The sequence below is a fragment of the Amphibalanus amphitrite genome, unplaced genomic scaffold, assembly GCF_019059575.1.
Source record: "Amphibalanus amphitrite isolate SeventyFive unplaced genomic scaffold, NRLGWU_Aamphi_draft 000239F_arrow, whole genome shotgun sequence".
In the NCBI taxonomy this organism is placed as follows: Eukaryota; Metazoa; Arthropoda; class Thecostraca; order Balanomorpha; family Balanidae; genus Amphibalanus; species Amphibalanus amphitrite.
Window position 1 is genome coordinate 660,831 of NW_024881734.1, and position 117,842 is coordinate 778,672.

A 117,842-nucleotide genomic window follows, 5' to 3' on the forward strand; every position below is an offset into this window, starting at 1 on the left:
TATCGTGCATTATACATTAATACAAAGATTAACAAAACAAACAATTAACGCTAACAACAAATACAGCGGATATAAAATATTGAGATATGTTCATCCAACAGGTGGATGAAGAGGCGTCAAAGTCCAAGGGACCATAGGTAGTTAATTCGGAATGGACTGGATGGTGCGGCAACTGCAGCTTCCACTCAATCGAAGGTCTCCAGCTTGGTACATCTGCCGCAGTGCAGGCGGTGATCTATATACTCTGGTGCAGGCCTTGCAGTACAGGTCTCGTGCCTGAGTGACGCCATTTTGTAATCCTGAAACGGTAGGAGCACAATTAGGCACATACGAGTATACGGCGATCAAGATTTGAACTGCACGTCTTACTTTACGGTCGCATAGGAAGTGGCTATGAACGAAAGTCCTTTTATTATGTGATTAATGTTTACCGAATAAGAGAGTTCACTGAACTATAATTATATGTATATAGAGTAACGAAACAAGACTTAGCAAAGTCAGTGTTACGTCTAATATAATACATTTGTTATAGGAGTTAAAATCACTAGAGAAACTACAAAAAGAACTTTAATAGGATGACAAAATAAAGCAATGATCATGACCTGACCGAAAGAACTTTAGGTATACTGATGATAACCTCCTTTGTAGGTAATTATGCCTATTAGTGCTGTAACTTTGTTTTTTCCCAACGAGGGACATAGAGCGGGCTATTAAAACTTCACTGAATGCCCTTTTAGCAAAGAGAGCAAGCAACTTGTGCACAAACTTGCCGTTATTGGCTCATGACGATAGCATCCCGAGCAGCAGGGGGCGCACTGTTGAACGGACGTACCTATCAGTCGAAGCCCATGGAGTCCTGCAGTTCCGAGAGCAGCTCGTCGAGCGAGACGCTGCCGGAGACGGTCGTCTCCCGCGGCGAGCCTCCCCCAGTAGAGGTCGAGATGGTCTCCAGCCATTCGATCACAGGAGACGACGAGCTGGTGACCGGCGCACTCTGTGAGCCTGCGGACACGTCCAGGACATCCAACAAGTCCGAGAGCGAATCAGAAGAGAGCGATTTTGCAGAGGATCGGGAATTTTCAAAGTCTTTTAGCCAGGTGCTGAGAGGAGATGAAGATGAGTATGAGGTTGTTGATGAGGATCTGGGAGTGTAAAGGTCCGTCAGAAGGGAAGCAAGTGAAGTGGGTAGAGAGGAAGAGGTACTGACCGAAACACCAGGCCTGTTCAGGCTGGACAGCAGCGTGTTTATGACATCACTGGAAGGAGAGGATGATCTTGATGAGGATCGAGATGCCATCCTGGACAGGAGGTTCATGATGATCGAGGAGAAGCGTCCTGGCGAGTGTTTCGACGGCTGCAACCTGTTCAGCTTGGAGATCCACCTGATGAGAGCTCGGAGGGCGGCGCGGGTCGACATCGGCGCAGGGATGTCGGTCACTGTGCTGTCAGAGGACTGCAGGGGCGCTAAGGGACGCTCTCCGCTCCTGGCCAGCGCACGGATAAGGGCGGCAATGTCAAGAGGGCGCCTCGAGTCGTCGTCCACCGCTGTGCCGTCCTCGTCCGTCTCTGAGCTCTGTGGATCTCTCAGGAGCCGGCGGATGGCCGAAATCAGCTCGGATACCGTCCGGTCCGAGGAACTGCCAGACTGAGTTCCACCTGTCGTCGCAACCACGATCTCCGCCTCCGAGGACTGCCTCCCCAGCAGCTGCTTGATGATCTCTCCGATACGAGACTCTGTCGTGTCGCCGATCGACACTGAATACACGTCTCCGGAACCCGATGCTGAAGTCGTTTCTGGTTTCCTCATGACATCCAGTACCTTGCGAATGAGCGACAGGAGCGAGCCTGTGGATGACACGTTATCGATTGTCTGCGCTGACTCCTGTACAGGATACGTAGCCTCGTTGCCCGTCAGCGAACCCAGACCGTTCCCTGAGAGCCAGCTGAGGAACGGGGAGGTCTCGGTAGACCTCGCAGACTCCTCCACCTTCACTGAGGACCGGCCGCTGACGCCTTTCAGCAGTCTGTCGAGCAGTGACGTGACCGGGGCAGACGACGCGTCTCTGGCGGTGGATATTGTGTCGTCTTCGTAGTTGTACGTCGCTATCGGAACACGCCGAGACGCTGGGGAAGGGGACGACGTGTCACTTAGTAGCATAAACATTTCTGGCATAGGTATGCATGTATCCTCTTATATATTTCAATTTATCTGAAACGCGCTTTTCATGGCCCTTATATTTGTATATATACCTACGTAGGTACAGTGATTTTTCCTTCCACCTCAACCACGTGTTTCGAAAAGATTGCATGGCATTGGTGGCATCCTCACTTTGTTAAGAGTTAATACGCATAAACGTATTTACCTTTAGAATCTATTTATTTTTATTATACGTCTTTAAGCTGAACAGCCATGGAAGTTAACCCGCGCCCTGCTGGGGGGGTGTTTGAACACCCTTGTGGTTTTTCGCGAATATCTCAAAAACGGCGGCGCGGAGCGCCGCCGTTTTAAGTACACCTTATCATACATCAATTCTACACATGTTGTGAAAATTTCAGACCAAGGTCATTCAAGGTCAGGTCACCAGGTCACTTGAAGTGACCTCACCTCATAAAAAGTTTCAATGTCTGTCATAGCTACACCGAGTGACCGATCGCTTTGAAACTTTCAGCGATTGCTAAGAGCAATAGCATGTACAAAACTTATATCTCAGAATTTTGATATCGATGACCTAAGGTCAGGTCAATTTTGCGACCTCTCCATTATAAGTCAATGGGAGAAAATTGAAATGCGCCTCTTTTGGACGAAAGACATTATAAACACTCCCAAACACCGAATTACAAGTGGTTTAGACACACTGAACATGAAAATGGTGTCCGTGACCCTTGTTTATGCCCTGAGATCATCTTAGGTCACGAATGGTATCTAACAGTTTTTCGCAAATAACTTTTGATAGAGGCATGCTAGAGTTTCAGCAGGGCCTCGGCTAACATGATAACTTCTGGGGCAAATGCCCCAGTAGAGTCGAGGAATGCCCCAGTAGTGGTCAGGCTTTGCCCAACCTCCACAAAATGAGAATATATCCGTATTAACGTATATTCTTTCATTCAGGAGCGGTTGAATACGTTTGTGGCAAGAAATCAGGGGCGGTGGAAGAGGGAGTGCACAGTGTGCAGCTGCACCCTCAATTTCCATCCAAATACATAGGCGTGCATTGGCAAACATATCTTTTTGCACCCCATAATCCATCTTCGTTCGAAAGAGCGTCAAAAATAATGACGAAATTACTTCGGCAACTTTTTTGGTCAGGTTGAAGGTCAGGTCATGGTGATGGCCAAATTTCGCCGATTTTCAGGTTGAATATCGACAGTTTACAAGATGCCGACGCATAACTCGGGAACCAATTAGAGCTACAGCGCCGCGAAAAAGCGCGTTTGATAGCCATATTAGCATGCTTTCTGGTTATTTCTCTTGGATTTGACCTAACGTCAACGGTTTTGACTGCAAGGGGCAAAAACTACCAAAATAGACGATTTTTTTTTCGGGAACAGTTCTTCTGCAATAACTTTTGACTCATGCCTTGCATGAGCTTTCTTTTACCGACATCGTGTTCCTCTCGTCAAGACGCATCAAATTAACTACAATTTGACCTTGAAGGTCAACTTGAAAATTCGACCTCAGGTCAAGGTCATGATCTGACCGGAAATTGTCATGTTGCATATCAGTCGATCTGCATCGTCGAGCCAAACAACAACTAAGGCATTTTCATCGCTCTAGCATGCCTCTTTCAAAAGTTATTCGCGAAAAACTGTTAGATACCATTCGTGACCTAAGATGACCTCAGGGCATAAACAAGGGTCACGGGTGCTATTTTCATGTTCAGTGTCTCAAAGTCACGTACAGTGTTTTATAATCTTTAGAATGACTTTCGTCCAAAAGAGGTGGTTTTGAATTTTCTCCCATTGACTTATAATAGAGGTCGCAAAATTGAGCTGACCTTAGGTCACCGATATGAAAATTCCGAGATAAAAATTGTGTACATGCTGTTGCCCTTATCTTATCAATCGCTGAAAGTTTCAAAGCGATCGGTCACTCGGTGTAGCTACGGCATACATTGAAACATTTTATGAGGTGAGGTCACTTGAAGTGACCTGGTGACCTGATCTTGAATGACCTTGGTCTGAAATTATTGCAACACGTGTAGAATTGATGGATGATGAAGCGCCGCCGTTTTTTGAGATATCCGCGAAAAACCGCAGGAAAAACCGCTGGTGTTCACCCCCCCCCCCCCCCCAGCAGGGCGCTAACACACTCTGACGATTTGCCCCAGTAGTCAAAATTCCTTAGCCGAGGCCCTGCGATGAAAACGCCTTAGATGTGTTCAGCTCGACGATACGGATCGACTGATATGCAACATGACCCTTTCCGGTCAGGTCATGACCTTGACCTGGGGTCAAATTTTCAAGTTGACCTTTCGAGGTCAAGTTATAGTTCATTCGATGCGCCTTGACGAGAGGAACACGATGCCGGTGAAAGTAAGCTCGTACAAGGCTTGGGTCAAAAGTTATTGCAGAAAAACTGTTTCCGAAAAAATCGGTTATTTTTGCAGTTTTTGCCCCCTGCAGGCAAAACCGTTGACGTTAGGCCAAATCTGAGGGAATTACTCAGAAAGGGCGTTAATAGGGCTATCGAATGCGCTTTTCCGCGGCACTGTAGCTCTATTGGTTCCCGAGTTATGCGTTGGCTTCTTGGAAACTTTCGACATTCGACCTGGAAATCGGCGAAATTTTGCCTTCAATGACCTCTGGTGACCTGACCTTTGACCTGACCAAAAAATTGACCGAAGTAATTTCGTCATTATTTTTGACGCTCTTTCGAACGCCGCCTTCCGCGTATCGCTACGTGGCCCAGGAGCCGAGTTAGAAGGGGGGGGTGTTTGAACACCCCCCCCCCCCCAGCAAGGCGTGGAAATCCAGGACCCCCAGCCGGGCGCGGGTTAACTTGACAGTAACTCGCACTTTGCAATGCACTTACAGTGGAGCGTTTTGCCAAACGCGCTGTAGTCCTGTGAGTCGATAGCTTCTTTAGTCCTCTTGTATAACGATTTGCCCAGCAAGGAGCCTTCTACAGTTGCAGACAGCAGAGGCAGCAGTGCCAGCATGGCAGCCAGACGGCCAAACGGAACCTCAGTACGACTGAAACGAAATTATCATCACAGTCAAGGGAAACTTTGAATTATGCGCGTTTTGCAATGCATTTAGGTACATCGTTATGGCGCGGTGCATATGCATTCACATTCCACATCACAGGTCTCACAAATGTATAAATTATTGCAGCAAAGTTTGCTCGATGTAATTATCAAATGAATGATGTACCTACGTACGACGAATAAAGCAGCAGAGCAGGGATAATCACAGAAGCCCATATGATATCGCCTCAAAGTTGGTAGGTATATGGCGCATTGCTCAACACCAGCCCTCCCAAAGCTGAGCTGCCGGCCCCTCTCACCGCAGTTACTCACCCCATGTCGGAGGTGGGAGGCGACCTTGCAGTTCTGTGACGGTGCTGGTGGCTCACTAGTACGGTGGTGTGGTGATGGGCCAGCTATATACCGGCTGAAGGGCCGTCTCAGCAGGGCCACGGCAGTACCGTGACCCGGGCACGAACGGCGCACCGGCCGGACCACACGTGCGGGGGTCCGCCGAGCACGCACCCCGTCAGCATGGGGAGGAATGGGGCCGCACTGCGGACGGAGCAAAATGCATCGATTCGCATATTTAAAGGTAGTGTGCCAGCTTTCTTGGACCGTATGGAGTTAATGGCCCAGATAAGGAGAACCGGATTTTTAGAACTTATCCATACCTTCAAAACTCATGGAAACGTCTTAAATTCTTCAAATTTTGAGTACCCCAGTGCGAAATTCGCCCCGACGGGTTGTCGGTCGTACCCCAACCACATTTCACACCACTATGAACAATAAATGCACACACTGAAATCGCTATTACCGATATGCTCATCCAATCAAGTTTCGATAAACCCGTTCATCATCAGCTCCTGCGGTTTCGAACACGCCTGTTAGTTGGCTTCTGATGCTCGTCGAGGTCGGAATTTCCAAATACGCGTGGTGCGTCGGGCCGCGCGCTCTGACTTCGGCCAAGAAAAATGCGTCAGCTGATCATTGTCATTTCTGCCACTTGCGTGTGGTGAAATGGGGTCATAACTTATAAGACGGCTTTTTCATATCAATTATTTTACATAAAATCATATTTCAAACCATAAATAATGTTCGACAGCCAAATAAAAGAAACAATACCAATACGGGCTTACAGTTTAAGGCTCGACATTGTGTTGTCTACGATTAGACAGCTGATAACTCATTCCCGTACGTCGTATGGTCGTAACACTATAATGACCTTTGCTTATTGTCACAAGTGCGCCGCATTCGCGATTGTTGCCCGACGCCTGTTTGCAGGTGAGCCCACTACAGTTGTTATACATATCTAAAAACCGATAAACTTTTAGGCGAAAAAGGCACTATTCCAGGCCCATTTTTGATTTTTTTGCGATATTAGGTAAAAACAGAAGCTTCTAATCCTAGGAAAAATAAAATGGGAAATCTTTCAAAGGTGGCACACTACCTTTAAGATACATGTGCTTTTTAATAACTGAGGCTGCTTTGGATATGGACATAGGTATAAGTTATGTGTATGTTCACGAATGTGTATGTTCACGTTAAGATTTAATTGGCTGCTTTGCAATAAGCACACATATTAGACGACCCAATACAGCACAAAATAGAAGGTACCCGACGCTGGACTAATTACACACTATGCTCCATGCTTCAATTTCTAGTCTTACACATGATTCGTGCGGTGCCGCCGGTTTGCTAACGTAATACGTCAGCCGAAGGTAATGGATGCCGTTTGAGTACCGCTTTTGCGCCAAGGACAAATACCTACAATAATACAAAATAAGTAATACAGTGTTTGCTTAGGCACAGTGTGCAACTTTGTCCAATGGAGATAGCGTAGACCCGTAGCATCTTAGAACAGCATTTTTCTATTCAATTAAGCTCTGTTACGTACGTCTTATTTAGTACAGACCTGAGGGCTGAGACGATGCTCGTGTTGTCTTCTGCTCTGTTCAATTTTACACAATGTGTTTGCCACGTTTCTCTGAAAGGAGCGGTAAAATATTGCTGGCTGTTGTCCCCCGGTTTGGAAGAACCGTCCTCCCTCATTCCCCCACGCCCCCCCCCCCTCATCTTTGTAAAAGCGTACTACGCTACCCACTGTGACTAGCCTCCGTCCTCTGAAGCACCATTCCTCCAGTATAGCGTGCATTGCGGAACAGCATCACTCAGCTCGTGATACTGTTCCGCAATGCACGCAGCGCGCTGTAATGTGTAACAACCGCTGGCCGTATTACGAGTTCGTTTATTGTTCATCGTACCTCTTGAAAGGTCAGTGTCTCCTGAGTTATAAGATATGTCCTTTGAGACAGCTGACATTCCTGTGGTTGGATGATCTCGGTGTAACAATTATTGTAGGCATACAGTTAGGGGAAGGTGGGGTAAGACGGCCCAGCGGGGCAAGAAGACGGACCACCAGCCCTCCCGGCTAAACCGCTGCTGGTATTTACTGCTTTATGCACTCACTATGTTTGTTTTCCTTCGTAACAATGGCCACCTTGAGCACATGCTGCTAGGATGCATAGCTTTTGAGTTATTGAGAAAAATGTTGTTTTTCGTCAAACCGATCTAATATAAGAGGTCTACGGGTGATTCAATTATGGCGCCTTTCTTGCATGATTAGTTTCTATTTTGCACTTAACTGTGAAGAACAAAGTTATAAACTTAGTTATAGTCACACTTTAAGAAAGGCAAGGTTTTGCAATGTTGGGCCATTTGACATATACGTCATGATAATGACAGAATTTAGATTTGGGGCAAGACGGACCACTGTGGTCCATCTTACCCTGTGGTGGTCCATTGAACCCTGCATGTGGAAAGTTCTTTTCCAAAACATTGACACAAGTTTAAGTAAGCTAATTTTTCAGGAAAGAGTCTTTTTTGCATGTGAGCCATGCATGCAAGTGCTCAGTTAGCATGCATTCATGCCAAACGACAATCAACACACATGTTCCCAGCTTTTAGCTGCACTTCCATCACACATGAGTAAAGAATAAAGGCTCATTTTGTTATTTTACCAGTCTGGTTACTTTTTCTTACAAGAGTACAGAGCAGAAGTGTAACACACATGAACGGATAGCAGGCACTGCTGGGTGGTCCGTCTTACCCCACGTTTTTTCTTGTCTGAGTTTTTGACATGTCCCTCTTTAAGAGCATCCACCACCTAGATGTCTTTAATTTGAAATTTATTCTTTACACATATCAACAGAGGAAGGATTGAGCATTCCGAAGACTATAAATAATATGAATTACGAGAGCAGTGTAGCAAGATATGCGGCCTCAAACCTTGGCTGGTCCGTCTTACCCCACCTTCCCCTACGTCTTATACTGAACGAGCGGGTAGGTAAGAAGGTAGGTATATAATGCACACAAACCCTTTTAAAAGTATTTTTGTCTTAATTGTTGAACTTTCTCAAGTTTGTTGTAATAAATCGTTGGCTGTAGCTTCAAGAGACCGTTTAACACATCAGTTATACACTATATGATATTTTTCGCCCATCAAATGTGAGTCAATTATCAATTCTGTGAACGGTGCGGGACAACTCATCCTTTTCCACCGACTGTTACGATACTTTTCCTAAAAAGCATAATGATCAAATGGCTTTTACTCGACGTTAAAGAAATCTGACCATTATCTTTAATATCATATACATGATTTGGAAGTTTGTTGTTAAATGAACGTTTATTCTTATGTTAATTGCCTATTTACGTGGAGTCAGTTTTTTTAGAACTTTAAGACTACAGCCATTAAGTGAATCTGCTTGTGCTTGGCTGATTAAATGCGTAACTATCAGGGATTCAATTCGGTGAATTTTCATTTGAGAAAATTTTATCCGCGAAAGCAACCCGAAATCCCCCCAACGGGTAAATGAAAGCTCGTCTATTTTTTTGTAAGCACATGTGCACGTTACCCATGACTCGTGTTCGTTTTTTATCGCTGTCGTTTCAGGAAGTACCTACTTGCAAAGTGTTCACTCTGTCCAATTCTGCCCGTAATGCTTCGTTGCGCTGTTTTCATGACCTGAATTCTGAAGAAATTTCGCTGATCCTGAATTCTGAAGGAATTTTGCTGATCGGGTTTGTGGCGTCAGAAATTAACGCTAAATTGGCAGCAAGGCGGCATTGCCGAGATGAAGTTACCAATGAGGCATATAGGGGAGCGAAAGGAGCACTCCTGGTCGTAAGGACACGCGTGTTAGCTGTCGACTCCTGTCCCCGTCATGATTGGATTGGTGATGTTTCTATCATTATGTTTCGAGTTTCGACCAGCCGAAGTGGCAATTGACCAGTGGCAATAGCTATACGTATCAGTCTATTGAGAAAGAAGGCGGAAGATAGGTACATAAAAAAGGAAACCCTCTGACCCACCACGTGCAGTTCCGATAACGGATATTACTTTGGTCAAGCAGTGGTCACTTTCTCCCACTTTTTGTATTCGTCTTAGTCTGCAATCTGCTCTCTGCTCTGCTCTCTCTAGTCTCTACTCGGCTCTCTGCTCCGCACTTTGCTCTCTGCACTCTGCTAGCTTTCCCAACAGGGAAAGCTAGCGGCACCTGGTCAAAGTCACTACAAGTCACAACGCCGTTTACCGATGTTTAAAAGTTTATTATTCGCCGTGTATAGCATGAGGTACAGTTTACAAACTAATAGTAATACCAACATGGAGATCCTCGGGTGCATTAGTGACAGTTAAAGCGCGCTGTTTTCTTGCTGACCACCTTCTCTGCTCTTTCCTTTGCACATTTATCCAGCATTTATCAGTCCAAAGGACTGGTCAGTGGTCAGTGAGGCGATATCAATGCTCCCATGGAGAGACTCGTTAAGTAGGTACAGTTTTGACGTTCGGCTACAACACTAATGCCCAGGATGCATACAGTAATAATAAATACTAACGGCACCAACCAAGGCATCGTGAGGGAAAATCGGCGCGCGGTATAGCAAATATCTAACCCATTTCTCCCAGCATCACTTTTTTTACCTTCCCTCCGACAAACACATACAGCATGCTTACATACATGCATCCAAATTCAGGCATACATACTTACATACATTACATACACATTACACACGTAGACATACAGCATACACTTTACTTGTAGAGTTGACATTTGTCCCTGTCTTATCTCCATTAGCAACCAGAAAGCAGGATATGTCGCATCTGTTGTTGTTCAAGCAGTACCAGATCCTCGCTTTGAAAACGTTTTTTTAAGTGGCGGTTCGTCCTCAACCGAGGCAAAAATAGCTCCACTGTATTTTCATGTCAGCGTTCCTGTTTATAAAACACCCTTTTCAATAATGAGATCGCATTTGTGCATAACGGATGCCCAGATGAATCACATAAATAAGGGTAGTAGGTGAACATTTAAGTGCTCGGGATGACGGACAAAAAAAAAAATCGTCCTTATGCCAGACGAGTCAGTTAATGAAAGCCTTCATCGCTCAAAAGAAGCGTCATTTACTTCGCTAGTCGCAGCCTCAAACTGTAAAGGCCTGGCTACACTACGCGTTTTCTCAGTGCGTTTTTTGCGAGTTTGCGTGATTTGCGTAATATCCTTCTATAGAAAGAAACGACATTACGTTTTTGTTATAAGTTTTTCACATAAACTTTTTATTAATATTAAAGTTTTATTAATTTTTAGATAATTATTTAAGAAGTTATATTACTAATAACTTTTTTCTAGAACGATATTACGCAAATCACGCAAACTCGCAAAAAACGCACGCAGAAAACGCATAGTGTAGCCAGGCCTTAACAATTCGAAGAAAAGATGTAGGACGGGAAGTATTTGAATTCCGTCAGTTTTCCACAGTTCTCCGTTCCTTGTTGACGCTTCAACGTAAAAACCGGCAAAAAGGGAGAAGACCTCTCCATTCGCCCTCTTCACCTTCTCCTTCGGTCATCGTTAGGGTAAAACATCGTTCCTTTCACATCAGTTCCGTCGTCCGTCTCGTCCGTCTCGCTGAGCTTTCGGTCGTTGTCCGTCTCGTGCGGTCACCGTCGATGTGCAGCCACGGTGCGCACGGCCGTGGTGGCCGCAGAGGACTCCTCAGTGCCAGGCCGGTCCCTCAGCTCGATGTAGCGCTGCAGACTGGGCGGCAGCAGGGAGACGGACGGAGGGTGCGGGCCACGCCGCTCCGCCAGCACGCTCCGGCGGCAGAGGGCGCTGAGAGGTGGCGGCTGGCGGGCCGCCTCGGCCAGTCTCCGCCAGAGGTCGGAGGGGCTGCGCGCCGGCGGACGCTGCAGCAGTACCGGGGCTGGACGCAGACCGAAGTCCAGCAGCAGCTCCAGCAGCTGCTCGCGGCCCCGGGTGCCGAAAGCGGCGGACAGCGGGCTGCGGCCGAGCACGTCAGAGACGGTCGGGTCGGCGCCGCGCCGCAGCAGCGTGCGGACCAGCTCTGCGCGGCCGCCCTGCGCCGCCAGCAGCACGGCGCTCTGCCCGATGTCGGTAACGGCCGACGGATCGGCGCCGAGCTCGAGCAGCGCCTCCACGGCGGCCACGTTACCGGCCATCACCGCCAGGTGAAGGGGCGTGCAGAGGCGCGCCGTGCGGCTCTCCAGACGTCCGCCGGCGCGCACCAACTCCGTGAGCAGCAGCGAGTCCAGGTAGGCGAAGCCGGCCCGCGGCGGGCTCGAGCACAGCAGGTGCAGCGCCGAGTCGTGCGAGTTGGCGCACGGGGCGGCAGAGGCGCCGCGGCGAACCAGTAGCAGCGCCAGGTCGTGGTTGGCGCGCGCACAGGCGTTCATCAGCGGTGTGCGTCCACTGGCGTCCGAGACGTTCGGGTCGGCGCCGGCGTCCAGCAGCAGGCGGGTGATGTCTGCCGGCGGTCAGTGGGAGAGGGCGTTAGTGAAAACAAAGAGAGGGAAGAGAATTAGAGACCGAATATAGGTACAGGAGGCTGATACCATGGCGGCAATCTCCTCTGGATGGATATGATACGAGACATCACACGGTGACGCTTAGCTGAAGCTTCGTTATAGAGGTCAAGAATTCGTCCCAATTTGGTATCGTTGAAAATAACCACGCCTCCATACTCAAGCACACCGCAATCTGACCGATAATCTTCTTACTTTGTAATCCTCTTCGGATAGTCATGGTATTTATGTCTGATCGATAATTGACTTTCTGTTCCTAATTCCTAATTGACTTTCTGTTTGATCCGAGCGCCCCGGTTCATCTGAACGTATTAGTCAAATATGAAGCTTAAGCACAAGTGGCACAAAACCAGAAGGTTCGTGTCAACGAATTTAGCAAACGCATCTCATCTCACGCAAAGTACCTTTGCGAGTATTTATAAGTACTTATGCTCAGGAAACGTGTCATCGATCCTGTTGCCATTTGCGGTATCCACGGAAGTACTACCGTACTTTGAGTACTATGTCACCGATACACCTACCTCAAGAATGTAAGCAAATACTTCTTATCTACCGCACTCCTCCGTTTCTACTTCCCATGTCAACGTCTCTCTGTCTGTATCCATGCTCACCAGTCACCATCCTCCGCTGCCCAGTGGACTGCGCTACGCCCCAATCATCTGTCCATCTGCTGTAACCGTCCTTTTCTGAGACGATTCCCGGCCCCTCGTTAACCCGCGCCCGGCTGGGGGTCCTGGATTTCCACGCCCTGCTGGGGGGGTGTTTGAACACCCCCCTTGTAACTCGGCTCCTGGGCCACGTAGCGATACGCGGAAAACGGCGTTCGAAAGAACGTCAAAAATAATGACGAAATCACTTCGGTCAATTTTTTGGTCAGGTCAAAGGTCAGGTCACCAGAGGTCATTGAAGGCAAAATTTCGCCGATTTCCAGGTCGAATGTCGAAAATTTCCAAGAAGCCAATGCATAACTCGAGAACCAATAGAGCTACAGCGCCGCGGAAAAGCGCATTCGATAGTCCTATTAAAGCCCTTTCTGACTAATGTTCTCAGATTTGACCTAACGTCAACGGTTTTGCCTGCAGGGGGCAAAAATTGCAAAAATAGCCGATTTTTTCGGAAACAGTTTTTCTGCAATAACTTTTGACCCAAGCCTTGTACGAGCTTACTTTTACCGGCATTGTGTTCCTCTCGTCAAGACGCATCGAATGAACTATAAGTTGACCTTGAAAGGTCAACTTGAAAATTTGACCTCAGGTCAAGGTCATGACCTGACCGGAAAGGGTCATGTTGCATATCAGTCGATCCGTATCGTCGAGCTGAACACATCTAAGGCGTTTTCATCGCTCTAGCATGCCTCTATCAAAAGTTATTTGCGAAAAACTGTTAGATACCATTCGTGACCTAAGATGACCTCAGGGCATAAACAAGGGTCACGGACACCATTTTCATGCTCAGTGTGTCTGAACCACTTGTAATTCGGTGTTTGGGAGTGTTTATAATGTCTTTTGTCCAAAAGAGGCGCATTTCAATTTTCTCCCATTGACTTATAATGGGGAGGTCGCAAAATTGACCTGACCTTAGGTCATCGATATCAAAATTCTGAGATATACATTTTGTACATGCTATTGCTCTTAGCAATCGCTGAAAGTTTCAAAGCGATCGGTCACTCGGTGTAGCTATGACAGACATTGAAACTTTTTATGAGGTGAGGTCACTTCAAGTGACCTGGTGACCTGACCTTGAATGACCTTGGTCTGAAATTTTCACAACATATGTAGAATTGATGTACGATAAGGTGTACCAAAAACGGCGGCGCTCCGCGCCGCCGTTTTTGAGATATATGCGAAAAACCACAAGGGGGGGGGGTGTTCAAACACCCCCCCCCCAGCAGGGCGCGGGTTAAAAGTATGCTTTCTTATCTCCTCTCCTCCTAAGTCCTAACCGTCCCTCTCGGCTCTCTGTCCTCTCACCAAGCCGTATTCCCATACCTGCGGGCGGCGACCGTCAGAACAAACCCACCTCCCCGTATTCGTACTCCGGCGACCCTCAAACTGAGCCAGTCTGATCTCTGCCCTGACGATCCTCAAGCAGAGTCCCGTCCTCCGTCTTTCTTTAGCTCCGGCGACCCACATGCCGAGCCGCCTTCATCTGCTCTCCAATGAGCCGTCTCCCTCAGTGACCCTCAGGCCGAACAGTCCTCTCAGTCCCTGCCCCGGTAACCCCCAGGTCAAGCTCCAGCTCCTTGGTCTACCCTGCCCCGGTGACTCCAAGGTAGAGCACTTTGACCCTCAGTGAGCCGTCTCTCCTGCTCCTGACACTCAGGTGAAGCTCCGTTCTCCCTCCAATCTCCCTCTGTTCTCACCGAGCCGGTTGCCGTCGGCTGCGGCGTGCAGCGGCGTCTGCCGGTGTGCGTTCCGCGTGTTGGGCGCGGCGCGGTGCTTCAACAGCAGCCGTACGGCAGCCGTGTGACCAAGCAGTGCGGCGCTGTGGAGCGGGCTGTGGCCCGTCGAGTCCAGCTGATTCACCGAGCAGCCGCGAGCAATCAGCAGCTTCACTGTTGAGCAAACAGAGCGAGATCGGTTAACAGCAGCTCCACTGTCAAGTGTCAGGGTACACAGAGCGAGTACGGACGGTTAACAGCAGCTTCACTGTCGGAGCGTCACAGAGTGAATTTGGTGAACAGCAGCTTCACTGTCGGCTCGGCGCGCACACGTAGAAAATACGGCTATCAGCAGCTCCACTATCAGAGCCGTCAGCCGGGAGCAGTGTGCACCGCAGCATACATAACAAAAAGGACGGCACAAAGAAGAAGCAGCTTCAGCTTAACTATGTAGAGTGCGAGCGGAGCATAGCAGAAACGATGCGTAGCTATTAAGTTAGTTACTGCGCAATGGTCGGAGAGAACCTAAAAATGTGTTACAGTTTGTATACGCCCTACGCTACGCTACCCCTAGTTGTCTGTAAAGATCGCAGCAGCAGCAAACGTCAGTTGCTCCCGTGTGCACTCAGACTAAAGAGAAGTACCTATACAGATGAACGCGGTCTGCTGGTGGGAGACGATTACCTACTTACCGCTTACGTCTTACTCCCTCGGAGAAGCTTCACTACACTAAGATCCCTTGCATAAATAGGCATAGCAATAAGCAAATGCAATGCAACGTCCAACGATGGAAGTTTATAAGCACCTGTGCTTCACAGAATTTTGTTGGCAATTTTATTATAACGAATTAGCAGCTTATTGAGTGACCATGCAAGTCGCGAAGATAAACACAAACATCATTCACTGGAAAACGGCACCGCACCTGACTAGACCATGCAAACTGCAAGTACATGCTGGCTCATCACATTACAGCGCTGAGGCTCATGAATATTCGCGGCAAGGCTGTCATGACGTAGTCAGTCGGTTGAGGATGTCACACTGACCTTGCTTTACCTCCACTGTGCAGCTGGCTCGAATATGACCGGACGGATATGGTATAGGTATGACACTAGGTCGTCCTTCAAGTGTCAAGGATATAACGTTTACAGTATATAACGAATGTACTTGGAACGTACTGCCGTACGTATAACGTATTATATAACGAGCGTACTTATTGCTCCTGCCACCATACACACTCAGTGAACTTATGCCCCATCGGGATGTCGCCGATCAATGATCAACTTCTTATTATTAACGTGGCTCCTTGCCACGTATTCGCTGAAGCGTAGGGAATTTCCCGTGACGTCCTAGAACTCGGCACCGTAAGCACAAGAGATGGGAGCCGACGGGTAGAATAACACTGTGCCGAGCAAATAGCAGGTGGAAGGGAATAGGCGGGGAAGTTCCCGATGAGTCACGCGGATTGCGCAAATGGAGTCTCTGACTCTGACTCTCTCGATTTAATGCGAATAGGCTCCTGCTCTGCTCTACGTTGACGTCAGTTGGTATAATGGTGTTGGCAGGTATGGCGGTTATTAAATGTCAAAGTACTTTGGTATCGGCAGATAAAGCTGCCCTTAGATACCGGCGTCACTGTTGGCTGCTGGAAGCGGAGTCGGCCAGTGCTTATCAGTCGCTCCCACCGGGCCCACCTGCCAGTGTCGCCCAGTAGGTAGGTACCGGGTGGTCACCATGGGGTGCAGCCACCCGGTACAGGGAGCCCGCCGGCTCCAGACGCCGGCTCTGGCCTTGTGCACTGTGCAGTGTGCACTGTGCAGCTGCTCGATTCATGGCCGGCGGCCCGTGCGAGCGCATCAGCATACCGGTGCGTACAGAATTCAGCGGTGCCGCCGGCGGACGGAGGGTGCGAGGGACTGCGGGCTTCCTCGAAACGCGTCTGCGCGGGGACCACTGGCAGCCGCAGCCTGCTCGGGGTCCACCATTGGAGTCCGGCCCCGTTAGAGATAAGGAGGGTTTGAAGGGTTCGTGTTACTGGATATGCTGGGATACTGGATATGCTGGGATATATCGGCGATTCACTCTGATGAGTTGACATTTGATACAAAGGTATTTATGCGTACCGCTCAGTGCTCGTGTCTCCGGGCTAAACATAACTAGACCACGTCTACCACGTGGGTCTAGTAGGCTAGTGAGCTGGCTGTAGTGCAACCGCACTGCCGTATTCTCACCGATGTCGGTGCGTCCCTCCTAGCTACCTTTCAGGTTGTACCCGCGCTGTACTCACATGATGTCTGTGTGTCCTTTCTAAGCTGCCCCCTCCCTCTCCCAGCTGCCTCCCCGACTGTACTCACTGATGTCAGTGTGTCCTCCCACGTCCCCAGCTGCCTCCCCGACTGTACTCACTGATGTCGGTGTGCCCCTTCTAAGCTGCCTCCCCTCCCAGCTGCCTCCCCAAATGATACTCACTGATGTCAGTGTGTCCCTCCCAGGTCCCCAGCGTCTCCCCTACTGAACTCACTGATGTCGGTGTGTCCCTTCTCGGCGCATATGTTGACGGCCGGCCGGATGGCGGCGCCGTAGTTGAAGCGGTGGTCGCAGTCGAGGCCGGACTCGAGCGCCTGCGCCGCCCGCAGCTGGTCGTTGCTGGTGATGGCGTGCAGCAGGTGGACAGGCGCCAGCAGCATGCGGTCCAGCGCGCCGCCGCCGCCCCCGCCGCCGCCCCGGCCGCCGCTCAGCACCTCCGTCATCGCCATACAGACAGCGGGCAGGCCGGCGGGACTGCAGGAGGGACGCTGGCGATGACCGAGCTAAGCTCCACTGAGATGGTGCACCAAGGAGGCCCACACTAACGGAGAAGATCGGCGATGATATCTGGAACAAGAGGACACAAACTGCGTGGTAATTAATGACATCCCACCATCCGAGACCCGAGTGACCTTTGCTTAGACATACAAGGGTGTTGAATTGAGTTTCATGGCGCTGTACCACGGCAGTGACATGAAGTGGTTTTAACAAAAATGTAAAAACAAATAATCCCCGTCTCACTGGGCTGATTACCATTTACCAAAAACCGCACTGGGTCAGGCAAAGCGGCGCGAAGGCCACAGCGCATAAAGCGCCGCGGGTACTGTGCGGCTAGCACAGAACACGATCTAGAAACATCAGATCCTATTATACTGGCCGCACCTCGACACCGCACTGGACCGAGGACACTACCAAACAGCGGGTCTGAGAGCACATGCATCGCAAGCAGTGTGACCAGTTTGGCAGCGTCCGGCAAAGTATTGCATCACCATGTAGGACTCGATATCTGCGCTAGCAACAGCCCTCGGCGGTGTCCTCTGTAGCTATATGCGCATTTCTTTGCTCGCCCAGAGCAGTGAGTCACGACTCTCAAGCACCAAATTGGTCGACGGAACGATATGACTTTGTGTGGTGACTGGTGTGCAAATGAGTCATGCCCTTCGTGCTCCATCCATTTACGCATTTAAAATTTCGCAGGTTCGGAGTAAGCAGTGTCAGACGCTGTATCGGTTGGCCAGTTCAAAATGCAAGGTATAGACTCCCTGTTGTGTTGATGTGTGAGCGTGAGCGTTATTATAAGCGAGCTTCCTCCGTCAGGTAAGTCACCTCGTCAATCTGACACTGACCGAAAACTATGAGATGTTGCGTTAAATTTTCGCTCTGCGTCAACTGCTAGAAACATGCCTATATAATAGGGGGACCCAATCACACTGACCCTTTGTGTAAACGCATACTGGGCTGGGAGACTCGGTTTGACATGGATGGATATGCCTCGAAGTCGATAGTGTCGGTAAATATTTTGATTGCCTCGATTAGTACGTTTCCAGAGGCCTCGATGGCCGATGCACTCCGTGATCGTCATGCGGAAATTAGCTTGAAATGATGATCGCAGCGTCCTGATAATCTTACGTAACTACATAAACATCTCGGCGGTTCTGTCGGGGCACACGATCAGCTGAGGGGCAGACTTAGCGCGCTCGCCGCGGCTCAGGATGTGTTATACCATTGAACGGTGCTGAGAGTGCATCGTCTCCCCGATTTACAAACATCCGGGGCTCTGCGGTATGCCGTAAACCAGTTCACAAATTTCCCAGAGATCAGAACTTCCAGCGTTGTTGATAATAGGGGTAGGTAGCTGTAGCCTGTATATTATCTTATCGTATTGTCCACACAGTCGAACGTTTCAAGTAGCACGTTCTTACGAACATGCACGTTTAATAAAGGTGATTGGTGCACGCTTATTCAATACGATCTTTCTTATGTATAGGGGACCGTGAGTCTCCAAAACAAGCAATAGACGGTTTATTTGTTTTTTTTTTTGCGGATAAGAAAGCCAAGGAATTATCAATAGGCGTTGTCCTGTTCAGCTTCGATAATAAGTTTTGAACTTTCCGGCTTCTTGCTAAGGAAAAAAATGTAAACGATATATACGAAACCGTTTACGTAACGTGTACGACTACGAAACCCGTAACGTATGCGAAAGCAGAACAAGTGTAGGCATTGGGAGACTTCGACTCATTTGGCCTAAAGACTGCTGATAAATGTAAAATGCAAAATGCATAGGTAGATAACAAATCAGTTATTAAAGGGTGGTCGGACCGTGACAAATGCAATGGCACGGGTTTGGCCCGCCACTCGACGTTTGACAAATAATCAACGGACCTCTTCAGAAGTGTGGTAGGTCGCGGACGCTACACAACTTCCGATTAGAAGAAATCAATCACAGATCACTCCAAATATAAAGGCGTCGAGACATCTCACACAGTTGACTATCCTTGTCATTGTCTGTGGCACACCGAAAAACAATGTTGTACTCTTCTAATCAGTCATTTCGTTCAGTGTATCCACGCGACACGCACGCGGTCGCCCCAGACCCACTTATAGCTGAGGAGCGGCGGCGTAGAGTTTCCAACAAGTCACCTTGGACCACTTGGCGGTGCCGCGGTCCTCGACCCCACCGTCCCACCGACATAGCGCTCCCGCGGCACTGACCTGAGCTGACCTTGACGGGGCGGACGCCAAATCGCCGGTCGTCTGAGCCGTTCCGTCCCGGTCACAGCTGGCTCCGATGCCCGTCTATTTCTGTGTTGTGGCGCGACCCACCACTGCTGTCTGGCCCACTCGCGGTGTCGCACAGGCGCGTCGTCCCCCACCGGCGGTCGGAGGATGACTGAAGCGCGAACGGTGGCGACCGGCGCGCTCGCGCTCTCCCGGCTCGCCCGCGGCGTGGCGGTGGCTCACCGCCTGTGTTTACCGTCCGGACGCGACTCGCTCGCAGTCAAAGTCAAGGTCAGAGCCGGCAAAAACGAGTTGCAGAGTCCGCCGGCGCTGGCGCGGGGTTACGTCAGGGCAGTCCACCGATTCGCGAACAGGACAGGGCACCCGGAGGCGACGTGCTGCGAAATCGGACTCGTCATCCATATCTGGCGCCGATAGGGAACAAAGGCAGAGCACCTGGCAGAGCAAAGCCCGCGAAACGGCAGATGGTTAGATCGGGGACGCGGCCCAATCGATAATTACAAAACAAGGCAAACATACCTATTATCTACACAGCAAGTAAACAGTTCACTATTTTGCTCCTTTTTACTTATAAGCTGCATATAAATCGATCTTATTGCCTGCCGTCTCGCCTTCTTGGACTTGCAAGATCCTAAGCAGTGATGAAACAGTGTTAGCTACTTTCGTAACCGTCTGTGCGTGCCTGTGTCGCAGGACAATGACCCCGCGCCCTTACACTGTGTCTGTTCTTCTGCGCTCTGGCTTCTTTTTAATAAACAAGTGCGACTTGTGTAATGTAAACGAGCTGAATGGCACAAAGGTCTGTGGTGAATGTGTATGTCACTGAATGTGCTGCAAAGTGCAAAATGACAAAGATGATATGAAATTTGCTATTTGGGCTTAATTTTCTCTCATCTAAAAGTACTGAAATTATTTATGGGGTCCGAGCCCTATACCTGGCTTATACACAACAACAACCATATTGAATTTGATGCTTGCGCGCTTATTGTTCACAATTAATTTTGCATGTGTTTCAACAGCGTGAGCGCACACGTGAGCTCCAATGGTCAATAGACTCACCTTCAGTCACCAGCGGGATGACCAGTTTTTTTTTCTATGTTATGTGACCCATCGCGTCGGCCTGTGTTCAGCGACGGACCATGAACCAGTCACCTCGTTATGGTGCTGGGAGTGAGGGTCACTGACCTCTCGCCTGTATCCAGGCCGGGCAGACGGACAAAAAATGACGCTACCGGCCGGCCACGGGCGGCTGACGGTCTCCAACGCCGCCGGGCACGTCACGGCGCTGGCTGCTAGCCGATAGCCGCTGTCGTCGCTGAATATAAATATAGGACCATAAGGGACCGGTATATTATGCTATCAGTCAGTCACATATTTTCATCATATTTCATACGCATTTTTACAATGTCGTATTTTCACTAGTCGTTTTGTGTGGATACCAACAAGATCCGTTACCGTCAATTGTGCCTACTTTTTATGTATTTGTCCGTCGATCAATGCTGTAGCAGAGCTATACAGTGTTATACGGGTGTTCCAATTCTACCAATCCCTATTAGGTATAATAAAATCATACTTTCAGCGGAGCAATCAAGCAGGGCAGTGAACCGTCATAAGGAACAGTAGTAATCGGCATAGACCACTTTTAAGTCGTTGGATATGGGCACGCGACCTCTATGTTATGCACGATAACCTACTCAGCTACAAAAAAGCAAAAAACGTTGGACGTGTAGATTACTCCTTTGGCGGGAAACAGAAGGAATTCTGGTCCAAAACATGCTTCGACTGCTTTCAAGCTCTGTAAACACAGTAGAAAGTCGCCCGTTAGGCCGTAGCACTAAAGAGCAGGGGCAGGGCCGATAGCAATTCGCACTTGAGCCAGTTACAGTTTGCTAATACGCTGCAATTCAACTAGAGTCGTTTATTGCCTAATCGCCACATAAACGTCCCTAAATGTTAATTAAAGGGACTATCCCACCTTCTAAAATGTTGTTAAAACCAGTTAAATTGTGCCCGACTTTAAAGATTGGATGACCAGGAACACGGTTCTGGCATTTATTTTTCATTAAAGGGACACTCCCACCTTAACATTAGTTTTGAGTTGAGATAGCCAAATTGGTGGCCATGGCCTGCAAATACCGGTTTGGGCACTCACAACACCGACAAATGCTTTAATTCGGAGATATGGAATTTCAAACTTGCAGCACGGAATATATAGTCTACGACATGGAATGGACAGGAGCTTCGATTAGCATTGCCACGTGTGTAACCAAAAATCAAGGATTTTGCCGGATGAATATCCGGAGATCCGGAGGATGCGGATGAATTTCTTTTCACGTGGGTTTACATTTTCATATATTATTACGGAGCGAGCGAAGCGAGCGGAGTCTTACGTAGAATAACGGAAATTTCTGAGTATGAGCGGCCGGCCGGCCGGCCGGCCGGCCGTGCGGACGCTTTTGCGAGGCTTATATCTCAGCAACCACTTGACCGATTTACATGCGGTAATTTTTGTAGGGTAGCTTCATTCCTTCTACCAAGTATTGGACTATTCCCGATGCATGTGGGTGACCCCTTATGCACGTGCCACGTGCAAAACGAAGAGGTGTCACTTTTGTAATTGTTGCAATATCTCGGTAACTACTTGGCCGATTGCGCTGAAAGTTGGCATGTAGGTAGGCACCCACTAGGCACTGCATATCCATGTGCCAGAGTTGGGGTGCTGCTGCACGTGCGCACGTGCAGGGGTCGTTTCCAGATCTCGAGAACGGCTGGACCGATGGCGCTCAAATTTGGTACACGGTTAGGGACCAGTTAGTAGGGTGCCGTGCACAAGTCAGTTGGGACCCATTTTGCACGTGCGCACGTGCAGAGTGCCGCTTCCAGATCTCGAGAACGGCTGGGCCGATTGTGCTCAAATTTGGCACATCGCTAGAGACCAGTTAGTAGGGTGCCGCGCACAAGTCAGTTGGAGGTACTCCCTCGAAATTTCGCACGTGCAAGGTTCACCCTCTCGCTCGCTCCGTTACTCGCCCCAAAAGGCGTTATACTGGTCTTAACATTTCATACATTTTTTCTTAACAATCGTCGAATGATTCGTCTTCAAGGGCCAAGTTGTGACTGTGACTTTGAAATGGTAACCGTATATTTTATTGGAAACTTTTAGCACACATTGTTACGGCAGCATTTATACATATTCATTGCATTAGAGTTTTAACATTGGTCTAAAATTAAATGAAATTCGATGAAATTCGTCTAAAATTTGATGAAGATGAGGAAGTGCGAGCACTCGCGCTCTACTTTCAGGGTCCCAGGATTATATATGGCCTTGGTCCCAGGGCATATCGGTTCCTACAAGAACGGTACGTCCTTCCCCATCCTCGAACTCTGCGGAGGAAGATGGAAAAAATACAGATGCGACCTGGCTTTCATGACGCTATCTTGGCTCTCATAACTAGAGAAGTTCGTCGGAGCAAGTGCCAAGGACAAGCTGTGCATCATTTCGTTCGACGAAATGCAGCTGAAACCAAGGTTGGCCTACCAGCGGGGTGATGACGTCATCGACGGCTTCATTGATCATGGCTCTCTCTCTCTGCCGCGCCAATGCCTGCGCCGACCACGCCTTGGTCATGATGGTGCAGGGCGTCAGTGTCACCAAACGCTGGAAACAGCCCATCGGTTTCTTTCTGAGTTCCGGAACGACCAAGGCCGTTGTGCAGCAGCAGCTGTTAACACAGTGTGTCCAACGTGTAACAACAATAGCGGGATTCACTGTGCTAGCTACAACTTGTGACATGTCAAAGAACAACCAGGCGACCTACAGACTGCTCGGAGCTGCGGAAACCGGCTTGTTCACCGTGGACGGGCACGAGGTTGCTGCTCTGTATGACGTGCCTCACATCTTCAAATGCATACGAAATGCATTAATGAAATTATACGATATTGAAGTAGACGGTGAAGTAGCCTCTTGGAGTCATTTAGAAACACTCTACGCACTGGAATGCGCTTCTTTCTCACGGGCTGCTCCAAAACTAAGCCAGAAACACATCAGGCCAAACAGCTTTGAAAAATAAAAGTCAGCTATGCCCTACAGGTGATGAGCCGGACAGTAGCAGCAGCAATCACATTGCATGCGAGTCGACCCACGGCAAGCTCCCGCGCACTGCACTCCCGACTGCTACTCTCCTGCTGCGCCTCAACGACCTGCTCGATGTGCTAAACTCTTCCGCCCGGTTCGACCCCTGCTCAAAGCGACGCGCGATATCCAGCCTCCATCCAGCAACGGCGGGAGAACACATGCAGTTTCTTCAGGAGAGCGACGCCTGGCTGCAGTGGTGGACGGTCGGTGGCGGCGCCAGCATCGACTCCATTCGAGGACTGCGACAAACGATAAAAGACGTGGTGAAAATCTGGGACTTGTGTCAGGCTGCTGGGTGCACGTTCCTGTGCACTCGCCGCTTAAACCAAGATCCAAGCTACTGAAAATGAAAGAGTTTATCTCAGCAAAAATATATATTAGGCACATACACGGTGCCTGTGTAATGAAGAAACTTATAATGAAGAAACATTATGACAACGTTTGAAACGTTTAACACAACCCCTCCTCTAAATGCATTTATGAAACGTGAGTGGGCCAATAAAGGCAACTAGTTTTAACTGTAACAAAAAAGCACTTCTGGGCACGTAAATGGGGTAAATGTGGTAAAAAGTGGTAAAATTCACCGCCCCATATCGCCTCTATACCGGAAACCCGTTTTAACCCCCGAAGGACATTGGCAATAGAGCAGGATCGTTCATGTTTATCAAAACAGCCGGCAACTTTCTATCGCAGCGAAAGGTTGGCTAGGACGAGAGTCATTGCTTTCACTGACTATGACAAACCTACTCGAACGGATTTTCACCTAGGAAGTTACCAAACGAATGTTGAAAAATACATCAGCACCATGAAAAAAACCTTACCCACCATGCTCAGCAACGCCGCCTCCCGCCGGCGTCCACCGGAAAAGGGCGGCAAACGAGCGAAGCTTAAATTGTCAGAAGTGATTCCAGACAGCAACACCTGATTAGAATAAAATGCACCTTCTCATATTGCCCCGGTAACCCGTTATGCCCCACCTTCCCATATTAGTTATAGGTCTGGCAACTACATACATATACTTTCATCCTCGTAAAGGAAGTAACCACAGCGAATCCGCACGACTAAATCATCAGGTCGCCAAAAACTCGGCAGTTACAGGAAATCTCGATCTTGTCCATTCCATGTCGTAGACTATATATTCCGTGCTTGCAGTTTTCGGATTCTAAGGGGCTAGTGCATTGGTATGCCCCCTTAGAATTTGTGACGTCAGCGGAGATGTAGCGATTTTTAAATCTTTTACTAAAACGTTTGGTAGCACGCGGTGGTATATGCTGCTTTGCGCGCAACAAATGCCGCGCTTTCAAATAAAGTCGCTAGGAACAGCGGAGATCCCAAAAAGTAAACAAAAGTAAAAGTCTAATATCTTGAAAACCGGTGAATATTTTTCGATGAAATTTGGTAGATATTCGTTTTTGCTCTTTCTGAACCGAGCGACATCACTTTCGTGCCAATTCATTAACTTTTTTGAAGGTGGGAGGGTCCCTTTAAAAACATCTTAGGCTTCCCATATTCCAAACACAAACTTTCAAATATGTGACGTCACAGCCCAAAATTACCTCCTTCCCCAGGCCACATTACTGTCATAAAGCTGATTCTTTTTACTCTGTAGGCACCACAACAAAGTTCAGACCAAGTTTTAAGCGATTTTTCAACGAACAAACCCATTTACCTAAATCAGAATGACTAAACGAGGTGACGTCACACTAACGGTCGCTCCATGTTGAAGATAGGGCCTTGCACAAGGCCCATTTTCAAATGAAGGGAACGAATTTCTTCAACACCAAGAGGCCGCGGGGGTTGCAACCTAGATAGATAGTGGTTTCTGAACCTCGCCGCAAACTTGGCTATCTCAACTCAAACCCCATGTTAAAGGTGGGATAGTCCCTTTAATAGCAGAATGCATTAATATAGATAAAACGTCCTGGAATACAATCTTTTTTCCCAACTAAGTATAATAGCTCACATGGATACCTAAACGTTTAAGTGACCTACTGCTCGTAGGTACGCTCATAGACCTAAATATGACCTAATGTATATTATACTCAATATTAATGTCTATATTGGGTCATTTTTTTGCATTATAAACTGTCATATAACTACCTAACTACCAACCTGTGTACTACGTCCATAGATGCCCTGTTTAATGATTAAGTGTCCTGGTCGTATTACTGTATGTAGGCAAGAAAGGAACGTTTTGAAGAAAAAAACAGGTATCATTGTCGACGTTTTCTAATTATATGGATCCTTAACCGTTTTTCTACCTTCAGTCACAACAGCATGCCTACAGATTAGTCTAAAATCCATGCATCGCAAATGCAATGCTTATTATATTACCTATCCATGCAGGCCTAGTTATCACAATGTATACCTAGGTATACCTATACCAAAAGGACGGACAATGACGTAATCAATTCACAAAAGCCAGGTGCCAGCACGTCGCTGCCATTATCTCACAAAAGAATGATTGGGGACTGCAACGCCAGAATGGCTCATGATCACTGCATTGTTCGACTGTCACATTCACATATATCGAACTGTTCCGCACTACACCGTTGCATTGCGGCACAGTATCGGAGAAAGCGTACACATTACGCAATAGCCGCTATTGCCGGCACTAATTACAGCTTAGCGTTTCATTTAATTGCTGTTTGTCTATGGACGGGACGGAGAGATAGCAGTGCTCATCTTTTTTAACTGCCACAACATATAGATAGTTGTCCATACTCCATAGCATAGGCGGCGGAACCGGGAGGGCACCGGGGCACCGTTCCCCCTTTGATTTTGGCATTTTAACAAATAACATTAGCCCTATGGGCGTTGCATGGAAAGAATGGGACCAAAAGTCGGCAGTGCCCCCCCCCCCTTATGTAATTAAGGTGTTCCACCGCTACTGGTCCATAGCTATCCAAGAGCAAAAGGCTAGCATACATAGGAAGATAAATGGCTGACAGTCAAAGCAGTGATATCAAACAAGTAAGCAGCTACGTTAAAGTGCCTATAATTTCTACTTGTCATATGTGCATGCACTTAAATCAATGAAATAAATACGGTAGGCCAGTCACAGCTTAACAAGCTACCACTTATTGTCACGGATGCACTTATTGATATTACGTGTATGACATGCACATTCGTATATCGCTTCACCAACAATGTGAACAGAACATCGTCCAGCGAACACCGTCCCGCGTTCACGGGAGTCCCTGCCGTCAGTGGGCCGTTGTCGCCGGTCGGAGGGTCCGTCTTGTATGCGATCGGCCCGCGATAGTGCCGGGACCTGGGCCTACTGACCTCCTGAGTGGCGCGCCAGTCAGCGACAAACATCCGGTGAGACACATACGGCCGGCCGCCGAGCGACCCATGTTTGTCAGGGAAGGGAAGAAAGTAATGGGAGATGAATGTCGGGTACATTCTCGACAATATTTTAATTGTTCATTTATTTGTGGCGGCATCATTATCCACATTATTCAATCAAGTCCAATTATTCGGCTGCTGTTTCTTTTTTTTTCTGTAGGTAGTATGACGATAGCAAACGCGGCTAGTCGTGATACCTATTCATATCCGTGTTATATTGCATCACATTAATTTTCCTTCCGTAATCCGTTTATTGCAAGGGTCGTTTAAATGCTCTCCGAGTGACATTCGCAAGGGACATCAGTAGTCAGTACCCTATGTTTTCATATTTCATCCCTCCCAAGTGATGTTCTAGGTTTTTTTTTAAGAACCGCCTGCCGAAACTGGCCATTCATTTCGTTAGTAGACGGTTACGTCGGACTGGGCCATAGTACGTTCCTTTTTTATTCCTACACAACCGAGCATCTCTCATTATTTGCCACTCCTATAGACAGTGGTGAGTGGAAGTCAAATAAGATTTGCTCAGTAGGCAAAGTAAAATACTTCGCTTTCGATGGATATAACATTTTATCGCCTCAGAAAATTACGGGGTCCGGGGATAACTAGATGCTACTAAATAAGTGAGATCACATATAACTGTTAAATCGTCAATTTCAACTGCACGGTATGGTCGGTAGCCGGCGGACCAGTGTATGTAATCCGTCGATCGCCCGCCCCAACTCTATGCTTGGCTGCGATAGGCGCGCCGCACGCCGCGACCGGCTCGGCTGGGTCAATGAACCTCGGAATACAGCCGGCAGCGGACGCAGCCACGGTCAGCACCGGGCTCCAGCGGTGACCGGGACCGGCGCGGCGCCGCCCCAGCCTACTCGCGTCCAGACTCCGAGAGTCCAGATTCCAGACAGGCTGCTCCTCACCGGGCAATAGACGGACGCCGACTTGGGACCCAACGGGCGATAGAAAATACGTAGTTATAAGGCCTTGGAATAGACGGACCCTAATTCCGGACTCACCGGGCGATAGACAGACAGACTCTCGACTCCGGCTCCGGACTCATCGAATGGTAGACGGACTCCGAGCTCATACGGACTCATCGGGTGATATGACGGACTCCAGCTCCAGACTCGCCGGGCGTCAGCGGGCCTCCGCCTCCGGCTCCGGGCACCTCGGATAGACTCCGGAACGTGGCTCCTGTGGCTCCTGATTCTCGACTATGGAACTACATGTCCCAGTCCCTTAACCCAATGCCGAGTGCAGGGATGTGGACCAACTGGGGACCGCGCGGCGGCGAGCTCTCGTCAGTTGTTATTAATCGAAGTGCTGTGATCCGTGAACGGAACTGCCGCCAGACAGGCAAGCTTTCGGATTTCGGAACCTAGGTACAGCTAAAATAGGCAGCACTGGCATCGAATCTCCCCTCCGGTGGTCTGTGCAGGAAGACCGCACACTTACTTTGCTCAGGTCGAATTTAGGTAAGAAATAATGTCTATTTTTGCTAAAAATAGACATTATAAAACTATTCTTGACTTTTAACTATGAACTATTAATTGTTATTATTTTATTATCATTATTAAAAGTTTTTGCTAAAAGATCGATGATAAGCAATTGCTGCTATGATATGATGCCCTGATTTTATTTTTTTATGTGATCTTCTCATAAAAACAAACAACTTTTGTTTATTTTCCTAGTCAAATAAAACAGGGAACCTCACAAAATTCATGATTTCTTCTCACTTTTGCCCATCAAAATTATATAGTGCTATATGCTGTCAAAATAAAGAGAAAAATTCCTAAAATAGTGATTAAACAGCAATTTAGTTAAAGATGACTATTGCCCTCACGCTTTGCATATTTACGTGGACAACGAGTTGCGTTGGAGAGGCCGGAAATAGTGGCGATTTCAGGACCGCAAGAATGGACCGTCATTGGAGTGATTTTTTTAAACCGTGCACTGTTTTCGGCCGGAATTTAATAGTTACTACAAAATATTTTGTAATTACGTTTCCACCAAGAATGAATGCCATCAGGGCTAAATTTTTAATACTATTGCATTTTGTCAAGAAGCATATAGTGCTGTTATATTGCAGTTTTAGCGCGTTTGTTACAAAATATGAAGCGAATAAGCGTCAGTGTAATTCATCAACAGTGCCAGAAGTTAACTGAGGGAAAGCTATGCTAATTGCTCTTGTCCATCCACTAAAATTATTAATTATTTGCTTTGTGTAATCCAAAAGGAGAGGGAACTATTTCATTTGTGCCTTCATGTCAGAATTGAAGGTGGATCATTAAATTTTCAACGCAGTTTACAAACAAGCATTTGGTCTTTCTCGTTTATAAGCAGTGGCTAAGAAAAGGTTGATCAATCCTGAAGTTCAGTCATCGTACCTCAACTTGGCAGCAAGATCCCCCAAGGACAGAGGATATATGTATACATGTCCTGTAAATCAAAACAAACAAGCATTTGGTCTTTCTCGTATATAAGTAGTGGCTAAGAAAAGGTTGATCAATCCTGAAGTTCAGTCATCATAATTCATACCTCAACTTGGCAGCAAGATCCCCAAGGACAGAGGATATTGTAAACCTGTCCTGTTAATCAAAACATTTTGTGCCTGCAAAGGCTTAAGTTATCTGTGGTGTGTCGGAGTTAGGCTATATGGCCGTTTTTGTTGTATGTTTATGTGGAGATTAAAGGAAATAGTTCACTTTCACGAAATTATTTTTTTGCAACGATTATTATTTTTTATGTTCAAAATAATCAGCAAAGAAAATAAAACCTTTTTATAACAAAAGATTTTTTTCTATATTTTGATAGGAAGAACTTTTCAGTTTCTGTAAGGCACACGCGATCCAGTATGAAAGAGCATGGGTCCCGAAAATTCTTCAGAAACAGAGAAATTATCGCAGCCACCGGCATTTGGGCGATCTGCTCGATCTGATAATGTTCCCCTGAATGTCCTAATTGATCAGTACGAGAATTTCTCTAGAGTTCTCGTAGATAATTTCTCTAGTTCTGAAGAATTTTCGGGACCCATGCTCTTTTCATACTGGATGGAAATATATGCAAGGCACACATCCTCAACGCAAGACACCTTTTCGGGACGAGAAATAGAATATCTTTGCCTAGGGTGATCGTTGGGCTGTAAAAGCTCCTGATTTATGCTCGTCTCAGCCCAAGCTACGGAACTGCTATTCCAGTTCAAAACCCATGTTAAAAAGTGAACTATTTCCTTTAAATATAACTGTGACTCTGTGCTTGTTTTTATACTTACAGTCAAACAGGGAACAGCACATTCACATAACATACTCACCTAGCACCTAACTCATAGCTGTACCCTGCAGGATCTGTACTTGTTCATGTCTCGAGCATTAACAAAGCATAAAGTAGCTTAGTAATCATTTCCCACATTTTCTGAGCATCTAACATGACATACAGCAGTGCAGAGCAGCTTCAGAGAAAAAACACTTTAAATGCACAGACTCACACCAGCCACCCAATGAGCCAGTTCCTCAGTTGACTGTTTCCCTGGACACAGCTTGGCAATGTGAGCTAACTTTTGGCAAGTTGAAGGTTAGCAGGTAAGATTGAGTTAGGGTGAGTACCTACCTATAACTGGGTGCTACTGCCATGCAGGTCTTGGTAGGCTGCAAATATGTGTGATGATTGAGGTTAGGTCAGCTGTCAGGTTAGTCAGGTTCAGGTATGCTCATTGCTCAGGTCACATTTTTATGGACATTTGGCAAATTAAAAAACTAACAATCTAATCTAAGCTAACCCGACTAAACATTCACTACTGACTATAGGAACTGAGCACCTACCTACTTGTGCCTACATCTCATACCATGTCAAAGTAGAGTTCCTTGGTGGAAGATTACCCTCAGTACTTTTTATCCCAGCCCTGTGAAGAAAGCTAATACCTACTTCTAAGCTCTGAGTCACTGCCGACCATCCACAGGAAGAAACGCTGAGACTGAGAGCTTTGCCATTGTATATTGGACCAATAATGACTATCACGAATGACTATGAACACATAATATGATCACATCGTTGCATGGATTGTCACATTGACAATTTTACTACAATCCTTTTTTCAAGAAATACAGTGATGATGATTAACATCAAAAATCAAAATAAACATAAAGTGGATTTAGTGATCCAAGCTTTCTACTCCAGTAGCAACGGAATGATCGCATGTTTCATTGCCAGACACTGAGTACCTGATGCACATTACATCGCATAGCATCTAAGCATAGTCAAACTGCCCAAGTCCATTCATTCTAGATTTTAACTTGATAGTTAGCACTAATTTATCTTGCTGTTGTAAGTTATCATTCAATATTCATACCAATACATCAATATGCGCTCATCAGTCAACATTTTCTGGCATGATCCTGCTCAGCGTGCTCTTCAGTATTGCTCCAAGGTCTGCAATATTATAGCTTGTTTTTGGACAATAAGCTTTTTAATTTTACTTTTTCTTGCTGATATATGAGCCCGATCACCTTGCGTTTATCAACCAAAATTTAATAACTTGTTCAACTTGATATTGATATTGCTTAGTAGTCAGGACCTTTGTCAGCCTCCTGGGTACTTCAGATTGTTTTCAGTCAACATGCTTCTTAAATATGATATAAGTCAATCTTAAGGGATTCAAAACATCCAACAAAACGACGTACAAGAGCAAGAAAACCACCAGATAAACTAAAAAATGGCCTTGGAACAGAGCCAAGTGGTGCTCCATTTGTTTGTTTACAATGATTGTAGTGCTGATGTATTTTTAGGACTCTGAACGTCGGCTTATAAAAAAATGAAACGTTTTTACAAAAGTTGTAAGGCAAGTAATATTTATCTGGAAGAACTAAAATATTCAAAAGCCAAACACTATGAAATACATGAATCAGAACGAAAAAGTAACCCAAAAATCCAGCCTAATCACCGGCTCCTAAAACTGCAACACAATCAGCACTTTTCCCCGCAACTCGTTGTCCAGACGTAAATATGCTCACGCTTTTGCGGCATTTGCTACAAACGCTGCGCAAGCGCGCCTATTTTCAGTTTTGTCTTTTGTTTGGAAAGAAGTGTTGTCCTTCATAAATCTTAGGTAGGATTTCCTATTTTTACACGTAGTTTGGTGAATTTTGGTCAATCATATTTTGTATTGATCGGTTTTTCTATTGATATGACCAGTGTAGGTCATTTTTGTGTTCTTTACTGTTCCTTAGGCCGATGTTTGGCCGAGGCGCAACTCGCCACTTTGACTTCTTGTCGCACCACAGCAAGTTAGGTTCTAGTGCCATTTTTTGTTGATGGCTTATAAATTGGACAAAATCAGTATATTTAAAGGTGGTTAAATGCTATAAGCAAACATAACTTGAGCTATGCACTTATTATTCACCTCTGATTTGTGGCCTGCGGGTGTACTCTAAAATATGTTGTAATTTTCTACATAGTTACATATCAGTAGGTGGAACTATGGTCATGAGTACCCAAATATAGGAACGTTCCCATTTTTGGGAACGGAGTTCCCAAATATGGGAACGGGCGTTCCCATTTATGAGAACGGAAGGTAATTTTTCGGCCGTTCTCCCACTAAAACTCATTAGTGCATCACGTCTCAAAAAGTGCACGCTAATTTAAGTATCTACTAAATCTCTATAAAATTATCTTTAATCTGACCGTTGAACAAGGAAATTGACCGTCGAATGATATTTTTAATGATTTTTTTTGAAATGACGGAATGGTGAAAACATGGGTTATACTACATTTAACATGCAATTTAAAGGAAAATGAAGCGTTTTTTTACATTTTGAGGTCAAGTATAATAATTTTCGCCTGGTTATGAAGTTTCATACTAGCGACACCAGATGCTGACATATGCAAGCGAACACGCGGACAGTCCTGAGGTAATATTGTTGACTTTTGGTCTCGGGGCGCACGACCGCGTGGAACGTCAGTGATTTTACCGAACTACTGTTGTAAACTCAGTTTCAGTGGTTTAAAATTATTCAGCTGTATTTTATCAGCCCGGAAAGACATATTTTATTTGGATGCTAGCTGTTTAGCATTGTTTTATAAGGAGCGTCATGAGCGTGGTTTTTGTCTTCCGTGTTTCTAAGCATGATCGTTTTGGGGGAATTTCTCTTATATAGGTCGCTCTGTGTGGCTTATTTATAATTTTTATGCTGATTTCGATCATTCCTCGTGCCCATCCTACCAGGCCTTTTGCCACTTACACTCATTAAGAAAGGAAAAAACTAGATTTTCCATGGGACTAGGTGTTTTGAGGGTGTAACATATTCAGCGTTCCCATTTTTGGATACTTCCTTGTGCTCGTCAACTATCGGTGATAAACAGACAGGTGCTTGACATGTCTCCACCCTCGGCGCGGACGGTGGATATAGGTATGGAAGACCTTGTTGAACATCGCTGAGCGTTGTGAATTACGTAATCCTGCAGAGGGGGGCGTGCCCGCTGCGAGATCGACGGGAATAAAAGCGCAGAAGACCGGGCGAAACATGCGACGGTCTTGCCGGAAAGGTCATCTGATGATTGTTGCTTAACAATAATTTGCGGCGTTGGACATGATGCTTGTTAATGAAAAGAGCCCCTGAAAGGCGTCGGTGAAATCGTTCCCAATTTTGGGTACGCCGTTCCCATAATAAGGAACGCTTGCAGCGCCAGTGTACGAGAGCGTTCCCAAATTTGGGTTCGCGGCCCGGATGATGGACTGCTTTAGAAATAGGGGAACGATTTAAAACTACGATGGGCCTTACAATATCAAACTCTTTCCCAACAATATTGAGACAAATATCAGGCGGTTCACGATCGTTTTATATTTTTTGGACGTCATTTAACGGTTCTTTTTCTTGTTTTAAATAATTCCTACATGGCGTTCCCATATTTGGGTTTATCGTTCCCAAACATGGGAACGAAAATGCGTTCCCGAAAATGGGTACGCTTGACCATAGTTCCGCCTACTGATATGGCATTGTATTATGTTGCGATGGCTATGCTTCAAGAAGTCTGTCATTTTTTAAATATCCATTTTTTAAACATCAACATCCAGTTGATGTTTAATCTTCAGAAGCCGTTGCTGTCATTTTTACCACAGTCTAGTCTTCGTTCATTGATATAAACAAGAGTCTGTGTCCATCTATTTTAAAATGAAAATACCTGTGCCTTTTCTAAAATTATGCTTTAGATGATTAGTGTTTTTTATCTTTAAGCGTATAAACCACTATCCAGAATTCACATCATATTTGTGCATGTTATTTTATGTTGATTTCCTCTAACAGTGGGTACCTACTCTGCTGTCAATTTTACTTAGTAAACTAGGAGACAAATAGATATATAATTGATATCTAATCCTCTTGTCGTTATATTTAGAACCTAAAATATAGATTGATAAGTTTTGATAAAAACATTTAAAGCTGATGAGAAAAGGTTTATTCAAAACCAAAATGTGATATCCTGGAATCTGTATTGGAGCATTTGGTATGAATGCTGATAAAAGCATCCATGTTTGCACTTTGTAACCTAAGGATTCACTAAGTGCTGTCCATTGGACTTGTCACTTTTGGTTACCTTAACCCGCGCCCAGCTGGGGGTCCTGGATTTCCACGCCCTGCTGGGGGGGGGGGGTGTTTGAACACCCCCCCTTGTAACTCGGCTCCTGGGCCACGTAGCGATACGCGGAAGGCGGCGTTCGAAAGAGCGTAAAAAATAATGACGAAATCACTTCGGTCAATTTTTTGGTCAGGTCAAAGGTCAGGTCACCAGAGGTCATTGAAGGCAAAATTTCGCCAATTTCCAGGTCAAATGTCGAAAATTTCCAAGAAGCCAACGCATAACTCGGGAACCAATAGAGCTACAGCGCCGCGGAAAAGCGCATTCGATAGCCCTATTAACGCCCTTTCTGAGTAAATCTCTCAGATTTGACCTAACGTCAACGGTTTTGCCTGCAGGGGGCAAAAACTGCAAAAATAGCCGATTTTTTCGAAAACAGTTTTTCTGCAATAACTTTTGACCCAAGCACTGTACGAGCTTACTTTTACCGGCATCGTGTTCCTCTCGTCAAGACGCATCGAATGAACTATAACTTGACCTTGAAAGGTCAACTTGAAAATTTGACCTCAGGTCAAGGTCATGACCTGACCGGAAAGGGTCATGCTGCATATCAGTCGATCCGTATCGTCGAGCTGAACACATCTAAGGCGTTTTCATCGCTCTAGCATGCCTCTATCAAAAGTTATTTGCGAAAAACTGTTAGATAGGTACTATTTGTGACCTAAGATGACCTCAGGGCATAAACAAGGGTCACGGACACCATTTTCAAGTTCAGTGTGTCTAAACCACTTGTAATTCGGTGTTTGGGAGTGTTTATAATGTCTTTCATCCAAAAGAGGCGCATTTCAATTTTCTCCCATTGACTTATAATGGGGACTGGGGAGGTCGCAAAATTGACCTGACCTTAGGTCATCGATATCAAAATTCTGAGATATACATTTTGTACATGCTATTGCTCTTAGCAATCGCTGAAAGTTTCAAAGCGATCGGTCACTCGGTGTAGCTATGACAGACATTGAAAGTTTTTATGAGGTGAGGTCACTTCAAGTGACTTGGTGACCTGACCTTGAATGACCTTGGTCTGAGATTTTCACAACATGTGTAGAATTGATGTATGATAAGGTGTACCAAAAACGGCGGCGCTCCGCGCCGCCGTTTTTGAGATATTCGCGAAAAACCACAAGGGGGGGTGTTCAAACACCCCCCCCCCCAGCAGGGCGCGGGTTAATATGCATTCATTAGAAATATAATTGTTTAAAGCATGTCTTAACAACACTGATCCAACAGAAAAGTCAATTTTGTCACTGCTTGCACAGGGAAGAGAACAGTTAAAGTAAGGAACTAAAAGATATATAGCTTGTCACTAGAACTTGACATTGAACATAACTGTTTTGCCTTTTTCAGTTTTATATATCTACAATTCATCTAGCATTTTTTCATTTTTGGGTTTAAATGTCAATGTTGCTACTTGCTAGAGTGTGTGTTGTTATATCCAGATCAAAGTCCATTTATTAATGCTAGAAAAACAAGTTCATATTTATAGAAATATTAAACAAAAGCATGTTTCATGTCTGTTAGCTTTAGCTAGCTTGCCTGTTATACATGATCACTTTTATCAATTAATTTAAATCCAAATTTATTGTTTTACCAGGTGAATCTTAAATGTCTCTGCCTGTAAAAGAAACATTTTTATCACTACTCACACACTGCCCAGTGACAGTGGGAAAGGTGCAATGCATTGAGCCTGCAAATCATTGAGCCTGAGTAGGTACTGCAACATTAAGTACAAGTATTGACAGAACTGCAGACACTTATCTAGTTATTGTGTCGTGGGATGTAGTGTTATATAAACGCTTATTTGTATGGCTTCATAGCAGCGACGGCGGTGACGTTATCACTACCACTCTGCCTTCAATGAGTCTTCTCTACTTTGCAGTGTTTGCCCAGCTCTTGGGGCCGTCAGCACCCACCCTGGTAACATGGCTGCCAAGTGTTAGCCGCGATGCGGAAACAGGTGGTGCTGCTGTTTGACCTGCACTGTCTGGGCTGGGACGCGCCCGGCGATGCGGCGTTCGAGTGGCGGCTGCGCTCCCTGCAGCGCGCCACACTCCGTCTGCTGCTCGGACTGGCCAACTGCCTGGAGAAGGACGGCGGCCTGCGCTTCGGCTTCCGACTGTTCGACTCGGCGCGCTACAAGCCGGGCACGGACCGATCCGGGTTTGTCGACTTCACGCTGGATGCGTTCGAGGCGCTGGAAAACTCGCTGGCGGGCGCACTCGAGCGGCGGCGCACCGGCTCGCCGCGCCGGGCTGCCGACCCCGGCGCTGCACCGCCCGGCCAGGCGCTGACGCGCGCCCTGCACGAGGTGCTTAGCGACTTCCAGTGGGAGCGTGCCGACGTCGACTCGCCTGTGAAGCGGCCCCGGCGGCGGCGCGGCGCCGCTGCGGCCCCGGCCGATGACTCTGGTAACGCCGTGTACTTGGTGGCCGCGCTGCCGGCGGCGGAGGAGGCGGCACACCGGTTCGCCGGCGGCGCGGCGCCCGATGAGCTGCCCGCCCGGCTCACGGCTGCCGTGCTCAGCGACTCGTTCCGCCGACTGCTGTGTGAACAGTGCCGCGTGCGGCTGCACGTGCTGGACACGGCGGGCCTTCAAACGGCTGCCGAGCCCGACCCACTCGTACAGCGGGCGTTCTCGGCGCTGGCAGAGGCCACCGGCGGCGTCCTAACGCGGCTGGAGACGCTGCTGGAGCTCTGTGGACCCGAGCCGGCCGCTGAGCCGGCGCCGGAGGTCGGGCCGGGCGACGGGAAGGCGGCGGCGGAGGGAGAGGGCCTCCGGGTCCGGTGGAGGATGGGTCCCACCGAGCACACGGCTCGAGTGACGGTCAAACCCGGGGCCAAGGCGGATGCCTCGTCCTCCGATCGGACACTGCTCAGGTGAGGCGGGACAGGGGTGACTGGTGGACTGGACTTGTCTTCGAACACTTATGTTGCTAAAAGCTATATCTAGTGACTAGATGTCTCTTTATCTGATATTTGTTTGTGGTTCCTTGTTGGAGTAATGCAGTTTTTGACATTTGTTGCACATGCTATGTATAAGACGTGTTTACAAATGTAGCTGTGATTAACGATTGCAACAGACGTTTAGATGAGGAGAAATTCGCGTCATCCCCGAAAGATCAGCGTTCTGAATGCTAAATACAGCCTTCTGTAACCCGTGCCATCTCACTGCTCCACAGGCTACTCTCATCGCCGGACGACGCGTGTATTCTAATGGAGGTGGTTGCCAAGATGACTGACGCCGTCGACAATGCGTCCCACGTGCAGTTGGCGACTTTTGAGGCGGACGATGACACGTTTTCTGCGGGCACCCTGCTGGTGAGATTCGTAGGGCCGGGGGTAATTGTCGATTGTAGCATATGCTCGTGACTTAAAAGTTATAGAATGCCTTGAAGTTTTCGGGAGCTGATAGTGAATAGTCTTCACATAAATCATAATGGTTCATATTTTTGTGGATTTGAGTGTTTCGTCATGCACTCTCGCTGTCCATTGACCCCGAGTCTGACGTGTGACCTCCGTCCGCAGCTGGTGCGTCTGTCGGACCAGCCGTGTCTGCTGCGCACCGACTCCGCCCGCCGCGGAGCTCTGCTCTCACTGGGTGACCCGCCGACCGACGGTGGCGCCGGCGCGCGGAAGGACGCCGAAACAGTGCGCCACCGGCTGCGGTCCGAGCGGCCCCTGGTAGCGGACATGCTGCAGCTGTGGTTCGTAGGGCCACCGTCAGAGTCGCCTCCGAAACACCAGGACGTCTGGCCCACGTAAGCAGGCAGAGAGGTGCAGTGTGGTGGGTGATGAGCTTTGGAAGTGATTAATTTGGTTTTTGTTATCCTTGAAAGCACATTGAGGTGATGTAGGCATTTTTTCACATTCAGTTATCAGTTAGCACTTAGCATAAGTGCTAGATGGTTCCTAGATAGCCAGCTATCCCTGCTAAGATGGTTTGCCACATCTACCTCCCTGTTGTGCTACCTTCACGCGTTTGTTACACTGCACCCCAACTAACGCACTCTGTCGCCGTCGCAGCCCCAGCGAGCAGTGGCCGGAGGGTCTGAACGCCCTGCTGGCCCGCTCTCTGCGCCACCGTCGTGCTCGCGGCAGCAGCAGCTCGGCCGTCCCCGCGGCGGCCGGCTCGGCTCCCCCGTCTGGCCCGGCGCCGGTGGCGGCCGCGGCACCCGGCGGCCTGCAGCGCGGCCACCAGATGATGGCGCGCGCCGCGCAGATGACGGCCGTCCGCCAGCGGCGCGGGCAGCGCCAGCAGGCGGCCGAGCAGCAGCGCCAGACGTGGCGCCGCCAGGAGAAGGAGCGGCGCATGCGCGAACAGCAGCAGCGCGCGCTGCGCGACGTGAGCGGCGTGACCGACACGACCGAGCTGGTGGGCAGACTGCAGGTGAGAGGCGCGCACGGAGCTGCGGGGCGGTCCCGCCGGCTGGCTAGGCTAGGCTGAACTGTGTGGAACTGTGAGGTGGTCAGCTGCTGCAGCCTGCACACCGCACAGTGAACCGGACTGATGCGTCCAGTCCCCAAAATGTCATAAATGGGTGGTGTGTGGCAGACGTGCAATGATCTGATCTGACCACTGCTAGAAGGGCGGTATGTGGCCCGGACATTGGTGTGTGGCGGTCGGAACAGTAGCCCGGACCGACCCCCTCTGTGCCCGGCAGGCAATGAAGGAGCGGTGTATAGCCGGTCGGTGACCCTCGCCCCTCTGTACCCGGCAGGCGATGAAGGAGCGGTGCATAGCCGGCCACGAGCAGGATGTGGTGGCCGCCGTCCAGTCGGTCATCAACCCGCTGCTGCTCCACATCAAAGCCATGGAGGGTGTCGACACCGCGGTCAGTTCTGCGCACTGTCTTAAGCCTGAAACAGACTCTTTCCGCAGTCAGGAAATCGCATGCGAGAGCCTATTCAAATACATGGAAGCACGCTCGCATCAATCGCACGCACCTCCCGCAAGCGATTGATGCGAGAAGAATTATAATGTATTTGAATAGGCTCTCGCATGCGATTTCCTGAACGCGGGGAAAGAGTCTGTTTCAGCCTTTAGGATGATTTGACGGGACAATATCACATTGATTTAGTGTTTTATATATATAATAAAAGTATCTTCATTTAAGATGCAAAACTGGGGCCATTTTAGCCAATATATTTTATTTTGAATGCTAGAACAATTGCCTGATGTGGCAAGAGTCCGAGCATGAAAGCACTAATTTTAAAAATGCTGGCTCAGAATCATGTCGTTTGTCATTTGTTTTCATGCTAGCCAGACACGTCAGCTGCTGATTGTACAATATATGTGCTCACTCGTCGCTCTCCGCCCTGTGGTGTTTCAGTCCCACCTGCGTCTGATGCTGAAGGATCACTTTCTGCCGGACAAGCGGCGCGTGGCGCAGCTGTACGGCGACGACCGGGCGCGCCGCGTGCGGGAGTACCAGTACCAGGTGGTCGTCCTGCTGGAGGCCTGTTGGGTGAGTGCAACCCCGTCTCCATGGTTCATAGTTAATGCCAGGGATCCGACCATTCCGTATTGCTTCACTGTTCCGCTAATTACCGTCAAAGTGGAGAATCAGGCGACCGACTGTGCGTATGGGTGGGAATTGGTGTGTGATCTATATTGTGATTTATAAGATGTCTGTCCAATCTCCATATCCATCCATCCGTCATGCCTAAATTGTCGGCGCGTGGCTACGTGAAATTTGGCATGCGGAATCTGTGGGTTGAAGCGACCTTCGTATTTTGGCAATGAAACAGACATATTCGGAAAGCACATTCTTCTGTGATTAATATCCAATCAAAATGTCATTGAAAAGTCAATGCACTTTCGTGAAAATGACTCAAGCATACGACCGTGTTTTGGTAACGTTACATGTATTTTTAAACGAAATATGATCGATCTGATCAATCATCATCAATCATGTATTCTTATAACACTCCACGTGGTGGCTCTTCCGGTTACGCGTCACATTTTACAATGGTACTCACATTCATGCACATTCACATTCATAATCCCCTGTGGATGAATCGGAGTGCTCTTAGAATGGTGAAGAAAAAACATCACGCTTGGGTTCGTTTTCTGAACACCAAGGACAGTAATGATTACGAAAGTTATGTCAAGGCAAGAAATGAAGCTACCCACGCGACCAGGAAAGCAAGGCGGGAATTCGAGTCGAAGCTGGCTAAAGAAGTCAAAGGAAATCACAAAGTGTTTTGGAACTACGTCAACCGTCGCAGGAAATCAAAATGTGGTATCTCGGACTTGCGTAGTGCTAATGGTGAACTGGCAACTAACGACAAGCACAAGGCTGATATATTGAATCATCAGTACGCAAGCGTTTTCACAAAGGAAGACAAGTCATCGATCCCAACGCTAGCTCCAAAGCCTTTGGAGGCAGAGATGCAAGTTGCGATAACTGTTCAGCGAGTCCATGCCAAGCTGAAAACACTGAAGATTGATAAATCGCCAGGCCCCGACAACATGCACCCTCGTGTTTTGCACGAACTTGCTGACCAACTTGCGACACCCATCACATCTCTGTTCTGTAAAAGTATTGAAACTGGAGAAGTTCCACGGCAGTGGAAGGTGGCCACCGTCACGCCAATCTTTAAAAAAGGCGACAAAAGTGATCCCGCGAACTACCGACCAGTGTCACTGACATCAATGTTATGCAAGATTCTGGAGAGGATCATATGCGAGGACATCATCGCTCATCTGAAGACAAACAATCTTATCGCTCGCCAACAACATGGTTTCATCACAGGGAAATCTACGGTCACCAACCTACTGGAAGCTCTTGATATTTGGACGGAAGCGCTAAGCCACAGCTTACCAGTGGATGTTGTGTTTCTGGACTATGCCAAAGCGTTCGACACTGTGCCCCATGAACGGCTTCTAGCCCAGGTCCAGGCTCTAGGGGTGAATGCAAAGACTCATCAGTGGATAAGGAGTTTTCTAACAGGCAGGCGGCAAAGAGTGAACGTCAATGGATCACTCTCAGACTGGGGGTATGTAACAAGTGGAGTGCCGCAAGGCTCAGTGCTCGGGCCTCTCTTGTTTTCCATGTTTGTCTGTGATGTTCCCGACCTCTTAAATTGTCATATCTCTATGTTTGCGGACGATACCAAGGTCTACCAAGTCATCAACGAGCGCGATGGTGAACTTCACAATCTGCAAGAGGACATCAACTCTTTGCAAGATTGGGCAAAAACAATGCAGATGATCTTTCATCCACTCAAGTGCAAGGTCATGCATCTAGGACCAACAAATCCTGGAAGTGAGTATACCATGACAACTATGGGTGGAGGCAAACATACCCTTGAAGCAGTCTGTGAGGAAAAGGACCTGGGAGTCACTATAGACATGAAGCTATCCTTCTCAAAACATGTCACTAACCAGATTAACAAGGCCAATAGAATTCTTGGTGCAATCAAGCATACCTTTGCAAACATTGACAGCGACATTTTCAAAGCCTTGTACAAAAGCATTGTCAGGCCCCACCTCGAGTATGCAACTGTTATATGGAGTCCCAAGTTCAAAAAGGACAAAGATGCACTCGAACAGGTGCAGCGGCGGGCAACAAGGCTGGTGAACGGACTGTCTCACCTTTCATATTCAGATCGCCTCAGGAGCCTTAATTTACCTACTCTGGAATTCCGACGGAAACGGTCGGACATCATCGAGACTTTCAAAATATTGAAAGGCTTCGACAAGGTGGACTTCCAAAGAGAGTGCCCGTGTTGTCACAACAGCATGTTCAAGAACTCTCTCAGCCGTGTCACCCGAGGTCACGATCAAAAACTTCAAGTTCAGCATCAATTGGGACCCAGAAAAGCCTTCTTTGCGGCACGAGTAACTCAGACATGGAACAAGCTGTCAACCCTTACCATCGATGCTCCAAATGTCAATGTGTTCAAGTACAGACTGGGGAAGGAATGGAAGGACCACCCTGAAAAGTTCAACTACAAGTTCTCATACTAATGATCATCGTGGCCATCAATGTATGGCCTCACCTAGCATGGCAGCCTACTCGTCTTCGTCAGAAGAAGAGGAGGCATCTCTTGAGTAAAGGGTCTGATTACTCGAAAGGGTACCTAATGACCTTTACTTAAGGTAAATACTTAAGGTAAATAATAAAAGGTAGGTATGAAAAATAAAAAGTAGAAATAGGTACAAATAAAATGAGAGACATCAGATATCGGCTGGCTGGTGGTGCGATCATTGCGCCCGCCGAGTACAAGTCCGCGAGCTCGCCGAGTCGCGCGATACCGACTTGCTGCTGTTCCATGCGGAAACAGCACGGAATGCAAAGCAGCGACGAGCAATCTCTGTACGGACCCTTGGCAGCTCCAAGAGTCTGTCGGCTGTGCCTCGAGTGACACGGCTTGACACGGTCTCACAAGTCACACGCTCTCTCAGGCACACAGGCGAACGAGGCGAGTGCAGAATCATGTGCATCGCCGCCAAATCACGCTGTTATAACAGATCGTCAAATCGTTGCCAGCCCAGCTCAGCTGATCGACGACTTAAAGCCGACAGGTCATTCAACTTTTAACAATAGTCATCACAGCATGGGCTGCAACGGCTGTAATGCACCGCCCGCCAAGGGGAATTCGATAACACTGAAATATGCGCTTACCAGTAAACAACACAGATTTGCACTATAATAGCAATAATTATAGCAATAATTCAGTCGCTACCGAGCCGATTGTGCTGAAACTTGAACTGTGGGTGGACAGGGCACTCGCCAGGCGATGCATGGTCATGTCTCACAAGTGGGGTGGACCGACTGTACTTGCACAAGTAGGTAAGGGGTCCGCTTCTTTAGTCTCGGGAAGGGCTGGACCGATTTCGCTCAACTGTTGTGCACTGTTAGGGACAATTTAGGGAGGTGTGTGTTACAAGTCACCTCGAGTCTCAGGTGGGTGTTATTGAAAAAAAATTGATTGCTACCTTTCTATAAAGTCATATCTCACTGATAATAGGGTGAACTGTGTAACTTCCAAAAAGGACAGCACACTGCCGTTTTGGAATCGCTTGCGGATCCGTTTAGGGGGATGTATCATGAAGACTCCTTCTGCCGCAGAGGGGGAAAAGAAACATCATGAACGATATAAGTATGTATTTGTGGAAGGAGTTTTTGTTTGAAGTGCTAATACCAAATAATAACCGTTGTTCATTTCTTTATGTCTGTTCATTGGTATCGGCGCGCAAGTATGACGATATTTTACCTTGCTGTTGTCTCGCTCAAGGTAGTTTTTATGGGTCTGATCTTCATCTCAACTTCTGGAATGTAGTAATTTACGCCTGGCCATTTGTTCCAAGTGGTGCGCCGGTACTTGGTCTGTCTGTTGTAGCGATGCTGTCCGTTTAGATTGGCGCTCTGGCAGGCTCTGTACCACCAGCCTGTCCGGAATTTGCGGCCGCAATGAATCCTCTTGGCCATGTCCTGATCTTTGTCTGGGGTGCTGAACATGCAGTCATTGTGGTACATGAGACTGTCTCCCGCGTCGCCGGTGTAGTTGCCGATGGAGAGCCGGTACCCATTGGCCTCGTTATCCACTCTGAAGTGGCCGTAGATGGCGTGGCGCCGGTTACCCTTGGAGTCTGCCAGGTTCACCCGCAGCTCGTACTGTCGGTCTGTCGGGCCCGTCATCTGGAACATGTTCTCCAGCCCCCACCAGAACTCTCCGTGCGGCTGGCCGAAGCCCGTCTTGTACTCTGCCCAGCCGCGGTTGAACCCCAGCAGCGGCTTGATGAGAGCGCGCCGCTGGATCACCGTCCACCCGCCGCCGTCCCGCTCCAGGTCGCAGAAGGCCTGCACGGCCGGCTGGCTGTGGATGCCGGGCAGGCCCAGCGCCAGGCGGTACACCCCACTTGGTGAGTGGGCCGGCAGGTCGCTACAGTCGCGCGGCAGCGCAGTCTCAGCCGCCGGTCCCGAGCTGTTACCCAGCCCGTCCACTCGCGATGATAACTCGTCCAGACGAGAAAACAACTCGTCCAGACGAGAAGTCAGCTCGTTGAGTGCTGACGCGTTGTCCGGACGGTCGCTCTGCTGATCAACCTGTTTCTCCAGTTCAGATTCCAGCTCATCAATTCTGGAGCTGAGTTTGCGTTCGTGGGCATACAATTGTTTTTGTACCCTCCCAATATAATGCTCAAGTTTTCCTCTAACGGTTTTGACTTGAAATGTTAATTCCTGGATTGATGACTCAAGCATGCTATTTATTGAGGTGATTTGAGCGGACATTTCGTTGTGAGAGGAGTTAATTCTGCTTTCCACGACCTGAAGCTGAGTCTCGAGCATCTGGTTAAGCCTGTCTTCAACTTCACTCTCCTGTTCTTTGACCTGCCCGGCCAGCTCCTTGAATCTCGACTTACATTGCTGCTGTGTGGATTCTATTAGAGACGTCAGCTCGTCACAATTGCAACTATGTTGTTTGGAAATTGTGTCGCTGAGCTGGGATACTTGGTCACCAAGTGTTGCCATTTCCTGATTAACATTGCGCAGTTCTGACACAGCAGATTCAGTGCGAATCTCTGTCTCATGCAATCTTTTGTCAATTTCGATCAAAGGATTAGTTTTCGCTGTTTTCTGGCTTAGCACGTCAAGTGGTGCGGTGATGAGAGCTATCAGACATACCAAGCCTCCACTGTGCCACAAGCCAGCAGACATTGTGGTGGCGAAATACGAATAGTTTTTACGTTACCTTAGTATCCTTCAGTCAACAGTCAGGAACCGCCTTATGTCTTTTCAGCTCGTCCGTTAGATAGATTTCGGATAGTTTGATGTTATTTTTTGTAACGATTGGCAAACCATGCTATTACAAAATAACAAAATGTGTTGAGTTGATTTATAATGTCTGTTGAATGTTTCCGAAATTAGTTGTTAATTAATTTCACCTAGGATTTAATTTCCAAGTCGGTTAACATCAAAATAAAGCAGATGCTAAAAGCGCTAAAGCGCCTGTTATTTTTCTGGTCCCATCACGCATATTCTGTATAAGGGCACTTACAATATCGTAATTTTCTCCAAACTTCCCCTTTTGTTGTAACATCAGTAGGCATCTGCCGCCCCTCCAACTTATGCAAAGCAAGAAAATTGCAGTAATCGCAAAATTATACGATTTTTTCCAAACAATCGATGTTATTTGTCTGATCAGTAACACCGCGGAAGTCACAATTGACATGGGGAGCACGGGAGTAGAAGGGGCACATCGCGAAGAGATGTTGGGCACGCTTCGAAAGGAAGGCGGGCCATGATGTCTTCGCATTTATTACTATTTTGTATTGACAGTGACAGTTATGTGGCTTGCTGACTGGTGAATATTCCGCTATCCGTTTAAACACGTTCCAACTCATGCCATTCCCGAAATTCTATGAATAATCTTCACTGGCATGGCGTTAAGCCTCGCTTATTTGGTTTTTCATCCCTTTTACTGGCTTTGATACCGCACATTGCGCTAGTCTCTGTACTGTCCTCTGCAGTCCGTAATGACCCGTATATGCATTGTTCACCTATCCACTGACGTTTACACTGATGTATGAGCCGACATCTGCGATTAGCTCTATGCTTACCGATGTGTTGATGTGCTCACTATCCAGGTGCTGGGCGGTGAGATGAGTGAGGAGGACAAGGAGCAGCTGTTGGACCTGCTGCGGATGACCTCGCTGCACGGCAGTCCGGCCGCCATGACCGAGTTCATGGAGCTCACTATGGTGGAAAGGTCAGTGCTCACCGCTCACCATGGTGTAAAGGTCAGTGCTCAGAGCGTTCCTAGCCCATAGAGGCTTATAGACTGACTTGGTGTAGTTTGACACTGATATGAACGGCAGCCAGCCGGCAGTCTTTGTCTGACGTGTCTTGTGTCCGACGACTGACTACCGTTTTATATCCTCTGACCGCTGTCCTAGCTATATCCTGTGTTCACCTCCTTTGTCCACCGACTGACGGCTGTCCCGCGTCCACCAGCTACCAGCACACGCAGCCGGACCTGCTGCTGGAGCTGTACGAGGAGCTGTGTCAGCCGCCGCCGGCCGCGCTGCTGCAGCTGCTCTCTCCGAGCCGCGCGCCGCCCGACAGCTGGCGGCCGCCGTCCAGCAGCCGTCCGCCGGGCAGCAGCGGCGGTCCGCCGGGCAGCGTCAGCAGTCTGCTGAGCGGCTCCGGCCCCGGCAGCCAGGCCGTCCTGCTGGCCCGCAGCGCCGCCCTCAGCCGGCAGCCCAGTCTGCTGGACGCCGCCAAAAAGCGCCAGATCATGGTGCCCAAGCCGAAGGAGCTGTCACGCCACGCTAGCCACAGCAGCGGCAGCAGTCGGTCGATGGTCCTGGCGTCGGCGGCGGCGGCGCGGGGAGCGGCAGCGGCGGCCGCCCGGGCTGGTCCCTCCTCCGGCTCCGCACAACGGCCTCCCAGCGGCTCCAAAACTGGTGAGAGCAGATAGGGTGTGCCCTGGAAGCTCGAATGCGGGTAGTGTATTGGCGATCTTGTGTGCAGTGCTAAAGTCAATAACACTTTCTTGCATATTTTGATTTGATGCCTTTTGCGTTGTCATGGTTAAGCTGCATATTACCTACGCCATTTTAGTAATTGCTATATCTAACTCTTGACGTTTTCCTTCCCGTAATTTTGGCTGCCGCTTTTGGCTTTCATATGTCTTGTGTTGCGACTTGCGGTACACCAATCGCCCTCTTTCGCCAAGAGCCCGTTCCGCCCCGCTCTTCCCTCATACCTGACAACCAAATATTAACAGCACTCGTCCCCCACCCTCAGGCGAGAAACGGTCGCTGAGCTCAGGCCGAGTAAAGCGGAACCTGTTCGAGTCTCTGGGCCGCAGTCCACGCCGATCACAGCAGGGTGCTACGCGCACTGCCGTCTCCCCACAGCGGCGCTCTCTAAGTGAGTACAAAGGAGTACTATGAGCGAGGCGCGGTAGTAGTTGTCTCATCGAAGATTGCTTGACTAGCAAGTAGCAACTGCACCGACCTGCGGGGACTAGCAAATTGAAATTACAGACGGCATCCTCCACCTCGTACGGTCATTTACGATCTCTTCGTTACGATCATTTCATGAATTGACAAAATGTGTATTCATAGCAGCTGTATTCTGCACTTCGTGTGCTGAGATGTTACTCCCGTATTATATTCAGCGGCTGACGTCTCTCTTGCGTCACCAGACTCGTCGTTCGTACCGGAGACGCCGGCGCAGAAGAACCGCACCCGGCGACGCACCGACTCCGGAACTGCCGTGGTAAAGGAGAGCCCAGAGGCCAAGGAAGCAGGTAATTGCTTTTGAATTGGGAAACAGTCTCGGAGACGGGGTGGAGGAGTGATGTGATTGGCGTGTGCATTTATTATTTTTGCTTCAGGTGATAGGTTGATCATTTTCCGTCTAGGCACTTATCATGAACACACCAGAATATTCTTTATCTGTGTTAACGTACCGGTACCGTTTTTTATCTTTGTTTGACAAATCTAGAGTTAACATTGTCTAAACGTGCTATTTTCATACTTGTGGGCTTTTCAGACAACCAGTATGTCATCTAATGCGTCTAACTTGATACGGCTACCGTATATGACCTTGTTGCTTGTGTATGGGCGCCGATGACCACTGTAGTCCGGGTGCCCCCCCCCCCCAAAAAAAACAATTCATCATCATCTTGTTACTTGTGTGTCCACAGACGGCGGCGTCGGCCTCACCCCTCGCCGGGCCTCGCAGCGGCTGACGCTCACACGGCGCGCCTCCTTCTACAACTTGGAGGAGGGCTCGCGGCACTTTGCGCGCGCGCGCCATACGGTGCTGGCCGAGCGGCTGCAGCAGTCTGCGCCGGCGCCGACGGCCGCCAGCCGGCTGCCGGCCGACCCGCAGCTCTGCCGGCCACTGATAACGCGGCTGTTCGGCGAGCGCGGCCGCACTGAGAGCGCTGAGTCGGCCTCCTCACTGGCCTGGGGGCTGGACTCGCTCTCACCTCCCGCTGTCACGGCGGACGGCGCGGAGGGAGACGGCCCTGCGTACGGCGGAGACGGAGACGGAGACGGAGACCCGGGCGGCGGGGACATAGACGGCCCTGGAGACCTGGATGGCGGCAACGGGGATGGGCCCGGCAGAGTGCCCGACACACCCAACCGGCGTGTGCAGTTCGATCTGACCCCGGCCAAAGGAGGCGCTCGCAGCGCAGCGCGCAGCAGGACGCCGCGCAGCATCCTGAAGGCGACACCCGGCTGCGTCTCCAGTCCAGACTTGTTCGGCACTCCACGCAAGACGACCCCGCGCGCCAACGCCAAGCGGAAGCGACTGTTCTCCACCACGCCCAGTAAGGCGGAGCGGGCGACGCCGCCGCCTCCGCCCGGCGCTGGCGCGGAGGCGGCCGGTCCGTCGGGGAGCGGACTGCTCTCCAGTCCTGTAGCGGGGGTGGAGCTGGCTGAGGATCCGACGGAGCGCACCCCCGATCGGGCGGCTCGCGCGGCACTTCTGGGAACACCCCTGAAAAAGGCCACAGTGGTGCTCAGCCCTCTCAACTCGCCCCATCGCCGCCTCATGTCGCCCCGACGCAGTGTCTCAGTCGCAATAACTTGTCTCTCTCCACGCTGCACCGCAGCCGCCCCCGGCACGCCGCCTCGGTCGGGGAAGCTCCGTACTCCGAGCAAGTCTCCGGTGGCCCGGTTCCGACCAGATCTGGGTACGCCGTCTAAGAGGACGCTGTCGCTGTCTCCGTCAGTGGTTCGAACACCGCCCCGGGCCGCATTAAAAGCAGTCGAAGTGGCGAAGAGTTCAGTGATGGAGCCGGTAGAGGCCGAAAGCGAGCTGATGACACCTACCAAGCCGGCTCCCGATGGCGAATCGGAGTCCCGACCGGAGCCCCCGCCGGTGGAGGACGAACCCGAGTCGACGCCGAGCAGCCCGGTGATCTCCCGCGGCCGGTCTCGGTCACGCTCCGGATCGGCACCCAGAGGGCTGCGGAGGCACTCGCCGGCACTCGTCACCGCGGCTGGTGATGGGCTGGGCACCCCGGCTCGTGCTCCGCAGCGAACCCCGGCCCGCAGTCCCCCGCGAACTCCGTCCCGCAGTCCGGGTAAAGACGCTCACCAGACGCCGACCAGGACCTCTCCGCGGCGACATCAGACTCACACGCCACCACAGAGTCGAACTGTGAGGTCTCCAGTGACTGAAACTGAGACGTCTCTGCGGTCTGAGGTTCGAACCCCGCCACCGACGGAGCCTCGAACACCGCCCCGGACTCCCCAGCGGACACCGCCTCGTCCCGGCGATGGCTCGCCCCACAAGTCGCCCGTTGTCAAACCCGACCTGCAGACTGGGGCCGAGCTGGTGCTCCGTTCGCCTGCCAAGGATGCGCCGCCGCCGCGACAACGCTCGGTGTCTCCCGACATAGGTCCGGCTGGAGACGGTCTGGGCGCCGCACTGCTCGCTCGGTTCGGGCCCCCGGTGGGCGCCACGTCCACACCCACCATCGCACCAGCACGGGTCGGAGCTGTGGCGGCGCCATGGGAGAACACCTCGCACTTCTCCCCGCCCAGAATGGCCACCGACTCGGGAGAGGAGTCACCGGTCAAGATTGACATCACCGGTATACTCGATCTGCTCGACGAGCCGATAGAATCGCCTACTTCGGCCATGTCTACAGCAGAGTTCGTGTCTGTGATGGAGTCGTACCTGGAGAACACGGCTGAGTCGACCATGCATTCGGTGCCGGATCTCTGTTTGACGGATATTGCTGAACTGGAGGCGGCTGCCGAGGGTATCGATTTCGGAGCGTTGGCGGGACAGCACGGGACGCCGGTATTGATGGCTGAGACGAGCGCAGCGCTGCCGGCGGCTGATTCGTTGGCAGAGGCAGTGGCAGAGACGGCGATGGAGACAGCAGCGGCTGAAGCGGTGGGGTCTGAGGCGGCAGAGACGGTGGTACAGTCGGACCCTCGCGTGCGGCCGTGCTATGTGCTGCTGAGTCCACTGCGGTGGCCGCCGTCTACAGCCGCCCGCCCCGGCCCCCGCCGGACCTCCAGGCCGCCGTCTCGGGCCCTGCGGTACTCTCGGAGTCGGGCGCTGCGACACAGCCTGTCAGAGGTACTGGCCGCCCGTGCGGCGCCGCTGTACGAACACGGTGCTGACGTTCAGGTGCGCCGGTCTGCAAGCGCTGGCGACCAGTGGGTGTTGTCAGAGAGCACAGCAGCCGTTCAGGGAGAGAGCTTTGACAGCTGTCGCCTCGGTGACACGGTAGTAAGTGATGCCACCCGAAACCAGACGAGTCTCGGCGTCAGGGAGTCGGGAGAGTCATTTGTGGCGTCTTCCACGGGCGGAAAGGACAACTCAGGGTCCAGAGGTGGTATCGGGGAAAGTCTGAGCATGATCAGTATCATGACTGACAGCGTATGGAACAGCACAGCTTCTAGTGGAGCCGCCCCGGCGGATTATGATGGCCGCCTGGCGGCCAATCTTAGCTGCCAGTCAAGCGGTGGGTTTGATCAGTCGGAGCGGGTCGACGGTGAGCTGAATCATCTCTCGCTCTCAGGCGCGGAGGACGGCGCGACGGCGGACGCAGCTCTACTGAAAGCTGAGTGTCAGTCAGCAGAGGCACCCGAGCGGTCAGACCGATCTACAGCGTCTAGAACCGCATCTGAGAATGAAACCACGAGCTCTACGTCCTCACCGGAGCGGCCGGGCCGGAGGAAGAAGAGGGCCCGCTCTGAGGTGTCCTCATCGGGTCCTCAGACGGAGGACTCGCAGCGGGAGGACGGGGAGGACACACAGAGGGGCGTCAGGCAGCTGCGGAGTGGCCGGGCTCTGCCAGAGAACGCTACACCGCCAGCGGGAGGTCATGGTGACGGCTCTTTGGTTGGTGGAGACGAGGCTAAGCGAGGTGCCGGTGCTGCCAGGACGTCGGCCGACGTTGCGAGTACGTGCTCACGGCGTAAGGCCGGGCGGAGAAGGAAGCGCGCTCGTCTGAGTGACTCACAACTCACATCCGACGCGGCGCGGTCGGTGGATTCTGAGCGTGCCGGTGAAGAGAGCCGTCAGGAGAAACCCGCAGCGTCTCGGCTAGTCAATGAGCCGAACGAGGACAGCCGCACCTCCTCTGATACCGGCCGACTAGCTGGCACGCCACTCCCTGAGACCCCCATCCCCCGACGTAATGGCTCTCTGATCAATGTCACCCCTTCCAAAGAGCCAACGGATACGTGGCAAGTGACCGCCCTCAGTGCGCGAAAATTGTCCCCCAATTCGAATAGGGACAGTCCTTCGATCAGGATGAGGTTCCGGCTGACAGCCTCATCTGTATCGTCAACAGCGAGCCAGAGCCCGTCCCGCTTCAAATGTCTGGATTCCCCGGATTCAGGCCAAGAAGACAGCGATGCTGTTTTTGTAAACGAACGGGACGGGATTTCTTCGAGTGATGAACGCATGTGGTCCGCAAGTCCCAACGCAAGTCGGTCTACTCCGTCACAGTCCAAACGCACAACAAGACTCTCACAGAGCCCCGTGTCAAGGTCACAACCCCGCAACTGTTCGAAGAAAATCAAGAAGCGTGTTTTGGAGCCACGGCCCGCCGATTCTGGTTCTAGCGTGGAACACAACTCTCGCCTGTCAAACCCAGCCAGTGAGCTGGGCCAAGATGAGGCGGTCACTCGCGTTAAGCCGACCGCAGGAGCATCGTGTCGCCGCGTTAAATCGAAGAAATCGCGATCTACGGCGACCTCGGCCGGAGCAGGATCCGCGTCCCGAACGGGCTCGACTGAGGAGGCGGACGGTGCTACGGAGGGTGGGGGGCGTCGACGGAGCGATGGAGTGTCGAGAGGCGATGCGGCCGCCGAGCTGGCGGCTCGTCTGGAACTGGTGAGGCGGCAGACATTGAGAGATCTCATACGACCGGGTGGTCGAGAGTCCCCTGAAGGCGAGCGGAGGGTGGAGAGCACTCCGGGGTCGAACCGTCAGGGTGGCAGGGAGTCGGGAAGCGCGACTCCGCTAATCAAGGATATTCCCGAGCTGGCAGGAATGGCGGCGTCGCGAGGCTCTGAACCGCTCACGCCGGCGTCGGCAAAACGGAAACGGTTGACGCTGTGCGATTCTGATGACGAATCGAGCGACGGTCCGCCACTGGAATTGAAGATCGAGCGTCATGACTCGCAGACGAGGAAAAGGCCGAATGACGACGAATCGAGCGACGGACCGCCGCTTGAAATGAAGATCGAGCGACACGACTCGCAGACGAGGAAATGGCCGGAAAAGGAGCTGGTAGAATCGTTCCCGGATGGCCTCAAGATCAAGAAAAGGCCGAGATACACAGTCACTTCGGCTCGGCAGAAACTGAGAGACACGCCGACTACCAACGGAGAAGAACGGGCATTGACGGTTCTGGAAAACAAGATGACGGAAAACCATCTTATCGCTGGAGACAGTCGTGACGAAGCAAGGAAGGAAAAGAAGAGTAAGCGGCCGCGACCGGAGCCGCTCGCGCTGCCGGCCGGCGCGGAGACTGTCGGTGCCGACGGGTCCGCGTCGTCGCCGTCGCTGACGCCATCGACGCGCGGCAAGAGGAAGGAGGTGAGCTATGCCGAGTTCTCCGAGGACGACGAGGCCGTGTTCCAGCTGATGGGGGAGGCCAGGACCTCCCCACCGGAGGAGCCGAGTGAGGGACACTCCCGCGGTGGGATACGGTCCCGGCGAGACGGCCAGGCGTCCCATGCCTCCCATACCTCCGCCGCGGCGGCGGGCGCGCCGACAGAACCCCCAGTGGACCTGCCGGCTCCCGTCCAGCCGTCTCGGTGGCAGCCGCACCTGCCGTCCTCACTGCCGCTGCGTACTCCGCCGCGGCAGCGCCTCACACGGAACCGGGTCCAGGACATGGGCCTGGGTCTGGACGAGGTGAACGCCCTGGTGGTGAGCCCGCTGACGCCGCTGGCGGGCCGGGCCGCCGGCTCGAGCAGTAAGAAAACCTTCACGCCGCCGACGGCGCTCAGTCTGATTAACCTGACCTCGTCGCCGATTATGGCGCAGGTGCGGCCGGCGAAACGCGTGCGCCGGGCGCTGCACCACTGACCTGAGGTCACGGGGGAGGGGGCTGATGTGGTCGGATGATGGTTCGTGTAGGACCTGAGGACTCTGGACTTTCAGGTGGGGTGTTCGCGGTGTGTGGGGGTACCATAGAATGCATGTCATGACGTTAGGCGTTGGCTTCCACCCATTCATTTCTTATAATTATAGGGCAATGAAGCGAACTGAATTGGTTTTGGCAGACAGAACGCTTTTTTGTGGACTGATCAAATGGCTATCTTCGGAAATTAGTTGAAAAGTATTATTCTGTTTCAGGCTGTATCTAATGAGTTGCATTGTTATGCATTGCTATTATCCGTCTTCTTTCGTAATAGCCTTGAGATGGTGCGTCGCTGGGTCGCATCAGTACTTTGCACGCCGGCCCTGCCGTCTGCGTGTGTCCGCCTCAAACTGCCAAAGTGAGCTGTTTGCCCCGTTCTAGGCGGTCTGCGCGGCCGTGCAGTGATGATCCAGTGACTTAGCATGTTTATAGAGTGCGTTGACATGTGGTGACGACTGGTAGTTTTCTATGCGTGTGTACTGAGGAAGCCAAATACATTATCAGTTTCAAGTTATCTTTGCGGTACGTTGGGAAATGCTCTCGAGTGGGAATGTGATATACCCAAGATCGTCATTCCCATTTATCAGTCCGTGGACCAACTCCTGAATGAATGATCTCCACTCCTGATCTCGATCTCCAACTCCTGAACTCGGCGGCCAATCATCCAGCTCATATGTATATTCGCTCATGTCTCCACCGCGGCGGCATTCCATATCACACATATCCGGGATGCCCTTCCACATAAATAACAATGTATATCTGAGTATAACAACAGCGGCGCCACCGCTCCTGCCAGCAGCGGCGCCGCACCGCGGGCGAGATCGTCTCAGATGCAGTCCCTAGTCGCTGATAGTCGCGTGCGTCCACTCGCTCCCACACACACACACACACACACATACCAATACACACGGCGCGAGGCAGACGCCATCTCGGCTACACAAGTCATGGCGCACGTGGCAAGACTCGCATTAATCACAGAACGCTTGCCATCACTCGTCTCACGCCGCTACAAGTTACACAGTCGCCTCCGACGGGCGACCGATACGCCAGCCGCCAAGGCACGGGATACAAGGATAACGCGCAGGAACAAAACAACATTGTCTCACTATCACGGTATTTGCTGCCGGTGCGTCACAGTTCGTTATGCCCGCGCCGGCCGGGCGGGCGTTACGCGGCGGAGGAGCACTGTCGTTCGTCGCTGCCGTCAGCGCAGTCCACCACGCCGTCACAGACGCTGTCCCGCTTCAGACAGCGGCCCAGAGGACACCTGGGTGGGAGGAAGGGGCGTCAGTCAGTGCACGAAGCTCGAAACAGTAAGTACCCTTCGAGACGACAGACTGCGTTTCGGGGCGACACAATCGGGAATGCAGGTTGAAGTAATGATTAAGTCCAGTTTTCTGAACTTAGCAGCGCTAGGTGCCGAGCTGTTAACGTGCGAGGGTGAATTCCCATTAGGACTTACGGCCGTTTACATGAAGCGCAAGCAAATGAATTGAGTCACGTTTATCATATTCCATCGTGCAGTTGTGGAAGTCACTTACACCTTACGTGGCGGCGAAAGAGAGCGCAATCCCGACCGGCTAGAACGGGGCGCTTTTCACCACGTGAGGTGGCTGGTTGTAGGTGTCCGTGGGAACCGGACTGACTCGCACCACTACACCAGCCGAGACCGCGCGGACATTCGGCCGCCGTGGCTCATGCAGCTGGTGATGCTGCTGTTGGTGGGGGTGGTGATCCTGTTGGTGCTGCCAGTGGTTCTGCTCTGTCAGTTTCTCTACTGTAGGCAGTGACTCCGCCTCGTGTTCTGCCTGGACGCGCCGCTGGTGCCGCCGAAGTCTCTCTACCGCCGTCCTCAGCAGCGCCGCCGAGCACTCAACCACCATCAGTACCACCTCACCCAAACTGAGCAGACTCATACCGAGACAGAGGCCGGCCACTCCGCCCAGGTCACGAGCCCACTCTAGCACGCCTGGGACCACGGCAATGAAACGCGTGAACGTGATCTGGGTGAAGTACACGTAGACGGTGGTGTAGTTTGTATCGGGCCTCGGCTCCTGGCTGGCGTACACGCGCACATCATCGGCGACACAGGGCTGGGCGCACGGCAGCTGGCCGGAGGAGACGTTTACGACAAGCTCTGCAACCAGCCTGCCGCAGCAGGTCAGGGTCTGCAGTGGAGAGCAGATCGGCAGAGAGCGATCTTCCGGCTCCTCGTTGGACGGTGGAGCCGTGGCTGCTGTACTGGCGGTATCGGCCGTGCTAGACGTACTCGCCGTGGCATGGAACGGATCAGCCAGTCTGCTCGGGTGGGGCGCCGGCGGCCAGTCGAGTCCCAGATGCCGGCAGCCGCAGTGGTGCCGGTACAGCTGCCGGAGCGCATGCACGGTACAACTGTCGGCTCCGGCCACGGGCACGGAGCTACCGCCCGGCGCCTCCCGCGGCACGGCCACGCAGTCAGGCCGGCCGCCCAGCAGCGAGGTGCGCTCGGCGGTGAGGTCGTGCTCCTCCTTCCACACCTCCAGCTGGACGTGCCGTCCGCGCTCGGCACCCACGCCACCCTTGGCCGTCAGCAGGCTCGGCGGAGTGTAGTGGTTGGTGACCACGAGCCGCGCGCCCGGCACGCCGTGGTACCGACTGATCAGACCGCTGCCGGCGATATCCGCCCGCTCCGACTCTGCCAGAGGCGTCAGTTTCAGCGTCAGGCCGAAGTAGACGCCGCCGAAACTCTGACGGATGTCCACGTCGTAGCTGGTCCAGCAGCGGCCCAGCATGGTGTAGACGGGCCTCAGCAGGCGTCTGCAGCACTCGGAGCCGTTCAGGGTGCGCACCGGGCCGTTACCGCACTCCAACACCAGACTCTCGCAGTATGGTGAGAGCGCGTCGAATACGGCCTGAATGCCGAGCCCCGTGCGGTTCAGCAGCTGCTGGTACTGCTCCTCCAGCAGCGGCACCGGTCCGACCGAGTTGCCGTCCCCAATCGTTCCCACCACGCCGCCCACCGTGTTGGCCACATAGCCGGCCAGCTCGGGGCCGACGCCGAGCCGCCGGGCCGCGCTGCCACTGAACACTCCGGCGTCACACACGGTGACGGCGGGCACCGGCAGGCTGCGAGGGCTCACCAGCTGTACTGCCGACGAGGCGCGCCGCTCGACCAGCACAATCGACGTCAGGGACACAGTAGCTCTGATCAGCAGGCCGGCGCAGCAGAGAGTGAGCACCGTCCATAGCAGCCGGTGCCACCGACCGCCGCGGCGCAGCTGCGCCAGACCGTGGATCGTGCTGTGCTCAAGGAACTGGTACAGCGTCTGCCGAGGACCGTCTTGGAAAGGCGGTCGGCGGGCGGGGCCCTCTCGGGCCGCCGCGGCGGGAGTTACAAGCATGACTGGATCAGCGCGACGATCTGTGACACCCACACGGAGTGAGCAGAGGTGCCCTTCGACCACAGAAGGTCGCCCAGGTCGTTCGGGCCTGGCAGACACCACTGGTGCCGAGCGAAGCTAGGAACACCAACTCCCAACTGGATCCAAACGTGCACCGCTCGAGTGTTCAGTGCGACCTTTGGGTATTTGCTTGTGTCTGTGAACTTTTGCGGTGAGCGATGCGTTTTAGTTGCCGCCTTGGCGCTGGACATCGCCTCAATAATGGCGGCATTGGTCCATTGGTGACGCCTGCCCCGTGTGGCGGGGGCGCCGTTACGCCCTACATCGCTAAACAAACCTTCCTTTCATCGGAAACTCCGGGTTGTGACGGGCCGATCAAAGACTGCACCAGCGCGCCCCGCGTGCCGAACGGCAGGGGAGCGTGTGCGGGAAAGAGGGCACCATAGCGGTCCGCACCGTCCTATTGACTGGTATGCTATTGGTGTTCTGTGTTGACCTGACCGAGACAGACATTAGACGGTTACGTGTACCTCGGTGCTGGCGATAATGTTGGCGATAATTTTGCTCATCGGAAAACCAGTGAAACGAAACAACATCTCAATGCACACATAGGCTGCAGTGCAAGAGTTGTTTTCCTTTGTAATTTGCATATTAGGTGATGGTCTGACATTTCGTAAACATTGATCACCTGCTGTTTACAACCATAACTATCGGTTCAATACGGCAAAATGAGATGATCAGTCGTGACCAAACATTGTGGCTAGTGGCTACGGCAGAACAACACAGACAGTAACATACAAACGGCTGAAATAGCTCGGACATTCCTGCAGGACATGCAAATAGACGTCGATGATTACAAATTACGTACAAACACCGAGAAAAACAAACAACTAAGCCTCTTAAATTCATTACGGTCGATGTAATACCGATGGCCCCATAGCAGACAATGCTTTATTGTACCAAGTGTTTGTGTGGACAAAGGTTTGACACTATTATTGAACGTCAGTCAACACGACTTGTCTTGAATGCACGTCTGCGACTAGGTGCCGTTTTCCATCGAACTGCTAAACATTGAACCTGACCTTTAACTTCTCTGAAGTGTTTTGTGGTCGAGGTCGATCCGCCCCGCTGTTAGGGCCACTGACCCGTACACCGGCTATCACTGACCTGTGACCGTCCCTACTGACCTGTGACCCCGGCAGCGGGTGCGTCGGGCGCGCGGCAGCGGTCCCGTGGTGATCCGCTCGATCCAGTCGACGTAGTTAGCCACCTTGGTGTAGACGCCGGGCCGGAGGGCGCGCGCGCAGCCGTACCCGTTACTGGTGATACCGGTCAGCGTCCACTCGCCGGATGGCTCCTGTGACACACAGACGAGGGTCAGATGGCGATCAAGGGTAACACAGGAGGTGACAAAAGTGACACGGGTGACAAAGATGGCATGGGAGACCTCTGGTCGGCTGCTCGGTCAGTAAATGTCACTCGGTACAGCCCACAGGTGGCACATGTGGCATGGGTAACACAGATGGAATATGTGACACAGGTGACACGAGCGGTGACACGAGTGGTTGAATAACAATCCACAAATGAATATGCTAACTGACCCCACACGGGGACAGAAAGCTCTCGCCGAATTGATACACAAATAAACAGCCGTCTAGGCGTCTAGCTTAAGTTCACCGTCACCAACCTGGCACACAAACAGGAAACTGTTTGTGTGCCAGGTCATGGATCTGACACATGAACAGACACACGTATCTCACTGACCTGACACATGAGTGGTCCGCCGCTGTCGCCCAGGCAGGCGTCGCGGCCGCCGCGGTCGTACCCCGCACAGAACATATCGTCGGTAATTTTGTACAGCGGCAGACGGGAGGTGCGCTTCTTGCACTGCTGGGAGGTGATGAGGGCAGCTCCACCTCTTGGAGGGTGTCGGCTGTGGCATGGACATCCAGCGGTCAAATGATGAACCAATGAGCGGCCATTCCACCGTAAATGCACGCTACTCGTGCAAGGACGGTCATAATTTGCCCAACCACAGTTGGATGATTAAATCTCTCGCCCAAATCTTTAACCTTTAATTAAATCTTTTTATATTCAAGTTAGAAAAGTCATCATTCAAAGACATGTTTGAAAACCTCGTTCCTTCCCATAAACTCATTCCCATAAAATACATAGGTTAACGACTTGTTTGCCCACTTGCCTCCGCGATCGTCAGTCCCACAAGCTCCGGTGCCTTCAGTAACTCACGGAATATCCTGCCGGACTCGAACAGCTGTCCCCAGCCGATCACTGAGCAGATGGCGCCCTCAGTGACCTCGTTGCGGCGCGGCGGCAGGCACACGGGGCGCACAAAGTCGCTCATACTGGAACAGGGGCAGACGATGGGGGCGGGACGGAAAGTGTTACCAATGGAGGTGGTTGTGAAGTGGCTAACCATGGGTCACGGGGAAGACTTCATGGAATAGAAGGATGCTTTACTCTATCATTCGATGAAATTAGCAGCCTGCAGCATGATGGCAGAAGCGGCAAATGTTTTCTACACACCAGTAACCAGCACCGCTATCTTCCCTGTACAGAGAAATGAGAACGGGTTCTCTCTACAGAAGTCAACAAACTTCAAACAATATTTAGCAGTTTCTGAACAGCTTCACTATTTGACCCTCTAGCTGTTATCAGCCCGGAGCCGTCTCTACTAACCCCGCTATCACCTCAACTGACGCCGACTATCAGCTCACCTGACCGAGTCGGCCAGCCGGAGCAGCGCGATGTCGTTGACATATCCAACATCCTCATAGTCTGGGTGGACGATGATGTGGGACACCTGGTGAAGTGATTCGAACGGCGATAGTAGGGTGCTGCCGCGCCGGTACGCGCCCAGTCGGGCCACCCAGTGGTTGGTGGCCGACCTGTGGGGAGGGGAGGGAGTCAGGGTTGGTTCGGGTTCACAGGGGTCAACAGAGGTCGGGGTACGCCAGTGGGACCCTGGACCTGAGAAATAGAAAACCTTATTTGACCCCTGAGAAACAGGGATCAAACAAGATATGCTGCGTTTGTGCAAGACACTAGTTGTTAGCTAAGTAAAGACATGCCGTTGACATGTGGACAACAATTACCAAGATTGCTCAATAAATTGTTAACTTAAGCCGCCATCAGACGTGGCCAGAACTGGTAAGATCGATCTCCAGCTCAGCTGCAGAGTTCAATAGAGTTCAGTATCGGCCCGCAGCCGGTCAAGACCAAGGTCAGTGTCCAGTCGGACCGGCGCCAGGTATTCCTTTCCGGTTTCGCTGACCTCCCGGCGACTTTAGAGGGAATGCTGCCGGTCACGGTGCGTTTATACCCTTCCCAAACCGGCCCGACCTGTCCAGCCAGTCACCAGATGACGGATTAATACCAAACAGGGCTGAATATGCAGCGCAAACTGCGTAAACGGTCACTGACTCGACTGGTGAACGATCTTTGTCAATTATCCTGACTTGTATCTAGCTTATCCGGACATAAATCCAGCGATACGTCTTATAGCAGTCGCCTTCGCAGTTCTTTGCGTTGGGTCGCTCGTTCTACCCGATTTGTTTCAGATGTTACGTAATCTGAGTATGTATCTCCAGCCACAACAACTGCAAACCTGTAGCGTACGTTGCTTCATCTAGCTAAGCATCACACCGATGACATTTACACAAATCACTCCTAAAAACAGCCACATCACGTGACCTGAACACCTGCCCATCTCGTCTTCTCGGCCCAATCACGTGACATCCCAGCTTCTCGTGGCTGCTCGCCTGAGATAGCAGTGGCCAGCGGAGAGCAGCCATTGGTCCACCACCACCTGAGAGCAGCCACCTATCTGGGATGATTGTGGTCCCACACAGGCCACAGCATCCCATCTCACAGTCCGTAGCACCCTCTCACCCTCTTTGCACCACTCCTCTTACCTGAGATAACAGTGACCGGCTGAGGGCAGCCACCTATCTGGAATGATTGTGCTCCCACACAGGCCACAGCAACCCTCTCACTCTCCGTAGCGCCCTTCTCACCGTCTGCAGCACCCCTCTCACCCTCTGTACCACACCTCTCACCCTCTCTGCGCCACCCCTCTCACCTGAGATAGCAGTGACCGGCGGAGAGCAGCCACCTGTCTGAGATGAGTGTGGCGCCGCACTGGTACTCCCCGTCCCTATACATTGCCGCCTGCCACGGCCAGGCGCCTGGGCTCGAGTTGGTGCCACCCACGATCCTGTCAACATGGGGTGGCCGGTCATAACTACTGGGAGAAATTTGGGTTAGCACACTACGAGCTGATCAGAATGGCTCGATGGTCGGCGAAGATCACAGACATTTTACGTGGATAAACTATTCAACTATGCATAAGAAGAAAATCATTATTAAGAAAAGCCAACTGCAATAGTCTTATACCAAACATCTGTTTTAGTCCGCCCCAGCAGGTTGGGAAGGCGACACATTGGGCATCGGGTAAAAAAATACGATTAAAATTTAATTGTGGCCTCAAATCTTCATTCATATAGGGTTTATAGCTTTATATCCTGGCGATGTATCAGAGCGTCAAACGTACCGTGCTCGTCGCTGTTTGACGCGCGGTCTCAGGCCGCACTTGAGACTGTCACAACTGATGTGTACTGCCGTCTGACGGGGGCAGGTGGCCTCCTCAAACACCAGGCTCGTGCTGTAACAGACAGACGTGTGACGGTAAATATCTGCAAATAGGCGTGTGTACCGTGACTGCAGCGGTTGGCAGGACCATAATGGTGTTTACTTCCAGGACCTTTTTTATGAAGGTTATCGATTAAACCACAAATACATTGGAAGTTGGTTATTTCACAAGTTTTGAGTTACCTAAATAGATTTTGGAATAGCTATGTCCGTACCTGTCTGAGGTGTTGCGCGGCGCATCCTCTGAGAGCACCAGTCGGTAGAACGGATCGTCCCGTCGCTCTCGCTGCCGGCGGGACCGTCTCCGGGTGGATGATGGAGCCGAGTCCGTACGGAACACGCCCGTGGTCTCACTGCGAAAACAGGCGACGTGGTTATTAAATGGTGATCGAGAATGCATGGGCTATTGATCTCGAGGTAGTTTGATCAAGACAGCTAGTCCTTACGGTGTCGGTAAGCCAGACAATATTCTATTTCAGCGCTCAAAGTTTACGGGAACTGCAAGGCGATGCAGTCCTATACCATCAATCCCTGTGCAAATATTCACAGTTAGCTTTAGTAAACGATTGACATGTCAGTTCCCATCATTAGCCACTTCGCTTTCTTCTAATTAAGGTTTATCACGGTTCATGCTTACACGACCCGGTACCTTGCCGCTAATTGGGTAAGCAGTGGCTCTTCTTCATTATAATTGCTTATACTTTGCAACCTGTTTAACTAGCACGCTAACCCACTGCCCTAATCTTCGGTTACTGACTGTAGTTACATTCAGCTCGCAATAATTTACGACGCATCGTTTTTCGCATGAGGCTTACGTCTAGCTGGAATACATTTACATACGCTTACCTTGTTACCGTACTGAATGTATCTACACCTACCTAGCCTACCACACACCTAACTCACCTACTTACTTGTAGGTGAGAGCGTTGCAGACGGCCTTCCCCAGCTCCTGGACACTCCAGTCCGTGCCGGTGCGACGCACGAGCGCGTCGAAATCGTCGACACAGAGCGGTCCCCACTGGCCGCGGCGGCGCACCATCAGGTATCCGGCGGACTGGTAGCGGCGCTGGTCGGCGGTCGCCCTGCTCGTGGCCAGTGTGACACACTGGTGTTCGTCGGCGCCGTCCGGACAGTCGTACTCGCCGTCACAGACAGTCTCGGCCGGTACACACCGCTTGGCGCCCGGGCAGATGAACTGGCCGGGCTGACACCAGTCTGGGGAGGAGAGGGGTGTCAGTCTCAAGGAGCAAGTGCGACGAAACTGGCCGGGCTGACACCAATCTGTTGGGAGGTGGAGTGTGTCAATGTCTGGAAGAACACAAAACCAAACTAAGTGGGACGGCATCCGTTCCGTGCTTCTATCCTCAGGATACTGAAATCCTTCTCCTCCACGCCGCAACCCCCCTCCGGGCTGGACAGGCAACTTTATCTCATGCGGGCTGCTCCCTTGGAGCGGCACCGCTGCTCCCGAGGGAGCGCACCCCGTAGCCGGGTGCAGTGAGTGCCTTGGGGCTGGGTGGCCTGTCCTCTGGACGGGCTCAGCCCCGGCGACTCACTAGGGTGCCTGCCCAGACCAATGTCTCCCCCTACATCCTATCATCCTCCCGGCTCTGAAATGGTCTCATTGGACCGAAAGGGCCTAACCCAACAAAACAAAACAAACAAACAAACTGGGACGGTACAAGTCTGCAGGCAGGGGGTGTCAGACTTTTAGCGTCCGGACAACACACTTTGGTCCGGTCCACAGACACAAACCTGTGGGGGGGGGGGGGGGGACGACAATCTCTTGGAGTATGTGCAACCAAACTGACCAGATTGGTAAGTACCAGTCTGAAGGGACGGAGAAGAGCGAGGGATTCGTCAGGCGTAATCCGGAGAGTGAGCGATACTTTCTGCCCACCGGAATGACGATTTTGACCTGGCCATGGCCATCAGGTGGGCGCCGCCAAAAAAGGTCCCGCTCGTCAGGGCCGTCCGATTGTACGGAGAGTTTTACTTCGGCGACAGAGACCGATGGTGTCATGTGCCGCTCTGCGCTTCACCGGGCGACCTTATCGGCCAGACACCGCAAGCAATTCCAGGATTTGTCGTCAGCGTCTGCTGTATGACAACGGTGTTATCCGCAGATTCTCCGAGCTATTAAGATAAACGACAAAACAAGATAGAATGGCTGTAAGTGATGAGTTCATGCACCGCTGACACTGTAACTTCATACAGCTCCAATTGTCTTGTGAACACGGTTATTACATCGAAAAGGACGTTATGACGTCAGGCTGTCGATCTGGGGAGATATGAGGGTAATCCGTAACAATGAGCAGACCGCAGCCTTCGGTTCGAATCATACGGGTAGGTAAGCTGGCCCTGGACAAGAGCTGAGCGCTGAGCAGGCATGGACATCTAACCTAACAAAGGCAAAATTAGGAGGGTGGTGTTGAATACTGATCAAGCGGATCCACAGTGTACTGGGGATCGCTGAGGAGTACAGATCAACCAATGGACAATCTACATATCACACAGTTGATAATTTTAGCCTTTAGGTAACCGGTGCCTGTCAAGTGTCTTATTAACTTCTAGAAAATGAGTCGCAAGTGTTAATCAGCGTTACCAGAACATGACAGAACTCCGTTAATTCAGCATTAATCACTCATGACAGACAGCTTTCATCGTGTCAACAAACTTATGACATTTTCGCGAGCTTGCGATTCTCCCAACCACGCCCAAAGTACCGCACCCATTTGTCTGTAATGGCGTTTTCTTACCGCAGAATTGCTCATCTGTACTATCGTGGCAGTCGATGATGCCGTCGCAAATCTTCCTCTCGAGGAACTGAGCGTTGAGCCGGTCGGCGCACGTGCAGACCATTTCGTCACTGCCATCGGCGCAGTCCCGCAGCAGGTCACAGCGGGACAGGCGCGGGATGCACTCGCCGGAGACACAGCGGAACTGGTCCCCGGACAGCCGGCACCCGGCGGCGTCAGCTCCTCCTCTGGAACAAAAAAGGGTTAGTTTCTAAGCGCTCAAGTTTCACCATTGGTTTCTAGACACCCCCTCGTTTCTAGGGGGAGAAAGTCTAGAGGGGTGAAGAGCATTGGGGAAAACAAGAACGTTATACCTCTAGTGCCAGTGTATCATTTTTGTGCCATTACATCTGTGCAATTATGTAACAGGTACGTACTCGGAAGAAGGCTCATAATGAAGTTGACCGATCACTTTTACATTGTCCCCAAACAACAGAGATGACATCAAAAGAATACAGAGCCGTATTTGACGTAAACATGAACTACATCAGAGCAATTAGGGAAACCAAGAAAAATTGAGTAATACTGCCCGTCCAAGAAATATCCCATTACAATGCAATTTTGCATGTAGCTTCAACACCACATAAATCCCTGCGCCGCTGACGCCTTGCGACTCACCGGGGTAGGTGTAGTTGCTGAGCAGGGACGCCAGTGTCGGCCGAGTCGGCACCACGGCAGAGGGGTGCGCCGCAGTGCCCACCTCGTTATCCGTCTCCACCACCAGCTGTGTGCTGGCCGCCGCCGGGGCCGGCCGGGCAGATACACCCACTACCCTCCAGCGGTGGCTCCGGGGTGGTAGTCAAACGACTAAGCTTGTCCGCCAGTCGGGGAGGCTCGGTCACCCTGGGCCAGTCCGAGTCGGTTGGAAGGCGGAACCGGACCGGTCGCCACTTCTGCGTGGGACGGACGGTGGTGGGTGCCGTGGTGGAGGGATGAGTCGGACGGTAGGTCGGGCGGGAGGAGGGGCGTCCCGGGCGAGCGGTTGGACGTGAGGGACGCGAAGGACGGGTGATGAGACGGACTGGCGGACGGACTGTTGGTTCCGAGTGTGCTGGCCTATCGCCTTGCTGCCGCTGTCTCCGGTTTTATCCTCAGAGTGATGACCTACTGTCATTTCGGATGGTGCTTTTAAGTCTGTCTCCTCCAACAAGCCCATCCGATTAACCTGGTCGATAGCACTGTGCTCCTCGCCGGTCCACTGGACGTTCTCCTTTACGGGTGACCAGAGTTCCATCTTCTCGGAGCCCTGCCACTCAGTCCTGTCCGCCTCAGGGTTCTTCCACAGCTCACTGGAACTACTCTCCGTCACAGCCTTCGCCGCCTCGTCCGACGAGCCTACCTCATTCTCCTTCGAGCTCTCAAACTCGCGCCTCGTCTCGAAAATCCTATCAAGAATATCGTCCACCGTCGCTCCCTCGTCGTACTTAATCACTTGAATCGGAGCGCTGTTGGGAAGACGCGTGGTGCCTTCCAGTCTCCAGCGCCGCTCAGGCCGAGCAGTAGTCGCAAAGATCCCCCGTGAACGCACTCCACGGAATCGCATCAGTTTATCGGCGAGTTTCTCTCTTCTGGGTGGTAGGCGGTGTCGGGAACCGCGCCGAGGGCGTTCGGTGGGTGAAGCAGCCAGCCTCAGACGAGCCGCCAGACTGGCCACCGACTGGGAGCTGTGTAAGGGACGTCGGACGCGCCGCGCCGCTACGGGACCGGAGGCGGAGCTGAGGTCGGCGTCAGCGGGCTCAGCAGGGTGGTGAGGTCTCTGTGAAGAGACAGGTGTCTGGGTTGGACTTGGTAATCTCCGAATGGCGTAAAGCCGAGACCGCGGCTGCGACGAGGGCTCCGAGATATCAGGCCGGTCCTCGCGAGGGTAGTTGAGCCGCAGCCACGCCAAACTCCGCTTATGTCTCAGATTTGCACTGGTCACATTTACTTCATTCACAGCCTCGCCGTTCAACACTGGAACACTCTCACCATCTCCCTTTTTCAGCGTGCTTTCCTTGCCGTCTTTCCGCACTCTGCCGCTGTATTTCCTCCGTCCTGGCCCCCTCCTCTGGGCGGCACCCTCCGACAGACCTGACGCCGCCCGTCCCTCCGCCAGCGACCGTTCTCTGACGCTAGTCGAGGTCACGATGTCTGTATCCAGCACCAATGGCTTCCTGGTGGAGAACATGTCGAAAATGCTGTGTACGGGATCGTTGCCGGTGAAGATCTCAGTGTCGTAGTAGAAGTAGTCTTCCTCGCCTTCCTCATTGGTATCATAGTATGAGGACGGAGGGTTGGACTCATCGCCTACAGCAGGGTACTCTGGATGCGGAAGGGACGGTGGTTTCGGCCGGCTCGGCGGATACACCCCTGAGTATGAGGTCACCGGGCGGAAGAAGGGCCTGGTCACGTGCCCGTCGCGCTCCCAGGCCTGTTCAGGTGAGACGGTTACGGCGGCAGAGTCTCCCTCTGCCTCTGCTGGCCAGGTGGTGCCCAGAGGTGACGGGCCCACCGGGGCCGGTACAGCTCCCTCCGCCGTGCCTGGTGGAGTCGGCCAGGCCGCTGGAACGCCTCCCGGACCGGTGTGGAAGTGGAGGTGTGGTGGCACTGTTTGGAACGACACTACGTCAGGTGTGGTGACGAAGTCTCCGTCCTCGGTCAAACCAGCCTGACCGAAGGGGTCACTGGGCGGTGACACGATTGAGCTGACCTCATGAAAGTCGGCATGGTGTTCCTTTTCTATTGGCGAAGCTGTTGTTGGCGACATTGGATCCAGCAGATCAGAGGAACCAAACGGAGACTTGCTGATGATCCCTGAAGGATGAGTTACGTATGGATTGTCTTCTGTGTCATTTTTGGAGACAATGGTTAGAGTCTTGCGCACCAGTTTGTCTGGAAGATATGCGGCAGGTTGTTCAGAAAGCCTCTTGATATGAGAAGGTGTACCATTGACGGCGCTAAACGTAATAATGATATCTGGCACTGCTGATGAGCCATCTTTTCTGTTAGTTGTGTGGTTGATGACTGTTCAGCCACTGTTTTCACGCTCGCACCAGACAGAGTGCCAGCCGATGTCTTATCAGCAGAAGTCTTCTTACTTTGGCGGGAGCAGGCTTCAGCACGACAGTAAGCGGCGGCAACGTCGCTGGTTCTTCTGTATCCATCTGGTCGCTGGTGTCTGATGGCCCCTGCCGCTCCGGCTCCGGCTCCAGCTGCTCCGGCTCCAGCTGCTCCGTCTCCGGATCCGGTAGTTCCGTCTCCGGCTCTGGTTGCTCAGTCACTGGCTGAGACTGTTCAGTCACAGCCTGCGACTGCCCAGTCACCAGCTGCTCATTTGGTTCGGTCCTGGACAGCACTGTGGGTTTCGTCCTCGCCAGTACGAACTCTGAGAGCATCTGCAGGAGTCCTGCTCCCAGTTTGTCGGGGCTTGGGAGGAAGGAGGCCACAGAAGGGATGGCCGGAGGTCGCGATGGTCGCGGAGGGGGACGGTAACTCGCGGAGGAAAATTTGGGCCAGTACGGAGCAGGTAGATCCGTCTCAGGGTTTGACTCAATTGCATCTGGTCTGGGTTGGACAGGATCCATCGGACTAGCTGGTGCTGAAAAATCGTGTTTCACTGGAAACTGGTCTGGGCCGCGTCGATGCTCCTCCGGGTAAGTTTCAGCCTCTTCATCCCAGACACTGCCCTGTCCTGTCTGAGACGGAGGACTGCTCTCGCCGCCTTGAGTCTCACCCAGCCCGGGAGCCAGCGGTAGAGACGGGCCCACAGCCGCCACCCGCTGCCCCGGGGACGATTCATCTCCAGACGGCAACACCGGCCTCCACGGGGTACGATCGTACTCCGGCAACTGCACTGACGGCCTGTCCACGAACGGTACGATCTCGGGCGGCGCCGGGCGCGACCCGGCACCGGCCGCCGGCCGCGCCCGGTCACCACCAGCTGACGGCACGACGCCGGCCCCTGCCGAGTCACCGTGGGGAGGTCGGGGTCGGGGTGGGCGCGCCGGGAGCTGCGAGACGCCGCCGGTGCCCCAGAGGTGCGACTCCACCGAGGCGGCCGTCGCTAGGTCCGACCGGCGGCCGACCAGAGCCGGAGGGAAGTCACCGTACTCTGAGGGCTGATACTCGGTGATGGGTCTGCCGTGAAGTGCGGGAGACGGTTCCTCTCCCAACTCCGTCTCCGCTGCATCTCCGGTAGGTCCCTGTCCTTGCAGCATCACAGAGCCGACGCGGGGCGGTCGGACCCAGTCCTGCAGTTGGTGAACGTCCGAACCCGATCCGCTGGTCGCCACGCCGCCTGGTGCTCGGTGATCCGGACTGGCAGAGGACGACTGAGACGAGCCGCCTGAAGGCTGGCCCGATGTCGAGCTCACGTCCGAGGTCAGCACAGGTGACAATCCAGGTAGATTCTTCTCCCCTGAAAGACAAAAAACATGGTGTCATGCCATACCATCTAAACTGACGACGTATACAGTGAGTCACAGAGGTACCCTCAATGTACATAATGCGAAAGGCCATCAAGACATTTGTCTGCTGTACATTAGGCAAGACGATACAGCTAGACAATACCATTGAAAAGGCAACAGACAATAGCTTTTCATATCAGTCGATGGCGAGACGTGGGAAAGCTGAAATAGGGTAGGTATTCCAGGTTTAAATCTAGAGGACACGATGATCGATGATTATGATTATTGCATCATGCATTTTATGACATGATTGTATGATTACGGTGTCATGCCATATGATAATACAAATATATCACGATATCGTGATTCGTAGCATTATGATAACAGAAAGCAATCTGGAAACTAACTCAACTGGACACCACAGAGGGTGACACACTGATGAGTTTGTCTGTCGGACCACCGTCTATAAGGGGGCGGGGTACCGGGCAGACCACGTTCCTCCACGCTCCGCTGCACATCCGAGCACTGCCGACAGTTAGCCGCCTGTCCCGGCGGCGCATGCGCACAGCACACCTGACCCAGTAGCGGTGCCGGCTCATGACTGGGCACCCAGCTGATCGGACCGGGCGCTAAACAGGCCAGCCTATCGACATGGACAAACCATAGCGGGTGAAGGACGCGTACTCGGCAGCTAAAGGATTCGGCGGCAGTTAAATGGCACCCAAGGACTCCTTCATGGCGGGAGGTCGAATTGAGGAGCATTAGAAATGGATTAAAGAGGTGCTTATTGCAATATTGCAACTACATATCCCCTGCAGGATCCTTGACACGTTCGCCAAAATTACACAACTGGCGCTTGTTTTCGGTGTAGATGGGCGTTAAACAAAAACCAAAAACCGGTTCGCGGCGGTGAGCTACTCCAGTGGTGAGACTCTGCAGACATCAGTCGACCGCACAACCGGGCGTCTTTCTCGGCGAACACAGCTCCCACGAACCGAACGCCGCTCAGTCTCGAGCTCAACTCACGTGAGATGTGAATACTGTTGATGTCGAGTTGGAGCGCTCGGAAGGCCTTCGGCTGGAGGGCCATCACCTCCTGGGTCAGGACGCCCCTCAGCGCCTCCTCCGTGTCCACGACAGACCTATACAAACAAACGTAAATGTTAGGGTTTGGACATCTATGCATGAGCAAAAACATTATTATACACACTTACAGTATGATAACGGTCCAACTCATAACATGTTAGGGGGAGATTCGGGGAGCGCCGCAGGCAACTATAGAAGCGGTAGATATCGGCCGGGCGAGATTTATGCCACTGATGATAAGTGTTCTGTATACTCAGTGTAAAAGCATCTATGGTGCAAGTCCGTAAGCCATCTGCGGGGAGGGGGCCGGCCAGGGGTGTTCTCTGCTGGGTCAGGGGTCGTAAATTCCAGGAGCCATGTCCCTAATCCGTGGCGATCAGCTGCCATGTGCGGATGAGGCGCCGCTGAGCCACCGGTGCCGCCGCGATGGGGCAATGGTGGCCGCGCTACCACCGCAGATTCGGACAGATGATCCAGCTCAATCTCAGCCGCTCGCGACGCCTGCCTGCCGTTGGCGCGGTCATTTTTATCTCGTGAAGTGTTGCAGGGCGGGAAATTCACGGATAAGACGGTGAAGGACATGCTCTGTAAACTGAGTCCCACTTTAAACAAAGGTACAGGTGAGGCCATAAAGCACAGTTCGCAACAGCGAGAAGGCTTTATGATCTAATCCGGTAAACGTCCTTCGGTCTTAGACCAGCGGCAAGGTAGGACTGGCACGCGACTCCCATAAAGGATACTCGGTAAAACGAACCAGCAAGCCGGGAAGGGAAAGATTAGCCCAGGCATTCTGACCATTCCAGTGTTAAAGAAGGCGAGATACGAAATTATTAAGCATATCCTAATGATAGGTATATGCAAATTTTTATGAAAGCGAATGAGGAAGGGTGAGAGATAAAGGGGGACAGAGAGAGCAGGGGAGGGAGGGGGAGCGAGCGAGAGAGAGAGAGGGAGAGAGAGGGAGAGAGAGCGAGAGAGCGAGAGAGCGAGAGAGCGAGAGAGCGAGAGCGAGAGCGAGAGAGAGAGAGAGAGAGAGAGAGAGAGAGAGAGAGAGAGAGAGAGAGAGAGAGAGAGAGAGAGAGAGAGAGAGAGAGAGAGAGAGAGAGAGAGAGAGAGAGAGAGAGAGAGAGAGAGAGAGAGAGAGAGAGAGAGAGAGAGAGAGAGAGAGAATGCCAATGCCCAATGGTATATGACATTGGATAAACCGAATGGTAACCACAACGCAGCACAAGCCAATACCACCAGACGGGAGACTGCATCGCAAGTTAGAACAATAGCACCAGAGCGCGGGGAACTGCAGCTGCGCACAGAAGAGTAGCACCAATTTACCAATTTCTTTTCTCCGATCGATATTAGCAGGTGCCAATGATTATTTCGGAGTCGTCACTTGTCCGAACAATGATTATCAACCGGTGGGTGATGGACGGTTAGAATAATGCCACCCAGAATTACCAGTCAAATACACACCATCAAGAAGGAAACTCATCGATCATGATAGGATAGTCTTTGTCTGTAAATGTACCAAGGATGGAACCACCGACCGAAATGGAAATGTATCGAGCATTGAGTAAGGACTTAAGTCCGTGACCGAATGTAGGTATTGCTTGATGGAGTTCGGGCATATGTGAGCGCATCACGTAAAAAATGGCATAATGGTATAATGTAACTAGATATAGAATAGAATGTAGAAGTTAAACAAGAAATGAAATCGTCGGTTTTCCAGCATCATCTGCACAGTGTGCCATTTAGGTCACGACTTTGCCGCAAAACATAGCTGGCGTCAAATAGTCTCAGGCTTAGAACACATCGCCAGTATGCTCCATTTCCCAAGGGATGCACGCACGTCCAAAATGAGCATCCCGCTAAGGCTATAGTGGTGAAGGGCTTTAATGCATAGCAGCGTCAACATCTGTTGCAGCTTAAGGAATGCAGACAGCGTAGCCATACTGCTCTGCTGCAGTTCAACTACACAGTCGTGCTACTGATAACGGTAAAAGCCTGCACCGAATGTGCATTTGACACTGCTCAGGTAACGCTTTGGAGACCATTGTGAGTGAATCACCGTAACATAGATAGACGCCTCGGTGCAGGGCTGGTAGAACTACTTAGGAAACGGCAATCGTAACAGCGGCGATAATTCACGGAACAACTACTAAGATTGATGACGAACATATAAATGTGGCAGGGGTATGCAAGTGCCGTCACTTACTAGCGTGCGTCACCTCTTTCCTTTTCCGGGCGTGTCTACATATGTATTCCAATAAGCAGCAGTAACCGGCAGCCGATTGACAACCGACCCAGCACAGCCCACTCTCTCGCGGCACGGCAAACTATTCTGAGACGGCGCACCGTGACCCTGACCTTGGGTCACGCGAGCGGGCGGCGCTCTCACGCGGTGACCGCTGGGAGACTGACCAAACCGCAGCGGTCAGCGTGCCGCGACATTGACCGGAATGGACCGCGTACAACCGCGCCACTGACCGCGCCGGTATGGGCCGCTGACCCAGTGCACTTGACCGAGAGAAACCGCTCGTGGGCGCGGCACCATGTCGCAACTCTCGCTCATGTTTGGACCTTACCAGACAGTGAAATATGACTCGCTTGTTAGAGAGTCGATATGCATATTTCTGTTGTCGGTTTGATGCTTAGGAAGGCCAATTTTCACGACCCACTCTTAGCCAGCTGATGACTGCAATGTATGCCATAAATGCGGCGCTACAACAGTAAACCACATTGGTGTTGTCAAATTCAGCTACACACGTCGCTTAGCAAACAAGACATCAAATCTTATGCATCCCGCTAATGTGCATGCAGCAACGTTGCGAAATGCAAATAATTGCATGCGTAATATTGACGCTTAGGTTTGCTTCCTGCAGTTATTCGCTAATGGTTGTAATAACAGGTGGGTGACGCTCCACCGTAATGGGTTTTCGTCACGGTCTGACTGCACTGTGCCACTTTCTTCATTATCACGAAAGTAATTTTCCACCTGAGTCACACGAAGTTGGGCGTGGCTCGACGATAGCAATCCAGTTCCTAAGTCGAATCACTACTCGACAGAGGTTGCATATGTGCAAAGACAGCAAATACTTAGAAGATATCTATCAATTATCAGCCATCAACATCTACCGGAAAATGCCACGAAATGTCATCCAGTAGAAAAGACAAAATGATTGACAGAATTATCATCGCATCGTGAAGGCTTTCGCATTTCCGAAGCAAACCACTATTAAACACAAGCAATATAATGTGATCTGGTTCGAGTGTTGCAATGCTCGAGCTAAAGAGAAAAAATGTACAAGCTACGCTTAATGGAAATAGTTCAATTAATCAGTATGGTTATTGCCAAGGTCAAGAAGACCATCATACTTTGCATCACAGGCGGTTTCTTGAAGGAACGGGAATAAGCGGTTCAGCATGGTTTGGGGATATAAAAGCCCACGTTTAAGCAGTCATAAAAGGTATATTAATTTCGAGAAGCCATGCTATTCGGAACAGTTGACATATTTTCACAGCGATTACCGTACCGTTTAGCATGTCGTGGATCAGTTTCTCATAGAAAAGAGGTCACTAGATGCAGGCGACATGGCTCAGCTGTGCAATGTGCACTACCGTACTTACCTGGGTATTTTCCTTCTGTCGAGATGAAGACGAAAGAAGACCGTCAGCGGCTGTCCGTCGAACGAGTGCACGTCCACATGGCGAAACGCCTCGGAGACGGAGCTGGCTCCGTACAGCGTCTCCAGCTGCAAACATCAGCACAGCAACGTCAGTAACTGCGCAATCAACATTGGCAACTACATCAGAAGCATTAGCAACTGCATCAACAACAACATAAGCAACATCAGCAACGGTATCAGTAGGTACCATGTGAACATTAGCAATTGCATTAGCAACCGCATGCCAGCACCACGCGCTGCAAATCAGACGGCGTGCATCTATCCAGTATCAGCTATGTCGTCATCGGGGTAGGTATATCCAATTTCACACGTCTATCCGCACAAAAGGAGCCTCACGACATATTACCCCGCTCACGACTCCCAGCTGGGCGTCTGGCACCATGCCACGGAGAATCTCGCGCTAGAGGCGATACACCCAGACCCGCCGATAGCCACACATACACACGGTCCATGAAGCAACACCCTCCCGAGGCTGCCGCACGGCTCCACCTGTGGCCACCGCTCGGATCGGTAAGAGTGCATGGGACTACAGAGACGGCTGCTGATCTGATACAAGCAAGACCAACTGACGGCTGCTCGTCAGCCCAACGCAGACCATTGCAAAGGCGGCCGCGCCGGTCCAGCGATAATCGTCCTGACTTTTAAATATGTCACTGCTAAAATGTGGCTCAGGCAGAAGTGCGGATGTGATGTTCGAAATGTAAGGATGAGTCTCTTGTGGACACTGCTTGTCGGAAAAGACAAGGCCAGTCCTTTCGAGGACTAGAATTTGAAAGTTGAAACTTAGGGCTGATCGTCCAGCCAATAACGGGGTTTCGTGACTTCCCGACGGCCGGAGCTAATCGATAAGCTGGTCAGGGTCAGTGGGCCGGTCGAGTTTTCCCGATTTGGCAGTCGGCTCGGCGAGATTAAGATGGGAGCGCCGCGCTGATATCTGACAGATATTGTCTCGCAAGGTTGAGAGGTTCCGATGCTACAGTTCTGCCAGCAAGATGCTGCATCGAAACGCGGAATTTCCGACTAAGAAACATGACCAAAACGTGAGCGATACTTTTTCAGTTTAACTGATCGTTAATCTTTTGTTGGTCGTATCCATTTGTGCATCAATTAATGCATCATTCTTATGCCGTTTAGGCTTAACCCTCGCCGGACCTATTGGTTTTCTACACACGCGCCGGCCGAGGGGGGGGGGGAGCGGGTACGACCCCCCCTCGCCGTTTCGCCCCTGGTGGAGCTAGCGCGTCGCGGAAAAAACGAGCGTGTGCGCCGTTACGAGACGCAGAGATTGGTACCCGATTTTAAGGTCCTAGGTCAACCGGTGACTTCTGAGGTCAGGTCAAGTGCCCCAAGGTACGGTTCAGTTTTTGGTGAATAACTTCGCAAAAAACGGCCGCAGAGCCGCGATTTTGGCAGCATCATGTTTGCCTCGCTCAGGCGCGTCGAATGATATACTTTTTGTTCGGGTCAGGTCAACTTGGGGTGTTGACCTCAGGTCAAGGTCAGGTCAGCACCCCCAGGTCACGAAGTTGGTCGAAAGAGGTCATGTCGCATATCGTTCGATTCGGCAGGTCTTCCTGAGTCCATTGGTGGCTTCCCCGACTCGCTAGCTCAATTTGATCAAGAGTTATTGACGAAAAACTAATATGACCTTGATGACGTCATAAATGACGTCACGCAAGGTCAACATTGCAAAAGTGACGCATCTAACCTTCCAAGGAGTGCATCAAATCACGATTCTGTGTGCTTGAGATAGTTGGAGATCGTTCCCGGAGCCAGAATAGCAGTTTTCATTTTTCCCCATTGACTTATAATGGTGAGGTCACGAAAACGACCTGACCTGATATGACCTTTAGGAAAAATCCGAGATATACAACTTGTGAGACTCATAATGGATACTAGATCCTGCAAGTTTCATTTCCCTGTGACATCTTCTCTGGCAGTGACGGCGTTGCGAAGTTGCGACATCTGAAGACCGTGCAGGGGTTCACTTATGACGTCATAGGTCAGTGATCTGACCTGACCCAAAAATGCGGTTGGTGTCAAAAGATCCGGCTTGAATCAAAGGTCAGGTATGCCAAGTTTCAGCTCTCTATCGCCAGCGTGTTCGGAGCTATCGCGAAAAAAAACCCTAAGGGGGGGGGGGGGGCGGCACCCCCTCGGCCGGCGAGGGTTAAGTTACATTTGAGGTTCATTTTATATACCTACTCGACGCAAAAAAGGCGTAAGTAACTAGCCCATTTCATCATGGTAATTCAGCCTCATTCGGCCATTGTATTGCATTACCGCTAAGAAACTAAATACTTCATTCCACACAGACTTCAAGAGTCCCCGAAATCAGGCAGCATCTCCGCTCCGTAGCACGGATAACAATTAAAACACCACCGATGATGCAGCAGCTGGTCCACCTGACTCCGCGTCCGCCGACCTCTGCCGACCGGCCGTAAACACGTCTGGCCGGCCGCCGCTCCCTGGCTGGAGCCGGTTTCGGGTCAGGGCACCGCTCATCGGGCCGGGTCGGGTATTGACAGCAGCGCCGCGCCGGTCAGACGGGCCGGGCCGGCCAGACGCTGCACTGGACGGACCGGCCCGAGCCGTCACGACGGTCAGCGTATACCTAGAGCTCGGACAGACACCAAGCTCGTTGGACATGGCAAGAAGGCAAGACGAGACAGAGACGGCGCACCGAACCAGTACCGAAACACTGACCGAGATCAAGTCCGGTCGTGTTTTACCGGCTCAGCCTTGTGCCCAAGTGACAAAAACGGCGGCCAGTACTTCTCCGAAATACCTTGTTAGTGGGACACAACAAAATTAGACGAGGAAGAAGAACGTAGAACTACCGGAGGAGCCGGTTGCGAGCTTCAAAACCACGCCGACCAAGTAAGCCCCACACTTCAAACCGGCCCAGACACCTCTTCGTGTGTTCACACATCAACTCCATATACATGTAACTCCACACACAGGACCGATCCCCGTTTGACCCTGAGCGGACCGGCACGCCCTGCAGTCTGCGGTCGGCCCGCCGGCGCTCGGTGGGCCATTGGTGCCGGCCACTGCGCTTTATGCGTCTGCCGCGGCACACGCTACCTCTGCGGTGTGACCGCACGGCGCCCTGCTGTGGTCTGTCACGCCCCAGCCCCGGGGCGTGGCGCGTATCTCAGACTCACCCGTACACGAGTCTCCCACGGACTATCCTGTGTGACAGAGCCGAATATCCCCCGAAATGGAGCCCTATTGTAATTAGGTACCAATGGACGCTGTGATTGATAATTAACCATAACTTTCTAGGAAGAGTCTTGCACTAACGCAGTGCATTCCATCTATGTGACGGATTCTTTATTTGATGATCATTATAACCTCATACTTTTTAAACATGTCTAACAAAGCTCATTAAAACCACTATTCAGCTGTCCCTTAAGCACGAGACGTTCCAACGCCCCCAAACTTCCAGCCCCACGCCAAAGACAGCCATGTAACTCCGCACCGATATTTGAACTTTATCCCGTGCGTCCCCCAACGCGGTACACTGCTCAGACTGAAGGCACGTGCGGCCTCAGTTAGAGCTAAGACGGTCTCTCCCCTAGCTCGGCGGCGGGCGGCTCTACGGGGAACAGCGGCAGCAGGGGGCAGGAGTCGGCTCAAGGACCGACACCTGTGCTGACACCGTGCAGCTGACGGTGTATTGGTAAGCCGGCACGGATCGCCACGAGAGCCATCGGCCTTCGGGGGTGGAAATGAGGGATGGTGGGCTCGGTCCGTCCAACAAGATGGTTCGCCCGACTCACAGTTCTATCTGAAGGATTTGGATCTATCGCATTCGCATACGAACTGACATCAGCGCCTCATAAGCCGAGGATTACTGATGTTGACGCGTGTATATATATATATATGCTTACTTATGTGAAACGTATGCGTCGAGTCAGTACAGAGAAACGCAAGCGTGGCTCGAAATGATGGACATTAATTTTGCTAAAAGCTTTGTGTAATCGTCCGTCTCGACATGTTTTGCATTGTTGCTTGACATAATATATCGCTTATGATCACTTATCACATGAAAGAAAGATCGCTATGAATACCATGTGATGCTGTTAGTGAACCAAGCTTCTCAGGGACAGGCGGTATTAAGCTTTAAAGTGTTTCTGAGCCTCAGCCATCAAGATATCAGGTCTGAGCGTCTGCATTTCCCTTTAACATCCACATGACAAGGTCGTGTACGGCATGAGATTACGGTCAATAGTTTCATGGCTAAGGTCTCAAAACGATACCTATCATTATCCGGGATCGACTTAGAACCAACTTACGATTCCGCGCCATGTTGTTTTATGGCTCTTCCGAGGCTTTAACCATTGCCAATGAAGGTAAGAAAATATTTTAAAATACCATGAACCATTGCAAGGGCGCAGACCATTGCAAGGGCGGCCGCGCCGGTCCGGCGATAATCGTCCTGACTTTTAAATATGTCACTGCTATTTTAAAATACCATGGTAGCATGAACAGTAGCAATCGTCATCTCTGGCATTTCGGGAGCACCCTATCAAAATGATAAATTTGGATCTCAGACCGACAGACGCTGTGCGGCACGGCTCCTCAGTTGCTTCCAATGCCCCATTCGACGCGTAACACGGACACAATGATCCGACCCGGCGCATTAGCTTGTCTCCAATCCCATCGAACCAGCATAGCTCTCGGAGATCCGTCGGTTTGTCCCGGAGATTTGTCTGCGCTCGATCGTTAACGTCGGTCAAGGTTAGGCTGACAAAGCCGGTCAGGGTGGGCATACCGCCGGCCGGTTGTACACAAGAACCGCGCAGAGGGAAGTGAACGGTTCGTGGACACAGCCGAAGGAGTGGCTAACGGCGAATAGCGGGATCGTTAAAATTCCGTTTATGTGCATGGCTGTTTGGTTGATTCTGTTCCGTTTACTTTATCCCCCGAGGTTGGTTCACGAATGCATTTCAGAGCCGGCTCTCTTAGTAAGTTCGCCGTCCAGCTCCAGCTGACCTGACTGTTCCTTCATCCCGTCCATCCACCCTAACTGCTTGTTTCTCCAGCCTAACAAGACCGTCCTCCGTACCGTCTAGCTGCGTCCCTCCAACCCAACCCGTTCGTCCCTCCTTTCAACCGACCATCCCCCGTACCATCTAGCGGCGTCGTGCCGCTGTGGTATGTCTGTGGTCAGCCGGCGGTGATGACAGAGCCGTTTAATCTAGCTCTCGGCTGGCCAGGGCCACTCACGACCTCAAGAAAACCCGCCCTTGAGCGGAGCGATGATCCGCGACCAATGAGTCATCTCGGTGCGCGGGAGGCGGCTCCCAGATGTTCGAACGCCGTCGCTATTTGGGAGGCGCTCGACAATGCACCAAACACGAGGCCGTTAGGGTTTAACTCATGCATAACGCTTTGATATTCTTGCTGTCCTTGTGAGGGAGTAGAGGGACATGCCTCGGATAAATCGAGAGAGAGAGAGAGAGAGAGAGAGAGAGAGAGAGAGAGAGAGAGAGAGAGAGAGAGAGAGAGAGAGAGAGAGAGAGAGAGAGAGAGAGAGAGAGAGAGAGAGAGAGAGAGAGAGAGGGAGGGAGAGGAAACAGAGATGATTTTTATTCCTAACGGGTAAATGAACCCAGGCATTGCAAAAGTAGGTACCTACTCCCACTGAAAAGCTTTGCCCCCAGACAGAGAAAACAAATGAGCAACTGATCTTACTATAGCCTGCATATAAATTGTGCAAATAACCGTACGTTCTACGCAGTCCCGCTTGTTTAAAAAACGACAAACGTGATTCAGAGTTTAATTCATCTGCCTGCATTTTTTATCGCTTTCTAAGTGTCTAGCTGTCACTTTAATCGTATCAGTAGTGCAATGCCAGGGTCATGTGAACACAGACATGACCATGAGGCCTGTTTATCCTCAGAAATCTGGACTCGACGGGACACATCTCATCTTATCTGAGCGAAATGTAGACGGAATTGGGTCGGAAGGTGTGACTCACAATAGAATCGTCTGATCGGTGAGGGACCTCGTGTAACGGACGGTTTATGATCGGAAGGCAGGCCAAAGGGATCAGAAAGACTGGCCGTCACCGGCGCGGCGGTCCGGCCCGTTCGACCCTCCGCAGGCAGAAGTGCCCGCTCCTCCAAACTCTGCACAATCGGCAAACATTCCCACGACGCTATCCGTTAAAACTCTGCATCCGTTAGGTACTGGGAAAATTCAGCCGATAGCTCGAGTCTTTTCACTTTCGCTGGCCATGTGAGATGTATGCTTTGTCTGAATGATGGTTTGGCTGAAAGATATTTTTACCAGATCTCTATCAATGCCTGTGCTGTGCTTATACATTTATAATCTGTTTATCCTTGTAATAAAGTAATTCCGGCGCATCCATACACATTCAGGGCGACAACAATCGTTATTCGAGTGCCAGAATAAAACTATGCCGAATGAATCAATAAATAAACGAATATTGCTTAAGCTCACAAAGACACCACAGCAAACATAACAGTAGAAAAATACATCCTTAAATAAACTAATGTGCACGCACATCCAGAAACAATGGAACAACACACTCGATTCGTTGGGTAAACAAGTGACCGCACATATACAGCGTTCAACCAGCGTGACCTGTCTCCCCAATAACCGGCGGCTTCTGCCCGCAGTTGTATTTACAGTCAGCCGTTTGTCATTCGTGATCGGTTGGTGGTTTCATAGTGACTGATCGCAACAGCACCAGCCGATTCAGAGGTAAGACAGTTCAGTCATGACCCATTTAACTACTTACATGCATACGAGCGAGCTTGCCTGTCATTGATTTATTAGCAACTTCGTAACGGTCTGCTGCCACCGTTAAAATAAAAAGTGAATATTTCACTTCAATTACACAATTAAAGATAAGCGAGAACTTCTGAAGAACTTCAACGTATATACGTTCGCACTTCAGACTCAGCCATAACCATCTCAATCTCTATCAGCTTTTTTTGTTGTAGCCTGTTGATATGTAATTGCGCGCTTTGCCGACCACATCTCCAAAAATCAAATTCGTGATCACAATTCGGTATGTTACCGCTCCACCAACTAACTACGTCTCTCCCTGATGAGGCCACCGCGCGGCGTCACTCTACCTACCACTCCTACTAACGGTAAACTCCTGACCACCAGATCGACCGCTGCTCCGGGCCCGAGCGCGGCAGACGGTCGCTGCTGCTCCGGGCCCGGCCAACGGCAGACGGTCGCTATAGACCTCCGTCACGGATGAACGGAACCTGAACAGCGGTGGCGGCGACGACGACCACGGCGATGGCTACAGTAGCGAAGATTTGTTAGACGGTGAGTTGTTTAGAACACAGACGCAGCAACACGTGAAACCAGCGACGAAGCCGAAGGCGGTATCGGCTACAGTAGCGAATTACTTGCCAGGCGGCGAGCTGTTCAGGACTCAGGGGCGGCACCACTCGAGACCAGCGACAAGGCGACGAAGGTACTAGCAGCTATAAAGTAGCGAATATTTACTAGGCGGCGAGGTGTTTGAACGCCGAGACGGCACCACGGGAGACCAGCGGAAATGGGGGCCACAGAGAAGGTCGCTGATGCGATAGCAACAGCGGCAGTACGGAGCTCTTTGTAAGTCCGGTGGGTTGTGGCATTGGCCCGCTGTATACCCTCGTCTCCTCTCAGTCTCCTCTGTTCTCAGGGCCAGACGAGACGGAGGCGGACCGGTAATCATGTTGGAGAGTGGAGACATAGACCGTGGGGGACGGCGCGGGGGCGGGCAAACCGGACTTTGTGCTGGACAGAACGGCACGGGCTGGATCGTGCTCAGACGGAGATGTACCGTACTTAGACGTTCCTTAAGCGTACCGTGCTAACCTACCGTACTGACACGGGACTGGGGCGTAGAACCGTGAGACGGAGACGGGCCGAACTGAGACGGACCGTACAACTATGGATCCGGGCCGGAACTGGACAATACCGGACTGAACTGGAGGAAAGGGATGCCAACTGGCCGGCCAGGGACGCCCGGACACGACTGGGGGAGTGGGCTGCGGGATGACTATGGAGATGGTGGAATGGAGAGGAGGGCGAGGCAGGCGGGGCGCTACCGCAATGCGGTCACAGCGCTCGCTCGGTAAGACGGACGGCCAGACCGAAGGCCCGTCCGAGGACAGAGCAGAACAATGGCGTCTCGCTGCAGGGGGCTCCGCATTCGCTACTTTTTGTTGGTAAACGGCTGGCGCGGCAGACTGGCTGCCTGCCGCCGCGGCATGCATTCGGAACTCCGTCAGAGGTCCGACAAACATACGGGCTTGGTATCAATCTCTCTCACAGAGGCGGAACCAGGATCGGAATATGGCTACAGTGAACTCCAATACAAATCACAGCCCTTCGCGGCACAGTGATGCACCTAACAAATCTCGTCAAGGTTTCTTGTGGAAAATAAGATAACAAGCAACGATGCATGGCAGTGGTCTACTTCCCGATTCATCTATGTAAATTGACTGTGGCCCGTCTCGTTTGGTCCCGTCAAGCCCAACTGGCCGCCGTTGTTTGCCCTGGCAGCTGATGGCCACTTCCGTCCCTGCCTCCCACGACGGTCCTCTTCCTCAATAAACTCGCCGTTAGTGCCCCGAGCACTCACCATTCTCTGGTAGCGAGCGGCCTTGTGTCTGAAGTCGTCCGACCGCGCGTCTTCCAGCTCCCGGTGGTAAACGTCTCCGTGCAGAACGCGGAACTGTCCCGCGTACTGCATCTCGTCTGTGGACAGATAAAACTCACCGGTCACCGGCTTTGCATGGAATGAGAGACATCATCAACACGCTTAATTCAGATTTCGGAAAATGCATCAAAGCTCACATTCTAGACTAGCGGTGTTTCAGCCTTTACAACTTACAAGATAATTCAATGACCAAGTGAGTCAGACGGAAATGGGAGGCCCGTTAAATGGCTTTATAGAGCTCCAAAGTGAGATGCGACGAGCTCTCAGCATACAACTCCGATAAATGACGGCTACGGCTCTCAGGAAACAAGATGCCATTGCATTACTTTGTTTGGTGCACTGAGACAAAGATGTTTAGGGAATGAGACACAAATTGGGAATGATCGGGAATGGCCTTCTAGCAAGAACATTAGGCAAGTATGCCACCTGTTGTTTCCCGTCCATTGTTTCGTTTTTGTTACTCCTGTCGGCCTGCTAATCGATACTCACATTGTAAAGCTTGTTTATCCTCCTTGGTCGCGACTGAAAACAAACACATTTCAATCAGTTTCACTCAAAGGAAACAAGAAACAGGTCTTATAATAAAGTCGAGCGAACCAGCGAAATTCATCGATAGTCGATACCGTAATCGATACCGTCTAACTATATTTTTAGTGAAACAAAATATTGGAGCTAATTCATGTTAACATATTAAGAATTAACAAGTATATGCAAATCTGCAATGAATAGCGCTTAATACAACGTTATACCAAACAACTCAAATAACGCCTAACTACGTCACAGAAAAACAGCTGCCTACCTCCGAGGTAGGCGGCAACGGACACGATGCCTATAACGGCCACGATGACGGCGACTATGGACATGCTGAGACAGAGGCCTCCATACGAGCGGTGTGTGTACTTCCGGCCCGACTGGAAGTAGAGCTGCAAAACACAGATAGTTGTGTCAACACACAGAGCTTTGGAAGCCCACGGGCTGTGTCAGCCCGCCCCAGCAGAGCTGTGTCAGCCTATCAGATTTGTCAATTGTCAGCCAGTCAAATAGCTGTGTGCATCAGCACTCAGCAGAGCTGTCAGTTGTCCTACAGAGCTGTCGCCTGCCTACGCTGCACTACCGCCGTTCGGCCCGCGGTCGAGACGTCAAGGCTCGACGAGACAATCGCACGGAACATGCGGTTACTCTAGCACGTGATAGTTGGCACTTAGCAGGCCACTGCACTGCTTGACACAGGAAATAATAAAAATGCGGCAGCTTAATTACTGATGCCCTTGAGTAAGTGCGAATACAACGGCGGAAAGGTAATATCGATGGTAATCAACAGAAGCCCACGGGTGACCTTCGGCGGTCGCGGATCAAGGAATGCAACTTCCGCGAAAGGGTGTGTCAGCTTTCTACCCCGCTCTGTCCCACCCTGGTCATTGTGATGAGGAAACATCAGCGGTCCACCCCCGAATGACTCGCAACCAGGAACTAACGATGCATCCCACTGACTCGATGAACGCTTCGGGGAAGAGATGTTGCTTAAACCCTGATAGCTGACAATAAGGGCGCTTTTAATTGGAAACAGCATTAACGACATTCGAGGTGAACTGGGCTAATCGTGATCGTTGAAAAACACGATTGAAAAACAAATATAAAATACTAAGTCATTAAAGGTGACTTGACATTCTCTGGGTCACTGAAAACTTATGAGATGGTCCTCGAATTTCGTTATACACCCCACTACTAGAAGCGTGACCTTCATGACCTGGCGATCTTGGTGACCGGGTTGTTACCCGGTGACCCTTGTAACATTCATGATCCATCTGACCTTAGTGACCTCCGCGATCTGTGACTTCTGCGACCATGTGGTCTGTGACCCATGTGACCCCTGTGACTTCAGTAATCTTTGTGACCTTAGTGACCTCTGTACCTCTGACCACCCCTCCTCACCTCGGGCGACTCGCTGGAGAAGGAGACCTCCCTGGATCGACGCCGGTGGCTGCTGCGGGCCCGCGCTGGCCTCGGGTGCACATGTCGCCGCATGTACTCGTCCGGCGTGACATAGGTCAGGCTGCCGCCACTCGCCTGCAACGCAAAACAGCAGAAAACAGTCAATGACCCAGCCAGAACGGAGCTTAACTAAGCGATGTTAGATGCATCGCGCATCGTTCAATTTGCCAAACAAACAACGTAGGTGTATGCTTTGCACATTAACTGTAGGTAATACCTAATGCTAAAGCATAAAGCGCAAAAAAAAAACTACAGAAAATCGATTTACCCATGCCATTCAGTTATACCTGATGTATACCTAGGTAATACCTAATGCTAAAACATAAAGCGCAAAAAACTACAGAAAATCAATTTACCCATGCTATTCATTTTGCGGTCCAATTATCAGATTGACCGTCAACCAACATCCCCGAACAATGGTTGAATCATGACACAGCATAGCATAGGGGAGAGTGGTGCAGGAGGCCCCCCCTTAAGCTCAGTTGCTATTTTTAGACAACTGATAATATTTAAGAGCTAACGTGTGCATGCGCTGTGAGCATGCATCATTTTCCCATACATATTTGCATTCAAAATGAATCTAGGGGGTACACAAACCGTAAACTTTAACATTTTGGAAAAAGTTGCAAAAGGGCCTCTTACACTATGGGTATGGTAAGACGCCCCCCCCCCCTCGGGCGTTTAACAAGGCAAGTCGACTTGTAAAAGACGTTTTGCGAACACAGCTGCAAGGCCTTTTATTTCGAAAAGCTAAGCAAATACGGTGTTATCGAAACCAATAACACTTCCAAAGCGCTCGAACAATGCGAAAACTAGCACAACCAAACGCTGATGACCAACGAAAATTGTACCTATTACCTCTAGAAAAAGAAACAGAAAAAAAGAAACAAAAACAAACTCCTTGAAAAAAGAATGCCACGCCTGCCGAAGGTGCAGGCGTTTTAGCATCGGGGGCGTTTTTTATCGGGGGGCGTTTTATAATCCTCGAAGGGAGGGCCTCTTAAAAAAATGCAGTGTTTTAACGTCACAATATTTATGGTTTATGAGACATTTGCAGCGCACCAGAACATGGTCTATTCTGAAGCTAACATGTGACAATTTCGATGAGATAAGATTGCATTTGATAGCCATTGTTTTTTCAGATATATAAGGGTGATAAAGATGCATATATCTAGCAAGTAAAGGGGCAAAAACAGAAACAGGCTTACCAAAAGTCGCTGCGACGCACCTGATACCTCAGGTTTCGTGAGTTGTTGTTTCAAGAGGGCTTCTGCTTTACAAGAACATTAAAAAATAAATAACATTATTGGTTTGGTAAAAAAAGCGATGGGGCCTCTTACCGACCCTGGGCGTCTTACACGGATCTCCCCTATAAGTACCACAACGTCCTGTATGACAGCACAATCTGTTTCGGAATCTGTTTCGGTTTTTCCTCCGTAACCACACAGCTGAAGTGAACGTGCCCCGGAATGCGTCACGTCGTGACGCATTCCGGGGCCATCCCGCGTCACTCCCGCTGCCTTTGTGCCCCGCTGAACAATGTTGCTCGCTGATGTCTGTACCTACTGGGCGAGTTACCGGCGCGGTGTCGGGAGGGGACTGTCCGGCCAGGGTCACCATTTGTCCAGTGGATAGTCGCTACCGCCCCCGGCTGGCATGACCTTCCTTCCCGGGCTCCGGAGGGTGTGCTGGTCCCGGTAAGGGGACAGGGAAGGGCTAACCTGGGGTGTGGCGCGGGGAAGGAACAGGGATGTGATGGGTCCGCAGGAGGACGGGAAGGGTCAAACCCGGCTAGTGCGGTGGTTCCAGGAAGGGGACAGGTAAGGGGCTACCTAGGGATGTGGTGGAGTCACGGAGGCAATAGGGAAGGGGACGGGGTGTGGTGATCCCAGTGTAAGGGGGATAGCCCGGGTTGTGGTCCTGGAGGACAGGGTAAATGAGGACCTGCTGAAAGTTCCGAGAAAGGAACGGGGGGGGGGGAGGAGGCGGCTCGCGCCAGTCGCACAGTGATGCAAATGGGGTCCACGAGTGGCCATAAATACCGAAAAGGCCCAAATTTCAAGTTCACCTAATCGAATAAATCTTATTATGGCCAGTCAGGCAAAGGTTTGGGGTGTCTGAAAAAACATGATTTTCATATTTTTGTCAAAACCGGGCTCGTGTATGATTGTCAGAAGTCGTGACATTTTCTATGTCGTAAAATGACTGTCAGATACTCGCAAGTTCAAAGGCCGCTAGCGTGCATTCATTTCGTACAAATGGCAAAAATTATACATGGCAATGATCCCCAAAGTCTGCTGCTTCTAATGCAGGGTCACAAAAAGCCGTATCTTTTTTGGTTTGGCGTTGATCATGTTGTCAACTATTTGTCATCATGTTGCAATCGCAGTTTTTTACTAAAAAATATTTGCTTTCGTTTCACCTACAGCAGTTTACACATTGTGTGCCCGTTGCACGGTCTTGCCGAATACCAGATTAGCGCGAATTTAATCAAAAACCCGACTTTCGATAAACTGTTATTTATACCTATCAATGGGTAGGAAATTGTCTGAAGTTATCTGATAGAACCTTATTTTTAAGCCACTTTACCATTTGAGGACTTATATCCCTGCCGAAAGTAGACCCACGCTCCGGTTCCTAAAATCGGGCTATGGTACTGATAAATATGTCCAGTTTTCAACGTAAATTTTACGGAAGTTTCGAGAAGATATATGAGAAAATAGCATATCACCGGATAGCACAATTCATGATGAAGCTGTTTCTGCTATCATGGTAGCTTTTCAATGAATGGTTTTTGAGTTTAATGAGTTAGAACAAGAGCCCTGCATGTGTATCGTTCTCACGATAGTATTTAATAAAGAAGTTGAAAAATGTCAAAATGGATAAAAATGGATATGACGAATAGGGCATGGCTGAACTCTCCGCACCTTTCTGAACATAAGCGAGCAAGTTTCAGCTGCCAGTTTTTGCCTATTTGCCGTCAACTCAGCTTTGAACATGTCTAGTCGGCCGCCCTATGTGACCTGACCAAGGTCGGGGGCGGCGCGGCCGGACAGGCTCCAGCCTAATAAACTATCTCAAGCACACGAAATCGTGATTTCATGCACTCCTTGCAAGGTCCGATGCTTCACCTATGCATTGTTGGTCTTACGTGACGTCATTTATGACGTCACTAGGGTAATAAGAGTTTTTCGTCAATAACTCCCGATTAAATTGAGCTAGCGAGTCGAGAAAGCCACCAATGGACTCAGGAAGACTTGCTGAATCGAATGATATGCAACATGACCTCCTTCAACCAACTTCGTGATCTGGAGGACTCTGACCTGACCTTGACCCACGGTCAACACCTGAAGTTAACTTCAGCCGAACAAAAAGTATACCATTCGACGCGCCTGAGTGAGGCGAACATGATGATACCAAAATTGCGGCTCTGCGGCATTTTTTCGCGAAGTTATTAATAAAAAATGAATCCGCGCCTGGGTCACTTGACCTGACCTCAGAGGTCACAGGTTGGCCTAAGACCTTAAAATCGGGTACCAGTCGCTGCGTCTCGTAACGGCGCACACGCTCGTTTTTTCCGCGGGGCTCTAGCTCCATCAGGGGCGAAACAGCGACGGGGGTCGTACCAACCCCCCCCCCCCTTCGGCCGGCGCGTATTTTGAAAACCAATAAGTCCGGCGAGGGGTAAGTGTCAGTTTTGGAACCAGAGAACCATTTTCAGTGGATCCGAGGAGCGCTGGGATTAAATTCGCGCTAAACTGGTGTTCGGCCACACTGTGCGTTGGTGCGCCATACCACAGCATTCCCTAATCATTTCTGAGCCGCACTGTGAAAAAATTAAGGCGCTAGCACAGGGCTGACCGGCGCTTCTAAAGTTTTCGTCCGTTGCGGCCGGGTGCCGCGGTGGGCGGGCGGCCGCGCCGCGGGCGGGCGGCCACAGCGGGGGTTCGCCGGTGCATCCCTCTCCTATTCCTAAACGAAGTGTCCTATCGTCTCGCAACAAAAACCAACGGGTTGCCCTTGACAAGATCTCGCGAGTGAGCATATTACTTTTGACTTAAGGTCAATATTTGACCTACTTATAGCAGGTCAAAGTCAAACGTCTGTCGAAATTGCAATCCGCGGTGAAAGCAATCCACCCCGACCGCGGCACCCGACCGCGCCGGACAAAAACTTCAATAACGCTGGTCTGCCCTGCAGCTAGCGCCTTAATTCTTTCACGGTGTGGCTCAGAAATGATTAGGGAATGCTATGGTATGGTGCACTAACAGGCAAACACTGTGTTAGCTGCTGTAGGTGAAACGAAAGGAAATATTTTTCACTAAAAAATTGTTATTGAAACATGATGACAGATGATTAGATCACCGCCAAACCAAAAGAGATACGGCTTTTTGTGACCCAGCATGAGAAGCAGCAGGCTTTAGGGATCATTGCCATGCATAATTTTTGAAGTTTCTATTAAATGAGCGCACGCTAGCGGCGTTTGAAGTTGCAAGTATCCGACAGTCATTTTACGACATTGAAAATGTCACGACTTCTGACAATCATACACGAGGCCGGTTTTGACAAAAACATGAAAGCTATGTGATTTCAGATGCACCAAACAAATCTTTGGTTAGCCATATCGCGTTTTACTCGGTTTGGTAAACTTGACTTTTTGGTATTTATGGCCACTCGTGAACCTCATTTGCATCACTGTGAGTCGGGCCACTGTGGTTGTTGAAGCCCCAGCAAGTGTCCCCATTGTACCGCCGCACCCGCCGGATGGGGCATCATACGACCGGAACCGCGAGGATTGACCACATAAGACGGCGGCAGAGGATAGTTTTTGTTCGAGGGCAGGTCATAATGTAGGTATGCTTATTAATTTCGAACACTTCAAATCGAAATGGCATTGCTGTTTTTTTATAAAAAAAAACAATGTCTGCATACGGATGGAAACACTTTGTAATTGACGTCAATATACCGCTAATACAAGCCGACAAAGCAATTCTAGGAAAAAAAATGTTCCATCCATTGACTTATCAAAGCCGTATTCCACTGCCGGTAAGTCTCAGTAGCACTAACTACCTGTCGGATTAAACAGGGACTGCCGCTTAGCTAGACAGTTCGAATATCTGATTTTGTGATTGGTTTTGTATCGAATGGACAGCATGTTCGTTAGCAAGGTCGCCGCTTATAATTTGTTGCCAAGGACAGCTGAAGTCTGTCTTCGAAGTTCAAGGCTTGGACTGAGACGGTTCATTGGCTGAAAGTAAAGGGTTCGTGAAAAATATTTCTTTCTTTCTGACATGCTTGTCTGAATTGCAAGCGCATTGATTTATGGTCGCATTCTATACTCTCCGAAATTCCGGGAAGATGATCTGCTTAGTAATTGGCGTAAACGCTGATTGGACGGCTTTCGAACCCAATGAAATCACCACTGCAATTCAAGCAAAGGGCCTGAAAAGTGCGCTACGTCCTTACCCATAACTATACCAGCCTGATTTGCGAGTAGAAAGCCGAGCGCCCCTTCTAGTATAGAAAGTTTATTGTTTAAGCATGTCATTGTTTCAGAAGGAATCGAGTGCGGAAAAGGAAAAGAAAACCGGCAACCGCCATAGTATAGTCGCTATCGTGATTCGTGTTGTGTCCGTCGTTGTGTCGTGTGGCCTTGCGTAGTGTCGGGTCAATGTGTCACGTGGTCTCGGATCGAAGCGGGTCTTCACACTCCACAGCAGCCTTCCATCTAGCGTCCACAATTTCCCGTCGACATCCACCGTCTAACCATTCACAACAGCTTACAAGGCACCAATCAACAATGGTCCGTAAAGCACGGCCGAGGCTCAATCAAATGCAGCGTCTTTAATTGATTCCACGGAGTCACGCGGTCAAGGACAGGCTGTCATCTCTCTCGCACGTCTCGCATTCCTCGCCACAGGCTCAGACTTTGCCGGCGCGGCGCAGACGAGGAGCGAACAGATTGGTGACGCCCCTCGCCCGGTGTCCGCCCCGCTGCATCTTTGTCTCTTCATGGTCAAACTCCTCGCTGCAGCGGCGACGGAGCAGCGAGTCGTCACTGCAGTTGCGACAATGCAGCGGCGGCGACAGTGAGTGCACGATCAGAGATACCACAGCAGCGGCGACACGGCGACACAGCGGCAATAGTCGCCGACGACCGAGCTGCGATTTACCGATTTTCTCACGGCGAGCGCGACTGGCCGGAATTCGGGCAGCAGCCGGACGGCGGCCAGTGACCGCAGCAGGACCTGGCCACTGCCCGGAGCGGGGCCAGCGGGACCGGGAAGGTCACGAAAGTAGGAGGAGGGGGGGGGGCGGCGCGGCGGATTTTTGCCGGTCGCCGCTCGCCGGGGGAGAAAGTACGGCCGGGTGCAGAGGCCAGACTGGCCTTGGCGATTGTTGAGTCGCCACCGCCGCCTCTGAGTGTGCTGCGGTTAGGTGAGGGGACGGTAAGCCCCCGAGCCCGCTATCCTGCACGGCCCAGTCTGCATTGGTAGACGGCTGGGGAATGACGTGAAAGCACAAATTGAACCGATGTCGAATTAAGGCGGTGACTTATCAGATGCACGGTGAAGGGTCACGCGGAAAGTGCGGCACTTTAATGGGGTGATGCGGTTGGCGAAAGGAAGACCGAGCCCAGAAACGGCCCCGAAATTGAGACAAACATGCATTTCTTGAAGTGAACGTGCAAGCCAATCGTGCATATCACGAATATCTGTGGAGGAAAACATTGTAGCATAAACAAGAATCGCACTCAAAATTATGCATAGAGTCAGCCATTCAAGGAAAAACATTTTCTGTGTATTCGCGAATGCCAAAATATGACCAAAAAACAAGTCTCACGTCACGACAGATTTGGGTCCGTTTCATATTTCATCAACAAGAACTGCACACGAGCGCCTTTCCCCAGAGACAAATGGCACGATCTTTTTAGAAGTAAGGACATACCATTCAACTCGTTCGCTGTCGTGAAGTGTGCTGATCGGGTGCATATGGCCATGAGCTAAAGCACGTCATGACAGAAGTATCGCCCAAATCCTATTCCCGGGTGCAGGCTTTCCGCTAATATGGCAAAAAGTGAATGTAAAGGTGCCATAAAGGCGAAAGGAAAGCGTGCGATAAATTGATTCGTGCAAATTTGCCGTCTATGCATACTCTTTCCTCGCGGATAGCCTTGCCTTGCCCCAAAAAAAGAAATGAGAAAAGGACACGCAATGACGGTTTGGAAGAGGAGAACATACGACTGAAGAATAGTACAGCTACTCCCAGTCACGGCATATCGGTCGAATACCACACAAAATCCTTGAGGAATTTGCTTTTTAGAACCACCCTTCTTATTTCCCATGAAAAAGAATGAAGTTCGAGATTCATCCGAAGATGGATAACGATCAAGCTTTTAGATGTTATCACACACAGCTAATTGTGTCGCACTGTGGCATTGGTGTTTGACGGGGTGGAAAATTGCTCTATGTGAAGGGCGTGGCTTGTAGTCGCCACGCGAGGCCCTCGCCCGGCCGGTCGGCCAGGCGTGACCTCACGGCAGCTGGGCTCTGACCGTGGCTCCCCGTGCCCGAGTACCTACACGGCCCGCGAGTCAGTCAGCCGAGTGTGACCAAGTGGCGGCCAGCCTCGACCCACAGCACGCTGCTCTGGTTTACTCTGTTTATCATGTGTCAGCGGACAACAAATAGGTCGCTGCGGGATGCTTTGGAAGAGTTACAGCTGTAAGCCGTTATGCTGACCAGTAAGCCTTCAGGTTGAATTCAATTGTTGCAAACTGAAGCCCAAAAATATCGCATACGCGGGATTCCATCTCATCGAGAAAAGTACGGTTGCTTTTTAATTGCAGACAGTGCTTCCGTGCTCAGAAGCACAAATGCCCAATCCATTTCAAATGTTTCTCTTAGTTATGCAAAATGCATTCCATTCAGCGTCCACCATTGAAATCCGCACCACTCGGCCATCACTGCCACTCGGCTCCCATTTACGACCCAGCCAGGCATACCGCGATCGTGACATGCAGCACATTGACATATCCTGCCGGCTGGCGTTTTTACCGCTCCGAGGCGACCCGGCAGGCGACGCGCTGTTTTTCCCCGAGCCATCGTATATGCAACCGGCCATCAGACGTGCCCTTGGCCTGCGCGGTGGGCCGGACCGCGAGTTCCTATGCCTATACTGAGTGAGTGTACCGACTACCGAGTGCTGGCTAGCCGCTATGAGTGTTACCAGTTGCTGGTAAAGTCGCAAGTGTTCCGAATGAGTTAATCAAATGACAGTTCCCGAGAGCCAATCGAGCGGTATATCGAGTGCCTATCCTTCGAAAGCCGACCGCGCCTTGAGAGCCCCTCTCCCGAGTGCTCGCCAGGGTTCTCCCTCGAGTGCGGACTAAGCCGTGAGTGTCCCTTCCCGAGTGCTCGCCTGGCCGTGAGTGCCCCGAACGCAATGCCGTCTGGTCATGAGCTGATCCGGCGGTGACGGAGCGAATATCCGGCGGACGACGCGGAGTCACCGGACTCGACCCGTCTCCAATGACCGAGAGAGAGATGGGACGAGGGAGAGAGGGGGCACGCGTCGGGAAATCTGAGAGAGGTAACTTGAGAACCATCCCGGTGAGAGGCCGTGAGAGAGACTCGTGTGGGACCTTGGAAAGTGCCGTGAGAAACGGGCAACTGTGTGAGAACTGGGAACAAAATAGCATTTTAGTGATCCAAATACTTTTGTGAGAAGTATTTTATATAATGTTCCTCAGGGTGGTGTTTTATAAGACCAGGCGGTCGACTTGACCTCTCAGGAAGCTCTGAACTGTCATTGCGCTCGGAAGCGCCGGTCATGATACGCACGGTGCACAGATACTGACCAGTCACTTTTCCGAGACGCAGAGACGCACGGCTCCGGAAGGATGGTCGCTGACACAGTGACACAGTGACACTGACACGGTGACACAGTGATACAATGACACGGTGCCGCATGATGCGTGGCAGCTAAAGGCGGAGATACGGAAGGAACATTGCATTATTTGAGTTTATTTTTGGCAAAGAATAATGTGCCCCTTTGCCATGAGCACAATTCGCAAATTGCCGTTAGAAGTAGGTACAGGGTGAGCCATAAAGATTTACCCATCGAAAATTTAACTTTGTTTCAAGGCGCGCTGACATAGCTATGTCATCTTTTACATACATATAACAACGTCATCTCCTAACTAATAAATGTAGTCTGTTTTCTGTATGCTTGCATTCTTCTTATGTTACGCGCCCGAGACGCGAGAGCACTATGGCACGCGGTCGCCGCACCGTCTTTTCACTTATTTTCCTCGATCACCCATGCTATAACAATGCTGCGCCGTATGTCATTTGCGGTGTTTCAGGGACTCGGTAGAGTCGGGTTTTCAGGATATTTCAGTTTGCGAAGCCCGTGGGGCTGAAGTCGGGGGTAAATTGTGCCCAGCATTCTTAAGACCAAAGAGTGTTCAGCAGCCAACACCCAGTGGTGATTCCTGAATTTCAGGAGCGGCGGATGTGCGTTAAGACGACCTCGCATTTCAGGAGCGTAGCAGAGAAAGTGGACGAGCATATACAAAATGAGCTACACTGTCAGGATTGGAGACAAATTTGCGACATATATGCAAAAGATGGCATACCTACGCCAACCGGTTTGGAAATAAAGTGAATTTATCGATGGGTAAATCTTTATGGCTCACCCTGTAGATGTTCATAAATTTAATGTATACGTTAAAGAAAGTCATTTACCTACAGGCTACAGTTACACAACTAAGTTTGATCGTGTAATGAGCAGCTAGATGCATGAAACATTCTCGGCTTTTTGATAACTATGGCCCCAGGGAGGGCCACTTTTTTAATTCACTTAACTGCCAATGAGGAAAATGAAACTGCATGGCTTCTGTACCCGAGCCAAACACAAGCAAACATGCTATAGGTGTTCGGCGACTCTCAAATTGGGAAATGGATTAAAAAAAAAACTGCACGCATGTCTTCACCAAGTAGGTAAACGGTAAACACATGGACAAAAGGTAGTATAGGGCGACATCATTAAATCAGTCAGTGAGGTTTAAATCCAAAATTACCTTTGACGACAGAGGCGCTAATGGTCATCACCAGTCACACCACAGAGTCGACCACTCAGTCTCCCTACCCCACAATCTGAATCAAACCATCCGTGGGTCCCGTTTACCTTGCGCCTCATGGCCGAGTTGCCTCTCCAGCAGTTGTCAGGGCGCTCACATGGCCACACCAAGCCGATCACAGTCTCACTAACACGTCGGATTTCGGGCGGGGGCGGGGGCGGCGCGGCCGGCGGCGGGCGGTCGAGGGCGGCAACTGTCTGCCCTCGGCCGTCGGACCCGCCGTCGGGCCCTCGGCCGCCACGCGCCGTCGAGCCGGGAGCGGCCGACGCGCGCTCAGGAGGAACGCAGAGCGGTGGCGGACGCCGCGGCGCCTCTCCGCCGTGGGAGTGGCCGAGCATGAACTGGGCCATCCCCGTTCTCATCCTGACCGACGGCCCTGGAGGCACGGCCGAGCGCGTGATGCGTGTCGTCGCAGTGAGCCGCGGGATACAGACGGATAGGTAAATGTGACGACCGGGACGATGGACGAGGAGACGGCTACCTGTTGTCACACGCCGTGGTGGGTGGGTGGATTGGGTGTGCTACCAGCCGTGAATGTAATAAATGCATGTGAAAATCCTCAGGTGCTGGACCTGCTGGTGTGTGTGTGAGATCCAGCTGGCAAAGTGTGACATGCAACACTCGTGCCGTCAGTTTCAAAACATTCCCAGGAAGGTGGTAAACTACCCACGGATGTGCCTGTCATGTTCCCCCAGGAAGCGGGCAGTGGAGTTAGTAGACGGAGGTGGTCGGAACTGACTACGTCCGGTCACGAAACCGGCTGCCCCGCCCCCTCCTGCCCCGTGAGTCGTGACGTCACGCAGGGTCACGCAGGGGGCGCCAGGGTCACGTATCTACGACAGGGTCACGTCAGGGCCAGAGATGTCACGGACACGTCAGAACTGCCGTCCGGTGGAACGGACTGACGGCTGCCAAAATTAAGCCGAGCCTAAATTGACGGGACGCATTAATGATACATGTCTATTGTCTGTTGTCTAGAGGGTATCTTGCTGTGTGCCTTCATAAACATAAGTAAGCCAAGAGAAATGGTGGATTAGATTCAAAATAGTAATGTTGGAGGTGGGGTAATGTTTTCATTGCCTTGATCTGGCATCTGAACCCAAACTCGTCCACATCAAATAGGGGTTCGGTTCGATTCGTTTTCTGGTCAAACAGCCTATGTGCGTATCATTATTTCCACACTTTCAGTGAATAGGGAAAGGGATGGAAACAAAAGTTGTGCGACCCATCATCCAAAATGATTGATGTGGAATAACCATCGGAATTATATGCTCGTGGAATGAGATAAAAAGCTAAGTCCAGGCTGCACGCACGATATGACCTTCATTGTCGATCAACGTGCATCTCAATGAAATTATTAAAGCACTTATAGTTAAGTTACCGGTGTCGTATACTTTAGATAGAGAGTTTTCGTCACGAAGCAGAAATTCAGATGGCGTGCAAGCTCGGTGTCCTTTCGAGATACCTCCGATCACAATTTGCATGTCTGGTTTTGTTATCGCAAACAGCTGTGTCGCAACGCTCGGGCACACGTTTTGAGATAAGAGCTTGCGATGAAGTTACGCATTGTGTGTAGTGTGTACGAATGTGAAACACAAAAGGTTTGAACCGTTGAACACTTTTATCAGCGTACGGTATCACTGGAATGCTACGCAGAACGCAGTAAATAATAGTGGCTTTTGGGTAAAGTACAGGCAAGTGAATGCTTCCTCGGATCACGGATGGCCAGCCGCTTTGGCCGAAGGGCGGGGGGGGGGGGGTATCCTGCACAAAGAGTCGGCATCAGTAATTTCCCTTGAACTTCTTATAGCAAGCTGATTATATTCCATCACCACCACTAATGGATGATATATGCATCGCGAGTCCGATACCTATCTCATAAACCTCCCATTTTTAAAGTGTATAGTGACACCAGAACTTAAGTCTTCCGCATATCTGTCATCTTATACGCAATCATACCACCCATACTCGACTACGCACCCATTTTCGTGTTAGGGCAGCGAGGCGTTTAACACCATCGCCGAGCCCGGCCTTCCACCTGAAAGGTGCCGCCTCGATCCCTCCCGGTGGGCAGACAAAGCCCCCTGACGAGCTGGTGGCCCGGCTTCCTCCGGCCACGCCCAGCGGACGGCCTCCGTCCCCGACCCCGCCCCGCCCCGCCCCGGCCCCGCCCCAGCCCGGTAGGCCAGGGTCCCACACTGAACAGCCGCCCGCGCGGTGGTATACCGTCATAGCCCTCCCCTCTGCCCCCCCCCCCCCACTCCACCCGCCCAGTTACGGACACTAATCTAATGTCAGGTTCCCATTCTGCATCGGCTGGCCATTGCTGGTCATTGCTTCCCCAGTTAGATTGAAAGGTTCTTGAAGATGATAGAGGAGAGATTAGGATCCCGTATGGTGCTGATATTTACAAAATTATTTTTGGTACCTATTTATGTCGGTTTATCTACCCATATAGCAAATAGGGGATAAGGGGCCAAAGAGCCTCTCTAAGTGATCTCCCGGATTGACCACTGGCCTTGCCCCAGCAACGGTCCGTACCAAAGCATGGCGGGACTGCGACATCATGAAGCTCCTGATCGCTGACTAGTGTCATCACAACAGGTTTCCCGCGCGGGCGGCGACGGTCGGGCGGCCACAGGCTGCAAGGGCAGGTGCAGCCCATTCGCAGAACTAACCGTTCCTTTGCTGTCGCTGTCGGACGCCGTCGGCGATCCATGGGTGGAATCCTGGCTGGAATTGTGGGCCGAAGTCTGACCGGACTCTTCTGCGGACTCCTGCGCCGAGTCGTGTGTCGACTCCTGCGCAGAGTCCTGACCCGACTCCTGCCCGGACTCGTGTGTGGAGTCGTGTGACGACCCGGGCGCCGCGGAGAGTCGCACGCTCATCGGCAGCCTGACCCGCGAGTTGAGCGCCTGGGTGGCCGGTGCGGCGGCCGTCGCCCGCTGACCCGGCCCGGCGGCCGCCGAGCGCGCCAGACTGTCACTGCTCTGGTCCGTGGCCGGGTCACTGGTGTCACTCTCCGGGTCAGAGGAGGTCACCATTTGACCCCCGGGTCGCGGCACGGCGCCGGCGGCCGCGCGGCTCGCCGGGGTGGAGCTTCCCTGGCCCGGCGCCGTCAGTTCCGTGAGTACAGCCATGCGTTCGAGCTCACGCGTCTATCACACGGGTTCACGGCCACGCCAGGTCCTCTGCCGGTCTCGTCAGGCGTCTGCAATTATCCGATGTCCTTCGCCGCTTCTCACGACCACGCGCGGGGAGCAGCTGCAGTCTTCCCAGCGTCCCGGGAGCCTCCCGTCGCTGCGGGGCCTCAGACCCGGGAGATGGGGCGGAGAAGATCGGCCCTGAGGCCGGACGGGCGCCGTGCAGAGCCCATGGCTCAGACCTGGACACAGAGGGACTCAGTAAGATTCTGGACACAAACACAGGGTCAAACTTAGCATTCTGAACACAGGGACATACTCAATCTCCACTGCCGTCCAACACTACATCCCCACGGGCGTGTCGCAATGCCGGGCGGCCCGGTACGATATTTTTCCAATGCTCCTACGCGCTAGCAAAGACGGTGCGAAAGTGATTCGGGGCTATATTCTCACGAAAACAGCGTCTTTGGGTGAGGTGACAGCCCGATGAGGTCTGGGCCGGCCGGATCGGCCGAGACAAAGTCCACGCTGCTGCTCGCCTCCCAGTGCACAAACGCAGCCGGAGCCCGGTATTAGAGATGCTAACTTACCTCCAAAAGCCACAACCGGCACCGTTCCACACCACGGCCAGCACAAGGATCACCGGCACAACACCACAGTTCAACCACCAATGCCGGCATATTACCAGCGTGATGAACAAATATCTCGTTTATGCTGTTTGTAGGACAATTTACAACAAGAAGTATTACTTGTATCCAAATATAACCCATGCACATGACCGGCAAGCTGCCGGCAGGAAGAACCACTACCATATCGCTATTGGCGTAATGTAAAATTACCGGCCAGCCGGCACGTATTAAGGAAACCTTGCACCTCTACCCGGTATGGAGGACCAAGGCATACATTACGAAGCCTAGAGGCGACATATCATCCCCAAGATTGCCGACAGGAACCACTTGCAGCCTCGAAAACACTGTCTCACCCAAAGCTGGCGTGATGGGGACGCTAGCCCGGCCCTAGCTCGCATGATGAGCATTGCCCGGAAACACCACTCATCAGTATAACACAACAACACATGCACAGCACACCGCTCTAAATTGATCACCACCAAATCGAGCACATATAAAAACCGGGAAGCCGAACGGCAACTGTGTGCGAAAGATATATGCGTACCTTGTAACGCCAGTTGGTTGTAAGAGCGGAGCGCCAACGCGTGTGTCGCCAGACAGACCAGGCAGAAATGGGACACAACGTTATCGCGGGCGCGCGTCCCCCAGCCTAAGTCACGTGACCGCGACGGACGTCTTGGCTGCGCAGCGGCCGCGCGCTGGTTCTGTGGGACCGATTCCCTTCTTCCATATCATGATAAAGAGAGTACACGTTCAAGCTTTGTTACATAGAAATAGCCGTCACTTTCCCCACGTGTCGGCACCGTCCACCGACCCGGCGGGTCGGCGGACCGGTCCTTCATTGTGCAACCACCCTGCATATAACGCACAGGCACTGGCGAATCAGAACCTGAACCACAGTTGGAATACAAGTCTCGGCCCGCTCAGTCGTCTCTCCTTCCGCGCCTCCGCGACAATGGTGGCAGCGGCGGTCGAGGGGACTTGTGCCCCTCAACACGGACCCCAGCCTCTACATCTGCACTGACATCGCAGACTGGTTAGTCCGTGCTCCGTGACGGTGTATCGCCCCTACGTCACGTCATCGACTAGGGAGCTGACCATCCTGGACTCGTCATCGTCCAGCAGCACCGTCTCCAGTGAGTAGCTCTGCCCAGCAAGACTATCTGCCCTGCGGCAAGGTCATCAGCTACCCTGGACTACTACGGAGCCCGCCGACAGCGCACGGCTCATCAGCCCGCGCCGTCCTCCTCAGCATCATCGAGTGATGGACACCACCTCGCTGAAGGACTCAAGATCGGAGGAGAGAAGAGAAGAAAAAAAAAATATCAACGCTAAATTCAAGACAACTTGGCACCGAAATCAAGAAAATTCACCCATTATGAACTTTTGCTGTATTTTCGTCAAAAAGTGACAGTGAAATTGTGCTGTGAAATTTGTTTTAACTTCGATGTGTTTCAAAAACCGTACTGTTTCATTATCCGTTTTCGTCAGTGTTCTGTCGTTTGTTGTGCTTCATTGTGGTTGCTCACCCCAAAATTTACGGAGAAATTGCAAATGCGCTTAATTTTTGCCTGCATTTTGCAGTGTCACTTTGACACTAATAAGCATAAAAAGAGCATATTCTGAAGTCGGTATGAACATTCAAATACGTTAATCGTGGTCAATTCACTGAAATTATATTGTATTGATATTCGGCCAGAGATGCCGAGGGCCATGGAGATGCCCAGGGACGGTCCCCGCCAAGAGTGCGGAGGGATCGCCCGGTAGTAGGTGTAATTGTCACGAAACTTACTTATCTGTTCATACCATTTTGTGATACGCTCATATGGAAATTTCTTTCTCCGTCAGCTAAACGTTTCCTCTCTTTGTTATGATCGCTTCGGTTCCCTACGCTTCCCTGGGGGAGGGAAGATAATGTGGGACCGATTCCCTTCTTCCATATCATGATAAAGAGAGTACACGTTCAAGCTTTGTTACATAGAAATAGCCGTCACTTTCCCCACGTGTCGGCACCGTCCACCGACCCGGCGGGTCGGCGGACCGGTCCTTCATTGTGCAACCACCCTGCATATAACGCACAGGCACTGGCGAATCAGAACCTGAACCACAGTTGGAATACAAGTCTCGGCCCGCTCAGTCGTCTCTCCTTCCGCGCCTCCGCGACAGTTCATTGCCCCTAGAGGGCCAAACAGAGAAGTCATGGTACCACAAAATTTTTCGCTCGTATACGATTGGAAAAAGCTCCTAGCTGCGCTAAACGCCGATATTCACGGCCGTGTGTGGTGGCCTGTGCGGTAACCCATGCGCGCCGACCGCCACCGGTTTAAGCAGGCGAGCACGCAATGCCGGCCGGCTGGCAGTGACCGTGAGTCGCCTTGATCTCGGTCAGTGGTCACAAGCCGACGGCTGCGGCCGGCCGGGCCGGACCGACAGGTGGTCATGGGCCGGGCCGGAGCGGTGTGCAGGTACGCGGTGAGAACGCGGGGTGGATTTGGGTGAGCTGGAACTGTTATGAGGTGCCATGGGAATGGAATGGGTTTGCCTTGTGACGTGTGAAGGATACTGGGCTAAGAGGCTCGTTTTATGTCAAATTGAGGCTCGTAGATTTTGATTGGCATTGTAGGGATATAAAGTGACAAAAAATGAACATAAATTGTCGAACACAAGCGCATTTCAAGCAGGTTTCACGGTTGACCGAGCGCCCAGTTCGATAGTATTCACGACGTTAGCTAATGTCGCTAACTCCCTACTGATAAAGACATGCAGAGAGTGAGATATTACAGGCCAGTGAGACCGAGCGATCGAACAACAGCCGACGGTCATGGTAGTTTGGCAACCCGTGCTTTCATGAAATACCCAGCAGCGAACAGAGGATGTATACCATTGCCATCTGGAGATATGCGCCGGGTACCTGCCCAGTTCAACATTTGTTATTTGTTCACCTATAGCAAACAATATACTAAATAGTCGACTATATACATAGACGTTCACGAGTAAAACTCCAATATCAATGTAAATGCAAACTACAACACATGCTACCATGATGAATCTTAATTCAAAGGTAAAATGTAACAGAAAACTGATACATTTATCTATATAAAGCACCACACGAGCAAAGTTAAAACAAGTTCTGGTTGCCTACCCGTACTTGTCCCATACATTACCAGTCTACCAACCGTGACGGTTTTATATAATCTTGTCGTTTGTTCACCAAGGTTACTGAACAGGGTAGGTGGCATAGGATAATATCCGTTTCGGTCTGGAACAAGACACAATATTATCGAACTTTTGTGTTGTAAACGAATAGCTCAGTAGAAAGACAATGGAGTATGGATTCAATCAAATCTCCTTCTATCTCATGCCAAAATGTTGTGCAGTGACAGAAACAGAGTTTGCTAGCGGCTCCCGTTCGCTTTGCAAGAAAATTCAAACCACTGCAGACAAGTGAACAAGGTCGGTAATGGTAGGACTAGGAACCTAAGTTAGAACCAAGAAAATCATCTTAACCGAGATCAAAAACCTTGTAATTTGCCGCGTATAAATAGCTGATGTAAAGGTACACATCATAAGGGAAAAGCTTGTTTTTTATACAAGATGACCATTCTCCATTAAAGCGCTCAATGACTTCACATACCTATAACGTATAACGTAATATTTTTTACACATTCACTTACTGCAAGTAGGCACACGGGGCTACAATCGTAAGATAATGGTGCCATTCTTTCTTTTCCGTAGTTCAATCAAACAATTAACGGTCTCATTCCAATAAGCCGCACTTGCTCTCAGCTCACTAGGGATCATCCTCACGCATAACAACATCTTTAAGCTCCCTTCACGGACAGAACAATGTAACAGATAATAAAGCCGTAAACATTACGGCGTCTTACGGCTACGCAGACAAATGAAATGCCCAGCGCTGAGCATCGCAACAAAACACGAACGTGGCTGTGCCGTCAAAACAAACTGTTGCAGCTCCGCACGAGCAAACAAATGGGCCCCGAGCACGCCACGAGTGTATGGTCAGGGGTCAGAACGGTCATGTTACACCGACTGTAACTGTCCACTCGTCTGTCAGCCTGGTCCACTACGGTTTACGAAATATGGTGGCAATTAATTAACTATCAATTCTACATTTTTCCCTGTTCTATCGGAGCATTTTCGTCTATTTGCTAGTCAAAGGTGCTGAGACGACTATTTTAACGAGATACTTTTTGGCAACAGAAGAAATTAACGGGAAACAACATTCCGGTGTTATATCCTCAATCCACTGTGATTATCAAAAGATATGGAATGTGATATATCCGTCTCATTACGGGTTCATTTGCCCACCTGTCTGTATCCACCGCTCCCGATCCTCAGCCTGGCGACCGTTCCGTCTCCGTGGCGTGTCCAGTCCGTCCGGCTCAGTGCTGTCCAGCGGCCACCGAGCGTCCCTCTCCGAACACCACACCCCGCACACCCTGTGTTCCGAGCGAGACTCCCCACACCACCGTGTGTGTTCCGGGCGAGCGCCAAGGCCCGCGAGCGCCGCGGCCGCACTGACCGCCTCACCGCCGTCGCCGGCCGCCTCGCCGCGGCCATCGTCCAGTCGCGGCTGGGACCGGCCGTCAGCCACCGGTGCCGGCGGGCCGGGGTGGTCGGATCACAGCTGACTGACACACGACACTGAGGACGAGCGGGCGTCGGGGACAGTCGGGCAGGGGAGGGGCAGTCGAGTCGGTCCGCAGCCGGGAGCAGATGAGGGACAGTCGGTCAGTTGAGAGGGACGGTCGGTCTGTCGGCAGGGGGAGATGGTTTGAGGCACGAACAGCCGGTTAGTTAGTCGTCGGGCACAGTTTACCGGAGGAGGGGACAGTCGGTAGGTCAAGGGGACGGTTGGTTGAAAAAGGGAGAGTGGAACAGTTGGTCTGTCAGGAGCAATGCCGTCGATCGGTCCGGTCAGTCGACGGAGAGGACAGTCTGTAGAGGGACGGTGGGCAGGGGTCGGTCAGAGTTGACCGATCAATCTCAGTTAGTCGGAGAACAAGCAGCCATCCAACCGAACGATGATATATACCTGACCAGAAAACCAGTATGGAATGACCAATCTGACAAAATCAGTGGAGCGGAAGGCAGTTCACAAGGCCAGCAAATCGGCCAAAAACGGCGGAGCCCACCGCTCAAACAGGGACCAGGAAAGGCCTGTCGTTCATTTGGCAGGAAACCCGGTCGAATTGCCGGTGCAGAGTGACAGGCAGCAGGGTCAGACGGCTGTCGGCACGCAACCGGGAACAAGGAATAATGGGGAGCGATCGGGCAGGGTGATAAGTGCAGGGTAGTCTGTCGTCCAGCTGCGCACATGTGCGCACATGGTATTGCAATACGCGCATACCTTACACCAACAGTTAATTGCCTAGTTGTGTTGAATCAATAAATCAAGAAATGAGAAGTCTTTTGAAGGAAACCGATACCTACTACGCTAATCTGAGACTTTATGATGGATTGGATAATCGTTTCATTGAATACAGTGCGATGCATAATGCCACTTAATTAACATTTTAATCATTCCATTTAAATGAAACAAGACAAAATGGTGAAACTGTCACAAAGCTTTGTACCGATTAAAACGGTGTCACAACTCAAGTAAACCAATGTCACGGTATGCATTTGCTAACACTAGGAATGCTATCATAGGCCATAGCCGAGCTTATTTCCATCTCTGCTGCAGCATACGAGCTATAGAAATCCCACCAGACAGCATGTCCAATCTACATTAACCGTGGATTCCACTGCTTGGTTGATATTCAGTTCACTGACTTTATCAGTCGGTATTCGATGTTTCACGTTGGGTAAGACATCTGTGTTCGGCTCCGTTCAGCACGAGCCATCCGACCGTCTGGTGACCGGTAGATTCCTCCGACTAACGGCCCATGCCGACGAGCGCGGCCGGCAGCTGGCCGATGACGGCTCGACGGTGGATGACGGTCCGTCAGCGGTGACGGGTGACGGTCCGACACGAATGACAAACGGTCAATGTCAGCACGCACCGCCGCTGTGCAGCAGGGTCACGGGGCGCGTGGATTGCGTGCGAAATCAGATGCAGATCGAAATCGAAGTGCGCGGTATGATGGCGTTACTGGCTCACAAAATCATTATAAAAATGTATTTAGAAAGTATAGTTAACCTAGAAGTTATAGTTAAATATCGATAGTTAGAAGCATAGAAAGTATAGCTAGGGCGGCGCGGCATGACAATGTATAAGCAGCACATCCACATGCTAGCACTTCGATGTAAGCTTGATACATAAACGTGTATGCATATAGAGAAGAGAAAGAGATGTATCCAATGCCTGTGGCTTACATAGGCCGCACAGTACCAGGGACAAGACCGTGGCGGTCGAGGGACCTGGCGATGCCACGATAGCACCAGACAAGTATCTAAAATACCGCTGTGTGTCACCTACTCTCAAAACTCGTGTCCAAAGTGCCGCACCCCGTCCCCATACCAACGGACGTGCCGTGAGGGATATGGGACGAATGAAACACCCATCTCCAGCCCCTCGGCGGCGGGCTCGAATCCCCATATCACGGCGCACGGGACCGTTGCCTTGTAGCTGAAGAGCTAAGAGAGATTGTAGGGGGATAGAGGAGAGCACATTAGCGAGCCGGGCTGCCGAGGACAGAACCAGGATAGCAGTGACAAGTTTGTTAGTGACGGTTGAATAGGCTGATAGTAGGTAACATGAGATACCCAGCCGTGCTTTTACTGAGCCTTCAGAACAATTGGAATTAGGAATGTGCCACCATGAATCATCACTGAGAAGTCTTAAGCAGAGTTTCGTTGGAAAAGGAATTTTTAAGCGGCATTTTAGCATACCCGGGGATTAGACCTAATAATATCATACTAATTTAATTATTTTTTTAAACTAATTGAAGAAAAACATTTAAACATAAACAGCCCTTAATTCACGATTGCCTGTGTCCATGCGCACAGCGCTGACCGGGACGGAGTGATAAGCTCACGGGAGGCCCAGGGCCGCGGCTGATTGTCTGCGGCACACTCCGTCCGCGGCACGGCGCAGCAGTGCAGCGGCCCGCTAAAGCCACCGCCGATGGAGTCGCCGTTCCACGCGGCCGACCGTGACACGAGCCGCCAACCGGGCGCGCCGCAAACGGGGTGCCGACACAGGGAGCTATCGAGAAAAAAAAAACGCCAATACATTGATGTAGTGTGCCACGGCGTCACACCAATACACTGGCGTAAAGTGCCTTGGTGTCACACCAATACACAGGCGTACCTATCCGTACCTCGGTGACACGGGTAAGTACGCTGGCGTTCTGCAACACGCGGTGCCACGCCAACAAATAAACCTATCAGTACACTGTGTGACCAGCAATTAGTCACCATAGAGCGGAATAAGTTCTGAATTATGGTAGGTATGCGTAGCTCTGGTAATACGCCACACATAAACACCGGTCTGTGCGCCGGTCTGTGAGCGAGCTGACCCGGCCGGCACCGCGACCCAGCTCGGCCACCGAATACAGAGAACCGCCCGGTGTGCCGGGGGGCAAACAGCTGCCAGACAGCTGGGAGTCGCACGTTCATCTAACGGTGACAATCACATACCGGCGACCCACAGAGCCTATAGTGGTCGCTGACTGGCAAAACGGCAGTTTCAGAGATTGGACAGGGAATAACTCACTGATAGGTATTTTCCGCGTAATGCTTGCTGTCCGGGGAAAATGACATACCTACAGCTAGGTTCAGCAACAAAACTGTGTCTGTAAGTTATGAGCGTCCCTGAGCGCTGTGCGGCACCCACACTGACCTCCCAAGCACCGGTACAATTAACGAGCGAGTGTGTCAATGCGTCGATTCGCGTGAGCAGCCACGCCGTGCCCGTTTCCAGCGGCGCCGAGCAGTGGCGCATGTCGACGCTGAGCGGTGAGCAGTGACACGCACTTGGCGATCAGCGGCGCAGCAGGCCCGATCGCGGCGCTCTGTGGTCGCCGGGCAGATGGGCCGCCGACCGGACCCGTCGGCACAGCTGACCGGACCACCAGCCGGGCTGGTTTCTCAGCCCCCGGGCGATGACAAACCGCGTCCGTTGCGTGGGTGAGTAAGCGGTAACCGGGCGTGTAAAAACCAGCGTCACCGGTTAATAAAAAGGGAGCAGGAGACGGCGGCGGGTGTGAGGAAGTTGGAGAGCTACCGCACCGCCCGTCCGGAAGTGCAGTTCGTTTGGACACCGGTGTTCAGACGGGCTGTGACTCGAGCAGAGCCGGTGGCGACTCGACCGGCAGCTGACGGCGGTAGACATAGCTAACTGTTCAGACAATTATCGCTCCACATGATAACGAGGTCCGGGTGGGCGGAGCTGAGTGGCTGGCTTCCTCTGAGTGATCACGTTCGAGCTATGATCCGGTGGGCAGTGAGCATGTGACAGATGTGTGGATAGCCGAAATGCACTATACAGAGAGCTGTTATTCGCTGTTTGAAGAAGTATGGTAGGTATGCATACTGCATAGTTTTGAGTCAAAGATCGGGACATCTCGTCGGGTGGTACGATCTGCTTCTACAGCAGTAATATCGCCGGTAAGGTATCGTAGCTCGGCATCGTAGCCGCCGCGCCGTCTCCCGCCGCACAGCTCAGGTACCTACGAGCACACTTTAGTCGGTGCTATCTTTGTGTTCAACGTCGACGTCTCCCAGGGCAATGTGACCAGTTTCGCCAGGAAATGCCGGGCACCGAGCCTTTCTTTGAAGCTTTATGACACAATTCAGTCCAGCGGACATGCCGTCCACTGTCTTCTGGCTCCGAGAGAGCCGAGTGACGGCTGTGATATTCCATCCGAGAGAGCACGAATGTAGCAAGACCGCTGTCCGGAAATATCATTTATATGTCATTGTTGTGAAGAATGTTGAAGGACGGTTTAACAAGTGAAGAATAATCGGATGACATAGTTGTAATGCCGAGCTAACCATGAACTAAGAAACAAGAGACTGCCGAATATTAAACAGTTATTCTTACCGTTTAATAAAAATGAGTTTACTCCATATATTAATACCAGTAAAGCGCCTTTTGGGCGAAGAACGAGCGAGCGAGATAGTGAGCCCTGCACGTGCGGAAGGGCGAGAGGGTACTTCCAACGGACTTGTGCAAAGCACCCTTCTAACCGGTCGCTAGCGGTGTGCCAAATTTGAACGCAATCGGCCCAGCCGTTCCTGAGATCTGGAAGCGGCATTCTGCACGTGCGCACGTGCAAACGGGGTCCAAAATGACTTTTGCACGGCACCCTACTAACCGGTTCCCAACCGTGTACCAAATTTGAGCGCAATCGGCCCAGCCGTTTTCGAGATCTGGAAACGCCCCCTGCACGTGCGCACGTGCAGTAGCACCCTAACCGCAACACATGGGAATGCGTTGCCTGGTGGGTGCCTACTTGTATGCCAAGTTTCAGCGAAATCGCTCCAGCAATTACCGAGTTACTGAAATGGGAACAAATTTGGCACCTCTTATTTTTTATTTTGCACGTGCTGTGGGGGTCACTCACATAGATCAAGAGTAGGTATCCGACCTTTAGTAGAAGGGATGCAGCTACCCTATAAAAATTACCGCAAGACAATCGCTCAAGCCGCTGCTGAGATATGGGCCTCTCAAAATCATTACTTTTGCAAAACTGCTTGAACACCCTTGACTTTTCACGTGGCACGTGCCACGACGGTCACTGAGATGTATCAAAAGTAGTCAATTACGGGGTAGAAGGGATGGGGCTACCCAGCAAAAAAGACCGCAGGCCAATCGGTCCAGCGGTTGCTGAGATATAAGCCTCTCAAAAGCGTTACAGGCCGGGCCGGGCCGGGCCGGGCCGGGCCGCTCATACTGAGATTTTTCCGTTATATTGAAAAGACTTCGCTTCGCTCGCTGCGCTCGCTCGCTCGTAATAAGACTCTGGACAAAAATAAATGTTCGTTAACGGGCTAGCGCCGGACAGCGGCGAGACGGTCCTCCGAATAGCCGCGCCGCCGCCCGGGGCGGCCCCGCCGGCGGCGCGGCCCTCTCGGACGGGACGGGAGGGGACGGGAGACGCTTCCCCAGTGCGTGGGCGCTCGGTGCGCGCGGCGGAGGTGCGCTCCCGCGCGCCGAGAGGAGCGTCCGTCGGGTTCGATTTTTTGTAGTGTCTGCCTCCGTGGGATAAGCACGCCGCTACGTTCCTGCGATCTACATCGGCACCGGTGACGTACCCTCTGGCCATGTATATGGCGGCACCCTGCAGTGTCATAAGTGTTGTCTCCGTCTCTCTGGCCTTTGTAGCCGCCTCGCCCAGGGGGCACACTGCCGGAGGCCGAGACGCGACGTGCTCCTAAGCAGTGCAGGTCAGTTATCCCCGGTAAATACCTCTCAGATGGGCGTCGTGCGTGGCGAGAGCTCGCCGTCTCCATGGGCGTGTGTCTCGCGCTTGACGTCGCGCAGAAGTCTACCAGCGAGAGGAGATTGGAGAGCGAAGTGCCGCGTTAAGCAGTTCCCTTCTGTGCAGTATCTGCCTGTGCAACGATGGAGCACGCCGCCTTAGAATACGCCATCACCGGTAAGAAATCACCGGCGCACGCGACTACCTGTCCGTCGTTTAGGCCACCATCGCGGCCCAGGCGGTCCCTCTGAGCGCTGATCGCTCCATGCGCCGACAGCCCGTGCTTATTCGGGTAGCCGCTGATCGGCCCCTCTGAGCGCCGATCGCTCCACGCACTGACCGGCCCCTCTGAGCGCTGATCGCTCCACGCACTGACTGGCCCCTCTGAGCGCTGATCGCCCCACGCACTGACCGGCCCCTCTGAGCGCTGATCGCTCCACGCACTGACCGGCCCCTCTGAGCGCTGATCGCTCCACGCACTGACCGGCCCCTCTGAGCGCTGATCGCTCTACGCACCGACCGGCCCCTCTGAGCGCTGATCGCTCCACGCACGACTGCTCCTCGCCTAATTGGTCTGCACGCTCACAGACAGCCGCTGAACGGCCCGCTTCAACCCTGACGCCCCCCCCCCCCCAATTGGTCTGCACGCTCACAGACAGCCGCTGAACGGCCCGCTGGAGCGCTGACGGCTCCCCGCCTAATGGTCTGCACGCTCAGACAGCCGCTGAACGGCCCGCTTCAACCCTGACGGCCCCTCGCCTAATTGGTCTGACACTCACAGACAGCCGCTGAACGGCCCGCTTCAACACTGACGCCCCCCTCCCCCCGCCTAATTGGTCTGCACGCTCACAGACAGCCGCTGACGCACCTCCGCCGCGCGCACCGAGCGCCCACGCACTGGGGAAGCGTCTCCCGTCCCCTCCCGTCCCGTCCGAGAGGGCCGCGCCGCCGGCGGGGCCGCCCCGGGCGGCGGCGCGGCTATTCGGAGGACCGTCTCGCCGCTGTCCGGCGCTAGCCCGTTAACGAACATATAACATCCCCTCCTCGCTCGCCCAGGTGTCTGTGTCTGCCGATTCCTTCTTGCGTAGCTGAAAGACGCCCCGAGCGGAGGGGAAGGAGACTTGGGAAGGAATGGGGTGACGGTGGGGCGGTGGGTGGGTCTGTTAGGATCCTAGTTTTACTCTCGCTGATGCACGTTGGTGTGGAACTCGTTCGGCGTAGGAAGACTATGGTGGTGATGTTTGCCAGCGTCGCCTTTCTTTCACGGATTTTGTTTTCTTGTTGGATTTTGCTGCTCACATATCGATTCACACATACATCACTCGCACTCAAGACTGAACAGTGAACATTCAACTCGACTAATGTGCCCCGCGCCCTTGCCGACGGCTCGCCGGCGGGCACCCGACTCCGTCTCCCGGCCGGCCCGGGCGCGGGCCGCGGCGCCGCGGCGCGGCCGTCCCGGTTACCTGACCCGGCCGGCCAAAGGTCGGACCGGCTCCGGCCGCCGCTGCCAGCCCGCGGCGGGCCCGGGGAGGGGTACTACACTACATTCTTCCATTGTCGTGGTAACATGCTTGGTGAGGGCAAACATTGGCATTATTTCTTTCCCATTAATATTAAAGTATTGCCTGATTATCTCGTCTAGTGCTGCCATCTGTCGAATGTTGTTCTTCCTAGTTGTTCTTCCTAGGGGTCGCCGCAGTCTGCCCCGCCGCAGTCTGCCCCGACACTAATGTTCCGTGATTATCGCCGGCTCTAATACGGTCCCATTAGTGTCATGCGGGGCAGCTGATGTAGATAGCGCAGGTGTAGTTACCTACCACCTAGCTTGGTTGTTTTCTCTTTTGGCGGAAACACGGTCTCGACTTCCCCTCCTCGCTCGCCCAGGTGTCTGTGTCTGCCGATTCCTTCTTGCGTAGCTGAAAGACGCCAAAGGACCGCACCGCCAAAAGGTGCACGTTGGTGTGGAACTCGTTCGGCGTAGGAAGACTATGGTGGTGATGTTTGCCAGCGTCGCCTTTCTTTCACGGATTTTGTTTTCTTGTTGGATTTTGCTGCTCACATATCGATTCACACATACATCACTCGCACTCAAGACTGAACAGTGAACATTCAACTCGACTAATGTGCCCCGCGCCCTTGCCGACGGCTCGCCGGCGGGCACCCGACTCCGTCTCCCGGCCGGCCCGGGCGCGGGCCGCGGCGCCGCGGCGCGGCCGTCCCGGTTACCTGACCCGGCCGGCCAAAGGTCGGACCGGCTCCGGCCGCCGCTGCCAGCCCGCGGCGGGCCCGGGGAGGGGTACTACACTACATTCTTCCATTTTCGTGGTAACATGCTTGGTGAGGGCAAACATTGGCATTATTTCTTTCCCATTAATATTAAAGTATTGCCTGATTATCTCGTCTAGTGCTGCCATCTGTCGAATGTTGTTCTCCCTAGTTGTTCTTCCTAGGGGTCGCCGCAGTCTGCCCCGCCGCAGTCTGCCCCGACACTAATGTTCCGTGATTATCGCCGGCTCTAATACGGTCCCATTAACTATAGCGCTGCACAGACTGCTCGAACGTTACATTGGCTGATGATCGGCCGGCCGTCCCTCTCACGTTATGTCCATTCCTCCATTCCTTACGCCAATCACACCCGACAGGACAGAATATTATTATAGTGATCGGTGCTCCAGGAGGGACGCGGCGTAAAGTGGCCTGCTCAGGCAGGCCAGGCCGCGGCCACGAGACGCCAGGCAGGAGGCAGGGTTGGTTGGCAAACAGCACTGATCACACACTAGGGGAATGGGCGTCGACTCAACGGGGTAGAAGGGATGGGGCTACCCAGCAAAAAAAAGACCGCAGGCCAATCGGTCCAGCGGTTGCTGAGATATAAGCCTCTCAAAAGCGTTACAGGCCGGGCCGGGCCGGGCCGGGCCGGGCCGCTCATACTGAGATTTTTCCGTTATATTGAAAAGACTTCGCTTCGCTCGCTGCGCTCGCTCGCTCGTAATGAGACTCTGGACAAAAATAAGCAAAGTTGAATGGATTTACTCAAACCAGTAAAACGCCTTTTGGGCGAAGAACGAGCCAGCGAGATAGTGAGCCCTGCACGTGCGGAAGGGCGAGAGGGTACTTCCAACGGGCTTGTGCAAAGCACCCTTCTAACCGGTCGCTAGCGGTGTGCCAAATTTGAACGCAATCGGCCCAGCCGTTCCTGAGATCTGGAAGCGGCATTCTGCACGTGCGCACGTGCAAAAGGGGTCCAAACTGACTTTTGCACGGCACTCTACTAACTGGTCCCCAACCGTGTACCAAATTTGAGCGCAATCGGCCCAGCCGTTCTCGAGATCTGGGAGCGCCCCCTGCACGTGCGCACGTGCAGTAGCACCCTAACCGCAACATATGGGAATGCATTGCCTGGTGGGTGCCTACCTGTATACCAAGTTTCAGCGAAATCGCCCCAGTAATTACCGAGTTATTGAAATGGGAACAAATTAAGCACCTGTTCTTTTTGCATTTTGCACGTGCAGTGGGGGTCCCTGACCCTCACATAGATCAAGAATATCCGACCTTTGGTAGAAGGGATGCAGCTACCCTACAAAAATTACCGCAAGACAATCGCCCAAGCGGCTGCTGAGATATGGGCCTCTCAAAGTCACTACTTTTGCAAAACAGCTTGAACATCCTTGACTTTTCACGTGGCACGTGCCACGACGGTCACTGAGATGTATCAAAAGTAGTCAATTACGGGGTAGAAGGAATGGGGCTTCCCAGCAAAAAAGACCGCAGGCCAATAGGTCCAGCGGTTGCTGAGATATAAGCCTCTCAAAAGTGTTACAGGCCGGGCCGGGCCGGGCCGGGCCGCTCATGCTGAGATTTTTCCGTTATATTGAAAAGACTCACTTCGCTCGCTGCGCTCGCTCGCTCGTAATAATGCATAAACCCCAAAAAAGTCATCGCTTTAGACTGTCATGCCAAATCAACGAATATGCGCAGGCGGAACACCTAATACACGGCCGTTCACGACAAGGATAGATCAGTAAACGGTGGTACAGGAAACTTTCAGTTACACCGTCCTCCCATAAGTTTCGATATTTTGTAAGCCAATGTCGTAAAGCGTGCCGGATATGTGCTGTCGGCATCCTGCCGGCCACACATTAGGTCATACATGAGTGACAAGAACTTCAACACATTTTTTGAACCTTTGTTTCTTTGCTACAGTGCACCTTCCCCCGCACCTACAGCAATATGAATGGGGAAGCCATAAGGGCATCTACAAACGAAGGAACCTCTGGATGCTTTCAAGTCGTCCCGCTTCGCTTGACCGTCTCACACGTGCCCTGTCCATGGCCAGTGATGTCGTTTGCTGCCTTGACCGGCTTCCTCCAAGACACCAATCAAGATCAGTGGAATGAATACTGCATGAGCCCATCGAAAGCATCCGTATCTAAATTGAATTTCGGTGCTACCAGGCGGCTTCCGTACGGTTGTAAGTTATTTAGAGTGTAAGAGCTGGAATGACGCACCTCTCTTCATGGCCGCCCCATGGAACGTGGGATCCGGCTTCAGGACATATACAAGGTAATTGCCTGATGTAAGGTGGTAGTATACCATCGACCGTTGTGTAATAGGCTTGTCGATAATTCGTCATAATAGTGCTTTTATATGTATACTAGAGGTACAGGTTTACGCGATAACTGTATGTTTTGATTTATGTTATGTTACGGGTGCATTAGTTTTGGGTGATTGACTTGTATTTTTAGCTGTATTATTTGGGTAGATTTGGGTAGCTGTTTTTAATTGAACTGTAAGGGATGGTGATACTTGCGGGGTGTTCAAGTGTTTAGTATGTTGGGCCTATTTGAACTCAACCCTACCCATACCCTACCCCTACCCCTACCCTACCCCTACCCTACCAATACCCTACCCCTACCCTACCCCCTACCCTATCCTACCCTACTACCCTACCATACCCTACCCTACCCATACTACCCTACCACCCTACCCTACCCTACCCTACTCTACCCTACCCTACCCTACCCTACCCTACCTTACCATACCCTACCCTACTACCCTAACCTACCCTACCCTACCCTATCCTACCTAACTCTACCCTACCTAACTCTACCCTACCCTAACCTACCCTACCCTACCATACGCTATCCTACTACCCTACCCTACCCTACCTTACCCTACCCTACCCTACCCTACCCTACCCTACTACCCTACCCTACCTTACCCTACCCTACCCTATGTACTCTACCCTACCCTACCCTTACACTACCATACCCTACCCTACACTACCCTACCCTACCATACCCTACCCTACCCCTACCCTACCCTACCCCTCCACTACCCTACCCTACCCCTACACTACCCTACCCCTACCCTACCCTACCCCTACCCCTACCCATACCCTACCCTACCCTACCCTACCCTACCCTACCCTAACCTACCCTAAACTACACTACCACCGACAGTCCAAGTTTCAGCTAAATCGGCCCAGAAACGGCTGAGATATTGCAAAAACAAATTAATTGTATTTACTGGCGAATCCCCTTGGCGAGCGGTGCCTTGTGTCGGCCTTCGTTGGCTCTGATGCTTTTCACTCAGTTTTCTAAGCGAAGAACTGAGCCTAAAGCACGTGCGTTCTGCTCGGCGCCGGTCGCGGCCCCATCACGTGCACACCGCTGAACCCACACCGTCGAAAATTTAATACGACAAATGAGTGCACGCGCTCGACTTGGCGTGAAAATTTCAGCCCCATAGCCCTTACCGTTCCCGAGCAATGGCCTGTTTTTGTCGATTCTAATGCTAACCCTATGGCGCACATGAGCACGCGCCACGGGCGCACCCCCGGCCACATCGTGCCCAAAATTTAATACGACCTGTTGAATGACGTGACCCACGAGTCGTGAAAATTTCACCCTCCTGCGTCAATCGACGGCGCCGCAATAAGCCTTTTAGGGAGTAACCCCGACGGCGGCGGCGAACTTTTTAAGATTTACTAGAGGTACAGGTTTACGCGATAACTGTATGTTTTGATATGTATGATTAACGGGTGCATTATTTTGGGTGTAGAAGCTTGCATTTTTATTGGTTTATTTGTGAAGAACTGGGTAACTGCTTTTAATTGAAGTGTAAAGTATGATGGTGATGCATGCGAGTTGTTCGAGTCCTTTGTAAGTTAGGATTTTACTCAATTCAACCCTACCCTACCCTACCCTACCCTACCCTACCCCCAGAGGCGGATCCAGCTCAGAGGTTTGGGGGGGGGGGGCAAACCATAACAATTTATCGATTCTTTCCATGCATCGTCCATAGGCGTAATGTTAAAATTATGCCGTTTGGGGGGGCAAATGCCCATTTTGCCCCCCTGGATCCGCCACTGCCTACCCCTACACTACCCTACCCTACCTTACCATACCCTACCATACCCTACCCTACCCTACCCTACCCTACCCTACCCTACCATACCCTTCCCTTACACTACCCTACCCTACCCTTACCCTACCCTACCCTACCCTAACCCTACCCCTAAATTACCCTTACCTACCCTACCCTACCCTACCCTACCCCTACACTGCCCTACCCTACCCTACCCTACCCTTACACTACCCTACCCTACCCTTACACTACCCTACCATACCCTACCCTACCCTACTTTACCCTACCCTACCCTACCCCTACCCTACCCTACCCCTACCCTACCCCTACCTCTACCCCTACACTACCCTACCCTACCCTACCCTACCCTACCCTACCCTACCCTACCCTACCCTACCCTTACTCTACCCTTACCCTACCCTACCCTACCCTTACACTACCCTACCCTACCCTACCCTACCCCTACCCCTACCCTACCCTACCCTACCCTACCCTACCCTAACCTACCCTACCCTACCCTACCCTACCCTAAACTACACTACCACCAACAGTCCAAGTTTCAGCTAAATCGGCCCAGAAACGGCTGAGATATTGCAAAAACAAATTTATTGTATTTACTGGTGATCCCCTTGGCGAGCGGTGCCCGGCGCCGGTATTCATCGTCAAAGTTCAACGACCTCCCGGCTCTGATGCTTTTCACTCAGTTTTAAGCGAACAACTGAACCTAAAGCACGTGCCTTCTGCTCGGCACCGGTCGCGGCCCCACCACGTGCACACCGCTGAAGCCACACCGTCGAAAATTTAATACGGCAAATGAGTGCACGCGTTCGACTTGGCGTGAAAATTTCACCCCCGTAGCCCTCACCGTTCCCGAGCAATGGCCTGTTTTTGTCGATTCTAATGCTAACCCTATGGCGCACATGAGCACGCGCCACGGGCGCAACCCCGGCCGCATCGTGCCCAAAATTCAATACGACCTGTTGAATGACGCGACCCACGAGTGGTGAAAATTTCACCCTCGTGCGTCAATCGACGGCGCCACAATAAGCCTTTTTGGGAGTAACCCCGACGGCGGCGTGGGACTTTTTAAGATTTATAATAGTAGACTAGAGGTACAGGTTTACGCGATAACTGTATGTTTTGATATGTATGATTAACGGATGCATTAGTTTGGGTGTAGAAACTTGCATTTTTATTGGTATGATTTTTGTAGAAGTGGGTAACTGCTTTTAATTGAAATGTAAAGTATGATGGTGATGCATGCGAGTTCTTCGAGCCCTTTGTAAGTTAAGATGTTACTGAACGCAACCCTACCCTACCCTACCCTACCCTACCCTACCCTACCCTACCCTACCCCTACACTACCCTACCCTACCCTACCCTACCCTACCCTACCCTACCCTACCATACCCTACCCTACCCTACCCTACCATACCCTACCCTACCCCTACACTACACTACCCTACCCTACCTTACCACTAACCTACCCTACCCTACCTACCCTACCCTACCCTACCTTACCCTACCCTACCTACCCTACCCTACCCTACCTACCCTACCCTACCCTACCCTACCCTACCCTACCCTACCCTACCCTACCCTACTCCTACCCTACCCTACCCTACCCCACCCTACCTTACCCTACCCTTACCCTACCCTACCCTACTCCTACCCTACCCTACCCTACCCTACGCTACCCTACCCTACCATACCCTACCCTACCCTACCCTACCCTACACTACCCTACCCTTACACTACCCTACCCTACCCTACCCTACCCTACCATACCCTACCCTTACACTACCCTACCCTACCCTACCCTACCCTACCCTACCCTACTCCTACCCTACCCTACCCTACTCCTACACTAACCTACCCTACCCTACCCTACCCTACCATACCCTACCCTACCCTTACACTACCCTACCCTACCCTACCATACCCTACCCTTACACTACCCTACCCTACCCTACCTTACCCTACCCTACCATACCCTACCCTACCCTACCTAACTCTACCCTACCCTACCCTACCCTACCCTACCCTACCCTACAATCCCCTACAATCCCCTACCCTACCCTACCCTACCCTACAATCCCCTACCCAACCCTACCCTACAATCCCCTACCCTACCCTACCCTACCCTACCCTACACTACACTACCACCGACAGTCCAAGTTTCAGCTAAATCGGCCCAGAAACGGCTGAGATATTGCAAAAACAAATTAATTGTATTTACTGGCAAATCCCCTTGGCGAGCGGTGCCTTGTGTCGGCCTTCGTTGGCTCTGATGCTTTTCACTCAGTTTTCTAAGCGAACAACTGAGCCTTAAGCACGTGCCCTCTGCTCGGCGCCGGTCGCGGCCCCATCACGTGCACACCGCTGAACCCACACCCTCGAAAATTTAATACGACAATTGAGTGCACGCGCTCGACTTGGTGTGAAAATTTCACCCCCGTAGCCCTTACCGTTCCCGAGCAATGGCCTGTTTTTGCCGATTCTAATGCTAACCCTATGGCGCACATGAGCACGCGCCACGGGCGCACCCCCGGCCGCATCGTGCCCAAAATTTAATACGACCTGTTGAATGACGTGACCCACGAGTCGTCAAAATTTCACCGTCCTGCGTCAATCGACGGCGCCGCAATAAGCCTTTTTGGGAGTAACCCCGACGGCGGCGTGGGCGTGGGCGGCGGCGGACTTTTTAAGATTTATAATAGTAGACTAGAGGTACAGGTTTACGCGATAACTGTATGTTTTGATTTTGTTATGCTACGGGTGCA

General features: G+C 51.5%; 5 protein-coding genes across 6 annotated transcripts; 1 reads left to right on the top strand and 4 right to left on the bottom strand.

Moving 5' to 3' along the window:
* Positions 1-249: 249 nt before the first annotated feature.
* Positions 250-5,694, bottom strand: LOC122386052 (serine-rich adhesin for platelets-like). Its single transcript, XM_043374831.1, has 4 exons — positions 5,520-5,694; positions 5,033-5,193; positions 833-2,124; positions 250-299 (listed from the first exon to the last, which is right to left on the bottom strand). Exons 1-3 carry the CDS (start codon positions 5,522-5,524, stop codon positions 836-838), a joined length of 1,455 nt encoding a protein of 484 aa, XP_043230766.1. The 5' UTR covers positions 5,525-5,694; the 3' UTR covers positions 250-299; positions 833-835.
* A 4,084-nt stretch (positions 5,695-9,778) lies between these two features.
* On the bottom strand, positions 9,779-19,714 carry LOC122386084 (ankyrin-3-like). 2 transcript variants are annotated; one of them, XM_043374895.1, is made up of 4 exons: positions 19,470-19,714; positions 16,962-17,314; positions 14,426-14,617; positions 9,779-12,005 (listed from the first exon to the last, which is right to left on the bottom strand). In XM_043374895.1, the coding sequence occupies exons 2-4, from the start codon at positions 17,194-17,196 to the stop codon at positions 11,182-11,184; spliced, it is 1,251 nt and encodes a 416-aa protein (XP_043230830.1). In that variant the 5' UTR covers positions 17,197-17,314; positions 19,470-19,714; the 3' UTR covers positions 9,779-11,181. The 2 variants fall into 2 exon arrangements, with proteins under 2 accessions (XP_043230830.1, XP_043230829.1); XM_043374894.1 differs by having other exon boundaries at positions 19,460-19,714.
* Positions 19,715-36,491: 16,777 nt separating this feature from the next.
* LOC122386053 (serine/arginine repetitive matrix protein 2-like) lies at positions 36,492-54,194 on the top strand. The gene is made up of 11 exons (XM_043374833.1): positions 36,492-37,469; positions 37,772-37,910; positions 38,118-38,350; positions 38,616-38,979; positions 39,311-39,424; positions 39,923-40,057; positions 46,189-46,310; positions 46,556-47,007; positions 47,351-47,476; positions 47,754-47,858; positions 48,258-54,194. The coding sequence occupies exons 1-11, from the start codon at positions 36,538-36,540 to the stop codon at positions 53,627-53,629; spliced, it is 8,094 nt and encodes a 2,697-aa protein (XP_043230768.1). The 5' UTR covers positions 36,492-36,537; the 3' UTR covers positions 53,630-54,194.
* On the bottom strand, positions 43,691-45,568 carry LOC122386055 (angiopoietin-related protein 7-like). The gene has a single exon (XM_043374834.1). It carries the CDS (start codon positions 45,257-45,259, stop codon positions 43,811-43,813), a length of 1,449 nt encoding a protein of 482 aa, XP_043230769.1. The 5' UTR covers positions 45,260-45,568; the 3' UTR covers positions 43,691-43,810.
* A 185-nt stretch (positions 54,195-54,379) lies between the features above and the next one.
* LOC122386080 lies at positions 54,380-102,803 on the bottom strand. Its single transcript, XM_043374881.1, is given in 22 exon segments — positions 54,380-54,951; positions 58,252-58,421; positions 58,829-58,968; positions 58,971-58,997; positions 59,312-59,427; positions 59,800-59,970; positions 61,164-61,298; positions 61,635-61,745; positions 61,948-62,085; positions 62,644-62,947; positions 64,492-64,716; positions 65,149-65,261; positions 65,679-67,177; positions 67,608-68,926; positions 69,942-70,057; positions 73,623-73,747; positions 82,311-82,426; positions 82,878-82,910; positions 83,188-83,311; positions 84,321-84,455; positions 97,203-97,909; positions 102,626-102,803. Coding segments are annotated over 21 exon segments (5,679 nt in total). The 5' UTR covers positions 97,665-97,909; positions 102,626-102,803; the 3' UTR covers positions 54,380-54,851.
* Between the last annotated feature and the right edge of the window lie 15,039 nt (positions 102,804-117,842).

Bases quoted from the DNA above. Each gene is read 5' to 3' on its own strand.
- LOC122386052 (XM_043374831.1), bottom strand. The intron at 2,125-5,032 runs GTAAGTGCATTG...CCCCTTCCCCAG, and splicing joins GTTTGGCAAAACGCTCCACT to CGTCTCGGCGTGTTCCGATA.
- LOC122386084 (XM_043374895.1), bottom strand. From the start codon at position 17,196: ATGGCGATGACGGAGGTGCTGAGCGGCGGCCGGGGCGGCGGCGGGGGC. The intron at 14,618-16,961 runs GTGAGTTCAGTA...TTTGCTCAACAG, and splicing joins GAAGGGACACACCGACATCA to TGAAGCTGCTGATTGCTCGC. The intron at 12,006-14,425 runs GTGAGAACAGAG...GACCGCCGGCAG, and splicing joins AGCCGACGGCAACCGGCTCG to ACATCACCCGCCTGCTGCTG.
- LOC122386053 (XM_043374833.1), top strand. From the start codon at position 36,538: ATGCGGAAACAGGTGGTGCTGCTGTTTGACCTGCACTGTCTGGGCTGG. The intron at 39,425-39,922 runs GTCAGTTCTGCG...GTGGTGTTTCAG, and splicing joins TGGAGGGTGTCGACACCGCG to TCCCACCTGCGTCTGATGCT. The intron at 40,058-46,188 runs GTGAGTGCAACC...CTCACTATCCAG, and splicing joins TCCTGCTGGAGGCCTGTTGG to GTGCTGGGCGGTGAGATGAG.
- LOC122386055 (XM_043374834.1), bottom strand. From the start codon at position 45,259: ATGTCTGCTGGCTTGTGGCACAGTGGAGGCTTGGTATGTCTGATAGCT.